General features: G+C 29.0%; 7 protein-coding genes across 7 annotated transcripts; 2 read left to right on the top strand and 5 right to left on the bottom strand.

Moving 5' to 3' along the window:
* Nucleotides 1-13098: 13098 nt before the first annotated feature.
* Nucleotides 13099-15429, bottom strand: LOC119606822. The gene is made up of 3 exons (XM_037960456.1): nt 14966-15429; nt 14015-14191; nt 13099-13281 (listed from the first exon to the last, which is right to left on the bottom strand). The coding sequence occupies exons 1-3, from the start codon at nt 15090-15092 to the stop codon at nt 13190-13192; spliced, it is 396 nt and encodes a 131-aa protein (XP_037816384.1). The 5' UTR covers nt 15093-15429; the 3' UTR covers nt 13099-13189.
* A 3175-nt stretch (nt 15430-18604) lies between these two features.
* Nucleotides 18605-19858, top strand: LOC119606816 (probable cytosolic iron-sulfur protein assembly protein Ciao1). The gene is made up of 2 exons (XM_037960427.1): nt 18605-18976; nt 19033-19858. The coding sequence occupies exons 1-2, from the start codon at nt 18706-18708 to the stop codon at nt 19770-19772; spliced, it is 1011 nt and encodes a 336-aa protein (XP_037816355.1). The 5' UTR covers nt 18605-18705; the 3' UTR covers nt 19773-19858.
* Nucleotides 19797-20876, bottom strand: LOC119606821 (DNA excision repair protein ERCC-1). The gene is made up of 2 exons (XM_037960441.1): nt 20108-20876; nt 19797-20047 (listed from the first exon to the last, which is right to left on the bottom strand). Exons 1-2 carry the CDS (start codon nt 20714-20716, stop codon nt 19859-19861), a joined length of 798 nt encoding a protein of 265 aa, XP_037816369.1. The 5' UTR covers nt 20717-20876; the 3' UTR covers nt 19797-19858.
* Nucleotides 20877-20920: 44 nt separating this feature from the next.
* LOC119606782 (Hermansky-Pudlak syndrome 1 protein homolog) lies at nt 20921-23012 on the top strand. Its single transcript, XM_037960375.1, has one exon. The coding sequence runs from the start codon at nt 21055-21057 to the stop codon at nt 22849-22851; it is 1797 nt and encodes a 598-aa protein (XP_037816303.1). The 5' UTR covers nt 20921-21054; the 3' UTR covers nt 22852-23012.
* Nucleotides 23013-23727: 715 nt separating this feature from the next.
* LOC119606793 (U3 small nucleolar RNA-interacting protein 2) lies at nt 23728-26034 on the bottom strand. Its single transcript, XM_037960386.1, has 5 exons — nt 25807-26034; nt 24927-25738; nt 24672-24869; nt 24384-24520; nt 23728-24317 (listed from the first exon to the last, which is right to left on the bottom strand). The coding sequence occupies exons 1-5, from the start codon at nt 25858-25860 to the stop codon at nt 24061-24063; spliced, it is 1458 nt and encodes a 485-aa protein (XP_037816314.1). The 5' UTR covers nt 25861-26034; the 3' UTR covers nt 23728-24060.
* A 2796-nt stretch (nt 26035-28830) lies between these two features.
* LOC119606834 lies at nt 28831-66354 on the bottom strand. Its single transcript, XM_037960479.1, has 4 exons — nt 66291-66354; nt 33154-34231; nt 30775-31473; nt 28831-30719 (listed from the first exon to the last, which is right to left on the bottom strand). The coding sequence occupies exons 2-4, from the start codon at nt 33635-33637 to the stop codon at nt 29431-29433; spliced, it is 2472 nt and encodes an 823-aa protein (XP_037816407.1). The 5' UTR covers nt 33638-34231; nt 66291-66354; the 3' UTR covers nt 28831-29430.
* Nucleotides 66355-78109: 11755 nt separating this feature from the next.
* Nucleotides 78110-94072, bottom strand: LOC119606829 (galactose mutarotase). Its single transcript, XM_037960465.1, has 7 exons — nt 93751-94072; nt 91832-91925; nt 87000-87373; nt 85831-86075; nt 85660-85762; nt 79187-79276; nt 78110-78417 (listed from the first exon to the last, which is right to left on the bottom strand). Exons 1-7 carry the CDS (start codon nt 93859-93861, stop codon nt 78319-78321), a joined length of 1116 nt encoding a protein of 371 aa, XP_037816393.1. The 5' UTR covers nt 93862-94072; the 3' UTR covers nt 78110-78318.
* Between the last annotated feature and the right edge of the window lie 27824 nt (nt 94073-121896).

Raw genomic sequence — 121896 nt, 5'->3', positions numbered from 1 at the left:
TGTCTAACTAACAAGAAAAAATTGAGTCCATTTGGTCCAAAATTACGCCCGGTATTCAAAAAAAGGCGGACCAAGATATGGTAAATTTTGTATCACTAAATTTTTAAATGCCTATAACTCGGATATTATAAGAGATAAGTAGTATGTCCAAGCATGTTTTTTCAAGATCTCGTCGAGCGCTTTCACAAAATATAAAAATCTTTGTATTTGGGTGAAAAACAAAAAAATGGCACGAGTTTAAAAATTTTACATGTCGTAGGTACCCTACTTTGAGCCGCCACAGCGCCGTCCCTGGGGCATCTGCAGGGTTCATCTTCAAAACTTAAACTCGAATACTCCTTGGCTACGCTCACGCCAAATTTTATCCCGATCGGATCAGCCGTTTAGAAATGCCAGATTTATTTCCAAAAAATTTCCATTCTGCCCCACTGTGGAGTGTAGAGAAACAGCTTTGTTTAATCAAACGAATTTTATTTAGATACATTAATTTTTTGATTTTTAACACCTTTATTTTTTTAACAAACATTGTTTAACATTTCAACCGCACTACTTTAAAAAAGTAAATATTATAAATACGTAGCGCTTATTTACTGCAAGACTGGCATAATCCAAAGAGGTCGTTTAATGATTTTTTACTATTTTTAAATAACTTTTAAATAAATCGAGGGATTTGAAACATTAAATCCGATTCAGATAGTAGAGGTTAATATGTTTCTCATCAAATTTTTATTTACTTATATTCTTGAAAAAATGACGTTTAGTTTTTACGTTTACAACAAAAAATGTGTGCCACACCGAAAATAAGAGACATATTTGAAATTTGATAAATCTATATGAAAGTCTTTAAAATAAAATAATTTTGGGTTATGCCAATATTGTAGTAAATAAGTGATATATGTATGTAAGTATACACATACATATTTATGTCCATTGTACATATATACATATTTATGTCCATTGTACATACATATGTATGTATATTATAAATATGCCTTTGGTATTCAATAGCAGTAAGACCTCACCATGGTATCATAGACAAAGCTGTTATAATACGTAACCATCATTTATTAAATAAAATCTTCGATTTATTTAATGGCTCCGACATGTGTGGCACTGCGGCTATCTATTTTAATTTTCCAGCATTTGAAGATGTTTTATATCATTATGTTGAAACCACATGTCAAGACAACATATGCAAGAAATACAATTTCTACAGTATTCTCCAACCCTAATTTGAGCATTTTCGCTAGCCTATGAATGATTTTATACTTTGTATTTGTAAATAAAATATGTATCAGTCTTATACGTTTAACTCCAGTTTTGGGATTTGCTAAATCTAATGACTATAATCATATTTAAGATATGTTTTCAGAAATGATTTTACATCAAGTGATTGTGTATAATGCGTGACCTTTCTCGTGAATGCAATTAATTTTTAATTCCATTAATTATATAAAAATCAGTGTCCTTTTAAAATTATCGTGAAACATTATACTTTTAAATAGTCAAATACATATCATATACATACATATGTATATACTTACAAAACATGACTTTTACATACACAAATTAAATATTTCCGCATGTATAATGTTAAACATGTATTAATTTTTTCGTAACATTTATAGGATTTTTTATTTTTTGTTGTGTGTATGTCAAATATAAAAAAAATAAATGGGGTGAACCGTTACATATCCTCCAAAACGTGACATTTATGCACGATTCTAATAGATATAAATATTTCTATCTGTCTGCTTCTTTATGTATACACATACATTCATATGTCTGCCTATGAAAAAAAGACATCCCTAAAAAATTTTATATCTTTTAAAAAATTATGAAATTTTCAGTTATAAGTATTTTAGAATTTTTTCATTTCAATTGCAGAAATAAATTTTTAAATTTCAGAAATAAATATCCGATATTTTTAATAGCTCTTCAGAATATTTATTTTGTATTACATATCTTAAAGGCCTTATTCATAAACTAATTTTTTATTTTGTAAACAGTTTATAAATCAAATTTTGTTTTATAAAACTTTTATAAAATAAAAAGTTGAATAATTGGTAACTATTTATTTTTATTTCGGAAAAGCATGTGAATTTGTATAGGGTATCGTATATACATATATAAACTATGATTAAACATTTTTGAAATATAAACAGAAAATTAAATTTTGTTAAAATAAATATTTTTGTAAAAATCGATTTTCAATATTTATTTTAAATACTGAAGCATACAAGTTTATATTTGAAGGGCAGGTCTAGTATAAGACCGATAAGATATTTTTGTGTTTTATATACGTTACAGTAACAATTTAAGTATACCCTACATGATATAGTTAAAATTAGTTAAATAAAATATTTTTGTATGAAATTCTGGCTGATTAAAAAAATATTTCTACTAAATTTTATATTTTTGATTACTAATACAGTTTTAATTATTTGGTAAAATTTAGAGCTTTCTTAAAATATTTAATAAATTTGAAAAATGAAAAATAGTTTTCAGTAAATTTTATTCATATACATAACATTCAAAAGACTTGATGCATTCTATGAATAAAGTGATTAAGATTTAAAATTCTTAAAAATTAAATGTGCCAGATAGCTCTGAAATTTATTTAGAATGATGTAGGGAATAGTCGGCAAATGTTTATGTATATGTATCTATGTATTTCTTTTAAGACGTGTAATGGTTTGGAAATCATACCATACCAAATATAACTGTTCGCTCTTTTGCCTAGATTCCTTAGGCAAAACTTTTTTTGTCAAATAAGCTATTTTTTCATAGACACGGCTACATACATACACATATGTATGTAAAAAATGTATATAAGTACATGTTATTAAGGCTACTATTTCTAGTGATAAAAGCATTTACATTAGGGTGGTATAAAAAAAATTAGGTCCTATCATAATATAAAAAGTTTATTTGTGTTATTATACAATAAAGGATTTCCGAGTTGGTTTATAATATATTCAATGCATTTGCTTCTTAGAACGGTAATAAGAAAAATGTATTATGAAAATGTTATGCCCCTAATCTATCTACACTCATTCTCTTAAAGACTATCGCGACAGTCGTAATTAAAAACACAAACAAATCTAGAGAAAAAAATCGAAATTTTTGTTATGAGATTCTTGACGTTAATGAGCGTATAGTTTTATATGTAGAACCATGTTTTTTTAACTATCTAGTTGTTTTTTGTCTTCGCATGGAAACATTGTCTCATAAGTCCTTCACATACTTCAGTATAAATATTCCTTGCTTTTGTTATGTTTTCCCTCAAGTATAAGTACGGATATAAGTACGTGTATTTACATGAGTATAAAAATATGCGTAGATTTGCATTAAAGTTAAGTGTTTGTCTGTCGATGTCTTGACATCTACTTTTTATATTCTTTTTTACGCTCTCCTCCGATAACATGAAAGAAGTTAGTTTTTTTCCTTTTTCTATTATCTAAATATAACTCAGTCAGACTATTTTCAAAATACTTATGGTTTCCTGAAGTCTTAACTTTAACACTAGTTGACATGTGCACACATATGCGTAGATACATATCGCTTATTGAGTTTAAGAGTGTCCTAACTCAAGAAATATAGTTTGAATATTTAAATCATACATATGATAGGTTTTGAATAATGAAACCTGAAATAGTACAATACATACATACAAGTAAATGGATATAGAATATATCAGACGTATGAGTAACATTTATCTTTGTTTTAATAATTTATTATACGTATTGGATTGATTTGTATGTATGTATGTATTATACATATGTATATGTATGTATGTAGATAAATATGAATGTATATAAATGTATTTGAAAATACATGTGTACTTTAATAAAAATATTTGTTATTTATTTTTTAATGTTCTCCATCTAAAAGATTGTCCTTCTAAAAGTTATAAAGTAATACTTGCAAATATGCAACATACAATTAGTTGACGTCTCTATGCTTGAGTACATATAACAGTAACATTAGAGGGGGTCTAAAAATATCGATATTCTTCTGATATGCCTTTTTTTGCTTACTAGTGTATAAAACTAACTGGTGTAAAATTTTAGGCCATTCGTATAACGAGAATTCATGTCGGAAATTTATTAAAAGTTGTAAAATTGGGTAAATACTTAGGTATAAAACATTAACATCGAAGAACAAATAATAAAGTTGAATGTAAAAAATATATTATAATAAAATTAAATATTTAAAATGTTACAAAATATAATTTCATGGTCATTTTAAACAAAACAATATCAATCTGAAGAAAATCAATATTTTTTGAGCACATCTAATAAGCATGTGTATATACAACTACGAATGTATGTTTGTATGAACATTTTGTTGTTAGTGGTTCACATTATAAGTTGCACGATTGTTATAAAGTGTTAAATGAGTGACATGTTGTAAGTAAGTAATTGCACATTTGTCTCTATGTGAAGGCATGTAATTGTAAGCAAACTCAATCAAACACTTTACGAGTTGTAAAGTAACGTTTATCAGTGTATGTATGTGGCTATGCAAGTATGTATGTGTGCATGTCTTTAGGACTTATATACAGGTGCCATTAAGCATTCACTATTAACTCTTTAGTTTGTGAGCGAACACTGTTAATTATAAAGCAACAAGGGAAACTTTAACTAAATCACATCTGTTATGTTTATGTGTATGCATTAGGGTTGCAGTGAGATGTACGAGAGTTGTTTTCCGATTTGAAAGATTTTGTAAGAAATGAATTTACTGATTGAGCAAAATAGATTACCTAAGCAGTGCACCACTGTAGTTAGGAAATGTAGTTTGAAAATGCATTAACAAGTTTTGTTTAAGTTTTATTATAAAATAAGATACTAAATATTACAAATATTCAGCATGCGAGTCTTCAATCAAGTGGCATAATAATCTGTACGAGTATGATGGCTACCCTATTATGCATACATTCATACATATCCCTAAATGGGCGACATTATTATATTTTTAATTTCCCAAGTAAATAAAATACAAATATTATTTTTTTTTTTTGTATTAAGTTTTTTAGTTTTATCTCCACGATTTCTACTTTGAATAAAGCATTTTTTGCTATAGAAAATACCTTACTTATCTTCTTATATTATTTTTACATTACATATTTTTTTAATCTGTTTTTTTCTATATTTCGTCTATTTTAAAAATAATTTCTAAATTAAGCATTATTTGGCCCATTTACATCCAAACTCCTATTATCGTTTATCATACAGAAATGCTGCCGATAAAAATAATTTTTGTATGAAAACTGTCAATATATCACTACGACAAAGATAACCTATTAACTTAAAATGTCAGAAGTTTTTTTTTTTAGAAATACGCTTTACCCGGTTCTGCATGGAATTGTTGTTCCATTACTAAGCACATAGAACGGACAATTATTTTGAAAAAAAAAAACTATTTTTGATGAAAATTTTATAGATCCAATTTTTTCAATTGAACCACTACAGCCGATTTTTGGTCTATCATTAAAATTTAATAAAGATCGATTTTTACGAAAATTGTAGAGATCACAGAAATAATCTTATTTGTAATTTAAGCTGATTTTATTTCTTCATAAATATCCAATAAAAACCGTGTCGACACATAAACGTCGTCTTCATCTTATTCTCAATTTAATCACTGGATTTAGTTGTTTGAGCAGTGTGACGATGAATCAGTAACACAACTCTTTTTATATACATATGTATACATCTATATAAATAATATATAAAAACGAATAGATATACATAGATTACTTTAAATTTCATTTATATCCGTTTAACAAAATGATGTTCCTTTGTGGTTTCTCTTTTATGATTTTTAACGAAATTTCCTATACTACGGTATGAATGTATGTATTACATCCGTTCGTATTTTATCATTTTAAGGAATTTGCTTATTATTTTTATAGTTTATATTTACTTATTTATGTGTGTATGGTTTTCAACATTTCGTAAAGAATAAAGGAAACAAGTTTTTTTTTGTAAATTTTTACTTTTATTGACACATCCGTTTCGTGTCAATCATATCTTGTTATTTTTTGTTACGACAAAATAAACGTATGTTTTTTGTTCCATCAACGAGGATATATAACTTTGTTAACTGAGAAAGGAAATAGCAGGCAACATCAAAAGCATAAGAAAAAAAAATTTTCAACAAAATGAATGTGAGAAAATATGTATGTATCTTGTCTTCTTTTCAGTTCCAACTCTATTGTTATTCCCATCAACATCGAGTTCATTATTGTTGTTGAAATATTTCTTTCTTTAACTGTGTCGATTTTACTTCAAAATTGTTCCGTCTGCTCAAAATATTTTCATGGTTTGGTTTTGCATTTTTGGTTCGTTCATTTTGTTTAAACGGAAATGTCATTTAGTCAAGTTTATTGCAGTTATTTATTTATTTATATTGTCATTCTTTTGTTTTTGGAAAAACTTGTACTTGTAGTGGTATTTTTGTTTATTCTACGAGCAGTAGATAACAAAAAATGTCTTTTCTACATCTGTGGTTTTGTTGAATTTATTACTTTTTTTATACATTTATACTTAAATATGTAATATACATACATTTTGACATCCTACAAAGATAATATATTTTCCTGCCCCAGGTAGGAGTTGAACTCGAGCCTGAAATAATAATTTATTCATATAGCTATCCTCATATATAGCGATGGCTGTCTGTCCGTAGGTGCAGAATTTACTCTATTTATTAATAAAACTCGTAACCACTGAACACTAAGAAGTGAAACGCTGTCAAAAAAGTACCTAAGTCTACTGTCAGTCGGTACCTAACTCTAAGAATGTATTAGTAGAATTCTAAAGCCAACATAGTTGCAAAAAATGGGATTTAAAAGTATTGAAAAAAAATTATATTATATAAAATATTTTGCAACATAATTTATCTATAAACATTATATATGAATGTATCTTTGCTTTTTAATCTGCAATATTGAAATAATAAACAAATTATTTTAAATATTTTTGTCTTGTACCATACGAAAATTTAGAATATTGTTTTTTTTTTCAGTTTTAATTTCAACAACAAAAATTAAATGTCAAAAAAATAAAAAAATATTTTTTCGTTTGTAAAAAATTAAATCTTTTCGGGCTATTAAATATATTTAAAGTGTGCAAAAAAATAACGTTAAGTGATGAAAAATATATTCAAGTGCTATAAGCCACGAATTTTCGCGACAAAGTTTCTTTTTATGTATTAACAGTATAAGTGCTGCTTTAAAAACAGGTCTAAAAAACAACTCTGAAGAAGTATACAAAATTTTATTAGGATCGGACCATTAAGAAATTGTAGATTTATTTCCTTTTCACAATTTTGATCATGAAATAACAGTGCGTTTACAACTAACAGATATTTGACGCAAAAGTCATAAGCACTATTGTTTGTAATTTTTTTTTGTGATTTTACATGATTTTTGTAATTGCAAAAAATGTCGAAACAAATAATAAAGACGTTCTAAAGTGATAACTTCAAAGATACATATACAGGCAAATCCCGGTATAACGAATCTCACTTTAACGAAAATCCGATATAACGAACAACAAAATTTTTAACATTAACCACCTTATATAGCGAACGTTTAAGAAATGTTATACTCGATATAACGAATAACAATAAAAAATACCTAAAAAATCCAGCTTTTGACTTTATATTGATATTGTTAATGTCAAAAACTTGATTGAGCAATTAGAATATAATGTAAAAATGAAAGAAATATTCAAAATTTTAGTAATACTGCATATCTGACCTATCGATAAAAATGCCTTACATTATAATCTAAAAAGACTAATTGTGTTAGATGTGAATTTAATAATTTAATAATAATTTAATAAATAGTATTTAAGCCGTATACATTGAATTAATATGTACAATTTTACAGCAAAATAAATTATTTCGAGAAGGTCGAAGATACATCTGCAAATTTTTCAATCCGTCAAGATGTTCAAAATGGAATAACATGTGCGCTGTTATTAGTTTATTGAAATAAAATTTAAAGTAATAATTTCATACATTAATTTCAATGGATTTTTGTCCATTAAATAAATAAATTTACTAGAAAAAATAATTCCGATATAACGAATTTTTCGATTTAACGAAAGGGCCCGACATTATATCATTCGTTATACCGGGATTTGCCTGTATTATGTTTAGGCAAATAAATATATATTTAAAGGGATCACCTCTTTAAGAGGAACTGGGGGAAATGTGAACCGATCCTCATCAAATTTGGTGGATGTATCTACGTTTATATAACATTTTTTTATCCTGAATTTCTTCGCGATATTAGCCTTTTTAAGCGAAGTGTGGACATTTAATTAATTTTCTGAAGGACTCTTTGTATGAGGGCCGATCATTGCGAAATTAGGATTATCAGGGCAAATGCAAAACTTAATTGTGCAGCTTTTTGTCGAGATATTAGTATATAAAACATAATTATAAGCTCAAAAGCCCTATACGAGTGGTTCAGTTGTATGTGGTCTAAGTAAAATAATGTTAACCATTTTCAATAGGCTTAATCATTTCAATAGGCTTGGACAGATCATGGACAAGAAGATCATCCAAAATTCATTGTCTTCAATATTGCTACCTGTAGTTTGACTACAAGGTTTACATGAACGGACATAGCTAAATCGACTCAGAAAATTTTTTAAGCCGATTAGTATATTTTAAGGTGGGAGTAGGACCAATATTATTGTGCGTTACAAACATTAGCACAAATCCAATATACCCTCCCCACTTAATTGGTGTAGGGTATAAATATGTTTTATATAAAGTTATATTACAATGAGTGTGTAATAATTATCATGTTTATGAAAAACATTTTTGCATTTTACTCAGAATAAAAGTTACAGTCCCTATTATTTTTCCAGTACTGTATGTATGTTATATTTTTAAGCATAGTATAATTACTAGATACTAAAGTTTTGAATCAATACGCACCAGTCTAGATTTCCAAAAATATTTTTTTCTTAATAATATTAATGCATGATCGACAATGAACATTTTTAATGTAAATAAATAGTCGAAAAATATTTAACAGAATTAAAAAAAAAACTGTTTAAAATTGTTTAAATAAAGAAAAATGTTAGTGTTTTCTTTTAGCCAGATTATCCTTCCAAGAGATTATATGTGCATATTTATGTAAGTACATAAGTCTGCAGGTGTGTCGGTCGAATAGTTTTTCCTGCGAAACATCTTAATTTTGTAAAAACTTTATTTTTGTATGTGTGTAATATGTGCACACAGATACATACATATGTGTGTATATTATTATTTGTATAATATACATATATTATATAAATAATAATCTACAAAGCAAACAAACATTTACGAACATTTTACATATGTAGTACTGACATAAAAATAACAAATAACTAGTCCAAAAACAACTTTATCTTTTGTTATAATGACACTTTAAACAATAACAAAAACAAATCTACAAACAGTATCGGATACTAAAATAAAAACTACAACAACTAAAAGTCGTTTAGTAAAAGCGATTTATGTACTATATGTTGTGTGGAAAAGTTGAACAGATTTTTAAGGTCACGCACCTTAAAAACAAACTACTCCAACGTGATTATTTTATCAAAATTATAATTTGTTACCAATACACGTACATTTTACAGTTTCGCGTATGTATGTGTGAGTATCTGTGTATATAAATAAATACGTATGTGTTGAGGGTGTTGAAATCAGAGTATTTTATAAATTTATTTTTGAAAGACATACCCAGCAAAAGCATAGTAATGATTTGTACTTACTAAACAACTTACTTTTCAATGACTAATACATATCATTAGCATTACTTAGAAGGAGTATAGTAATGACTTACAAATAATATATTATGTAAGTACTTACCTTTTAGCTTTGACATATTCTTGTTGAACAAACTATTTTTTGTGAAAACTAATAGACGCAGTGGACGTATCGGAACAAGTCGGTTTTAGTGACATTTCTCAAAAAAAAAGTACCGAATATAGAGCGTTTTGAGACGATAAAAGATATAAATTTTTTTGTCGGCCACGCCTACTTTCGAGTGGGCGGGGCTCCAAAGTTTAATACATTTTTGTGTATATCTCGAAAACTGTTTTGTTTACAAATGAAAGGTATTGAAAATACCTTTCCAATGATATATAACATGATACTAAAATATGGACCGACTATGGGTATTATATTATTATGGGAAAATATATATTTTGACCCGACTTTTTTTTTCATCTAAAAGAAATCGGAAAAAATGTCTATATAATTCTATTATAAATTTCTATATATTAATAGCCAATGAATTAAGCTTTTATTATAAGGTATAAACCATTTCTGTATCTAATCAAATGAAAGAGATATTTGATTTCAAAAACCATTTATTTTATAATTTAATTTACATATCATCAGAGTTGTCAGATTCCCCTGATGAAGAATATAGTTCCTCGTGAGAGGCCAACATTTGTATTAAAATATTTTTTGTTTACACGGCTTTCTTTGCTTAATAAAGATTTCCTAAATAGCCGTCCTAGCCGGATTTTCTCCTCTATGGTATGTCCAACACCGGCTTCGCTTAATAAAGATATCCTGAATAGCCGGCCTACGGCCGGGCGCAAGGATTTTCTCCTCTATGGTATGTCCAACACCGGCTTCGCTTAATAAAGATTTTCTAAATAGCCGGCCTACGGCCGGGCGCAAGGATTTTCTCCTCTAAGGTATGTCCAACACCGGCTTCGCTTAATAAAGATATCTTGAATAGCCGGCCTACGGCCAGGCGCAAGGATTTTCTCCTCTATGGTATGTCCAACACCGGCTTCGCTTAATAAAGATTTCCTGAATAGCCGGCCTACGGCCGGGCGCAAAAATTTTCTCCTCTATGGTATGTCCAACACCGGCTTCGCTTAATAAAGATTTCCTAAATAGCCGGCCTACGGCCGGCCGCAAGGATTTTCTCCTCTATGGTATGCCCAACACCGGCTTCGCTTAATAAAGATTTCCTAAATAGCAGGCCTACGGCCGGGCGCAAGGATTTTCTCCTCTATGGTATGTCCAACACCAGCTTCGCTTAATAAAGATTTCCTAAATAGCCGGCCTACGGCCGGGCGGATTTTCTCCTCTATGGTATGTCTAACACCGGCTTCGCTTAATAAAGATTAGTATACATACGTTTTTTTTCTTAATAGCAAAATCATAATTAAATTATTAATATGTCAGGAACTATAATACTTACAAAAACATATTATACCTTAATAAAAAGCTCAATATCTATGGCTTTTAAACAATATAATTTATATACTTACCTATAAAGGCATTTTTTCCCGATTTTTTAGATAAACCTCAAAAATATCGGGTCAAAAATTATGTTTCCCAAAATTGACCTATAATGGTCAATTTGATATATATATCGGTCCAAACAAATGTATATTTTTTGAGATATAGCCCTAAATATTTTGAACTTTAGAGGCCCGCCCACCCTAAAGTAGGAGTGGCCGACAAAAAATTTTTACGTCATTTCACTCACAAACGAACTCTCTATTAGTGGTGAAATTTTCGGCGTGATTTTAAAAATGTCACTAAAACCGACTTAAGCCAAATAATCACTTAAAATACTATTGTGTAAGTAAATTTTAGCACTTTAACCCCTTACTTTTCAATATAAGTTTTTGCTGGGTATGTTTGTATCTCGATTATCGACTGAGTCGTTACTAATTTATCACATTAATTTTTTTTTTTGAAAATATATTTAAATTAGGAGATCATTTACTCTTAAGGTACGTTCACACCTATTAAATATATATTTGTGTATGGCCCCATACAACTGAACCTCCCGTATAGGGCTTTTGAGATCATAAGTATGTTTAATAAAATCGTATCTCGAAAAATAACTGTACAACTAAGTTTTACATTTTCCTTTCCTAAGGTACCTTTTTGATATATTCCTGACTAAAGACATTTTTTTATATCATTTTCTTATGTTAAAAGAATAATATTTTAAATAAAATATTGTCGAACTACAAGACATAGGCTTTGATTGGGGACCAAAACGATTAAAATCGGATAAATAGTTTAGAAAATATACGATGTCAAATTTAATGCTTGTTGAAAAAAATCCTAAAAAATATGAACTTTGAACCTCGATAAAATCTGAACGGTAACGAATTTTGAAATTTTGGAGAACTTTAAACTTCGTATTTATACAAAGAATGTGTGTACCAAGTTTCATCAATATCGGAAAGGGTAAAGTACAAAACCTGTTCGAACATTTTTGAAATGCCTCAGCTTCTTTAAAAAGTTTCTATTATAATTTTTCAATATTTTTCCCCAATATACAAATTTGTGTTTAAAATTTAAGCCAGACACAATTGTTTATGTGCATAAGCTTTTATTTTGTTGATGATTTCATTTAGTTATTTATTAAAAATTACAAAAATTAACACCCACGCCGGAATTACGAAAAATTAATATTGCTTTTAAACTAGTAAAAATATTTATATGGTCATGCTTGATATACATACATACACCTCAACAAGTGAAAATTGATCACTACATATGACTTAGGCAAATAATTCATGACATTTATATGACAAATTCGAATAAATTCAATAAAATAAGGTGCGATTTTCGATAAAATCAACTATTAATTATGGATATTTAATAAGCATTTTGTTTATATTTCAATTCCATAAATATGTACACATATGTATGTATGAATTTATGTATGTTTGTAAATGTATGTTAATTTAAAAAAATTGTCAATCGTTAATAATCAACCTAAAAATTAGCTAATTAGCCAAATTACAGCACTAGTCTAATAACATTTCAATTATAATTTTTATTAATTAATAAGAAAAATTCATAATTTATGAAAAAAAAAATATTTTTAAACTTAGGCTGATGTCATAGTGCCTGCTATAAGCAATGCGAAGCTTTGCGCTACAAACCTTTCCTTGTGTTTTCCTATGTGTCATGTCAGAGTGAAAGCGAAGCATGATGCGAAAAAACACAAGCAAAAGTTTGTAGCTCAAAGCTTCGCATCGCTTGTAGCGCCCACTCTGACATCAGCCTTAGACAAGAACGAAAAACAAATAGTTTTCTTATTATTGCTTTTATTATGGCGTTAGAAAAATTAATGTTTCGTTATATTTACAATTTTTAATAATGATCAAATTTATGCGTAATTTCAATTTTTCGTCTCGCTTTCAGCAGATTTTGAAGCTGTTATGATGCCCTTGACTTTGGCCTTATCGTTGGCGTCATTGTGTTTCTTTTTAACTGCAATAAAAATAAAAGTATTAATAAATAACAATTGAAGTGAATTGAATAAAAAAACACAAAATTATTTTAAATTATTGGATTTATTAAAGAGACACAAGTATATGATTTTAAAGAGTTTCTTTAATATAAGTACATCAATGGTAATACACATATACTATATGTATGTGCTTAATAATTTGTATGTATATTAACAGTTTTTTGGTCTTAAATAACTGATTGGAATAAATTATTTGTTTTTTTTTTTCTTTAATTTCTTTTTATAAAATATAATATTTTATTCAGTACTTTGGGTAAAAGTATATTTTTAACGGGTTTATTTGATGGTTTAAAGCCTATTCATAAAATAAAACGTTACAATATTTCGATCCAAGAGTTTTAAAAGCCATCAAATGGACATTGCAATCTTATGTAAAGACATTCGAAGATTTTCAATTAAAATAAATAATACTACCAGTGTCTCAACTATAGACAAATTTTTTTTTATTTGTTTGCATTGGCATAAATTAATGTTTTTTAAATTGTTTAAAATATTAGAATTGAAGTTTGTGTAGGTCGCAAAGAGTTGTCTTATTGTGTATCGCCTTAAAATGGCATTTGCCAAAAAAGTATTTTAACTGGCTACAAACGCTAATGAACTTATTTGATGTGAAGGAGACAACATTACTAATTAGCTTAATAATTATCAAATATTGAAATTTTTAAAGAATATTCGAATACTTTCGTTACTTACTCGTTATTAAAGTGTCTGGATCTTCGTAAATTTCACCTTCGCTCTTTTCATGTTGAACTTTTTTGCGAAGTTTTTTTAGGTAGGCCTCTTTGTATTCCTCACTGGGTTTACCACCTAGTCCATAACTCACCTCAAGTACCGTTAAAGGTATAACTGTGGATGATACTGGCACTAAATCTGAAATTAAAGTTTTAATTTTAATAAGATTTTGATATAGGCCACGTCCAAATATTTGATATTAAGTAATTTTCAAAATTAACAGTTATACGGACTCGTTATTACAAAAATTTTGTAGCATGAAAGATATTCTTGTTGAAATATTTCTCAATACCTCTTTAATTACATAAAAATATTAGATAGAGATTAAAAAAAAAAGATATATTTTCGAAAGACGGATTGTCATTGGTAAGTCAAAAGTCGGCTCATTTTGGATTTTGGTGGACAACATTAAACTCTGGAGCTAAGTTTGGGCTATTCGGCGCAGTTAAATAACCAGATTGAAGGGCTTATTGCAGTAATTCGGTATGTTATTAAAAATATTGAGAAAAACGAATTTAAAGTTTTTAACATTTTTTAAATTTCTCTATATAAAATAATTCTATTAAAATTTTATGAAAATATTTTTGATCGGAGTAGCCAAGATACATGGTAATGAATTAGCTCATAAAATCAGTTTTCGATATCGAGTGGCTTATCATGTTATTGCAGCAAGCTCTTCAATTGTAGATTTAATATAACGTTTAGGATTTATTTTTTAAATTTCAAATAAGTTTATTTAAAAAATTGTTTTATAACAAGACTGAATTTCATTGAAAATCAGATCCAATAAGTACAATAAAAATAATACCCAGTCACGCTGTTTGTGCTGACTAATTTTTATTTATTTTCAGACAATTTAAAAAACTCAAAATGAATGCATCGATCGACGAGTGAACTAATGAACAAACAAACCTCTTTCGTATTTATCATCCGGATTACGTTTATACAACATGGGAGTCGAGAAGACATAATTGCACATTAAAACGATGATAATGATGTTGACAATTAAATTGTTGTAAATACTTTTGATTTTATACATGTTTGAAGGTTATTGCTATTATTTTTACTTGTCTCGTTATGGTTTACTGGTTTTTTCTTGTTTTTTTATTGTTGTAAGATGCAAAAAGCGCGTTCACTTTTAAATTTTCTGTATGTAGCTAAATGTGTGTTACTTTTTATTACAAACAAAATTACAATTACAAACTTATTGTGCAAAATTGTCTTTGTTTTTTTTTCTCTAATTTTTTTTTGCTATCGAAGCACCACCAACAGCAACATCAGCTGTTTTACCGACACAACCGTTTCAAATGTTGGTTCAAATAAAATACGTCCAACAGGTTTAAAAGCTTTTTATTAACTGAATTGTTTTCAGTTTCTAACAAATTTTATTTGAAGCCCACAATTTAATTTGATCTTTGAGAGAGCTTACAGCTAAACATATGGCGATTGTTGGGCCAGCGTCAAATGTGGGTTTGATGGTATGTAGATTTATTATAAAAATGTTGCTAAAAACTCGTACATACAGAGATTTAAAGTGGTGGTTGTAGATACATATGTATGTACATATGTATAAATAGAATTTATATAAACTATTAGGTTTTTTTATAAAAGTTTAATATGCATTCTTCATTATTATATTATTAAACAAACGATCTAAAATATCTTGACATAGTTAACGTTAGAGCATGACATGAACGAAATTGCACAATTTTATATTTGATTCCGGCACAGGTTCCCGTTATCGGATTGGAATAAAATTCAACACTAGTTGGACTAGACACTATTGAACAAAATCTAAATTGGGTACCTCTAATGTACATACATATGAATGTATGTAGTATGTATGTCGGACAATTAGTCCAATTGGCGCATAATGTAGATGTGCGAATTTGGAAAATATTTATTGTACATACAATACATACTTATGTACATATGTCCGCGTTTATGTAGCACGTTGGATTATTTTATATCGAAATTGTATGTTTGTGTAAAGAATGTTAGTGTGTGGCATACATTTCTTTCAATTTGTATTAAAATCTGTGTGGTTTTTATTGTTTTGGTTACAGTTTATTTTTGGTTGTTAATTTTCATGTTTACTCCAGTTCGATATGTGATTGGAATTTTTAATAACTCTAAAAAGCTTGAAATTGGCAACAAATAAATAAGAGAAATAGACATTTCTTTTTAGTTTAATCAGTGGAACAAACTTTCTGAAAACTATTAAAAATTTAATAAAATATACGCTCATTTACTACAAGACTGGCATATTTAAAAATTCGGGTTTTTTCAACTGAGTAATATAAAATAAGATGTGCCTTTCATACATTTTTGTTTCTTTTCGAACATATCGGTGTGCGAGTGTTTTTTGCAAAAGTCAAAACTAAAACCCAAGTTTTCACGTATGCTTGATAAGTAAAATTTTTTTTAAGTTCAGGAACATTTAAGTTAGAATTATTAAGTTATAGAACATCATTAAAAACGAAGTTCCTGGATCCCATTCTTGTAGTAAATGAGTTGTATGTTTTTCCTACCGCGAGCTTGTTTTTAAAATTTCAAATTTTAATTATTTTGTAAAATTTTTGTTTGTAAAAAAATGTGAAATTTAAAATTAGCCAAGTATTATTAATGTTGATTAACATCCGTATTCAAAAAGGATTATGTACATACATACGAATCTATGTATGTACATATGTATGTGTTCCTTTAAGTATACAATTAGAGGTGCCCAAAAAATGTCTATAAAATAATTTTCCGACGCTATAAAATATACATATATATTCCGAGTCCTTATAGATAGCGGAGTCGATAAAGCTATGTCCGAATGTATGTCTGTGTGTGTTTGTCGAAATCAATTTTCTGAAGACTCCAGATATCTTCGGGACCCAAATCTTCAACAATTCTGTCAGTCATACTTTCAGCAAAATCGCTTCATAAATAAAGGAGATGTGTTGTTCTTGTACTTGCTTGTTTATAAAAACATAGCAGAGCAAGAACAACACGTTAAAAATAAAGCAGTGTGCTGTTATTGGCTAGACACATGAAATAAATCATGTAAGCCCTGGAGTAAATGTGAACCTATAAAATGAGGCTTTTTGGCACTTTTTGGTTCTTCAAAAGGCACTTTTTGAATTTTCTCTAATATTGAACTTAGAAACATTAAATTGAACATTCAGAGTGCTAAGTAAATGAAAATCTGTAGGAAAGGAATTTTTGTACTTTTATTGATTGAATTAATAAAATCTATAAAAGGGAACTTTCTGGTTCTGTTTCATTTTACAATTGATATTTTTTGATTTTTTGTACTGACTGTTTTTTTTTAACACATCATAGTGAAGGTTATATAAGAATCGGCATAGCCGAATATAGAACTCTGACTTGTTTTATTATGGTATTATTATGTCAGCAAAGCTTTATATGGGGGGCAGGGTTAATTATGGGCCGTTTCTCATAGAGCTTAGTAGAGAGATTTCGGTTGATATAAAACTCGATTATGTCATACATACATATTTCAGTTCTATATTGGCATTTTGAAGTAATTTTCGGGAAAGGACCGTTTATGAGGGGCAGTTTCAATTATGGAACGATCCTCATAAAATTTAGTACATATATTTTGGTTAATATAAAACATGATTATGTTAAATTTCATTGTAATACTGGTATTTTAATGTCATATTAGCTTTAAAGTCATTTTCTGAAGGGGAGATGATATGTATAGAGGGTAGGGTCAATTATGAACCGATCGTTATATTTGGTAGAGAGATTTCGCTTGATATAAAACTCGATCATGTTGTATTTCATTGCTACACTGGAATTTTTAAATTAGTTATAAACGTTAAGCTATTTTCTGAAGGGTACCTATAATGAACGGTAGGGTCAGTTGTAGACCAATCCTAATGAAATGAAAAGGACTAATGTTCTTCTTTCTAAATTATAAATTCTTTCTAAATACTTTGAGAAATCTAAAGTCGGTTGAGATTTAAGCTACTGGCTTATAAATGGTTAAAGGTAAATTTCAAAACAGATTAAACATTTTTATTTTTAATTAAATTCTGTACCTCGTATCTGTAATTTTCTCGAATCTAGAAAAAAACTTAAAATATAATAGTCTTCCAGTTTTTAACAGTGTGACTCTGATTATTTTTAAACTGTACTCATTAAAATTTAATAAGAAATTTTTAAATTTCTTGCATTCACCCTGTTTTACACAAGATGATCATGAATTTTTCGACAGATTTTCTCGATGCGAGAGTTACAGAAACGGGGCACTGAATGAGATTTCAACCATACCGAAATCTATACCGTCTACATGAGCTTTTGACATTCGATTTCGAATGACATTCATGTCATCAGCACATCTGGAATAATAACTTATGCTATTTTTAATTTTATTTAAAATTAGGAATAAATTTTTTATTTAATTTCAATTTTTCAAATTATTTAAAATTTTTGTCATTATTATAGTTTCTTTTAAATTTAAATATTTTATCGAATGATAAACACGAGAAATTTAATGCTGGCAGTTCCACATATTCAATCACAATCATAGACTATTGTGAATTATTAAAAACACATGCTAAATCAGCTGGACGCAAATAATAAAACAACAAAAAACTAAATAATTGAAATAATTTATAATAAAATTTTATCAAAACATGTCGAAATTACAATGCGAGCAAACTTTGCAAGGACACAAAGGCCGCATCTGGTGTGTATCGTGGCATCCCAAGGGTAATGCATTTGCTTCTTGTGGTGAAGATAAAACCATACGAATTTGGTCAATGACCGGCAACAATTGGTCAACGAAAACTATTCTATCCGATGGGCACAAGAGAACAATTAGAGAAGTAGCTTGGTCCAAATGTGGCCAATACCTAGCATCGGCCAGTTTTGACGGCACCACCGCTATATGGTCAAAAACATCAGGTACACTCCTACGTCGTAATAACTTTATGAACTAATCCCTTTATCTTAACTTTTAGGTGAATTCGAGTGCAATGCCACTTTGGAAGGTCATGAAAATGAAGTAAAGAGTTCTAGTTGGTCGAATTCTGGTTCATTGCTGGCTACTTGTTCCCGCGATAAGTCAGTCTGGATCTGGGAGGTAACAGGTGATGATGAATTTGAATGTGCCGCAGTATTGAATGCTCACACACAAGATGTGAAACGCGTTACATGGCATCCCACTAAAGAGGTGCTAGCCTCTTGTTCTTATGACAACACCATAAAGATGTATGCAGAGAATACATTAGACAATGACTGGGATTGCACGGCTACTTTGGCTGGTCATACGAGCACTGTATGGGCTATAGATTTTGATGCCGAAGGTGAAAGATTGGTATCGGTAAGTGATGATCGCACCATGAAAATATGGCGGGCATATGCTCCGGGAAATCCCGAAGGAGTAGCTACACCAGATAATGAAACCGTATGGAAATGTGTCTGCACCATAGCAGGAGAACATTCTCGCACTATTTACGATGTATCATGGTGTAAATTGACTGGCCTTATAGCAACAGCTTGCGGAGATGATTCTATAAGAATTTTTAAGGAAGATTTGGAGACATCCACGAAGAATGAACCGGTATTTACTTTAGTTGCCTCTCAAGACAAAGCCCATTTACAAGATGTAAATAAAGTTTCGTGGAATCCAGTTCATCCTAATCAACTGGTTTCCTGTAGTGATGATGGTAATATTAAAATCTGGAAATACACTGAGTAAATTTTGTATACTAAGATGAGAAACTTGTAAAATTCTTAACAAATTTATATTTTCAAAATAAATATTTAAAAACAAAATAAAAAAAATCATTTTCCTAGAAAAGGTTCCTGCAATGTTGTGTAAAGTTTTTTAGCTTTACGTGGTCCCAAACCGATAACCTGAGATAAACGATCTTCACTTGCATTGATGAGGTTCTCCAAGTTGCCAAAATTTTGTAAAAGTGTCACGGCATCTGTTTTATTCACCGGCTTTATATTTGTTAAAGCAGAGACCAACTACAAAATAATAAATTATCATATTTTTGATTCTTCGTCTATTATTAAAGGCAAACATACTTTCTGATGGGGATTAGATTCTACCCTTTCCATTATCAAATCTGGACCTCGTTTTTCAAATAATTTATAGGTTTCAATAATTTTACCGGCCTCCTCTGCATTCCAAGCCAACATTAAGGTCAGATCTGCCAGTAAACTTATCCTGGTGAGGCTTTTTAGAGCATTATGTGGCTCCGGTGTATCCACCTGTACTAACAAGACTCTTAATTCATATTGCTTCCCCAATTCTTTCAAACGCTGACATATGTAATCCGGATTCAAATTGTGATATTTAAGCGACAAATACAAAATGCAAGTAGTTCTTCCAACAACATAATCGGGTATTATATCATCTCGAAATTCTAAAGGTACATTTTGTATAGATTTTATTATAGGATTACCTCTTTGCTTTGGATGAACTAAAATACAATGTGGATTAGCCGCAGTATTTTTCGCTTTTATTTCAGATTTTTTGATATTATCTTCCTGTATTTTAATAGTTGTTTTTGTTGAGGCAGTGTGTGCGCTTGCATTAGGAATTTCAAAACTTTTTCTTGGTACTTTTGCCGCAGTTGGCAAATCCATTGTGGCCAGGGCCAGTTCAAAGGAATCTTCATGTTCATCATTCATTCTTGTAAGAACTTGTGTAAATATACAATATTTACTGCTGTAACAAATCTTGTATTGCAAAATGTTTAAGAAAATTAGTAAAAAACACAAAGCAAAATATATGATTTGATGTAATATTGAATATTGTTTGATTCACAATAGTGCCCGTCAAATGTTAAAATCATTCACAATGTTTTTGTTTACAAACTATTTACATATCTCACTTTTTTCTTTTTCCTCCTTAATTTTGTTTATCTGCGCTGTGGGAAATTGCGAAAATTTTCTGTATTCGTTATCAGTTATTTAACACAAAGAAATAATAAGTTATGTTGTTTAAATAATTTTAAGAAAAATAAAAAATGAATGGATTGATTGTATTTAATAGTGCGAACGATGTGGTGTATGAAAAGCTTAATTCTAAGTTGCGAGAACATATTTATGAAAAGGCAGTTTCACAGGGACTACTGCCTGAAGATTTTCATAAAGATGTTTCAGTACCTCAACAGGGAAATATCGATGCTAACGTTTTGCTGCAATTATTTAGCCCCCTAATAAATTCGCAGAAAATAATGCATTGTCAATTCGATAATTGCTACGCAGCCATACAATGCGAACATGACTTGAATTTTGTATTCGGAGAAGTACTTGGATTTCAATTTTTAAAAATTTCCCAAGACAGATTGGAATACATGCAACGACAAATGGGTGTACTGATGTCATTAGCCAAACATCTACATGGTCCCAATTTGTTTGCAAGTGACGTCCAAGAAGAATTATTTTCTAAATGCATGGAATGTTATGAGGATGAGATTTGGGATCAAGATTTGATTTTACAGGTAGAAGCATTGCCACGGTTATTGATTAATTCTGAACTAAGAAGAGCCGTAAAAGGGAGTTTAGATCGAGCACTTGATTGTCTGAGAGACAGTGGCCATTCGAGATGTCATGCCATATTGTTTGTTGGCGTTAAATTTGTCTCCATCAATTCTTCCAAAAATGCTATGCAATTAAGTCCTTCCGATTTACTATTTTTGGCCTTGTTAATACGGTCATTGCAAAAGGATTCAAGAGGCCTTAATAAGACAGTAGCGGTATTTCTTCAAGGACTTAGCCAAGATCCCCATTCAGGATGTGTACCATGCATCGCTCATTTAAATAAATTAAATAAGGGTGTGGTTCTAATACAGATTGTTGAATATGCTCCTCTGCCGGTAGCTTGTAGTTTATATGACACGCTATATGTACTGCAAAAGATAATTTCAATACAAATGCAAGGAGATGCAGAGGCTTTAAAGCCTACATATGAATCATTGGAATCATTCATCAAACAATCAATTGATGCTCTGAAAAAGGCCAAACTAAAAGGCGACGATTTAGAAACATGTCTAAAGAAGTTCTCTTCGAAATGGGAAAACCTAAGGAAAATGTATAACGAGTTTCTCAAAACGTATGAAAGAGATTTGATTGTCCGCATAGAATCGAATATTCCATCATTTCAGGAAGATCTCAAACAACTATTTACTATGGCCTGTTGTGACTCTTCAGCTATTAATTTTCAGCAATTACCTGAAGTCGCTTCTGTAGTAGAGGGTAAGCTTTTGGAATTTTCGGAGTTTCTAGCGGTTAAAGCAGAAAGAAATATCTCAATTGAGGCTTATCTGGAAGATTTTCCTGGACTTATACACTTCATTTATATAAATCGTTCTTCTGGGCTAATGATCTCTCCCGACCTAAAGTCCAGCACTCCTCTTATACCAAGTGAAAATCTTTCCGAGATGTTGGAATTTTCTCGTACACATTTGAAAAAAGGACATTCTTCTGTGATGTGGAAAGACAAGTCTTTTAACTATGCCTACTTCCTTTGGTTTGAGGACCAAACAACAGGATCTTCAAAATCTATAGATCTGCAAAAACATTTTAACGCTTCACAACATTCCGCGAGTGCATTCAAACCGAATTTTGAGCCCGGTTTATTAGCTGGCGATTATTATCATCTACTGACAGATGTGTGCTTTCCAAAAACACCAGCAAATAAAATAAAATGTTACGAATTGTATTGTGTGCATTTAGGCTTGGTAACGGCTACTTGTGCCGTTGAACATTCCAGGCGTTTGGTAGCCACAATTTCCGATGTAGTTGGTGACGATGTATTTTAATATTAACGAAAACACTCGTCGTATATCTAACATTTTTTCTAATAAAGTGCAATATGTGTGGAGTCAACAATTATTAATATAATATTTCAATAAAACATTTAAAGCTGTATTTGATATTAAATAAAAATAGAAAGGCTAGAAGTTCTTTGAAGTTAAATCAATATAATTTTAATTTTTAGCATTAATTAAATTTGCCCTTATCAGTTTTCAAATCTGTAACTGAATTTTAAATCTGTTCCTCTAGTCCGGATAGGCCGAAATTTGGCAAACATGACTGACGAATTGACTGCGTTTCAATTCCAATCGAAATTTTCTCCGTTTCGCAACTTTGATATTTCGATTCGACGGTCACTAAAACAACAACTTACAAAAATATTATAATGCAAAATACAAACAATCGTAAAACCTTGAAACGAAAGGGAATTGATTCTTCTGTTTCTTACGATTTCGTTTTTTGTTGGAATACTTTTTTTCAATCGTTGCGTAACTGAACGTAACCGAAATGCATGAGTTATCCCAGTTAAAAACTTGTAACTGAATTTTTAATCATAATAATCTGAAATTTGACTAGAATGTAAACACCTGATGATAATGTAAAAAGTTTCTCTTCATTATAGGTCATCTTTTTGCATTTTCCTATTTCGAAGAAAATTCTTAAACAAATCGAAATCGCAATAAAAAGATGAAGCAATTCCATATTATTTCAATGCTTTACGATTTTGTGTGTTCTGCATTACTATTGTAACTACGTTTTTCTAAATTGTTATTTTAGTGAAGGAGCTTCGAATTGAAATGCAGAATACCAAAGTTGCCAAACGGACAAAAATTTCAATTCAAATTGAAATCAGAATAGGTGTGATTATAAAAAATATTTAATTTAAATAGTACAAGTATTTTTATTTTGTTTGGCTTAATTAAAAAAAAAACTTCTAAAAACATCTTTAATTCTATTTAGGAAACAAGCTTTAAAATTTCAGACTTAAAGCTTTCAAGCAGTTAAAGTTAACAGAGGTTAGTTATAACATATACACTGAGTATAGGTAACATTTTAGTGCCTACTTAAAAAATAAATATTTGTTGCTTAATGAATTTCTTGAAATACAGTAAATATTTATGCCTTTGTGATCGAAACTAATATTTCGCTTAATAAAACTCTTTAAAATATTCTATAACATACAGATTTATAAAAAGTTCTATAAAATTAGTATTTCATTTACTTTTTCCTTTGTTTTCATTTGATGTGATTGATCTAATTAAATCGATAACAATAATTTGATTTTTAGCTTGAGGTAAACGCCACCAGCGACCCCATTTATGTTCTTGACCAACTGCAGCAAAAAGTTTAGTTCCGTTAGAATTAAAAACTAAATTATTTACAAAACCTTCAACTGGAATTTTTAAAACTAATTTTAATTTTCGGTTATTTTCCGCACACTGCCAAAGGCGAATAAAACCATCACATGAACCTACGAAATAGAAGAAGGAAACTGATTTGACAACTTATTTATTCAAGATTTACTTTGTGATCATACCAGAAGCTATTAAGTCTGTGTTTACAACACAAGCAATTGCTGTGACCCAATTAGGTTCTCCGTTAGATTGTACTCCGTGTGTTAGAGCTTCAGTATACAGTGGTTTCTTCTTTAATGCTGTCCACAATCCTAACGATCTGAAAGACATAATAGAAATAATGAAAATTAAATTTTACGGTAATATTTGAATTGATGATGAAAATTACAGAAATTTTTTAATTTCCGTTTTCTTTGCGTGATTTGAAAAAGAGTTTTTCAGTTTTTATCAGTTAAATCTACTAAACTTACCCATCAACACCCGAAGATATAAAGTTTTCATCATTGATAAATTTAACATTTTCTATACTATCATGATGTCCATTGTAAATCAGTTGAGACTCTTCAGTAATTTTCCAAATTCTCAAAGTACAATCAGAACCACCGGAGGTTATTGCACGTTCGCGGGATAATGCATCAATGCTGGTGATAGCCGTCTGGTGACCAAATCTAAAATTAATACAAATTTTGAAACATATTCAGTTTACTTAAAACTCACATACTTACAAAGTTTCTATGTAGGCCATTTCATCTAATGACCAAATCTTAACTGATCTATCCCTAGAAGCAGAGTAGAGCTCATGTGTGTCTTTACGAAACACCAAAGATGTTACAACATCTCTATGGCCGTGAAAGGTTTTTAAATGTTTCAATTCCTTGGGGCACCAAATTTGTATGGTATTGCCGCCTTCTGCTAATGCCAGATAACGGAAGTCACTCGATAAGCACAGCGCTATAACGTGTGATCTACGTTTAATGTCTGCATTGGTATCTTCATTGTGTGCCTGCACATCGAAAGAGCCCTCAATGCGGCTAGTTTTTAAATTCCATTTTAAAACAAATTGAGTCTTTGCTCCTGTAAACAAATATTCGCCGTCTGAAGATAAAGCAAGTGAGCACATTGGTAAATGCTGTTTTTTATGTTTCAGTTTCACTACATTTTCCGCATCGTAAGTTTCTATGGATGCTGCAATATTTCTGCGAAGTTTGCCAACGCTATCTAGATATTCTGTTTGTAGTCTATGCGAAACCTGATCATGAAGTTCTCTTTCTTCTTCTTTGTCCGCTTCTTGCTTTTCAATTTCTTCCAAATATTGCTTAGCTAAACGAAGTCTTTTATCTTGTGGTGTTTCTTCATCTGCATCATCGGAGGAAAACACTAAATTTGGTGCTCCATCTCCTTCCACGCCACTTCCGTATTCATCATCACTGGCAATTTCTTCATCTTCTATTTGTGGTCTTTTTTTGGCAGGAGGATCATTAGATTTCAATTTATTTTTACCTTTGGCACCAGCACCTGAAGATTGGCCAACTTGGAACTAAACGTAAAAAAAATAATATAAAATTAGACAACTACAAATAGGTTGTCAATATTTCCCACAATCACCTTTCGTTTTTTATTGTTTTTCGGTTCTTTTTTCAAAAAGAATGATGAAGACATATTATACTTTTAATGGAAATTTATTTTAATATATATTTATTACTCTTTTTATACAAAATGATATAAAATTTCAGTATTTTTAATAGAAATGATTTTGATGTCCAGTTTTCAGTTGAAATACACGTGAATATTGTTTGACAGTTTGCTCTCAAACACAATTGTTCTCTCTTTTCTTGAAATGTGTCAAAATATTCATTCACAGTAAAATGATAACAAACTAAGTGGAAATTTAAGAACTTTGGAAAAAGTTAAGAATATTGGAAAAAGTTAAGAATACTGCACCATGCTTCTGAAAAATTTTAACCCCAAGTATATATATATAATGTTTTTGTAAGCGCTTTTAAGGTAAGACACTAAAAAAATATAATTTTTCGTTGAAATATGCAACCATTATCGTTGTTTTTATTTTATTTTTGCTTTTATATTTTCGGTATTGCAGGAAATGTATTAATAATTGAAATGTACATTCCAATAATTATTGTTAATTACTGATTAATGTTGAACAATATGTTAACGTACTTTTGTTGTTTAAGTTATTTGCGCATTCATAGTATCTTAATATCCCATTAATAAAATAAAAAGGAGCTTCTTAACAACTGACATTTTCTTTATTGCTCTTTTCCATCATAATCAGTTTAAGCGAAATTTTCACACGGGTCGTATGTTTAGTAGAGACGCTAAGGAAAATTATATTAAAATAAATTTATTAAAATAATTGGGAATATAATGATAATAAAAAGTGATAATAAAAGATGTTATATGTTTGTTTATAAAATTTCCTGCAAAATAAATATGTATGTATGTAAATAATAGGAAATAAAAGCAGAGTGGGTGCCGGTGCCGGTCGCTTTTACTTTTTATCTTGCTATTCGTAGTGTTGTGTGAATTTTGTGTTAACTAAAAGTGGTGAATAATAAATAATTCATGTAAAGTGCTGTGTTAAGAAATTTCTTTATGTTAAATATGAAAATTAATTCGATTTAAGGAAAAAGATCATGTTTCATATGTAATGTTGACTAAAAAAAAATTAATTAACAATGTAGACTTATTAAAACAAATAAGTAGATGAAGCACTAATCAATATGTTTTTACTAGGTAAGAGAATTTTGTTCGTTTTAATTTTAAAAAAATTCACTGTGCAGTTGCATAGTATTTACCATGGCATAATTAAAAAGGTGACTTGTTATTGTTTACATCTTATGACTGTTAATTGTTTACATTTTGACAGTAAGCTTATTCTAATACAAACGTACAAAAACAAAATACATGTTGTTTTTGTATCGCTGCAGTGATGTAATTAATGTCTAATGTCTAATTCTGCCATGGTAAGTATCAAAACTTCATAAAAGTACACAATAGACATATCGCTCATTTGATACAAGACTGACATACATATGTGTGTAATCCAAAATTCGTGGTTTTTGAACTGTGGTCTACAAAACTATGACACTACAGTTTTTCAAGGGTATGGGTATAATTTTCGATTTTTTGTTACAAACGTAAAAACTAAAACTAATGTTTTCACGAAGATAAATAACAAATAAATTGTAATTTAGATGAGAAACATATTAACGTCTGAGTCTGGTTTAAGTTTTTAAATGCCTTGGTTGGCTTAAAAATTATTTAAAAAATAGTAAACTGTCATTAAATTTTCAAAGCCATTTTTCTCGAAATGTCTTTTTTTTGATTATGCCAGTTTTGTAGTAAATGAACGATACGATTCTTTTGGTGCACTTTAAAGTCAATTTATCCGACATATTCTGTGTCTGGTATGCGATCAGGCACGTCCAATAATTGTTTATAACCTTCCAATGAGTCCAGTATACGTGTCCTATAACCCCTTTTGCCCAGTTTTCCTAAAGTTATGAGCCGTTTGGTTGTAAGTGCAATATCTTAAATTCTAATTCGAATGACAACCATACTTATAAACAAACTAGCATATCATACTTTGTATACTCTCACCTTCGTGAGAAGGGTATGTACATTAGACCGACTCACAAAAAATAGTGTTTCTGTTACCCTTCTCGAAACTCATACATACATATATACATTGTTATATCGTATGATGTTACCTAAAATACAAACCCAATCCGAGTCGCAGCACAACTTAGTTTTATACAAGTCTTTAAAACCTTGTCAAATTTCATAATGATCAGGTCTCATTAGACCCTAGCAAAGTCCTTTATAGAAGTGTTGGAATGCCTATGGAAAAACATGGATTTTAGAATAAGCTAGGATTACATAGTTAATTATGTTTAACGGAAGTGTCCTACTATTTTCCATTTTTTTACATTAAAGCAATAATGTAAATTAGGCGACTAGATCTACAGAACAGAACCCCCCGAAAAGGGCTTCTGAGCTCATAATTATGTTAAATATCAAACTGTTATTCCAATAAATTTTACAAATAAAATTTGTTAATTACTTAAGAAAATAAAAATAGTTTAATAAAAGGTGTGTTAGAAAAATATACTCTAGTTCCTGAACTTCAATATTTTTAAAATTTAGACTGTATTATTATTTACTTCAGAATTTAATTTAAGTAATCTTTGAATACAAAGCAAATAAAAGTATTCGAAACCGGTTTTTAAAAAGTAAAAACCGGTTTCGAAAAAAAGTATTTGACATTCGAAAAATCAACATTTAGAAAAAACCGATATTGGTAAAGCAGAAAAAACAGTTTTTAAACCGGTTTTAAAACCGTGTCGATCACCCTATAAATAACTCATTATTTTCCAATATATTTATTAAAATGAACTGCGAACAGCTGAACCCCTCATAATTTGACTAAGAATAATAAATCTGAAAATGGTTTATAAATCGTAGATTTAAAAATTGCTATTAGTAACGATGATCTTGTAGAATTTATAATATTAAATTTCATTCATTACCTTTGGGCTGCAATGAAATTTATTCCATTTTTTTGAATGTAATTACTTTTTTTATAACAATAATTTTATTATTTTTTTTTAATTTATTTCAAAATACTAATATTGTATTTCATTAATTAACGTATACGTAACTGATAATTTAAAATTTGCACTGTTAAATCAACAATTAATTATGGTATACACTCATTCTTAAAAGAAATTTCAAAATACATTTCATATCTAAAAAAACTTAATTACGTATTACATAGAAAAATAAATACATACATACATACAAATACGCATAAAAGCTAAATACTTTAATTTCTATATACATACAATACAAACTTTTTTAATTAAAAATAATATTTACTATCAATTTACATTCATACTTAGATTATAGTTATAACTTTAATTCACCTAGAGTTTAATACGTCTTTTGCTAATCCCCTTCATTGAGAAAATTAAAAAAATATATAAACTTTTTTGAAACCTTTTTCATTTGTTCTGTGGTTTTTGTGACACAGATAAACAACTAAGCAAATGGGAAAGACCAAAGCCAACTGAACAATTGATCTAGTAATCAAATTTATAAATGTGATATTCTGCAGATTAAAAAATCTGTTCTATGGTTTTGGAGTTTTTAGATTTTCATTGGTTGAAAGAACTTTGAGTATTATATTAAAACTTCTACTGAAATTACTCAACTATCGGACTTTATTTGTACTCCTGGCACTTGGACTGACGGTGTATCATTTATTTCCGTATCTAAAGTTGTTTCCGACTCACTAACAGCATTTGCTTCCTGCGTGCTTGTTATATTGTTTTTGTGATTATCAGTCGTTTGATGTTTGTTAGTGGGCTTGTTCGATGTTTGTGTTGTTTCTGAAGTTGTGGGATGGAATAATTGAAAGAGACTGGAATGTTTGACAACTGGAGGGAATATTAAATTACTCATCGCTCTAAGTGGACTGAATTTTTCGTGATGATGTTGATTTCTATGATAATGCGAAGATGGATGGTGAAACGTGTAATAGTTTAGATTGTTATTGTTGTAAGAGTTTGGAAGTTGTTCTGAAGTAAGAGATATATTTTGATTGGAAGCTGTTAAATGGGGACTGGATGATGCGCTGCTGCTATTTGTGACTGTGGAATGTCTTGAAAGTTTTATGCCTCTTTGAGGAGACGTTGATGCCGACGTGTCACTGGTACATGAACAGGAACGTGTTAACGATTTTGTATTTAAGTTTGCAGTCTTTGTTGCTTGTGCTGATTTTCTAAATTTTGGTTTGTGACCTGGTGACATCGGATTCGAGTCTGTTTCTATAATAAAAATGGAAGCATTACTTAAGCAACCATTTGAGTGTGGATGTTTTTGCATTTCTCTAGGCTTAATTTGTTGCATGCGTTTTGGCGTTAAAGGTGGGGTTTTGGTTTGTGGCTTAACATTATGATTTGGAGTATGGGATTTTGAGTCCTCATTCTTTGGTATTTCGTAATCGCTCTGCGAATTTGGCGTACTAGGTGGTCGGTCGTCAATATCAGACCGTAATTTATCGCGCATTGTACATGCTATTAAAGATTGATTAAGTGCATTGTGATCCACGCCACTTTCTTGGTGACGACTAGGTAGGAAGACCTCTTCAAAATCATTGTCATCGGGACTTGGAGTATAGGAACAATTATCATAAGAAAAGGGACTTTCGCAGCTCTCCTTCTTATTCTGCGATTTACGATGATGTCTCGGTGGAGGAGTCGGAACAGCAGAGTCTTTCTCATCAGGAAATATGTAATTAATTTCCCCTAACTCGGCTCCACTAGAAGCTTCCATTATATTCCACATTTCTCTTTCAATGTCGGTAGTAACAGAAGCAACGGCAGCTACTGTTTGATGTATGTTATTTAAACAAGGTGTTACTACACCACATTTAGGTACAAGTTGCGCATTTTTAAGAGATTGTTGTTGTTGTTGCCGTAGCCAAATTGGAGAATCTAAAAAAGTTAGAGTTCAGTTTAAAAACTTCAAATTAATTCAAATGATTCTTACCTATATATATTCTAGTCTGCATTGGATTCCTCATACCAACATCCATCGATTGCAGACGATGTTGCGAAGCCAACGAGTAACGGTGTTGGGCTTCTAAAGTTTGATCGATTTCAATACCCAATATTTTGAGTATCAGGTTTTTCAATGCCAATCTAAAGTCCTTCAAGTGATAGGCATATAATACTGGATTAACTGCAGAATTAAGATGTGAGAGTATAATGCAGAACAGCGTCAACTTGGGGTGTATGGAACACGATGGACAAAACGCTTTAATACAATTTATAGTGTAAAGTGGTATCCAACAGATCATAAAAAATAGCACAATAACAGATAGATTTTGAGTGGCTTTGACATCACGTTTCCGGGCAGCACCTAATACTCTTAACATTGTACCTCCATGACACGATCGACCAGGATTTGTTATCTGTGCTATCGACGATCGACGACTACTATCTCCCACAGGATTCATGGTGACAATTTGTCGAACTTGTTTTATAATCACTTTGTAAATGTGAGCATAAAATGCCAACATTAATAGAGCGGGTGTTATTATGGTGGCAAAATATAAGAAAACCAAATAATTATAGTCCATTACTTCGACAAAGAGACAAGCCTGATTGTCATCAACAGCTGCATGCCAGCCAAATAGCGGAAGAAATCCTACGACAGTACCAGCAACCCAACACATTGAGATAATAACTAAAAAATAGAGATTTTAAATTAGATACATTCCATTATTCCTCTATTAGACTTTTAAATATCTTTCAAAAACGTTGCTTAGTTTACACTTAACTTCAAATAAGTTATATAATTTCTAACAATAATTATTAATTTTTAAAAATTAATATTACTGCAAGACTGACATAATCCAAAAAAGTTGATTCGAGAAGAATGACTTTAAATGCTTAAAGACATTTTACTCTTTTCTAAATAACTTTTAAACAAATCATGGGATTTTTATAATTAAACCAGAATCAGATAGTAGAGGTTAATTAATATATTTCTCATCTAAATGTATTTTTGTATTTATTATTTAATATTCGTGAAAACATGAGTTTTATTTTTTATGTTTACAATAAGAATTCAATCTCATGTTGAAAGTAGACAAATTTGAAAATTGATAAATCTATATGAAAGTCTTTAGTATGACGCATGTTTTGTAGCCTTCAGTTCAAAAAACCAGAATTTTGAATTATTCTTGTAGTAAATGGGCGATATGTATATTCTTCTCATAATAACGTTTTACAAATTCTATATAAACTATTAGTAATGAACATCCTTCGCTTTAACTTAACAACAAGAATAAAAAATGCAATTTAACCAACCCATTTGCAACAGTCCGGCCTCTGTAATCAGCCCTCCCTTATTCTGACGCAGAAGTGAAGGATAATAGACAATTTCGACCACCCATCAATAAATAAGGCGATATTAATTAAAAGAAGCAAAAAACAATTTTGTTCAACTCTAAAGTACTCAACCATATAAGTAGTAATTTTATACACATTCATATGAATCTACACTTATAAAAATTTATTTGTTAAATAGAAAAATCCATTTTAAAGATCTTTGATCCACTTTTGCTACATTTATAATAAAAACTAAACTTGAAATTATCGTAATTTTCATAAGCAGAATTACATAACTTATGTCTATCTGGGTGATGTATTTAAGATCCCAAATCTAACATTAAAAAATAGGTGTTAGAGGATAAAAAATTAATGAAAATATTTTTTCCTGTTTACAAACATGTGAATGTACTTTTTACCACTTCTTTATACGTTTGTACATGTTATGGAAGAGAATATATGTAGATATAGTAGTTGAAGAAGTTTCTTTATTAAGTGAAATTTATATGGAGAAAACTTTACAAAATAAAGTACGTCATATATTAAATCCTTAAAATGTATATATGTATGTAAAGACCGACGTCAGGATTACTTGGAAGTAGATGAGTCACTAATTCTATTTTGATTATCTGACTGCCGTTATAATGATGTGATTGGGGATGATGTTGATGACCGTTGAAGGTTCAGTTCGTTCAGTTTAATTGTCTTCTATGCAAGTTTGTGTGCAACTAGCAATCGTATGATTTGATGTGAGAGCAATAACCCATTTATAATTGTTGCAACAAATGCTTAATAGTTACTAAACATGAATGTGTTTATGTAGTTTAATAGAAAGTTCATTCTTTGTCGTTTTGTTATTTAGTTAGCAAAAAAAAAAAAAATATTATTAAATCTAAATGATTGAATTTATTTACTAAGGTTTTGAACCTTTTTGTATTAAGCGCATCCTTATTTATGTATATTTGAGTGCTCGTTTTTATGCATATAAATCCCTAAAAATTAGTTATAAATATAATTTTATTTTAACACTTACCAATAGCTGTTTTAGTGCGTACATTTCTTGAGTATGCCATGGGGTATAGGATGGCCCAGTAACGATCGACGGATACAGCAACTAGGCAAAATATCGATATGGTACAGAGAACAACTAGCAATGAAACCGTAAAGAGGCAGGCATGCAAATTCGTTGGCAAACCAATCGAAGCCAAAATGGCAAATGGTACTCCCAGCGAACCCACAAGAAAGTCAGCTATAGCCAAAGAAACGATGTAATAGTTGGTACGTCGTCTAAGTTTGCGTTCTCGTTGGAAAACTATAATGACCATTAGATTGCCAATAATTGCACAAATGGCCACTAGTATTTCAAATACTGTGTAGGGAACATTTAGTTCATGTGATATTTCATCAGCGGTGGTTTTTTTGGTGGGTTGAAATGGTGTTATAGGCAGCTGGAAGAAGTTCAGTGAACGATTGTAAAATTCATAATCCGTAAAAGCGAAAAAACGAAATTCTGACATTTTTAATTTGAATTTTAATTGAAATATGTTTGTTCGTTTGTTGCTGGTTTAGTTGGGGTTAGTAAATCAAACTTTATGCAAATTTCTTTATATTTGTTTGGTAAAAAGTTTTGCCCAAATAGGACTGAACGTTAAATTGTTTAGCAAGTTGTTTTGTGCAAATACTCTTAAGCAATTAAAATGTTTATTGATTCGTTAATAAATTTGATTTATTTCTCTCTTTGTCCTCTTCTTTTATAGTTTTGGTATGTTGTGTATAAATTGCAGTTTCCTTTTGTTGTCTTTTTGTTGTTGTCGTGTCCCAAGGGCTGTGCTGACCTTCCAGGTTAATTTATTGTTTTTGCTGCAACATCTTCTTGACGTGTTTGACATTAGTTCATCCTTTAATAGTCTTTGATTGGCCATTGTTTGGATTGAGGTTGAGACGTGAGCCCGTTTTCAATTTTATTTTAATGTTCTTAATTTGTATAAATGCATGACTAACTGTTGTTATTATTATTGTTTATGCATTCATATAATTACTGTGGCAGTTGCACGTTTTATGATTTTGTGGCTTAATTATGGCACGTGTTTGTTGATTTATTATGAGACAATCTAAACATTATAAAAATAAAAAGAGAGAGAAAAGAAAAAATTAGTACGAAAGAAGTTAAAGTTTTCTGTTGCGTATAAGTTATTATTTAATAAAACATTAATTATACGCTTAAGGCTTATAAGGGTGTACATTTTATTGCAAACACACAATTACCTGGTTCTGAACATATGTATTGCCAATTAGGCTGTTTTTATTTCAGAAATTAATTGGAGTATTTAAATTAGTGTATTTTTATAAGCATTTATTCATAAATATTTTATTATGAAAATACGTACTTATAAAACGAAATTACTATAGAGATTCGATAGATTCATTATGAAAATATAAAACAAGATTAAAAAAAAATAATTGACAATTTAAATTTGTTCTGCCAATAACAAAACCGTTAGTGGCCGATGTGTATTTCTTAGGTTTTGAAGTAGTATATGTATGTACATCCTGCTATCAACCTAATTTATATTGTATGCTTATTGAATATTAAAGGATAGCTTAATTACATTAATGACAAAGTTAATAAACTTCAATTAAATGTACTGAAGTTTAATAGAAATAACAAAATAAGATAAAAAGCAAAATTTTTATCAATTAATACTATCCCAACTTAAAGCAAATTACGTAACAAATGTGCCAAACTAATTAATACATTTCCTCTAAAAAAACATTCGTTTGATTAAACAACAATACATATGTATGTGATAATTAAAATTGTTTCAAATTTAATTAATGAATAAATATGTTGATACTTTTTCTGGTGCCAGAAAGTAAATCGACAAAATTTGTAATTCTAACTAAAATCCTTAACATAATTAATTAAATTGCAATATGTGTTGCAATTGATCCACGTCTTCTATTTTTGTGTCTGCTAATTGTTGGGCAAATTTTCTTTCCTTCCAATATTTTCAATTTTTTTCACATTTCTATTGATGTCTGATTTCTTAAGGAAGACAACACGTTTTTATAACATTTGTTATAATTGCCTGACTACATACACCTAGTCACGTAGTTCAATTTAGTTGCCTTGTTATACGTTTCAGCAAAAACAAGAAGTTATTATTATTAGTACTACATTAAATTTTAGAACTCGTTTAATATAAGTATTTGTAGGAGTAACTAATTTAAACATTTTGTTACATTCAATTAATTCAATAGTTTAATTTAATAGACAAATTTGACTATGAAGCATTCATATATGGATTTAATTTAAACCTTTAAATCCTTATAATTATATATCTATACATATAGTACATATTATGTTTAGGTAATTTCTAATAACTTGAACATTTACCGTTTTAAATTATCTTGCAAAGTATATATTTTCAATGTAATGAATCAATCCGTAATATTGCAATCAAATACGCACCTGTACAGTTGAATGAAATAGAAGCCATCCTAATGAATCTTCATGTATTCATTTTGATGGTTTCCATAGCTAAAGCAAATGAATACATATAATATCCTTTCTTCGATAGGAAAAAGAGGTCGCTAATATGAGTTCAATAGAGTTTGAAAAAAGCCATAATGTTAACATTTTTATATAAAGCCACTTATCTTCATTTTGTTAAATTTTTATAAAGAAATGAAGCCAATAATCTAAAAATATATTTTGGTTTATTGTATATACTACATATGTATGTACATAAAATCAACAAAAATCAAAACAAAATCCAAAACACACTTTCACATACTACATACATTTGTAAATACATATAAAGTGTAAATCCTTAGACTTGTTAATAAAACCTTCAATTGTTTTATGGTAAGTGTTTTAGTCATAGACAAATTGTAGACCTTTTCTTTTTTTTTTCTTCCTTTTTTATTATTTACAGAGGCGATTCTTTTCATAGGAACACATACAAATACGTAGAAAAATAAATACATGTTGTATTCTTCAATGATTTTTATTGTTATGAATTTGCGGTGATACATTTTACTTTATTTTATTTCTTTATTTGTTTGTTTGTTTGTGGGAGGATTTTATGTGTGTCACTGTTTAAGGTTTGTTTTTGATTTTGTTGGTTGCCCGTAGCTAGTTTTCAAAAAAGACATAAAATTGTACTTTAGTGTCGGAAATTGTTTTTATTAAAGACATTTTTTCCCTATATTGTCTGAAAAGTATAAATGAATCTTTCTTTTTATGTTTTATATAAAATTTAGTTTAAGAGAACATATTACAAGAGAAATACCAGCTATCTTCATACGTAAATAACAAAAGTGGTACTATTTAACCACTTTATTCATAAATTATAAAATTATTTAATTTTAAAGTTTCAAGTTCTTCTTCAATATTTAGCCAGTTGTTTATATGTATGTATGTTGATTTAAATTTAAGAATAAGTATATTTTTCACTGTCTTTATTTATTTTATGTAATGAAAACATCACGTATTTTGTATTTTTCCTTTTAACTTAGATACAGTATTCTTTACACAAGAATGCTTTTCTTTCTCATTACTAGACAGAAGACTTAAGAGAATTGAAAAATTTAGAAAACTTCGTTTAAAAACCGTGACATCCATAAAAAAATTCACTTCAACGTCATAACAAAATTAAAGATATGGAAAATTTCCTATAATATACATGTCACTCATTTATTTCAAGACTGGCATATCTCAAAAATATCATTTCGGAAAAACAATGTTTCGCTTTCCATAAATGTAGTTCCTAATATAAATACATATCAGGGATGGCAAATTATAGACTAGACAAATTTTATACATATAGAAGTTCATAGACTGGTCCTAGGGATAATCACATACTAGTTAATAGTCTAGACGACATCAGAATATTCGATTCCGTCTAGTAAAAAAAAAACAAATACCCAAAGTATTTATACCCTACACCACTATAGTGGGGAGGGTATTATGCATTTGTGCTGATGTTTTTAACGCACAAAAATATTGATTCTACACTTTAAAGTATACCGATCGACTCAGAATCACTTTCTGAGTCGATTAAGACATGTCCGTCTGGCTGGCTGTCCATGTAAACACTGTGAGCAAGCTACAGGGCATAATTTTCAAGATATTCCATTATTTCAACCTAGCCCCCATTCAATCTGATCTTGCGATTTGGGGGTTTTAACGCATAACTACGTCGAATATATCCATATGTAAACAAGAAATTGATTTCTCATGTTTTTTTTGTAAGTCAGGTTTTTTGTTTGTATGTTCGTCAATCACGCCTAAATTGATCGATTTTGTGGGAATTTATGTTAAAAATAATACTTTTTTTAATAAATAAAATGTATTTTTATATGTTGTTCTAAAGGTGCTAAATTTGTATCTTATTTTCGATCACTTAAAACTCCTGGCAAGTCTAGTTTTTTCAATAAATGCCATGTAACACCACATTAAAAACTGACAAATTTGTGCTTATATTTTATAAATATATTCCCTATTTTTGCTTTAAATAGAAAAACAATTAGTAAAATTACTATTGCGGAATCAATATCTTACCGCTATAGCTATGTATTTACCACTTTTACTTAAGCGTTTTTTCTATTTGTAATATAATTTTTTGTTGGTAGGAAGTGAAAATTTTCGTTTCATTTGTGAAGAAACTGCGTGCAAATAATTGGATTGTGTTTTTGTTGCTTTTTAGAATACATAAATTTTCTTTTTTATTTGAATACTACGAAGTGACCAACAAAACCAACTACAATGACATGCAGTTTTTATTATTTTTTTGCTTTAAAAAACATTTAATATTATATTTGTTTTTCATTTTCATGTCCTTACGACACTTTCAAGGTTGCCAATATTTACACTCAATACTGTTGCTGATTGTTAAATTCTATATTCGTTACTTTACTTTTTTGGCTGAATTTTTACTTCATTTTTTTTCAACTTTCAAAAACTTATGTTGCAGATTTTGATAAAATGTGCAAAAGCAAGGAAATAGCAAAAAAAAAAAAAAAAAATAAAAATAACAACTAACTTAGAGTGGAAATTTATTATTTAATAATAAAATCAATTTAAAATTGATATTGACTGTGAACGTGCTTCTGAGAGTACTACTATGTACATATGTATGTATGTATGTACATTAGAGTGCCCATAAAATGGAAGCTGCTGATTTTTTTGAATTTTTAAAATTTTTTGTCTTGACTTCAATATAGCATAATAGAGCCCCCATACAAGTGGTCCCCCGAAAAACAGCTTTAACAGTCATAACAGCTTTAACAGTCATAATTCGACATATATAAGTTTCTTAAGTTAAAATATCTTATGAGGATTGGACCATGTAAAGTCCTCTTCAGAAAATGACTTTAACGATCATTGCTGGCTAAAAAATACGATAAAAATACAGTATACTGTATAAGAATCGGTCTATAATTTAACCTACCTCTCATTTATAAAGCCATCTTCAGAATACTATGAGTACAGCTATGAAAATCGACATAGTAAAAAACTTTTATAAGAACATAATTCATCACTCAGAATTTGATGAGGATTGGTCTATAATTGACCCTAGCCTCTATATAGGGTTCTTTCAGGAAAGAGTTTTACTTATTTAAAATACGAGTTAAGCGATCAAATTCGACAAAAACAAGCGCTATAGAAAACAAAATCTATGCACAAAATTTGATAAGTATCGGTTCTTAATTGACCCTACCTTATTAACCCAAATTAAGTGTTATACAAACCGATATTTATCTACGAAATTTTACGACCCTACCGTGCATATATGTTCATGATTCAAGAATTGGACAAAAATGTTTTATTTTAAAAAATGTATATTTTTTAATTCGAAAGAGTCCATAATTGACTTAACCCTATTCCAAATATAACCCTGTTGTTTATAGGGGAGCATTTCTTTTTACGACATACGGTTTGATGGTGGATATATAATTTTCAGCATAGCCCAATACAACACTCTTACTTGTTCTTTGGATGTAAACGTTTTCCATTTAATAATTTGTTTAAATCTTTTTGAATGCAAGTTAATTTAATCCATAAATAAACCTAGACAATTTCTAAAATAAAGTTAATTTGTTTACCGTTTTTAAATTTCCTTATTTCCACACTGCAGCGTCTACTGATAAATACATTGTACAAAAAACTTTCCATGATTATTATTTAATTTTTCAATGCAGTTTCATTAATTTTGTTTATGTTCTTTTTCCAAAATCAATTATAATAAAAAAAAAAAACTAAAACAAGAAAAACAATAAATAGTTTTATTAATTCAATAAACAATTTTAACACTTTACAGCCGAGAGTTCCGTCAATTAAACAGCAACAAAATGTATTTATTGCCGCCAATCATGTCATTTATTGCGAATAAATAAACTGCCAACAAATCTGCACTACTGGCCTCCACAGATCCGTTTCAGCCCCCTCATCTGCATTATTTAAAAATATTTCTAGTCGACATAGCTAACGAAATAAATAAAAGCAAACAAAATAAAAACAAACAATAACGAATAAAGAATGAAGATATAATCAAAATTATTGTAAAATTTTAATTGAATCAATTGATATGAAAAATGATTTTTTTGTATTCATGTACAAGTAGTTTTATTTTTAACTGGCAACTGCTGCTAATAAAGTGTCGTCTACTCGTGCATTGTGTTCTGTAAGCAGATCACGTTTCAATAGTAACAACGACAAAACAAACAGACATACATATAAGTACAAGTATACAAACACACGAACAAACAAATGTTCGATTTGTATGTTATGATTGTTGTTCTTGTTATTATTTTGCCATTGTTGTTCACTGGGTTGTGTGAGTCCATAAAATAGCGGCCTTCAATATGCATAAATTTAAAGTGATGATCAAAAATTTGCTACGATTTCTTCAATATGATTTTAACATGTGTGTATGTTAAAAAAAAAACACTTTATATCTTTACATACAAACATACGACTGCAAAATTGTTTATTAATAAGTATTTTAATCCATTGATAAATATTAAAAAAGTTTAATGAACCCTAATCGTATAACTAAATAACATACAAATTTATTGTTGTTCATAAGTATTTACGAGTAAAAATCATTAAAGTTTGAATATTGGTATTTTTTGTGTCATTTGTAACAATAATAAATTAAAGTAGAATTGAACTAATACAAATCTTCAAATTTATTTGCGACAAATCCTGAATAATAATGTAAAAGATATGACATTTATACATATAAGAACTAATTTCATTTCTATTCACTTGTACTTTGTGTAGCTCTTTACAAAAATTCTAGGATTTATTACTCATATAAAAGAAAATTTTCAACAGTAGGCTTCAATGAAAAAGGAATAAATGAAAGTATTTGCAAAGGATAATAAGTTGCTGAAGAGTAGATTAACTTAAATCTCTTAAAGTTTCACGACTTATTGTATGTGGGAAACCTAAGACCTGATAGAAACGAAAATTAAGTTTGGAAAAATATACTAAATACAATGAATGAAAAAAAACATGTTTGTGGAGTTTGTAGGAAGTAAAGCTTTTGGGTCTCATTCATAAACATTTATCAAAGGTTTATCATACAAAATTTGAAGGCTCAATTAAATCTGAAAGTACGTTTCATCCTTGTGTCAATATTCGGCGAACTGTATCAAAGAATAAGAATGTCTTTTTTGTTTGTTTTAAATATTTTTCAAAGAAACTATAATGTGCTTCTCACTATAGTGGTATAGGTTATAAATAGTGTAACTTAGGTTATGTTGATAGAAGGGTGTACCTAGGGCCTGTTGTGCACTCCTTTTCATGGAAAAATGTTTATTGGTAAAAACAAAAATCTTATATAGTGTTCACTGAATGTATTATCGTCCGATGTTCAGAAAATCAGTTTCCCGGGCGTAATTCCTACGAATTTTTTGTGTGTCAACTCAGAATACGTAACATCATGCTAACCTCAGACTTGCTCATTTTGAGGAGGCTTCTTCTAGTTCTGCTCTCGTTAGGGTCCCTCCACAGGATCTTTGTGGTAATTTTTTGAGGGGGAAAAAGAGACTTTAGTTCCTATAAAACTTGTTCATGTCTAATTCCATTGCTATACATAATTCATTTTATTGAGGTAGGGTTTTTGGAAGTAGGGTCAATTATAGACCGATCCTTATAAAATTTGAGAGAGATTTTAGTTCCGATAAAACTTGTTTATGTAGAATTTCGTTTCTGTTCTGGAATTTTGAATCAAGTTGTGAGCGTTATAGTCATTTTCTGAAGAACACCATTTATGGGGACTAGGGGAAATCGTGGACCGATATTTCATATTTTCAATACCAAACAAACTGCATTAAATAAAAATATTTGTGCAAAATTTCAGCTCTCTAGCTAGCTCTTTGGACTCTATCGTTTTTTTAAAAGACAGATGGACAGGCGTACAAATATGGCTAGATTGTTATATCCAGAATATATATGGGTGTTTGGTCAATATATCGATGTGTTAAAAACGGAATGACGAAAGTAATCTAGATGGTGGGTATATAAAAATTACAAAAGGCTCTAAAGAGGATCTTCTTGATCTTCATTTAATCCAGTTCACCAAAAGTTTTCACTATGACAACAATTTTTGGAAAGGTACACTAAGATTAAATTAAACTTTTATTTGAGTTGGAAAGATCAGCAACTTTTGTTTTGTGGGCACCCTAATCTGTGTATATTAATAAAAATTACAAATTTCCTTTAGCCATTATCGATTGATTAAATTTAGTGACAGTTAATATTGTCTTTCAGCTTTATTTACATTCGTAGTTGCTATTGTTGTTTGAGTCAACAAACATTTAATTACTCCATGATAACAAATCACACTTGATGTTTTTAAATTGTTGATGTTGTAAATCCTTCTAACATTGTTATTATTAGTGGTAAGCAGTCAAGTACACATCCAGTTATTCACACACAATCACATTTTCAGCAGCCTTTATAACTTTGTATTTCGTAAGTAATAGCTTCTAGTAAGTAAATTTTAAACCAGAATCAAATACAATATTTAGAGACAAATAGGATGCTTCGATTGATAGTTAAAGTAAATATTTGTAATAGTCCGAACGTTTATTTTAACTTGAGTTGAACAAATATTACCTATTATTATTGAATAGACAATAATAAAAAACCACTGCAAATTTAAAATATTTTTGGGAAAATTTGTACTTTTTAGTAACAACATTAAGTAGTTATTGATTAGAACTTTTATATTTGATTATTAAAAAAAATATATTATAAAAATTAACAAATCACTCACTCTTGTGTGATTTAAGAAAATTTTTATTAATAAGTATTTTAATTTCAAATTAACGCAAGGTGAATATTCATAAAAAAATATTTAAATAAATATCGTATGACCAAATTTGTTAAATAAAGTCCATAGCATTAACAGATTTGGATATCTTCATTTAAAATGACTATATAAATATGAATCTACATATAAAAATTCCTTTAATTTGTGTACGTAGTAAAACTTCTATTTTAAGAATGCGTTTCAAGTGAAAAATTCAAAATTGTTTGCATTTCTTATATTAAAAATAAAACATTACATTATACATTGTCACGATTTCTACTTGAGGCGCTTTTATTTCCCAAAATACTGTTTGTTTTGGTTCATCGTTTTAAAAAAATTTCTTTAATAGAATGTCAAAAATGTATAAAATGCTTGTAACAACCAACCATTACATATACACTATTGGAGTAAAAAATAAATTTTTAAATATAACTGAATACACATGATGTACATACATATGTATGTTCATTCCTATCATTTGCTTCGAGGGAGCTTATGTCTTTTTAGCTTTGAGACAATTTTAAGAACAAAGTTAATCTTAGATTTGATAAAATTATATTAAACATCTTCAATAGTTGTATTAAGACAAATATAAATAATGACAAATATACATACACATATATTTGACCTTGATATTTGTCCAACATTTATTAAGGAAATAAAGGGAATTCGTAAAAAAATTAAATAAATCATTATTTAAAATGGCAGTTGTTCTAAAATAAAATGTAACAGTTGGCGTTACACTTTTTTGCAGAAATTCAAAATTTATTTAGCTTTCTTATTAAATTTAAAAGTTTTTACGCATTTCTCTTAATGCTCTTTCGTTTTTTGTATTTAGATAATTACCCTTTTTAATTACCTTGTAAAAATGAAGCCTTGAAAGATGCGAGTTTTATGTCTTCAGCCTTTTTAAAGACACACGCACACACACACACTTACCACCACTCATGGACTTTCACAAAAACCCAACTATAATACAGGCAGTAGGGTAAATGTCCCTAGATTTATATGAATACGAAGTAAATTTAAAAGTTTCCACGTAAAGTAAATTATTTGTGTAAATATTTCTTAAGAAGTTATTACAAGTTTTGGCTAAAAGGTTGTCTTGGTTTATTTAATGAACTGTTTAAATAAAATAAAAGTCATTTTTAGTTTCCTGACCTAATTTCCTGGCAAACTGTGTACTTAAATTTTACGCGTAATAATATTCTAAATTTACTTTAATATGAATAAAAGTATAATGTGTATATTAGAAGTGTCCAAAAATATTGATTTTACTTAAATGGAACTTCTTATTTTCATTAGTATCAAAAACATACTGGTGTACAATTTTAGTCAAATGGGATAACTGTAACCCATGCTGGAAATCGATGGAAAAGTCTAAAATTGGGTGAAAAATAGGACATTTTTGATTTCTTCAATTATAATGCAATTCAAATTATGTATAGTTTTAAAAATTGAACAAACATGGTACAAAACATTAACATCGAGAACTAATAACAAGTGATTACAACAAAATATACTACGGGTTCCTGTTTTGTCTAAAATTTTACACAATAAAAAAATAAGTCTAATCTGAACAAAATCATTATTTTTGGACACCTCTAGTTTATATACGTATAATAAATGTGTGTATGTATTTATTTCGTTTCTTACACAGAGCCCTAAGTATGTTTGTGTTAAAGGTAAAAATATTTAGATATAAAAAAGTATATATCCACTTCAATTACATTGAGGTATCGTATTTCCTAGTTGCTGTAATGTATCTTTTCATGTGATATGAATGGAATACAAAATGTGTACGGATACTTAAACGTACAAAAAGATTTTACTGTATAGAGTCTATGGCAACATAGTCTTAAATGCAGTTTATTAATGTCTCCTCCATTCTAGTCAATGGAACTCAAGTAAATGTCTTGTTTATAAGTAGAAAAATAAATAAATTGCGTAGAAAAGTGTTGGTGATAAAATTTAATTGTCTCATTAAATAGTGTAGAAAAGCAAGTATTTGCTTTTTGCAAAATATTTTGTTATTATAAACAATTGAGTGCTAATGACTGACGATGAAGATGATGATGAAAATGGAATTTGACAAAAATAAATTTTATAATTGAGATATTTAGCCGCATGACAAATTTAGTGAAATTAACTGATAAAACAAAATATTTTAGATTTGTAAATGTCATTGAAGTGAAAGGATGAGTATAAATAAATTACAGTTATAATGATGTACTTATTTATATAAAGTGAAAATAATTTTCTTTTAAGTTTTGGCACAAATTGTAGAACTAGTTGTTCCAATAAGCATGTGAATGGCTAAGAAATACTTTTACTACTTTACTATTGTTTCAAAATCGTTTACGGAATAAAGGGCTTTTCTGAGAAGTAGACACTTTAATCTGTAGATTTTGATCTTCGATTTCTATTGGATTTTGCAAGATCAACTATACTTTTATATCCTGCATATTAATATTTACGTACATATGTATGTATGTATAACATATGTATATGTATGTATATCTACAATCTACATATGTATGTCTATATTCATAACTTAAACTTAACTTTTGTTGTTGTTGTTGAATTTGTTTTTGAAATACATTGAATCATCATGTTACAAATAAGAAATTAGAACCATGCAATGGCGTCATAATTAAACACTTTTTACTTGAGTGCGTGTGTACATTTGTATGGATATTTAACCAAAATGCCATAAATATAAAATTTTTGAAATTGTAGCTTTAATACTCATTCTTATCACCAATTTTTTACACTTGGCTGAAAATGTTTTAGTTTTTCTTTTAATATTACTGCCACATATGGGTACGAGTATGTTTAATATAGCCATTGGCTAGACTTTAAATACATTAGAAATCGAAAGAAAAATTTTTTTAGTCTTTAAGTTTTATTAATTAAATTTTTATATAAAAATATTTAATGAAATTTTTGTAATTTACTTATTACACATTTATTTTTGATCAGAAAAAAATTACATGTAAAAATAAAAAAAAACAAGTTGTCCTTTACAAATTATAAAAATTGTGTTCATGATTAATGATTATGGCACTGATTCGTAGTAACACTTGCCTTTAGATGGGTCCATAAAAAACCAAACATTAAGCTGGAACATAAAAATACCATAAAATACTCTTATAATTTTTTTAGGACTGTAAAACAAGAAATGCCAATAAATATTTAATACAGATGTAATATTTCAATGTTTAGTATGAAATAAATAAATTTTGTGTTCATAGATAAATGATTGATGATTTTTATTCTATAATTTTATTACATTTAAATTTCTACAATAAAATTTATTACATATTTTTTTCTTTTCTTTTTTAGGTATGTATTGTACATTAAAACACTTATATACTTATACATATTTGTAAGTAAGTACTTAAATAATTTCATAGGAATTTTTATTTGTTGTATAAAGTATCTAAACGATTTATTCTCTTTAAAAGATTTTATGACATTTGTTGTATACATTTTTAACCCCATAATAGTCAAACAACACAAAACTATAAGAATAAATGTATAATTTTGTAAACTTTGATGTTTGAAGCTTTTCAAGTAGTTTTTTTTGTTGTTAAATTATGATTTCTATACGCTAGTTTGGGTAAAAGTTTGTAAAAGTTGTAAATGATTTATAAAGTGGGGTTTTATTTATTTATTTATTTATTCTAGTTCAAAACTTGCCAGAACTTTTGCACTTTATTTATTTTACTATTAATGACAAAGTTTAAATTATAAATAAAATATTTAAATGTTAAATTTCAGAAGAATTGCTTATTTTTGTGGGTTTTTTTTACCAATTTCAAACGAAATTTTCATCATACTCTTGTGGGCCTTAAAGGATTAAATAACATTAATGAAACAACCACACACAAACACAAATCTAATAAAACCATATGTATACAATGTCAGCAATATTTATGTAAATTTATATGTATGTATATACGTATATACGAATATTTGAATTTAATTATGGACTTCTGTTTAAATATATTTTTAAATTTTGACCAAATAATTCCACACACATATACATAAATACTTGCGTTAAAATGTATTAGTAAATTAAAAAAAATATATAGGGAAATTCTCATTAAATTTAGTAACATCTGGTCAACTTTTGGTTGATATACTTATATGAGTTTAATAATTTTAAAATATAAAGAAAATTAATTTTTAAATGTATTTTGTTAGGTCCTGGATAAACTTCCTCTAAAATGTGGTATAAATTTTGTTAAAGCAGAGTTTAATTATTTAGAAAACAATAAAAAATATTTACATTATTTTAAATTTCATTTATAAACCTCCGTAAGAAAAATTACTAGAAGAATTTTGGATAACATAAAATACCCGTGTGTTCAATTATATTGCGACAAAAACAACCACATATTAATTAAACTAATTAATTCCTTCGTATTTAACAAATTTATTTAGTATAAACTGGTATTCTAAAGGATAAGGATGGGTGAATAGTTATAGCTTATTTAATTTAATATTGTAAAGTGATTGTTTTACTTTAAAATGGATAAAGGACCAACAATTTTGTATGATACAAATATTATATTAAACACATAATACCATCACTAATGTAGTAGTGTACGGTATAATTAATATGAAATTAATTATAACTATTAAAGTTGTAATTGGGGATAGTTTCCAAGCATTTTATTTTTTATGCCCCAGCCCTACACCACTATAGTGTTGTAAAAATATTAATCCTGCACCCACCAAAATATACCAATCGGCTAACAATCATTTTCTGAGTCGATTTAGCTATGTGCGTCTGTCCGTCCACAGAAATACATGTATACCTTGTACGTACTTTACAGGTCGCAATTTTCAAGATGATTTGATGATATTTTAACCATTTTCACACTTGTATTGAAAATGGGTAAAATCGGTCCATAATTTCAACCATACCTCCCGAATAGGGCGTTTGAGCTCATATCCTGCAGTAAATTAAGCGATAATTGCCTTAATACCACTAGTACTAATACTAGAACACCAAACACTAGTACAAACGGGGTTAGTGTTTATATGGAAAAATACTAGTGATAGAAGTACTTGTATACTGATTTTTATTTGACATGTGTTGGAAAATTTTTAAAAATTATTAAAATGTAATTTTCAAACATTTTGCATAAAAGAGATGTTTTAAACATAAATAAAACCATATAAAAAACTAGATATGTATGTGGTAATTTCCCTTTTTACAAAGAATGTAAAACCACCAATTATGGCGACTTTTTGCGAATATTAGAACTAGTAAACTGGTTCTAAAGAACCCGATTGGTTCCAAGTGTACTAGTATAAGTCTAGAACTAATGGTACTAGTAATTTTTCAAACACACTCAATGTTAATCTGAGCATTAAGATGGTATAGGAAAGTTTACAGTTGACAAAATATAGTTTTATAAAAGTCTAAATGACACTGCCGATTTTCGTAATGATCGTGCCTCATTTGACTCTAGCCCCCTTACAAACTCCCCTTCAGAAATTACTTAAAGGCCAAAAGTCACTTATAAACACTAATAATACAATGAAATTCTGCGTAAATAACTTTAATGTGGAAGTTATAGAAATGACGTCATAACTCCGAGTAGTGAGATTGTAGTGAAATATACAATTTTTTTGCGCGGTAATGTCAATTTATAAAAATTCTTCAATAAATTATATATTTATTTAAAGTTTCGTTAATAAATACATACATACAAACATATTTACACTTTAGCCAAAAAGGGCATTACTATGTATAAGAGAACTTTTATCCTTAATGGTTTAAGGAAATCTATTGATCCATCATATGCAGCCCTTCTTCGTAGTTATTTATTTGTTTATTAAGATTCAGTCAAGTGAAAAATCAAATTGAAATTTCAGCAGCTCTGGGAAAAAGTAACATGAAATAAAAATGCTCATGTATTTGAGCAGAAATTGAATTACGATTGTTTATATTTTATATTATATACAATTTTAAAATTAAAAAATAGTCACATAAGAAGTTTATTATTGTGCATTTGTTTGAGTGGCTACTCAGAAATATCCTTTAAATATACACGTGCAGTTTTTTTTAATACATATTATTATACACATGTTAAAATTCAAATGATAAATAAAGCTAGAAAATGTACTTACTTACTTACTTCTTCAAATGGCAACAAAGATTTTAAAGTCATTTGTCAAAATCAGCATGATTGATTTGTTTGTAAGTTTTCCTTTTTCATAGAAAATGCTCGTCTTAAGATGAAAAATTATCATAATAAAATTCAATTTTATAGAAAAAAGATAAACAAGATTTTGTATTGAGACAAGCATATGTAAAATAAACTTTATTAGGATGGTCCTTGACTAAAATAAAAAATATATATTTTTTTGAAATTACATATGTATTTTAAAATTCAATATCATATAATTTAGCATTCAGTTTAATGTGGAATATTTAAATGCAAGCAAATGGTCACCCCTATGTACATTTGTTAGTAAATTATGCACAGATATTTACTTGTGTTTGAGAGAGTTTTTTTTTTGGGAAATTCAATCAATTTTTATCGTTTTTTAAATCTTTGACCACACAACTAGATCAGAACAATTTTATTAACTCTGTTTGATGTAAACATTTACTAAAGGCACGTACTCACAAATAAACATTGTGATAAGAGATTAAAACTTAATTTTACTTTTATATTTTACACACGCATCTACTACCTTTATTTTACACAATATGTGTAACAATTTTATAATTGATTAAATATTAATGTATGTACGGTTGAAAAAATTTAATTTTACCGAATTAATTCAAGGTTTAATTCAGTTGTATTTAGATTGTCTGGTACTACAGTGCGAATGATTTTTTTTATTTATGCAAATTGATAAATATTAATCATACGACAACTTATTGATTATGGAATTGAAACATTTACATTAACATATCCTGCGTTCATTTTTTGAACAATGAATTAAATTTTGTGAATATTTGCAACATCTTAAGTGTTGAACCTGTGGTACAGCTTACCAGCTCCACCGGACGGATACATCCCCATCTTTTGTTGACGGATATAAAAATGCTACTTTATCGTTTTCTTGTGGTATGAATTTGTATTTTTATATTATTTTCTTTATATCGAGCAAGAAAGTCCTATAATTTACACAGTATTTTAATATCGCTCCTTTTATATGCATAGCATATTGTGTTTAATAAAAAATACACAGAGTATTTGACCACATTGCTTTTTTAATGTTTATAGTATTCTATTATTTTTTTATTTGTTCTCCTTTCTAAGCTTTGGAAAAACCGTACTAATTAACTAATTTGCAAATACTCTTGGCTCATAAATAAAAACGGCTAAAAATTTATTTTTATACAATAGGCGAAAAAGCGACACCATCAAACAATTTCAAAACTATGAAAACAAATTCTATTAACAGAATGTTTTAAAGTGTTGTAGACTTTTATGTGTTTATATATGTATATATACATTTACACACACATAAGTGTAAGTATCAATGAAATTCCAAACATTTATATTGGCTTATTTACCTCCAACTAAAAAAAGATCTTAATATACAGACGCTTTAACAAAATAAACTTAATTTTACTTAAATGACTATTAATATAAATATAAAAATAAAAATATAAAATGAATAGATTTGTCATTTTACATTGTGACCTTGAATTTGAAATATAGTTTTTGCTTTTGGATGGATAGTTTTTCCCCTCATACTTTCATGTCTAAAGTGAGATATTTATTAGAATTTAATCTATAATAAATAATATTTCATAAATAATTTTCTTATTTCTCAGACAGAAACTAAAAATAAATAAATTAAAAAGAAGACGATGTCGTTGTCGGTGTCAAAGGCAGTTATAGAGGACAATTAATTAAATTTATTACACGCCTTTAGAATGTTCAGCTCGTTTTTTGCTAAATATTTGGCGTTCTTGTTTTGATAAATTTTTGTTGAAAAGGCATGTGATGTTTTTTTAAGAGAGTTTGTTGTAATGTTTTTATCATTGATTTTTTTTTATTAAGATACAGTGAAATATTTTTTTGTTGTTTTTGTTTAATATTAAAATGTTTTTTCTCAGACAAATTTTGGTTTTTTGTTGTTTAAAATTTTAAAAGCTTTTAAGACTTTTAAATGAAAGTACTTATAAAAATACCTTTATAACGATAAATAATACAAATTGATTTTTTAATGTTGTTATTATTTTTACCCCAAAGGATAATGTGATCATTTAAAATAAAAAAAAAACACATTCAAAGAAAATTTAATTTTTAAATTGATGGGAAATTATATTGATTGACAGTTAAAAGCTTTCCTTAAGAAATATACAGTCAACTTAAGGTACATGTGTAAAGGTAAGAATGAATGCAATGCATTCATGTGTAAAATATGTATTTTTAGAATATATTTATGCGTTACTGATTACAACAGTTAAGAATAAAATTGCTCAATATAAATCAAAAGGATTACAAATAATGTATCTTAGTTGTACTAAGGAAAATCCAAACCCTTATTGTGTACCACAACACACTCTAAAGTTTGTTGTTTTGGAAAATAATAGTTAAATTTCGTTCTAACAATATAAAAGAACTAATATTTATCATTGATAAATAAATATGCATGTACTATGTATACGTAATTTTCTACTACTTATTATAAACTACATCACTTTAGTGGTTAGATGTTTGTAACACACAAAAATATTCTTCCTATGCCCACCCTAAAGTATAACAATCGGCTTAGAATCATTTTCTGAGTCGATTAAGCTATGTCCGTCTGTCCGTTCGTCCGTTTGGCTGTCCATGTAAACCTTGTGCGCAAGGTACAGGTCGCAATTTTCAATAAATTTGGTGCAAGTGCATTTTTTGGCCCAAGGACGAAGCCTATTGAAAATGATTAAAATCGGTCCATTATTTCACCTTGCCCCCATACAACAGAACCCCCCGAAAAGGGCATTTAACCTCATAATTATAAAATCGACTTAAATAAGTTTTATACAAGCTTTGATGAACTTGCCAAATTTCATAAAGATCGGGCCTCATTTGACCCTAGCTCCCATACAAAGTCCCCTTCAGAATATGACTTAAATGACCAAAATTAACATATTAACACTAATGTCGTGAAGAATTTCAGCACAAATAAATATTATATAAATATAAATCAAATCACAACATTTTATTTGTATCGGTGCAAATTTGCACCTAGCCCCAATATAAACCCTCTTTCAGAAAATTAGTTTTTCTTTCATAAATTGCTTAAATGTATCGGAAACAAGATTATATTGAAGATAAAAATTAACCACATATAATATTCATAACATGTGTAGGGTATCATATGGTCGGTCACGCCCGACTATACTTTCTTACTTGTCTAACTATGTAGTTTTATTTGACTTTACTTGATATACTCTCAGGAATTTTCAAATAATTATTGAATCACTTACTACTTCTTGAGTTATTTATTTGTGTATTTTTAAACGTAAATGACACACTGTGCTTTCTATTCAGATGAAAGTGTGAGTATATAAATAGATTATAAAATAACATTTTGTAGCTACTTAAATTTGTTTTTAGTCACCACACAATATTTGAAGCTTTTAACAGCTACAGAGTTCTGTTCCTTGTCTTTTAGAACCTTATACGAGTACACTTTTTTAATGCATCTATAAAATTAATCTATTTAAATAAAATTGATTTTTATATTTGGGGTTTTTTCACAAAATTGTTTACTTTATGTTGTGAATGTTATTGTTGTAGTATAATTTTGTTTTGTTTTAACTTCATACAGTAATGTTATACACGCACATCAAATTTAATTCTCTATTTCATCACTTTCGTTTAGTACCCTGGCTCAATTGTCTTTACTATAAATCTTTGTATATATATGTATAACATATTGACAATGTCTATATAGTATAACGTTCAAGTAACATTGTAAATAAATACAATGTCTGTCATAAATATGTATAAACATTAGGAATATAACCAAAAATACTGATAATGTTGTTGAAAAAAGAGAAAAGTGTAAGAATCAAAGTACTTTCCTTCCCCTATTTCCTTTTTTCAATAGGTTGATAATATAGCCTATACATTCGAAAACATTTCTAAATAAATATTTATATATTAAAATATTATTAACATTTTTATAAAAGTTATCCCCTAATGTTCATACATACTTAAAATTGATATTGAAAATATTGTGAATGGATAATAGCACGTTTTTTAATTATCTGTGATTATAAATGATTCCCACATTCATATTTACTTAAATACTAAAAGATAAGCTGCTTGTTTTAGTAGTTATTCATAGCATTCAGTATTGAAATATTGTGTTTGCAGCAAAAATCAGCTGTTACACTGAATCTAGTATACTGTGTCTTCAAACATAAGTACCCTATTTAAAAATAATAAATGAAATTTTTCTTGCAGTTTTTATTTTTTTAAAATTGTCCTTCAAATTTAATATGAGAAAAGTATTAACTATAGATTTTTCAAATATATATTATTCTCTTGTAGAAGTAAAACTGTTAATAAAACAATGTAAAATTCCAATATCGAATATCAAAATATAAATACGCACTCAAACAAAGAGATAATCTGTAAATAATAAATTGTTTAGCCAATTGTTGTAGACTTTTTGCTTATTAAATACCTTTTTTGTCAATTCATTCATGTCTATCGTTGATTGTTGTTTTAATAAAGTTAATGTTGTTATTCTTGTAGCTTTTGACGTTATAAATATTCACAGGTAGACTGACATGCGACTACACACATGTTTATTTTACACATGTTTTCAGTTGTCACAACTATATTTAGATTTTGATACCCTATAGCAATGTTTATATTTGTAACAAACACCTAAAGTGTCTATTAATCAATTACTGGGCCGAATTTTTGAAAACAACTGAAATAAATTTGCTACATATTTAATAACTGAAATCTCTGTCAAGTCGCCATATTTAATTAATTGTTTATAATTTTTTCTAAAAAAACGAATCGATGTTAACTAAACTGTATACTTTGGCACATAATTGATCCACTACGAGGATCTGCCCGTTTCAAGCTTCCTTATTCCGAAATTAAATTTAAGATTTAAACATTTAAATTTAAATGCTTCTGTAGGGTATCACATAGTCGGGCATGATTTGATTTTATTTCTTTTGTTCTTTGTTTTAATCGTAAACAATAATCGCTATAACAAATGGATGATTTTCTGAAGAGGACACAATTTTCCAAATAACACAGAAAATAAGGTGAATTGTATTCACATATAAATTTAAAGCGTGTACAAAATATAACTAAGGGGCTAACAAAGACCTCGGTTTGTTACAATTATGAAAGTTTTTTTAAAGAAATAGCTTTAATAAATATAATTTTTTAACAGCAAAGACTTAAAAATTTGCTAAAACCAAATGACAAGGGAACAAAGATGGCTTTATCTTATTATAATAGAATCTGATCCCATAATTAGATGTATATCTGTAGCACATGCGATAAGAAAGAAATTCTTCCTAAAATTAACAGCAAATGCTATGCAAATAAATTAGTCTTTAGCTCTTAGATTTTTGTGGCATTTTTTATAATACCCAAAAGTAAAGTAAAAATGATTTAAAAACATTCCATCAACTGGGAGTAATTTTGCAAAATGTTCAGGTAAATAAATGTCAATTAGCAGAAAATGAAATACTAAAGAACTATGTACATTTAGGTTTAAGTTTATAATTAAATCAATTTCAAATTTCTTTGGTGTTTTGTTCTCAACTATAAAATGATTTCTTTTTTGAAATTTTCATCCTATTAAAGTTATACCTATGCAATTTGCATTAACCCAGCTGTGTGTTTCATTTGAATTACTATTATTTGAATTGTAAATTAACGTCGTAGACAATTGTTATTTGTTTATTTGCTGAAAAACAAGAGCAAATAGCAGATAGTAATGTTTTTGTTTCTCGTATGTGAACGATAAAATGAAAATAAATTCATTCATGCTAGAGAGAGACATTCAAGCAAATGAATTAGTGTGGCAAATGCGTTGCAAATACTAACACATCTAAACGAGTAAATGTGGCAGACAGACTAATACAATTACACAGTAATTTGAGTCATTGCAATTTTAAATGAACAACTGGGAACCCCCCGATGAAATCTGTATTATGAGAAGATATTCTTATATTTACTTGCAGCATTTCAATGCTGTCAACAGTTGAAAAATAAAAATCACATGAACCGAAATAACAGCAAATTAAATAGAATATACTTTAAGAAAATCAATAGTTCATTCGTTTAAACTTGTTTTATTTTGTTTTAAATTTAATAATGTCAACTTGAATATAATCAAAAAGGATTAACTTGAACAAATCCCCTATAAACAGAACAAAAAGTTCAATATTTATTTTTCTTTTTAAAAAGGGAAAGTTACAAAAACTGTTTAAAGGAATTTTATGCAAAACAAAAAATATTTACACACAAACGTTTTTATATTTTAATTCTATAAATTTGTAGCAAACTATTGACTTTTGCTCGTAATAATAAACACGAATTCTTTTGGGTATAAGAAAAAAGTTAAAACTTGTAATGGAATGCCAGTGATGTCAACTTGTCATTATTGGACAAAAATTCAGACACATGTGTCTGTCTGTCCTGAAAATATGTATAATGAATTGGTTATATGTATATAAGTATGTATATCGTGACATTTGTATGCATGTTTTCGTGGGTCATTTATTTAAATAAAATAAAATATTTACTGTGAAAGATCTCCTAGGGGAGCCCGATAAAGGTGTTAACATTCATAACACATAAATAAACATTAATCAAACTTAAACCGAAAATGGATATAAGTTACGAAACATGATGAAATGATACTGCCAGGAACTGCGACTTTCAGACGAGTGTGAAAAGTGTCAACACACAAATGTTTTTATATAACATTTACATTCAAACACGCAGGGTGCAGACACACAGGTATTGTTAAATTATTGACACATACTATTACATACATATGTACATATGTTTTCTGTATCCTTTTTTATGTATTTTAACTTATGGTTTTAATCTTAATGCAAGTACTATACAAACAAGTTCAAAGTTAGTTATTAACCGAATTTTTGGGGAAGCTACACAAATTATTTAACTAATAATTTATGATCTTATTTATTTTGAAAATATGAATTACTTTACTAAAATGCTACTTAAGTAAAAAAGTTCAATACGAATTTTTAATAATCAAAAAATAATGATCATATATAAATTGACCAATTAAATATAGGCTCAATGTACATGGCGACTAGGTAAATGGATTTTCAATACCAAACAAATATTAATAGAGAATTCGTGAAAATTCCTTTAGCTCATTAGATCTTTCTGTTCCGCCCCTTTCGATCATTTAACAAACAATCAAGAGAATATAATAAAGGCAAAGAATACAAGTACTTTTGTGGGTCTGCGATCCATACTTTAATATTAGACATTTTGAAAATTTATTTATAAACTAAAAAATTATCCAGTTAAAAACCTATAATTTTGAATTATCTTGAATCTTGAACTAAATGAGCGATATAGTAGAGTCCATAGGAATCAAGAAGTTGATCTTATATAATTGACTAGCTATACCCAGTGTGCTTCGCTACCCTCATCGTAATGAAATAAAATAAATATTATTGTAAATGTATATATATCTGCAATATCAAAAAGTCCCCTATTTAAATTTATGTTTATATATTCAATATTTTAGAAAACTCAAAAAGTACCAATGAAGTACGAAAAAGTAACAAAAGACCTCTTTTGTTTAATTTCATGTTCCTGAGTTCAATATTATAGAAAATTAAAAAAAGTACCAGTTGAAGAACGAAAAATTACCAAAGGGTCCCCTTTTATAGATTCTCATTAACTCCGGGCTCCACATGGTTAATTTCATGTTATAAAAAACACAAAAAGTACCTTTTGAAGAACGAAAAATTACCAAAAAGTCCCCTTTTATATGTTCTCACTTACTCCGGGCTCTACGTACTTAATTTCATGTTTCTAGGTTCAATATTATAGAAAATTCAAAAAGTACCTTTTGAAGAACGAAAAAGTGCCGAAAAGTCCCCTTTTATAGGTTATCACTTAATCTTGGCTGTACTTGCTTAATTTCATGTTTCTAGGTTCAATATTATAGAAAATTCAAAAAGTACCTTTTGAAGAACGAAAAAGTTCCAAAAAGTCCCCTCTTATAGATTCTCATTTACTCCAGGCTCTATATGCTTAATTTCATGCTTCTAGGATCAATATTATAGAAAATTCAAAAAGTACCTTTTGAAGAACGAAAAAGTACCAAAAAGTCCCCTTTTATAGATTCTCATTTACTCCAGGCTCTACATGCTTAATTTCATGCTTCTAGGATCAATATTATAGAAAGTTCAAAAAGTACCTTTTGAAGAACGAAAAAGTACCAAAAAGTCCCCTTTTATAGGTCCTCACTTAATTCGGGCTCTACATGTTTAATTTCATGTTTCTAGGTTCAATATTATAGAAAATTCAAAAAGTACCTTTTGAAGAACAAAAAAGTACCAAAAAGTCCCCTTTTATAGTTTCTCACTTAATCCAGGCTCTACATGCATACTTTCATGTTTCTATTTTCAATATTATAGAAAATTCATAAAGTACCTTTTGAAGAACGAAAAACTACCAAAAAGTCCCCTTTTATAGATTCTCATTTACTACGGGCTCTAAATGCTTATTTTCATGTTTCTAGGTTCAATTTAATAGAAAACTCAAAAAGTACCAGTCGAAGGACGAAAAAGTACCAAAAAGACCCCTTTTTTAATTTCATGCTTCTAGGATCAATATTATAGAAAATTCAAAAAGTACCAGTCGAAAGACGAAAAAGTACCAAAAAGTCCACTTTTATAGATTCTCATTTACTAAGGGCTCTACATGCTTAATTTCATGTTTCTAGGTTAAATTTTATAGAAAACTCAAAAAGTACCAATCGAAAGACGAAAAAGTACCAAATAGTCCCCTTTTATAGATTCTCATTTAATAAGGGCTCTACATGCTTAATTTTATGTTTCTAGGTTAAATTTTATAGAAAACTCAAAAAGTACCAGTCGAAGGACGAAAAAGTACCAAAAAGTCCCCTTTTATAGATTCTCATTAACTAAGGCCTCCGCATGCTTAATTTCATGTCTCTAGGTTAAATTTTATAGAAAACTCAAAAAGTACCAGTCGAAAGACGAAAAAGTACCAAAAAGCCCCCTTTTATAGATTCTCATTTACCAAGGGCTCTACATGCTTAATTTCATGTTTCTAGGTTAAATTTTGTAGAAAACTCAAAAAGTACCAGTCGAAGGACGAAAAAGTACCAAAAAGTCCCCTATTATAGATTCTCATTTACTCTGGGCTCTACATGCTTAATTTCATGTTTCTAGGTTAAATTTTATAGAAAACTCAAAAAGTACCAGTCGAAGGACGAAAAAGTACCAAAAAGTCCCCTATTATAGATTCTAATTTACTCTGGGCTCTACATGCTTAAATTCATGTTTCTAGGTTAAATTTTATAGAAAACTCAAAAAGTACCAGTCGAAAGAAGAAAAAGTTCCAAAAAGTCCCCTTTTATAGATTCTCATTTACTCCGGGCTCTACATGCTTAATTTCATGTTTCTAGGTTAAATTTTATAGAAAACTCAAAAAGTATCAGTCGAAAGACGAAAAAGTACCAAAAAGTCCCCTTTTATAGATTCTCATTTACTAAGGGCTCTACATGCTTAATTTCATGTTTCTAGGTTAAATTTTATAGAAAACTCAAAAAGTACCAGTCGAAGGACGAAAAAGTACCAAAAAGTCCCCTTTTATAGATTCTCATTTACTAAGGGCTCTACATGCTTAATTTCATGTTTCTAGGTTAAATTTTATAGAAAACTCAAAAAGTACCAGTCGAAAGACGAAAAAGTACCAAATAGTCCCCTTTTATAGATTCTCATTTACTAAGGGCTCTACATGCTTAATTTTATGTTTCTAGGTTAAATTTTATAGAAAACTCAAAAAGTACCAGTCGAAGGACGAAAAAGTACCAAAAAGTCCGCTTTTATAGATTCTCATTAACTAAGGCCTCCGCATGCTTAATTTCATGTTTCTAGGTTAAATTTTATAGAAAACTCAAAAAGTACCAGTCGAAGGACGAAAAAGTACCAAAAAGTCCCCATATAGATTCTCATTTACTCCGGGCTCTACATGCTTAATTTCATGTTTCAAGGTTAAATTTTATAGAAAACTCAAAAAGTACCAGTCGAAGGACGAAAAAGTACCAAAAAGTCCCCTTTTATAGATTCTCATTTACTCCGGTCTCTACATGTTTAATTTCATGTTTCTAGGTTCAATATTATAGAAAATTCAAAAAGTACCTTTTGAAGAACGAAAAAGTACCAAAAAGTCCCATTTTATAGATTCTCATTTACTCCGAGCTCTACATGCTTAATTTCATGTTTCTAGCTTTAATTTGAAAGAAAACTCAAAAAAGTACCTGTGTAGAACGAAAAAGTAGCGAAAAGTCCCTTTATTATTAATTTCATGTTTCTATTTCAATATCATAGAAAACTCAAAAAGGACCAGTTGGAGAATGAAAAGTACCAAAAAATATCACTTGATACCGGGGTTCCAAATAACACCCCATTAGGATATTTAGTGTTTCTAAATTTAAAAATTTTATCTAAATTGGATCATTGTGGTTGAATAAAATCAAATTTCCCGTTTTCACCCCTTTTGGTACTTTTTTCCTCCCCATTAACGAAATAAAAATTCTATTCCAAAAAGTTGCAACATCGTAGTGGGAGCCTGTTATTATGTATTCATATGTATAAGTTAATAAACCAAAAACAATGTTTTATGAAAAAAGTACCAAAAATAGGTACAATTTTAACCCCTTAAACGTCCGAATATCCAAAAAGTACTAAATTCATATTTTTATTTTTTCGTTAAGTTATGAAGGGTCAAAAATATTTTTTGAATGTGCACTGGTTTAAAAGATACATGGGGTGCGAAAAAAGTACCAAAACACAGTTTTTACCCGTTTATTCCCTAAAGGGGCCGAATTTTAAAAAAGTACCAGACACCTGTCCGTTTATTTTTTTAATGAACGGCGATAAGCTTTAAACTGTTTTTGTATCTTTTCTAGTTTAGGAGATATAAGGTTACCGAATTTACCCGTTTTTACCCTTTTTTACCCCCTAAACATTCGAATTTCCAAAAATCCCGTCTTAGTGGATCTATTTGGCGGGAGACCAACCTCCTGTCCGAATTTCAGCTCTTTAGCTTCAACCGTTTAGGCTGTGCGATGATGAATCAGTCAGTCAGTCAGTCAGTCAGTAACGTTAGAATTTTATATATATAGATTAAAGTGTCAAACATACATACATATATATGAATATTTATCTAATTGTGTAACTTTTTGTAAGAATATGAAAAGTTTTTCTAATATACAAACCAATTTTTAATATCATTGTAAAAATATGAATGGAAGTCAGTAGTGTATTTTTGTTTAGATGTAAAATTGTTCTTTCATGTATGATATTTTTGCGTGTTTTCTTTCTAACACATTTCAGTTATTTAATTTTATTTTTTATTCCATTAGAAATTTCCTTAGGGATGATTGAAGGTACAAGTAGTTTATATTGATACAGTCTAAGCACTTATCATATTATTCTTTATTCTCGAGCACATAAAGTTAAGTAGTGATGCATAAGCATTTGGGTCTGAGTCTGTGGCGTGACTTGGCCTTTGAGATTAGTCAACGGTTTATTATTTCATTAGAAAATTACCAAATAAAACTGTTAAAGCTTATATATGTTATTAAATTATTTTAATTTAGTAGAAGAATTATTATATTAGTTTCTTAAATAAAAACAATTCGTTTTTACACCATTAATATTATTTTCTTTTTATAATTCTGCATTTGGATTAAAAATATTACATTGGGAAAACCCCATAGTTCATAATTTATTCACTTCTAGTAGTAGTAGAAGTTTTAATAATGAATGAATGCGCTTTAAATAAAATTTCTACTTGAAGTGACTACAATCATAAATCATTTAACACATTTAATTTATATTTTCAGATCAAATCAAATGTTCTATAATGAAAGTATGGATAGTAACGTTTTTGTTAAATATCTGTTTTATTGAAAACTTAAGAATCATATTGCGTTAAAAAGTTCGACCGCGTACTTTTATTTCAAGAACATTATATTTTTTTGCACTTAATATATTAAGGGTCTTATTCATAAACTAAATTTCATACAAAATTTGTTCAATAAACTTTTGATAAGTGTTTATGAATTAAACCATAAATCAATTTCTCCAAATTAATATACCAAAGTAGTTAGTTAGTTAGCTGCTACAATTGCATCTTCTGCACTGTTAGTTAGTTAGTTAGTTAGTTAGTTAGTTAGTTAGTAGTTAGTTAGTTAGTTAGTTAGTTAGTTAGTTAGTTAGTTAGTTAGTTAGTTAGTTAGTTAGTTAGTTAGTTAGTTAGTTTTTAGTTCGTTAGTTAGTTCGTTAGTTAGTTTAGTTAGTTCGTTAGTTAGTTAGTTCGTTCGTTAGTTGTTAGTTAGTTAGTTATTAGTTAGTTAGTAGTTAGTTAGTAGTTAGTTCGTTCGTTCGTTCGTTCGTTAGTTAGTTCGTTCGTTTATTCGTTCGTTCGTTCGTTCGTTCTTTGTTCGTTCGTTCGTTCTTTTCGTCGTCGTTCGTTCCGTTCGTTCGTTCGTTCGTTCGTTCGTTCGTTCGTTCGTTTCGTTCTTTCTTCGTTCGTTCTTCGTTCGTTCGTTCGTTCGTTCGTTTCGTTCGTTCGTTCGTTTCGTTCGTTCGTTCGTTCGTTCGTTCGTTCGTTTCGTTCGTTGTTCGTTCGTTCGTTCGTTTGTTCGTTCGTTCGTTTTCGTTCGTTCGTTCGTTCGTTTCGTTCGTTCTTCGTTCGTTCGTTCGTTCGATTCGTTCGTTCGTTCGTTTAGTTCGTTTTCGTTATTTAGTTCGTTCGTTTCGTTTAGTTGTTAGGTTCTTATCGTTCGTTTCAGTTCGTTCGTTCGTTCGTTTCGTTTTGTTGTTAGTTTCGTTCGTTCGTTCGTTCCGTTCGTTCGTTCGTTGTTCGTTCGTTTTCTTCTTTTGTTCGTTCGTTCGTTCGTCGGTCGTTGTTCGTTCGTTCGTTTCGATTCGTTCGTTCGTCGTTCGTTCGTTCGTAGTTCGTTGTTTTTCGTTCGTTGTTCGTTCGTTCGTTTAGTTTATATTGTTCGTTTTCGTTTCGTTCGTTCGTTTCATTTCTTTCGTTCGTTCGTTCGTTCGTTCGTCTGTTTGTCTGTTTGTTTGTTCAAAGAAAACTTTGAACTTTACCAAGCAAAGAACCAATATTTGGAAACTTTAGTTCTACACATTAATTCTATTCCATATTTTTTGTTTCCATTACTTTGTTATATTAAACAAAGTTTTTTAATTAATAAACATTTGAGTTTTTTATAAACATTTAAAGGAAATTATGACACTTAGGAAATCACAAAAACAAATCTTTTATTGTAGTGCTGGCGGAAGGCAACAGAAGTTTATTTTAATGTTTATAAAAATATTTTCTATTTTCAAGAAATAATTTTTTTCCAGCGGAAAGAATATGTTTGTACCAAGAATTGACAAAAGCGGATATTAATGTTAATTTTTTTCACCAGACTGTTTATCATTAACAACATAAACATTTAAGTATTTGTATAGTAAATGTGTAACTTCAACAAGTGGTGAATAAATATTTAAAATTTTCGTTTTGCTGAAATCTCAATAATAAAAAATACTTAAAAAGTGCTAAGTGACGTAAAGTATTAATGTATTGATGAGAATTATTTGATTTATTTGCTTAAATAGATTCCAAGTAACTTATTGTAACATAATTAGCATTCAATTAGACAAATTAAATGCTAATTCAATATTTCAGTGTGATATTTAGTCATCGTTAAATTAAAAACTAAATCTTTTTTTACTTAATTTATTTTCCTCTTTTTTATTTTAGTTATTATTTTTCTTTTCCGTATAATGTAAAAAACTTATTTTATGGCGTAGAAATTTTGTTTAATTACTTTTGTTTTTAGCGCTAAGATATCGATTTCAAAAGAAAAGAAGTTTTTATGGTCAATAAAAAAGATTGAGAAATTATGAAGAAAAAGCAATATTGTTAAAACTAGAATAAGAAATTATATAAAACGCAATTAGAAGCATCATTATTTTTATTTTCTCCCAATTGTTGCAGTGTTGAATAAAATTATATTTTCACAAAAAAAGTAAAGAGCTGTTTGTTGTGTGTGTCAAGTACGAAAACAGCAGATCGAAAGGTGTGAAAGTGTTGTTGATAAGTTAAGACAACTCTTGAAAGCTGATTTTGTAGCATTTTTTTTATAATAAAGTGTAAATTAATTTCATTTGTTATGTTTGCTAAAATATTTTACGTTTTCTTTATTTTGTTGTGTTTTTCCATTATCTGTTGGTTTAAATTTGTTTTACAAATATAAACAAATTTTGCGCCTGTTTCGTTGAAATTTGAGAAAGTACATATAAATGAAATGTTTTGTAAAAATTTGGTTATAAAGTTAAAAAAGAGTATTAAGAGAATATTTTTTAAATCCATAAGTAGTTAGCCTAGGACCATTTTGTGAATATTATGTATAGTGATCACAGACAACATATGGGTGGGCCTTTTCAAAGTTTACGCCATGTTTTAATGATCAATAAAGTGAAAAACTAATTTGATCTGCTATTATATGAATTTTACGAGTAAAGCTAATAAATTTGTATGCTCGATAATTTATTGAGAGCTGCAAATTGTTTTTCAAGGGAACTGTTCAAATAAACAATATCGACACAACAATAAAAGAACAAAACTAAATAAGCCAAAAAACATTAAAGACATGTCTGTTAAATTGAACGAAAATGAATCATATCACGAAATCTTTGAATATGTAGTAAATTTGGTTTCATTTCAAGGCTTGAAATGCTAAAAAATATTCTTAAATTTTTCCAGTTAAAAAAAGTTTTGATGAAGCGGAAAAGGCCAATATTATGTTTGAAAATATAATTTGGATTTAACTACCGGGATGTGTTGACCATAATATATGTAGTTGAATTCTGTGTAATTGCTGTAACCATTTTCAGACAAATTTAACATCAGATTGGGTATTTTACTTGTAGTAATAAAACAAAATTCTATTGAGAATATGTTTGTACTTCTAAGAAAATTATTTATTATATGTACGAATGCGAACTTCTGTGAAACCAGTGACATCTCATAGTGACATTATTCTTAAACAACAAGATTAATATTATATTATCACTCGTTCGCTCATTCAACCATTCATTCGTTTGAAGATACATTTACTTACTCATTTAAACATTTACACACTTAATGCACTCACAGTAACTAAACTTACGTTATTTTGACAACGTATGCATCAAAGTCAATGTCAGAAACTAGGAGAATGCAAACACGCCACTTTAAAGAATATTACTTGTGTATATGTAGTTAAAGACTCTTGCTGTGACAACAGTATTCTTTTTAGTTCTAGTTTAAGTTAGTTATCTTTTCTTCCATTTTCATCACTTGACAAAGAGTAGAAACAACTAATGACTGACACACAGACGGACAGACACAGCCTGACAGAAAGTCAAACATATAGACATTAAGACAGTCAGATATGATTGTGCCTTTGTGACTAAATTAATTAAATTAAAAGTTTCCTGTTAAAGCTTTAAAGGCATAGCTGAAACTACACACAAACCCAAAGATACAATTGTACATCCATTCACATCTACAAAGTAGAGAACGAACACACCTCTTTCTATTGTTTGATTGTTAGTCCGCGGTCGTTGCATTTTTTGAATTCATTTTTCCATTTTGTTTCTTTTATTATTTTAGTGAAATTTTACAATATTTCATTTTTATTTGTTGCATAGATAAATCATCATTCATAGTAATGACAAAAGAAGAACACATTTTAAGAATTTTGAAATTGACTGAGTACTCGTATGATATTTAGAATAAACCCAAATTTTCAGCTCTATCGGTCAAGAACTGCCGGAGTTAGGGGGGTCAAAGTTGGACATTTTGGTCATACAGGGTTTTTTTCAAATGAATGTAAAACTCTGTATGACCAATATGTCCAACTCTGACACCCTTTTAGTCCGGCTGTTCTTGACCGATAGAGCTGAAAATTTGGAAATCTGGCCTACTATCCAATACCTTGGTGCAAATTTCATCCAAATCGATTTTCTTGAGTTGGGTCACTTGACACGAAATTGCTCATATAATACTTTTCAGTATTATTTCTTATACTTATATGTGCGCGTATTATTCTACAAATCTTGAACTCTTACTTTTTTATAATCGACTTAATGTGAAACTCATTTGTGTCGAATTTCAACTTTATTTGAGTAATTTTAAAACCAACGAGCGGTATATCGATCTTTATCTTTCTCTTAAGAAACCTATTTATGCAAAACTTAATTTTTATACCAATCAATTGGTCAATGCACTAAAAATCGTTTTGCGAACCAGAAATACTCTCAAAAGAATTTTAATAATTTTTCCGCAATAAGCCCAAAATGGCGGGATTTTTGAGACCAATTCGAAAAGAACAAGAAAACAAGTAGGAAAGTATAGTTGGGCATGGCCGACCATTTAATACCCTACACCATGAGTATATTTTAAAAATGTTTATTTTTCATAACGAAACTTTTATGTTGAATTTTACCTTAATTGCAAAGTATGTAAGCAATTTTTTGATAAAAAACAAATTTTCCAAATGAGGCTTCATATAGGAGTATAGGACAAACATGGGCCGTACGGACGGACATGTCTTAATCGACTCAAAAAATGATTCTGAATCGATCGGTATACTTTAAGGTGTAGGACCAATATTTTTGTGTGTTACAAACATCAGCACAAACGTATAATACCCCCCCCCCACTATAGTGGTGTAGGGTATAAAAAGGTCAAGATTTTCAATCGATGATAGGGAACACAGGTCCTTTTTTGTTTCTTTGAATAATTGCATGTCAAAAGGGGTTTTCATTAACAAAGATATATTTTTTGATATTGCAATGAAAGTAATAGGCTTCTTTCAGTTATTTGAAAATTTTAAACATCAGTAAATGTCATTTAATTATGGAAAGATCATGCTTCAAGAACGTTTTCAATTATTTGATTTTAATACATTTTTTATTTAGTGTTTTAACATATTTTTGGTCGATTTTACTAATTGTTGCAAAATTTGTGGTTTTATTTTTCACACGTAGCTGTGTATTTTCTAATAATATGCGATCTTGAATTTTAGAATCAATTGGAATTTTATTGCTTTAATAAGAAATTAATCTTATGAATACGAAAGAAAATAATACAAAAAAGTCCTTTTGGCTATTATTTTCACACGAATTTCTGACATTTATTCATAAAATAGCCGTTAAACTATAATATAGCCTACACCACTATAAAGTAAAAATAAATTTATTTCTTTGACCTACAAAGTAAAAAGTTATGTTTATAATAGTACATATAAAAAATAAGAAAACAATGTTCCTTTTTTGTTGCTCTTTAATGTTTATGCGTCTATTGTTATGAAATATCAACAATGTTGCTCATATAGCTGTTTAATAATAAAGCGCTATTTTTTGTAATTTTATAGAAATTTACAAGTTAGTTTATTCAAATCTATTTACAAGTCTTTGTGTTAAATATATAAAATACAAAAATATATTATTGAAACTAACGACGAATGCCTAATTTACTATTTTTTAAATTATTTATACGTACGTAAATGGTCAGTAACTTACCAGATCAAAAATTGTTAAATGGATAAAAAAAGCTTATATTTGTTGTATTTATTTGTTGATGTTGTTGTAATGTGGTTATAAGAATAAATATATTTTATATTGCATATTGGGTTAATAAATTGATTTTTTTAAACTTTTCAACACTTAATTTAAGTTTGTTGTTGATTTTTGTTGAAAAAAATTGAACGTGTAACACGCCAACAAGTTGTATTTGGCTTTTCTCCACTTCTCAAATGATTTTAATCTTTAACTATTTTATTATTTTGATACGAAAACATCATTTTAATCACTGCATGTAGTGTGCTCGTTTATCTAGATTCAAAACCTAGCTAGACACAATAACAAAAATGTAGTAGTAATTATTATTAATTATTTTTTTAGGTTTTAATTAATTTTTTTAACCGAAGAAATGGTTGGGGTTGTTAAAATTTAAATTATTTCATTTAGATTTTTTGTATGAAAAATATATTTGATTTATTTTGTCACTGATTTAATTGTCGTAGTATTATTTAATAAATAAATTAATTAATTAACACTTGTTGTTTGTTTTTTTTTTTCTTTTGCACTTTTATTGTTTGTAGAAACAGGTGGTTTTTTAGTTTAAATTATAACGTTTAATATTTGTACTCTATTGTGTTTGTTCAATCTATTACAATTTTCTCTCAGAAATAATTTTTTTTCTTATTTTTCCGTTTTAATTTCCCGTCACGCGTTTTATCGGTGTATGCTGGTCAATGGCAGACAGCGAAATGCGAGTTGTGTATTTTTGCTAAAATAAAAATCTTCTTCATGTTCGCAATAGTAAAAAAGCCGAGCAAAATAAAAAAGAAAAAAAAAACAAATCATTCGGTTGTTAGTTTTCTCCGTATAAATTCTACAACAAAATACACACATAGGCGAGAAACGTCATAAACATCAACATTGTAGTCACCCTTTACCACCCTCACGTTTTTTCTCTTCAAACGAACGAACACAACAACCCCTTGACAGGTTGCTGTTTGCCAGAGACTTTGTGTCTCGCTAGTAGACAAGAGTTTAAATGTATTTATGTATGTATGTAAGTATGAGTGTTTTGGCTTTGCAATTGAGGTGAATTCTATCCTTAAATGGTTTTTACCTTCGATTGTTTAAAGGAAAATACTAACTCTCTTTAGCGTTTAAAGTGAATTGGTTTGTGTCTATTCTTTTAGTACAATATGTTGAGTTGAATTAAGACTTTTAGTGTCCGTTGCGGAAACAGGTTTTTCCTGAAAGTTTTTTTCTTTCGAATGTCCGTTTTTGTATTTTCCCTTTTTGTGTACGATATAAATTGGAAAGATTAACAATTTATAATTTCGTCAGAGGATAAGTTTTAAAATATGTATATTATCCCGTTTTTGTTGTACGATAATTAAATGGTGGGAAAGAATTACAACAATGTTTAATAAATTTTCGTAGTAGTATGATTAGGTATGAAGTAGTTTTAAATATGTATGTATGTATGTATGTATTATGTATGTATGTATGTATGTATGTATGTATGTATGTAGGTATGTATGTATGTATGTATGTATGTCTGTATGTAGTCTGTATGTATGTCTGTATGTATGTCTGTATGTCTGTATGTATGTATGTCTGTACTGTTGTTGTTATGTATGTATTGTATGTCTGTCTGTCTGTCTGTCTGTCTGTCTGTCGTCTGTCGTCTGTCTGTCTGTCTGTCTGTCTGTCTGTCTGTCTGTCTGTCTGTCTGTCTGTCTGTCTGTCTGTCTTCTGTCTGTCTGTCTGTCTGTCTGTCTGTCTGTCTGTCTGTCTGTCTGTCTGTCTGTCTGTCTGTCTGTCTGTCTGTCTGTCTGTCTGTCTGTCTGTCTGTCTGTCTGTCTGTCTGTCTGTCTGTCTGTCTGTCTGTCTGTCTGTCTGTCTGTCTGTCTGTCTGTCTGTCTGTCTGTCTGTCTGTCTGTCTGTCTGTCTGTCTGTCTGTCTGTCTGTCTGTCTGTCTGTCTGTCTGTCTGTCTGTCTGTCTGTCTGTCTGTTCTGTCTGTCTGTCTGTCTGTCTGTCTGTCTGTCTGTCTGTCTGTCTGTCTGTCTGTCTGTCTGTCTTTGTCTCTCTTCTCTTCCCCCTCTTCTGCCCTTCCCCCCTTTCTCTGCCTCTCTTTTTTTCCTTCGGCCTCCTCCCCCCCCGTCCGCTCGTCTCTCCCTTCGTATTAACCCAAACTTATTGCGAAAATATTCCTGATTTGTGATCTCTCCTATTTCTTACTAAAAATAAATATTTTATTTCTTTTATTCAGAAAATTCATATTTTTTGATCTGTGGTAGTGGAGAAGATTTACGGTGTACAATATTTTTGGTGTCGGTAAATAGTGCTACTCTCAGAGCTTCATCTTCGTATGATAGAAACATGGGAATTGTGAATAATTGCATTACATATATTTCAGAGGAATCAGAGTAACCGCATTGAAATCGAAATATCTTTTTGTCTTGAACTCATGAAACCTTTGATAAAATAAGCATTTTTTATGAGTAAGGCCTTAATTTCTCCTTTGTTACAGATTTTCATTCACTTAGGACTCTGAATGATTAATTTTATGTTTCTAGGTGTTTCTAGGAAAACTCTCAAAAAGTACTTTTTGAAGATCGAAAAAGTATCAAAAATATCCCTTTTATAGGTTCTCACTTACTCCGCGCTCTACATTTTTCATTCTTCATGTAGACAAATTGAAATTTTTTGATGAAATTTTTACTCATATCTCCGTTATTTACGGATCGATTTTTGGTAATTTTAAATAGCGTTCTTTCCGAATGTATGTCTGATAGAACTATTGAAGACTCGAATCTCACAGATGTCTGAGTTTTCTGAAAACTGATTTCAACACATATAAGTACAGACAGACGGAGATGGCTAAATCAACTCCGCTATCTCTAAGGATACGGAGTATACATTCATGTAATACTTTATAGGGTCGGAAAATTATATTATAGAAATTACAAACTTTCACGAAAGTGAGGGTATAATAGATAAATTAAGCTTAATCCGGATCTAATTAAAAAAGTAAATATGAATTATTAGTAAATTTTTATTTGTTAAACAAAACACATTTTAAAAGTGGAACATTCTAGAAAGACATTAAAGTAGTACGTATCATTAAATTGAAACATTATTAATTGTTCAAGCAATTTTTACATAATTGTTTTTGAACAAAGTGAAACCAAATTGTCTGCTAATGTTTTTATGAATAAAATCAAGACTTCAATAAACGTTCTCAAGGTCATGTTGACAGTTTTGTCAAAACAAAACGTAACAAATCAATATAATTATCATGTGTTTGTTCGCTAATTTCCTTTAAATGGCTTGGCGCCTCCAAATATGCCTAAAAAACAAACGTACACTTCCCAGCAAAAACTCGGTAATGGGTTGTACTTCCATAACCACTTACTTTTCAATGACTACTACTTACCGTCTGCATTACATAGAAGTACTCTAGTAATGGCTTTCTTATAATCTGATATAGAAGTACTTTATTTTCGGCTTTGTCATTTTATTTGCACATTTTATTTAATTGCGTTTTAAGAATTGTGTTTTCAAAAAATAAAACAAAATTAGTTTTGTTTGTGAAAACCATTATTTGACGCACAATAAAATAGCTAAGCAGTGGTGCAGTGCGTAGAACATTTGACTAACAAACCGAAGCCCCTGGTTCGTATTCTAGCTGGCTCTTTTTATTATTAAAAAACAAAACAACTTACTCAACAACTGTTTTGTAAGGGAAATTGCAAGTACTTCTTTAAGTCCCTATTTGTAAGCGTGCGTAGAAGTACTTGCCTCCAATGACATCACCGTGTTAAAATAATGACTTAAAATGCTAATGAAGAAGTACTGAAAAGAGGTTTTATTAGCTATTTAACTCATTACTTTTCAATGTAAGTTTTTCCTGGGTTGTTTACGTTTGTCATTTGAAGTCAAAGACCTCTTCAAAACATTTCTTTTTCTTTATTTTCAATAACGTGAAATTGGGCATCGATTGTGACATACTGGCACGGTGACACGCACATTTGTTAGATATTATAAATGGCATTGATGATGATTATAATGATTTGGAATAAAATGAATGAAATAGTAATGAATTAATAAAAATAAACATAAAATCAAGAGGAAAGGTGCTCATTGATAGATAGTCAGCAGTGTATTTTGATTATTTGGTTTTATGCATTTACATTAAAAAATGTATAAACCAATTAGAAAGTCGTACTTAACAGATAACAACGGATTTAATTAAGTTTATGTGCAATTGAGATTCATCGATTTAAGTGACAATTACTACACAAGTAATTCAAATATCGAAACAATTAAATTAAATAAAAACATTCTACAAAATTAAATAAAGTTCTATTAACAATTATAAGAAAATTAATGAAGATCAAGTAATACTTTAGCATTTTCAACGCGTAACGATAACAACTGATGATTTTTATACTAAATATAATAAATTGTTATGAGTTGATTTTATATTTATATTATTATATGTATTGGAAATAATTTTCTATTAAAGAGACATTCATACAGTTTATTAAACAATTTGTGGTCAGAGTATAAAAAAGTATATTATTTCAAGTGGAACTATTAAGTTTTTTTCTCATCTTAATTAGCATAGTTGAAATATGTAAATATAATATATGCAATTGTTTAACATTCTATTTTAAAAATTGTCGTTCCAAAATCTGTTATAAACAATTGCTCTCAATTTATGTTAATATTAAAAAAAAATTATTTAAAAAATAATTAATAAATACTTCAGTTTAAATTCTCATGTTAAAAAATTTAATATAATTTAGAAAAAAAAATACTTCGGCACCCGCAACAGAGAGGAGCAGACACATTTACATTAACGATTAACCCTTGTATTCATAAACGTGTAATAAAGTTTTAATGGTTTATAAAAGGAATGTTGTATGGAAAATGTTCTTAGTAAATCATAAATAAGCGATTATTAATTTTATGAATACATACTTCAAGACTGGCAAAATCCAAAATTTGCGTTTTTTGAACTGAGGGCTACAAAACACGCATCATACGAAGGTCTTTCATATAGTTTTATTAAATTTCAAATGTCTAGTATTTTCGGTGTGAGATCGATTTTTTGTTGTAGCCGTAAAAACTAAAACTCCTGTTTTCACAAATATTAGGTAAATAAAATTTAAATTTCAATTTAGATGAGAAACACATTAATCTCTATCTGAATTTTTCAAATCCCTTGATTTGTTGAAAATTTATTTATAAAATAGTAGAATGTCATTAAATATTCAAAGCCATTTTAATGGAAATGACTTTTTTTGATTATGCCGGTTTTGAAGTAAATGAGCGATATGTACTCTCAAGATTTGAATTAAACCTTTCTATGTATTTGCAGGGTTTTTCATTACAAATGACATTGTGCATAATTCTTATCTTAAAAAAATAATAACATTTTCCAAAATATATTCTTAAATTTAAGATTATGATGAACTATTTCTAAATATTGTTAAATTTGTCTGTAAAATACTTAAAAATCAACTTAAAATATTTTTCTGCGCTTTAAGCACTATGATTCATTCATTTATTAGTCGAGGGAATATTGTGTACTATTTGAAGGTCTAATTGGCGAATATTTCATATTTTTCGAATTTGTAGCAGTGTTGTTGCTTTAATTGTTGTTACCGGTTCAAATTCAACGTACTAATCATACATACAAATAATAAAATAATAATAAATAAGTAGATAGATACAAAATGGCATGCCAGTACAATTGTTTATTAGATTTTAATATAACCAAAATATTCATTTAATATCTGACTACATACATATATCGATTTTTTTGATTTTTTTGCATATTTAAATTTGAAATTAAAATAGAGCTCACATGAGATTATTTGTTTTTTTGTTTGTATAGGAACTCTTAGGTGGGGTGTATGCATATTTGATGACAGAGAATATACATGTATTTATTATAATTTAATAAAGTACTCAAAAGGGCTATATATGTACTATTTTTATTAACTTTTTTATTATTTTATAGCTCTACACTCAAAAACCAGACTTAGTTTAATACATTGATTACTTTAATTACAATAACTAGCAATGAGTTTTCACATACACACTTCCCCCTTATTCATAAAAAACATTTTATTTTAGTTATAGTCATTAAATTTTAAATGCATCTTTTGAAAATTATTCAACTCGGTTCGAGTAATTTATAAATCTTTCAATTTGCTAAGAAAAAAAAAATAACAAAAAACTTTTTTTCGAGTGTATTAAATACTGGATTTTAGTGTTTCTAATTATTTATACTCTTAATAATGACTGTTTACGTTTAATATTTGACCAGTTATCGTGTGTGGTTAATGGACTTTTTTATCAGTTAATGTTTTTGAAAATTGATTAGCAATTAATACGTGATTTATTTATAAATTAATAAATTTTATTTTTGAAATTCTGAAATTAATAACAATAGAATGCACTAGAAAATGTAATATTATTTCAAAAGCTTTTTTCTACTTAAACATTATTGGAGAAATAGGCAAAGAGCGGAAACTAAAAATCTCAAATACATTAAATTAATAAATTGTTGTCATCTTAGTTATGCTTTCAGTTCTATGTATTCCTCTATGTTTCTAAAATTGGGCTCTAAGCTTTTAAAAAAGCTTTTTCGTTTAGGGTTCTAAAACAAAATGATGGGCAATGTAGACATAAGCTTACCATTTAAAGCTTAATTTTTCTTCTTATAAATTTTTAATATTAGTTTACGCTTTTACATTAAAGCGGCAAAAGTTAAAAAGAAAGCAAAAAATTGATGTCAGATGGCAGTTAATAAGATTTTGTATTAACTACGAACTTTTTATTTCAATTCAGAAAATATCAATTGAAATTGAGATTTTCCATTTGAAATTCAGAAGAGAACATTTGAAAATGGGATTTAGAAAAGATAAATTGAAAATGAGAATTTTCATTTTAAATTGAGAACATATCAATTGAAAATGAAATTTTTTATTTGAAATTCGGAAAACAACAATTGAAATTCCAATTGAAAATTAGATTTTTCATTTGAAATTCATAAAAATGCAATTGAAAATGAGAAAAAAAAATAAATGAAAATAATAATATTACATTAATTTTAACCAAAGAATGTTTATTACAAGAATACTCATCTCGATGTGCGGGTTGTTATGAATTACACGTACTCTTTATGTATCACGACCCGCTATTGAAAATTTATCTTGTATGAGACGGACATTCTATGTTCTTTGTTTTAACTTAAGGTTGGAAAACATCCATACATATAGTTTTCTGGATTTCAAATGAAAAATCTCATTTTCAATTGAATTTTTCTAAATTCCAAATGAAAAATCTCATTTTCAATTGGAATTGCCTGAATTTCAAATGGAAAATATCATTTAAAATTTTTGTTTTCCAAATTTCAAATAAAAAATCTCATTTTCAACTGTTCTTTTCGGAATTTCAAATGTAATATCTCAATTTCAATTGATATTTTCTGAATTATAAATGAAAATTCCCATTTTCAATTGCTCTTTTCAATGTTTCAAATGAAAATTCCCATTTTCAACTGTTCTTTGCTGAATTTCAAATGAAAAATCCCATTTACAACTGACCTTTTCGAATTACTGTTGAAAATGGTGTAGTTACAATTTTGTAGTTGTTTGTATCTATTGTGATATGGATTGAAAACTCTTACTAACGTGTCATATACATAGTAGTCTATCTATATACATACATAAAATTCTATTGACTGCTTCACAATCTGACATACTGATTGGTCATCGCACAGACTAAACCGTTGAAGCTAAAGAGCTGAAACTTGGACAAGATATTGTTCTCCCGGGATTTTTTGAAATTCGAATATCTCATCATATCTCCTAAACAAGAAAATATACAAAAACAGTTTAAAGCTTTTTGTCGTTTGTGTCTGGTACTTTTGTCAAATTTGGACCCTTTAGGGAATAAACGGGTAAAAACTGCATTTTAGTATTTTTTTGCGCCCAATCTATCTTTTAAACCAGTAAAAATACAAAAAGTATATTTGACTCCTTCTTAACTTATCGAAAAATTAAAAATACGAATTTAGTACATTTTGGACATTCGGACATTTGTTCCTATTACTTTTTTCATAAAACATTTATATTTATTTATTTGTCCATTACGATACAATTACAAATTATATTCTAACCTAATTTACCGAGCACTGAAAATGACCATACGCCCTTTGTAGTGTAGCAGATCAGAGTCTATGGTGGGAATCGAACCCACAACTCCCAGACTTACAGGATGACACTTCCAACAAGCCTACCGGGGCACACGATAAAACATTATTTCCTATGTAATATGAATAGCTAATGGTAGGCTCACACTGCGATATTGCAATTTTTTGGAATAAGATATGTACATATATGAGGATTGGTCCATAATTGATCCTACCGCCCAGAAAAGGTTCCCTTCAGGAAATAACATTAAAGCTCTTAAGTGAATTAATAATACAGCGATGAAATCCGACATACTATAACACACCATAAGATTTTAACCAACTGAAATCTGTCTTCTAAATTTTATAAGGATAGGTTTATAATGGACCCTACCCTCATATAACCCCACTTACATGAAACCGGGTATGGTTATAAAAATTTAACAAAAATGATTGTTATTAAAAATTTATATTTATTAATTCGGAAGATCTCAGTAATTAGCTTAAGTCCTTATTAAAAGCCCTATTCCAATTGTTACCCTTATGTTCATATTAAGTAATATAATATCCAACATATGTATCGTTTCATAAATGTCAAAGTTTATTTATAGGGTAATTTCGTGTTAATGATTTGATGTTGGGTATAAAAGATTCGGCATAGATGAATATAACACTCTTAGTTTTTTTGATTTGATCCTATGAAACAAAAATAATAAAAATATTTGTTATGTTAAACATAAATTTAAGTTAAGAAAACATAATCCTAATTTAAAAACTATTAAAATGTATTTTTTCATAATATTTGTTTTTGTTAAAATTACTACTGGAAAATCTCTTGAAAACATTTTACGAAAAGACAAATACATTCATATTTTTCCCAGATCAGTTTTACAATAACTCCAAGGCTACCAATCTAAAAAGGATGGTACTTATAATCTTGTTTTATTTTTTTAGGTGTTTTATATGTACAATGTATGTATATATGTACATACATATGTATATGTATAATACTCACACTTGAAGGTATACATAACACCAATACGATATATTAAACTCATACAAACGTATGTACGTATATTAGAGTAATTCGATTTTTTCCTTTTTATGTGAATACATTTGTATTATTTAATATGGTGGCCCTTAAACTCTTTTCATTTTCATAATCTTGATGTTTACCTTAAATGTTTTGAAATTAAAATTGGATAACATTCCATCAAATCGAAATTGTAATATTCATAGTTAAAAATTAAATAAAAATTATTATATTACTTTAATTGAAAAACTTAAAACTTTTTTTGAATATTGGAGAACAATAATAAATTTTGTAAGCATTAAAAATGAAAAATATTTATTTTAAGGACCAGCCTAATATGTACATATGTATGTATAAGTGTGTTAATATGCATGTATGAGTATTTGATTGTATTTATATTTTTGGTGATTTGGAAAATAAATAAAACAAAGGAATTATAATAAATTGCTATTGTGAATTTGTTTGTTTTAAATCAATTCAATACTAAAAACTAAATAACATGACTGACTGCAAAATGTAAAAACACACTTATGAATACGTACGAGAGTAATCTTAAAAGTAGTTTATTTTTATGGCTAATGATAAAAAAATTTCACAATCGATTAATTTACGATAGTTGCAATTTTATAAGTATTGTACTATACTGTTGTTGTATAATCACTTTGAGGTGGATGTTGGACAACCACTTTCTGTTTTAAGGGTCCCTCTGATTCCATAGTGATTTCAATAGAAAACAGTAGACATATCTAGATCGTGTTGAATAAAGTATGTAAACATCAAGACAAAATCAATATGTACATTCATATGTATATCTTGAATTTCTGCGGAGGGAGAAAAATTACAATTTGCAATGGAAAAACTTCTACTCATACTTAAAGGACTTTTCTGACGACCAACATCAATAAATGTACGTGTTTACGTATACCTGTAAATAGGGATATATCATAAAATGCATGTATGTTTATAAATATATAATACAAAACTCATAATAGTATTTAAAAATGTTTATGTATGATGAATTGCAGGCTTCTATTGATTTCGTTGAGAAATGCATTTGTTGTCAATGACTAAGCAATTATTCAATTATTTTGACATTGATATAAATGACACATTCCCACAAACAATTGTACATTAAAACACCCAAATACTCACGCACACACAGATAGAATATGTAGTGATACTAGAATACAACAAGTCAAAAAAGTTTCGTTTTCAAACTTCAATGGCAGATATTTCCCAAAAGAGTAATCAAAACATTTACACAATACAACAACATTCAACATCCAACATCCATTTAAACATGAAATGAAATAAATACTAAACATTTTAAACAAACACATGTGTCTAAATTGTATGTACATATACATACATAAGTATGTATGTATGAGTTATAATATCCATCTGTAATGCATGTATACTATGTACGTTTATGTGTTACAGAATAACAAACTTTTTTCTGTTGTTTTTTTTTCGGTTTATTTCTTTTTTTTTTGGATTATGATGAACTGAACTTTCGAAAAAGTTCAAAACATGAACTTCATTAAAGAATATCGAATCTAACAGCAACAAACAACAACAATAACAACAGCAAAAAGGTTTAATTTAATTAACTTGATAACAGGAAATAAACTGTTTCTGGCGAAAACAGTTTGGATGATGTCGAATTTGGGTCAGTGAAATGAGTGAATCCCATCAAAGTCAATGTGCGTCAATTTTCATTACAATTTAATTTCGGGGCAAAACAAAAAAAAAAAAATAAAGAATCAGCAGAAACATTTTGCACATTAAAACAAAATGTTAAACACCAACATTATTGTAGATTTAAAAAAGTACACACAAACTTTCATTTATACAAACAAACATACGTAAAAAGTTAATGTAATTCGGAAATCCGTGTTTGTATTTCAAACCGAAAACTGTAATTTTGGCATGTTTAGATTTCTGTGCCAAATGGATTTTTGTCACAAGTTCAAATTAACTAGAGAAATGTTATTTAAAAAACGTTTTAGAAAATAAGCATTGAAAGTTAAATATGCTAATCTTTTTAATTTAAAACTATACAAAAGAATAAATTTAAAAATTAACTACTGTTTGTAATATTTTTTATATTGAAAAATTAAAAAGTGAGATTTTTGGTAACTTTTAAAGTACAAAATGGAAGAAGGTCACAATTTTTTGAAAAATCCTTCTAATTAGTATTAGGATTCCAAATAAGTTATTGTCACAAAGTTAAGTAAACATGTGTATTGCAAATTTTGGTTTTAGCATTGGATTCTTTTAACTTTTTCTCCGTTTAAACCATTTTGCACATCGAAATTCGTTGAGGAGGATATTCATGTAAAATTTACGCAAAATGTACATATTTCCCTAGACAGACTGATGATCTATCTCATGATATATCTAATATCATTCAGAGTTCTATAAACAAAAATTCTTTTCGTTATAATCAGATTAAATTTTTACTCAAATCCCTATGAAAATGTTTAGATTACTTTGTATTTGGAATCTCTTTATTGTGATTTTATAAAAACACAGTTTAATAAAATATTAATAATAAAGTAATAAAATAAAATTTATATATTTGCGTAATTGTGTGTATATTTTTTGTTTTTATTTGGATTTTGTTTAAAAGTACGAGAAGGTCAACATAAATTATGAAACAATAAATTTTGTCGCCATTAGGGTTAAATCTATTTTGACATGCCGCACTGCTCTCGTTGTTTCTCTTTCTATGTTTGTTTATTTCGTGCTTTTTCCTCCTTTTCGATTGTTTCGTTTCTTTGACTCAATGTTTACAGCCTCCATTACGACATGTGCCAAATTTGTAAATCACTTCGTGGTTATAACATTCACCCGGATTTAAAATGATCGATGGGAAATTGGGCTGAAATGGGACATGGTAGAAATTGATTAAATTAAATTTTCAATATTTACGTATAATTGTATGTATAAAATAAAAAAGAGCAACGAAATCCTTATGCAGCTATAGATTTAGTCCTTGTTGTATTATAATACAAGTAAGTAACTATGTGTGTAGAAAATGAAGTTTTTGTGTGTAGGAAAAATGGAAAAGATATTTAAATGATGTAATTTTGAGGAGAAGGTGGTGGTATCGGGAACAGCCTCTATGTATGTATATTTGCATGTGTGTGATGGTGTGTACACTTTGCTGCTTAAGGATATCAACAGCAAACAATTACAGGATTTACACCCTGTCAGACAATAAGTCAGTGTTTGACAGCTAAAATAGACTTTAGCACCTCAGGAGTGTTCTTTTTGTTGTTGGTGCTGTTGTAACCCATGAATAGTTAACAAAATTTTGCTTAAAAGTCTATGGAAGTGGAAAACGACAACAGAAGGACAATAACCAGATATCACTGTCTATTTGTAGGGCAAACAGGCTGAATGGCAAGTTCTTGTTTCCCTAATACTCATGTCTTCTTCCTCATCTTGGTCTTTGTTCTTTTTGTTTTGCTCTCATCTATCCCTCCCATCGTTTGTTGACTTTATGCAAGATATTCATTTGCTTAAACGTTCTTCTGCTTGTGTTTGTACCATATTGTTGTTATTGTTATTGGTGTTGCTAGTGTTTTTGTTTTTCTATTACTGCTTTTGCTCCTTATGGGCAATGGACAATGATATTGAAAACTTACATGATTGACAGCATCGGGATACTTTTGTGTCTCTAAACAAAAGGCACCTTGTTTAACATACTGGGCCTGACTTTTGCCTTGTAGGGGTGTCTGAAAAACAAATCGAATATAAATAAATAAACAATTTACTGATTATTTTCTTATTGCAAATTTAGTTACATAATGAAGAATATAGAATGTAGTCTATAAAAGCGTATATTAAAAACAGATTAACCATTTACAACATGATTGTCATAATTTCAAATTTGAAATTTTCGTGTTTGCACTAGTAACTTTAAAATCTATTTAATTTCCTTTTTGGAAATTCAGTTCAAGTTTCTGAGAAATTTTCAATGCCACATTAAAACCTTTTTATAATGTAGTTTTTAAATAAAACAAATGGATAAGATAAACAAACCTCATTCTATCTCCATTCTTCTTTTCCTTTTAGTCCTTATAAAATTACATATTTATATTTATGATTATAATAATTATTATGTTTGTATTGCTGTTGTAGTTGTTTGTTTTAGCGAGTGTTAAAACAAAACATCAGGCAATTTTAAGCAATTACAATTTGTGAAAATATTCCCATTCTTCTATTTTGCACTTTGGGAATGTGTGTGAGTATATGCGTTTGCTTTTTGTTTAAATGGCTGTTGGTTGTTTGGCAGGATTCTCTGCACATAAGCCTTAAACTTTTTATAGCATTTCACTGCCATGGTGGTTACATTCTTACTTACATACACAATTGTTTATAATGTTTATTATAGTTGTTGTTTGTTTTTCTACTTAATATTATTCTGTTGTTGTTATTATTGTTGTTTTGTAGTTTTTTTGAAAAAGCATTGTTTTACTTGTTTTTTTATCATTTCAATTCCTTTAAGGCATAAACTTTTGTTTTTTTTTGTGTGTACGCTTTTTTGCTCTTTTCAACAAATACAAACATATTACTTGAAAAAACAAGCTCAAGTAAAGGCATACATAAAAATGCATATACGCACACAAACTTACATATATGTATATATATAGACTGAAGCTAAAGTGAAAAAGAGGATCTTAAACAAGGAATTTGTATTGAAATACTTTCGAACATCATCAACAACTACAACAGCAGAATGCAGCTACAATAACATGTACGGGAACATTAACAACAAAAGTAGCGACAATGACAATTGTAAAAACATTTGAAACAACAAGTTGTTTTATTTTGCCTTTTGTCGCTTTTGTTACTACAAGTTGCATTGTACTGCTGCTGTTGTCTTTGCTGCCATTTGAGAAATAAAACATGCATTTTATACATTACGTGAGCTGTTTGCAGTGTTTGGCAATAAAAAAATTAAATACGAAAGACAGTAAAACGAAGATAAAACAAAATAGAAGGGCCAAGAAGACAACATAAACAGCTAGACAATTTGACTTATTGGCTTTTTATTTTCCCATCGCAGTAAATGCAATTGTAACTTGCGGAATTGGTCAAAATCTTGTTTATGTAAATATGCATGTACATATCTGTATATACATATTTACACATAAACATACTCATATGTATCCATATGTATGTATGTACATTAAGGTGGTTTCATTTATAGTATGAAAAGTGAATACATAGCATCGTATTATGATGCTATTTAAAGTGCAATATTGTGGTTAAAATGTATTCTAATAATATTTTGGCTTTAAGGAAGAGGCAGACGAAATGCATTACTTTACATGTTTTTTTAATAATAAACATAATTGTCAAAAAATGTAAAATGTTGAATTTTAAATAGAATTCGATTATTTTTGATACGAACTGCTTATAAAGTTTGTATACTGGTACATATGTACGTAAAGTTTGTGTATGTATGTATACATACATACATATTTGTATTTGAAGTATTTTTCTTCGTCTTTAAATTAAAAATACAATTTCATATTGTTGCTTGTTTACTTGTCTCATCTTTTTACACAAACAAATGAATGAGTCAGCAAACGCACATGAAGATTAGGATGACCCCAGTTATATGAAGTCAAATAAGTAAAATAAAATTACATATTGCTTTCAGGGACTAGGAGCATCTTAAATTTTATTTATACTTATCATGGGATAATAAAACTTAATAATTATATCACCAAAAAACGCTTATAGCTATAAAAAATTCTAGTCGGTATGGTTCCTTAACTTATTTCCGTTATGTCTTAAATGACGGCTTTATTTATTCTATGCATATTTTTTTCATTTATCAAATAATTTTCGTTGAAGTGCCATTATCGAAATTACTTAACATACCGTTATAACGCCAATATAACCTAAAATATTGTGAATTTCTAAGGTATCATAAAAAGCTTATATTCTGAAAATACATTAAAATTCATGAATATTAAAAAAAAAAATTACAAAAATGTAAGAAGTCGATCGTTGATGAAATAAAATCTATTTATATTTTTATTGAATGATCGATATTTGGAGATTATAATTACACAATTTAAAATCTTTTTGAACTTTATTTCAAATTTGTTTGGTGGTTATTACCATCAGTTACAAATTTGAAATTTGCTTAAAATTAAGAAATTATTAAGATAACTTTCATAATAATCTAATAGATTTTTAAAAGGGAAAAAAGTGAAAATCTCACTTGTTCCCTTTGGTCCAAATTTAAAGCATTTTTAGTGTCATCCTAACGCACATCATACATACATACATACATACATACATACATACATATGTATGCACATTCACCCCAACAATGCACTCGCTACTGTCCCTGTCGTATGAGTGATTTTTATTGCAATTGGTTTTAATAAAAAATCAAATTGTAAAATGCTCATACGTTATGTTGGGCACGTGAGTTTTTATTATAGTTGCATGTGTTTGTGTACATATGTACATATATGTATGTATACTTACGTATGCATGTAAGTTTGATTATTTGTGTTTGTGGGAAATAGAGGAATATCGTGTGAGTGTATATATGTCTGCATTTGTGTTTATGATGACATTTTTCATATTCGCTTGCTTGTTTGTATTTGTATATATGTATGTACTCCTGTTGTTGTTCTTGCTACCATTGTTATTTTACTGTATTCTGTTGTGTTTCCTCTTTTGTTTGCAATTTAATTTTTATTTTGTGTTTTGTATGCGTAGTCAGCATAAATAACTTATGAATAATTTAATTTTTTCGTACACAACATTCACAATATTTGTATAGATATTTTCATTCTTTATTTTATTTTTTGCGTTTTGCTTCTTAAAATAAAATCATTAATGTGATTTTGTATTTTGATGCATGTATCATTTATTCATCATTCATACATCATCCATTCATCTATTGAACTAACCAATCACAAAGGTATTAAGATTTACACAAAAGATTCTTCTTCATAATGGGTTTCTTTAAATTTCCGTAATAAATAAGTTGACTTAGCTATTGCTTAAATTGCTCGTATAAAGTTTGTATTGGTTAGATTTTAGATTGTATATTTACTTCAATAATCCTATTAAATATTAATGAATATCAATGGTTTATGTATAAAACAAATTTAAATACCTATTTAAAGTTTTAGGCTGGGTTTTACAGTTTATACTTAGGGAAACAAAGTATACTTAAGTTTCGAAAATTATATATATGAAATATTCATAACTTAAGTAAACTTTATCCTTTAGTGTGAACTATAAAACCGTCCAATAGATTTTTCCTAATTATTTAAGTAAATAAATGTTATCCTAATTTGTTAAACAATGTTAAATGTTCTAAGAAATTTTAAATTTGTAAAAATTAGATTTATGAGATAATTTACTTGAATTCAGTTCAGAAATTATACTGCTTAACTACTATTTTTGTTTGTGCAATAATTACCTTGAACAAAAGCTCGAACTCAAGAATTTTTATTCCTTTATCATATTTTTTCAAGTGTTTATACATATGTATGTATGTATAAATTTATACAAAAACAACTCATGTATTAAGGTAATAAAAAAGTGTCTGTGTATGTAGCAACTTTTTCGGGATGTTATGTTATAAAAGAGTATGATAAGTAATTGCTTAATATTTAAAATAAGCGACCATCTTGTTACTGTATTGGTAAAATCTCCCATTAGTTAAATAATTAGCTTGCTCAAATTTCATAACATGATGCGAAAATAATGTTTTATGTTTAATGAACAATGCAGTTAGAAAAGATTTTAAAAACTTCTAATTGAAATGGCATTACGGGTGGCCAGTTGCCCGCAGGACTTGTCCTGGCTGGTCAGTTGGTTGAGGTTCCTTCGAGATCCACGTAGTGGCTGTTGGGAGAGAATGTTGGTTTAAGGACTGACCATATATGTCCGGATTATCTCTCCGGTGCTGTTGCCATCTCAATAGATGTCACTGGGTGATGTGACAGAGCAACTTATGTTGGATTGCTGAACCCCCGTTGAGTATCTTTTACTCTTCGCGTAGTAGGTAGCCAGTATAGGTTGGGGAATTTTCAGGTTGACACTTGGTAGTTGCCTGTCTGTGAGAATTTAACTGATGTAAGTTGGTGAACGATCGGGAAAGACTCCTATGCCCGACAGGGGACTAGTACTGATTTAGTAGACCTTTTACTTCAGGGAAGTTCTCGATGCTGTTGCCATCTCAACAGGATGCATATTGTTTCATGCTTCGCGGCACATGGTTGAGGTTCACCACTCAACTTGTCGGGGCACTTATCGGGTTCGAATTGTCTTTGGAAATTCCTACATCCTTTGTCACATTATCTTACATACAGAGTGATCCTGATTTATTGACTGGGTATTTCGGTCTACCAAATACGTCTTTAGGTGCTGTTGCCTACTCAACAGGACCATCTCAGTAGTGTGGTTGCGCGGGCTTTAGAAAGTTATGGAATGGACTGGAATGGGTCATTAATAGAAGGGGATTGCATTTTAAATAATGCAATCTATCACGGCATCTAAAGGGTGGTTACCTTCTGGAAGATTGTTTTCCCCTGATTGATTTTTACTTGTCGGGTTTTGCATTGGGACGGGGCTACTATGGCAAGAGTAGTTCAGCAAAGTGCTTGTACATGGACCGACACATCCATTTACAAAGATTGCCACCTGAGTTCTTCATAGACGGATGGCCTACCACCGTCCCAAGTCTACCCAGTGGATGAAAAAGACCACCGTGAAATAAGGCCGTCAAGGCAGGTGTTCACGTTAAGCACTTAGACATTCTTGTCCCGAGGAACAATCTTTTTAAAAATCTCAGAATCGATGAATATTAATAAACTAAACACTGATGTATGGTTGAAACATTTTTAATTATAGCCCTAATATGGATATACTACATAAGTAGACATCAAATTTATTCATATTATTCCTAAAGAAAACAAGAATACAAAAACAAACAAAATTACTAATTAACCATAAAAGTATTTAAACGCCTCCTTTTTACAACACGCTAATAAACCTTGATGTTGGTTGTTGCTTGTAAAACGCCAGTCAATAATAACAAAAACATTTTAAAAACTTATTAAACCGTGCATAAAAAGCATTTATGCTCTTTTTGAAGTAAAATCATGTAGAATAAGACGAACATCAGCAGAAAAGCAACAACAACAGAAACAGAACTAAAAAAGGCACTGAAGTTTTTAATTAAACGATTGAACCAAATTAACAACCGAATGAATGAACGAAAGCAAGGAAAGAATGACTGGCAGGACAAACGAAAGGACTAACTTAACACCAGAGCGTGCCAAACTGGCAAAAAACATGAATGAATGAATAAAAACAAAATTTAAATGGGCATCTAAAAATCAAAAGCAAAAAAATATATATTTATATGAAATGGGGAGAGTGTATGAGTGTGAAAGAGAAATAGGAAAAAAGTTAACGGTATTCAGGCATCATTGGTCAATAAATTGCACTTATTTAAGCTTAACTTTATTTTTCTATAACTTTGGTTTTCTGCTGAAGGTATTTTTGTTGTTGTTTTCCAACAAAGTTTGTTTTATTTAGCCAACTTTATTATTGTACTTTTTTTCGTTTTTGCTTTTCATACAAATAAACATTTGCATTAAAACAAATACATTATTTTGTGGCTTAGAGAAAGAAAGAGAAAAATTCCAAAAGGAAGTGACAGAGAGAGAAGATGGTGGTTTTTAATTAATTTCATTTGATTGGGGTTTGTGTTGTTTTTTCATATAGAAATACTTTCCGACATCATATGAATTTTCAAAAGTTTTTCTTTAGTTTACAAGGGTTTTATTATTGTACATGCTCAAATAAATGAACAAATGAATAAAAATGAAATAAAATTTGCAAAAATATTCTCTAATACACAAACATATGCATACATTTATTCCTATTTGTTTATGTATATTTACAAACATAAATAAACAAATAAATAATAAAGTTTTTAAACGAAAGACTTTATTTTCTATTCATTTAGCACATGTTTTACAAATATCATATTTAAATTAACATTTAGTTAAAATACGCAACAACAAAAATAAAAAATAGTAAATACGAATAAAAATTTAAAACTTACCTCTCCTTTTGTTGTATCGGGCATATAATTTGCTGTATAAAACTGCACGCCTGGTTGGTTACTGGCAATTTCTAACCATCTTCCGGTTTTTGGATGATAAGCTCTATTGAATTTTATTTTATTATTTTGTTTTTGTTCATTAATTCAATTTCATTTTCTTTTCATACTTACTTGGCTATTAAGCTGACACTTGTGTCATCACTGTTCTTTTCCACACAATAGTTGTCATCATAACCATTGGTGGCAGGCAAAAGTTTCTTTATTTGTTCCCCTAAATTTTTCATTGTACGTAAATCGTATAAAGTGCCTTCGACATTTTTAAAATTACCAGTTGGAATGGACTCTGCGTCAGTTTCAGTTATTTTGTCTGCTTTAATCATGATTGTATGTTCAAATATGGCTTCTTGACCGGCATTCTAATAAATCCAAGGGAAGTAAATAAAGAAATTAATTTGGAATTATTATCTCAATTAATATCGAATATAATATGATATAAAAATTAGAGCGATTGGAATAATGTACTGGTTTTATTTACTAAAAATCGTTTGTGAATACGAATAATGAACTTTTAATTTGCGAGCTACATTATGAAACTTTATCGGCTAACAATGTTATAGTTTTAAATTGACCATTAACCATACATTCGTTTCAAATAAAATATTTCCCCTACAAAAATATAAAAATTTAATAATGCATTATGTTTACACAAGACAAATATAAATCATTGCACTTTAAACTTTTTATATTCTATAATATCAAGAGAAAATGTCAGCAAATAAATATGTAAACGTTTTAGTTGTTATATCATCAACTAATTTTATTTGACTACTCAGTATTCATTCTGCTAAATTTCCTGTGATCCATTTTTATAATCACTCCATAATTCTACATGTGTCTTTACCTAACACGTTTATTTCCTTTAAAGATTTTCTTATTTTATTCTCTTGTTTTTGAGCTGCTTACATATACCGACCGACAAACTCACAAATTTTCTTTTTGAAAAAAAAAAAAAAATCCAAACATTTCCTTCCGACAATTTCAATTTCAATATCATTTGAATTTTCTATTTCCTCTTGCAACATTTCATTTTGCAGCCACCAGCCAACCGACCGACGAAAATGTACCAAACATAATCCTCAACTCAATCATTCTAAGCACAACGGACAAAACCCAACTAAAAACTAAACTAAACATATGGTGCAATTGTTACTCCAAGTACCAAAAAAAAAAAAAAAAAAACAAAAACTAAAGGGAAAAATTTAGAAAAATAAAGAAAAACAAAAAGAAAAATAAAATGATGACTACGATGACGATAATGATAATAAAATGTGAATACTTACATGTCCGGCCAAATTGAAATACGTATGATTTGTCATATTGACAGCCGTAACTTTAGTTGTCTCAGCTTGCATTTGTACGTGTAGACAATTGTCCTCGGTCAATGTGAATTTCACCGTTGTGGTTACTTGGCCCGGATATCCTTCATGACCATCCGGTGAATAGTGTTTGAGTGTTATGCCATCTTGGTGTACGGCTTCCACCTGCCAATGGACCTTGTCGAAGCCAATGAAACCACCATGCAATTGATGTTTATTGTTGAAATTACGAGAGACCTGTATCTCTTGACCCTTTAGTGGAATCCGACCGTTGGCAATGCGATTACAAACTCGACCCACAGTTGCACCAAAATATGGATTACTTGAAGTTTGGTAACCTAAACACATACATACACAAAAATTAATAAAAAGTGTAAGCATACGAGAGCACAAACATAGACATTTATATAGTTTAGTTACATTTATTATTGTGTTTTGAGTGTATCTGTACTAGCAAAGTTGTTCAAACGTTGGCACGTAGTGAAAACTTTAAACGAAGTCAGTTTATAAATTTGTATAAATTTAATCCATTCCATTTGCATTCAAGGTAGGGATATAAATATTGGTTTAACAAAGTAATTTTGAACAAAATAGAGCCTAACACGGAAATGTAAAGGAATGCAAGGAATTATTTAAGTAACTTAATGGCCTCCGGTTAGTGGTTAGTGTTCCAGTCTGGTAGACCGAGGCAGTGGTTAAGGAGCCCATAACAGGCCCGATAGAGACCTATGTAGGTGTATTTCTTCGGATTATATGTATACATATCCACCTTTCAAACTAACTAATTAAGTAACTTAATACCCATTACTTTGATGTTAAACCGGTAGTTGATTTTTTATAAAAATATATGTATATAAAATATCGAATATGAAATTTGCACCAATTTAGTTCTATTGGATAGTAGTTCAGACATTTTTTTTACATTTTTGCAAAACATGTGTTTCTTCTCATCTATGTAACTAATTGTAGAAAAACTATTTAAAAATTGAAATCCCCCATATTTAAATACTGTCATTGAAGGTGCATAATTAGAGTATGTAATGCATGTAATGTAGATGAAAGTATGCTAATCTATGTACTAATACATTTACTACAAATTCTTAAAAATTAACTTGAAATGTTGCACAACCCCGTTGTTAAATGGGACTTTGTATTTTTTTGTTTCTGATTTATAATAATTTTTCTTGTTCTTTTTTTGTGTTGGTGTTCGCATTTTCTACTGATGTTGCACATCTCCAGAAGGCAACAAAACAAGTGGTTTATAATGTACACTGACGCTGGCAAAACCGCAACTTTTAGCTGTATTGCAACGGAAGTGGTCATTGTAAAAACTTGGCGGCGATGGTGGTTGTTGGCGGTGGTAGAAGTGATGATGATGTTGTTGGCGGTAGAAGTGGCGTTGGTAATGAATCGCAACAAAAAAGAAATTTGTTTTTTATTTAAAGGTTGCCTGCCACCAGTCGTTTGGCAGGGTTTAGTTCTGCTGATTGTGTACGCGTTTGTATGTATGTAAGTATGAGTCTTTAAACTTCTTTGTCATAAAAATAATTTTACTGTTAGTAAAATTTTTTCTGCACACACTTATATGTATTTATGCAGCAAAAAAGCAAAGATGGGTAAAAGCTGTAACAACAAATCATTTTGTTTTTATTTGTATTTTTTGTGTTTGTAACCCACAAACATGCAACCGAGCGACCGACCAGCATCTCCATACTTGTGATTGTTTGAGTGTGTGGCGGAAATTCCTTTTTCTTTCTGTCCATCTCTATTATGTTTTCCTGTCCCTTTGCCGCTCCATTCCAACCAAGATCCACAAGTGGTAAAAGCCAAAAATTGACTCTTTGACATTATGTTCATCGTCATCATCAGACATTTTCAGATGGCTGGCAAGCGTGTCTTCATTGCTGCCATTGCACTCACAAAGTGACACTTTATGTTTAGCCCTCAAGTGTACTTTTGCATCTGGAGTGACCTCCTCCTCCCTATTTTATATTTTCTTGTTTGTTTGTTCGTCCGTTCTACCAGCTGTGGTGGTGTTTCTCAACAAATACACGCACACAAACAGTCCCACATCGGAAAAATTAGTTTTTACAAAAATCTAGGAAGTGCATGGATATAAACAGTGCAAATTAGTCTTGCCATGTTTTTTCATTCTTGTTTGTTGTGCTGGAAAACTGATTGCAAAAATAGTAAACTAAAGAGATATTGTGACTCAGACATAGAGACAGAGACAGAAAGAGGGCGAGGGCGAGAGAAAAACAACAGGAGATTGAACAAAAATACTTACTACTAATATCATGCATACACATGCACAGATACTGTGCATAGATAGATATGTATGTGGAACATGTGTATGTGTGTGCAAATTTGTGTTCTGAGTAAAAAAAGATGTTGGTTGAAGTATTTGTCGAAAAGATTTGTACAAAAGATGAGTTGAGTTGTGTGTAAGTGAACTCTGTTAAAAACAGTTTTTTGCCGTATCGGTTTTTATTTTTTGGATTTATTTTGTTGGATTTTATATTGGCAGTTGTTGTTATTTTTTGATGCTCTAAGTAGTGGTAGGGAATTTCTCAGGGGTTGAGTTTAGTAGGGAAAATATAAATGTAAATTTGATAAGATTAGCTTAAGAGCAGCAAATTGGCTAAGAGGGAGTCGGAACAACAACAACACGAAAAACCAACAAAATGTTTCTTTATTACTCGTATTACTATGAATGATGAAAGGATCATTAAACTTAAAGTATTTAACATGATTTGGGGTTTGTGAAAGTGTCAAACATTTTTTGAACAAATACGAAATGAATTTATTATGAGTTTTAAAGTTGACTAAAAACTGAATTTCAGTTATTTATTAAGTTTTCTTCTTTTCATCTTTACTCTCTGTCAAGTCATGCTAGTAGAATGATTAAAGCAGCATATTGTTGCCAAGTGAATAATTGCATAATTTTAAATTTAAAGAGAAACTTGCATTAAAAATATGGGATTTTACAAACTAAAAAAATGTATATTTATGTATATGGTTTTAAAAGTGTATCTTTTGATTTAGTTTCAGTGCAACTGGGTGTGGTGTGTCTGTCTAAGTTTCTCCAATACTACTACTACTACTGCTACTGCTACTGCTAAAGCCATAAATACATAATATTTCATAGATGATTGTGCAAATATGCAACATACAAACATATACAAATATACACATGTTCATGTGAGCACTCATGTAAGCCACAAACTTTCATACATAAATATTGTTTATATATAAATCCCCATACAATCTCCATTGTACGAGTCCGCATCCACACATATACTAACTCAAGTTAATTTATGCTGCTAGTGTGTGTTGTGTATGTAAATCAATAATATTTTTGTATCATCATTTAAACCTGAATGATTTTTACCAACCAAATGCAAACTCTATGCTCCACATATTAGTATCGTAGCGAAACACCATGCAACACCAACCAACACCATACGAGAATCAACAAAGGATACCAAAAAAGTTTTAGTCGTAAAATAAAACACTAGTAGTTGGACAAGAAAAAATATGACTGTTCATCAAAAATAGTTGAAGAAACTAGAAAAAATAGGAACCCGACATAAGAGTACTACTAGCAGGAAAGGGGCGCTCGCAAAAAATGAGCGAAAAGAAAAAGAACTATAATCATTCTTCACAGCATATTTCGTGACTAAGCGACTAAAAGTAATGGTAGAAAAACTTTTCGTAACAAATTGTAACAAAAAGTTTTCGTTTTTTTCTGTTTGGCTCTTCTTTTACCATTTCATTTTATTTCTTTCCTTTTTTGTTTTGTAATAATAGTTTTTGTTAGTGTAAGCATAAAAATTACAACATACCAACATTCAACATACTACACACACATATACATACATACTTGTTTCATTGCTTACTTTTTACGAGCACAGTTGCCTGAATGGTTAATAATTCGGTAAGGTTACAATGATTATCAAAACTTATCAAATAATTATAGCATTTATTTCACTTTTCATATACATACATATATTTACATGTCTACAAGAAAATTTCACTATGCCTTCGAAAGAATTAAAGGCATAATTTCATAATGTAAGAAACCCAATTGGAAATTGTCATTCTTCATGATAGATATGTTTCAGAAAAATCGTGTTAGTGAAATTGGAAAATTTATTATGAAAAAATATCGATCATATTTAAAAAAACAATATGTTCTTAATTTGCTCTCAACAGAAAACGAGATACGGACATAGCTAGATCGTCTTTGAATCAGAATGTGTAATATTAATATATTACGAAAGTTTTTTATATCAATTTATTGAAATTTGAATAACAAATGTTTAATATTGTTTTTTACAGTTCTACTTAAACATTTTCTTAGAGATTAAGAGATTTCCTACAAGGTTAGCAAAATTACTCGTAAACAAATATCTATTGCTGTTAAAATATCATAAAGACTTCATGAAATCAGTTTACATTATGGTAAATCTGCTGATAAGCGCTCCTATTCAATTTGATTACTTGTAGTTTTCTTTTTGGGGGGTTAAAAAGACAAAAGTTGATTGAAAAAAAAAAACAAAACTTCGCTTCGAAATCAAAATACAACCACTGTGTGTGGTGACGGAAAACATCAGAAATGGTGACACATATTTCTAAGGAATTTAATGTGTACGACTAAGAGTATGAATTCCATTTACATTGTTTGTTTTTCATTCTTGCAGTTCTTTTTCTAACACATAAAGAATATTGCCACGCAACTTGTTGTTGATGTTTTTCTACGAAAGGTCTGTTTAATCAGTGATAGTGATACTAACCTGCAATATCATCATAACCCAGTGCGATGTCATCCACATGCCCATTTGCATCCGGTACTTGGATACTAGTTATGGTGGCACCCAAAGAAATAACCTGTTTGTTTTTTTGTTCGTGTTGTTTTTATTGTTGTTTTCAGTTTATGAAAAGAAATGGAACAGTGTTTGAATGACCATCCAACAGCCAGCAGTGCGAAGGTATTTTTTATTATCACAGTCATAATCGTTATCACCAGCATCATTTGATAATGTTACCATATTCCAAGAAATTTTAAGTGTGAATGTGCAACAACAAAGTATTTTTGTTGCCACATTTTATGGGAAATCATGCAAAAAATTAAAAGGGAAAAAGTGAGAAACAAATTAAGAAAGTTGTTAAGAAGTCAAGTGTAGAATTTTGTCTAAAATATAAAATGTAAAACAGAAATCCATTAAATATACTACCAGGTTTATAGCGACAGACAGACGGACAAACAGACAAAAATAAGAACACTAATAATAAAATAAAACAACAAGAAATACCGAAATAAAACTGCAGCAGGAAATGTACGGGTAAAAACTTAAAATGTTGTGTTTAGTGGTTAGAAAATTGGCTGTGGTGTTTTGGTTTGGTTAAGTTGGGTTTCACTTTGAATTTGTTTGTCTTTTGGGAGGAAGGAATTTATGACGTAGGAAGAAATCTTAAAATTTAATTCCGCGTTTATACACTGGAGGATTAGACGTAGTGAAATATATTTATTTTGTTTTATTTTCTTAAGAAGAAATATCTTTTTATCAAATGTTCGTAATACTTTTAGCTTAATAAATAAAATTTAAAAATTTTTCAAGCATAAGGTGAAGGATGAATATGAATTTTTTAACAAGAAGATGAAAATAATAATCAACAGTCTTTTTTTTATATTAATGGGTGACTGCTTTCTAAACTAATGTATTATGAATTTACAATCTTGTCATTTTAACAGTTTTACAATCAATCAAATTGATTATGTTTTCCCCTTGAAAAAGGGGAGACAAAATTATTGTATTATTTTGTGTTTAGAACACAAGTAAAAGGGAAATTTATTGTAAATAAACCAAAATTAATTAAATTTTTATTATATATGTATTATTTTTAATTATAACCCTGTCTCGTCGAAAATTTGCGTATTTATGAACGTTAACACTGTATTCTAAAATGACATTTAGAACATGGAAGTCTTTAAGCATAAATTTTCAATCATAAACATAAATTTTGTTAATTTCTGTCCTTTAAATACAACTTTGTAGTAACGGAAATAAATTTAATTTAGTTGTCCCTCTTATTTAACATGCCTGGAAAAGAAAATAAACTTCTTGGAATTTTTGTAGATTTTTAACAAGACTTAACAAAGTATTTAGTTGAAAATTTAAATTGTAAAAGATTTTAAATCTTTTATTGTCAATATAAAACTAAGTGTGTCATAACAATTAATCTCTAGCCAAGAATAAACTTGTAAATGTTGAATACTTAGTTGACGAATGTTGTTTCTTTTGAACTTTTTAACGATTCTATTTTTATTTTTTCATTTTTCTTTCTTTTTCTTCCCAAGAATCTATTAAATAATGTCCATGTTGATGAGTAAACTTATAAATGGCAACAACAATGGTGGTCTAAAATGAAATTCTTAAAGTTCAATATGAATTTCGTTTTTAAACATTTTATCAATCAATTTAACGTTGACAGAATTCTAAAGATGGAACGAATTTTTATTTTCTATTTGTTTACTTATTAGGTGTTTAATTTGTGTACATATGATATTGTTTGTAAACAATAAATATAAAAAATTATAAATTTTAAAAAGGTACTCAAGTATTTTGTAAAAAAAATCTGATAAATCTATCTGTTAGAACAGTGTGCAAAATTATATTTAAACTTGATGCAAATAAAATTTAATTATACTCACTTGTACTTTCATTTCCATATCATTTTGCAGAGTAAAGCGTTTGATTTGTTCCGATTGTTTGGTCAATGGATTAATAGCTGTTCCAAAAACATCTTCTATAACACGTACCATTTTAGTTATTTATTTTACTTTTTTACAGAAACGAAAAAGAAATAAATATATGTATATATTTATTTTAATGAAAATATATTGTCTATTTAAAGAAAAACTTTTCAAAATTTATTAGTCTGTAGTATTTAGTAAAATTATTAATAAAAATTTATAGTGTTGCTAAACAGCTGTGTGCGATGTGTGTAGACGATACAAAAGTTCGCGAAGCAAACTAAAGTCTTAGACAAGCAAAGAGCGTGTTTTATATATTTTTTTATTCTTTTATTCATAATTTTTTATTGTTATCAGTAGATGTTGTTTTTTATGAAAATATATGTATGTTCGTATTTTTAAGTGTAAAAACTTGAGGTTGCCACATAGGAGAATCTATATATACATATATATAACAATCGGGTATAGCTTTACCCCAGTTTTTTTAATAAGAATTTAAATTTAAATTTAATTTATCTGTTATGTATGTAATATTTACATATCTGTACATATGATTTATATTTATGTACATATTCTGTATTACTATATAAAAATTTAATTACTATTAACTAAAGTTTATGTTGTTGAGAATTCAGTGTTTCTTTATTTTGTAAATGGGAATAATATTTAATGTTAAAACTGTGGCAAGTCTGCATATATGCATTTATTCTAAGAGAGTAAACAAACTAATTCTTTATCAGAGATGATAAAAAACGGTGTCTTGCTATAAAACAGAAAAGTAAATTATTAAATTCTATGTCTTTTATCGATAAATTTTAGATTTGGTCCATGGCAGTACACATATTAGCATTTCAAAAGATGCTATATGTCCACTAATCTGTGAGATGGCATTTTTGCAAGTTCCAGATCTAAACAAATCGAATATAAGTTATACTAATTTAATTTCTGATTGTTTTTTTTTTTTTGTTCATCAAAACTTATATATTTCGAATTAGGATGTGGCTTCGTCTAAGTCCATATATTAAACAATTATGGATCTCTAGTATTTGGCTGATACTTATTGAACTCTTAAGGTATTGTATGATGATTTAATATTTTTAAAGTTCTGGCAAATATTTAATTATTTATTTAAAAACAAAACATTTGAGGTTTTGTCCTGAACTGACCCAACTTAATAATTAATGAAGAGTCAATAGTTGATAATTAAAACAAAGAACAAAAATACAAAATATATATTTTTTTAATTTTCCTTGCGGTTTTATGCGACCAGTATTAAGTTGGATTAAATTGTAATTTTGGTAATTTTTGATAAACAACTAATTTCACATTTTAAGCAAATATACCCCTATAATTGTCCGATAATGTACATACATAAAGCTCTAGTATTTGCATTTATGCAAATATAATGGACAGACAGCAGAGATGGAGACTTTTTACCTTATCGAATTGTTATACGAGGATTGTTGATAAATTCAAATTGAGTAGTCTGTGCTAATATTATACGAGTGAATTATGAAAATAAATTACTTTTAGAAGATTTATATAAAATTGAGTTTGTATTACGATCAACATTGAAAATGGCACGTTTTCTTTTTGAAAACCATTCATAAACCAAAGTGGCAAACGATAGTCTAGTGATTTTCTGAAGGCCTTGTATAAGGGTCTATGGTTTGGTTTGGTAATTTATTTATTTAAAATGAAATATGCGTATGTGTTTATTAATATTAAATGTCAATAATTTCTTAGTGAGAAACTAATTTCCTGAAAGAACTATGTACATTTTAGAACCTAAATTGTCAAAGCTTTTCATGCCGAGTTTTGTTGCGATACTTATATATAAAATTCAAATATATGTATTTACCTGTGCATTCTGAACTTTTATTTCAAGAATTATGTATTATTATAAACTGATTTTTATAAAGAATTATGTCATAGCTAAAAGCCATAATATATGTATCTTTAATGTCGAGTAGTGTACAAGAAGCGAAGTGGTATATGTGAACTACCGCCCCCTTTGTGCGGTACCCATTAAAAAATTAGATTAGTGCTCATAAATGTAAAAATGTACTTTTTGCCTCCAAAACTGGCCATTCCGCCTATAGTACATTGCTGTATCGTTGCATAACTATCAAGATACGACGTATTCGATATACCGAAACACGAATTCATCAAATAAGACAACACACACATACCTGGATAAGGAAAGAAATTCAATGGTATCACTTGTAAAGGATAACTTTCATCCATTACCATTCGACCCAGCACACTTCTAATTCATCCAACACAGTCGCTCTAAGTATACGGGTGGGTAAGGTCCGCATACCCCTGTATATTCAATTCCAACGCTTAGTCCCACACTCAATCCTCTGCGGGATATCTGTTGTCTCGGCAACAGCACCGAACTTATACATTATTATATACTCTCGGGACAAGGGACAAGACAAAATCCGACATTCTGCCCTGCTGTCCTGTTCCTGTGCTAACAGATTATGTGGTTCCTAGCTTACGAGGAGCAGAAAAGGATGTCATCTCTAATTTGCATTTTTCATAAACTATTTTCAGATACATATGTACATATCTCCGCCGGTTTATTAAATTATTTGCAATGAAAAAAAAAATACCGTAATAAATTTTTAAAGTAAAATTATTCATATTCGAAAATATTCTCATATAACTCTAAACTTTTTCGTTTCTAAAATTCATTTTACGTTAAAAAAATAAATTGATTGATTTTCCAATTCAGTGCAATGTTTGTTACCTTTTTGCACTTTTCTGCAACTAAAACTGGGTGTTACGCTGCTGTCAAATAGAAATCTTGATAACCTGTCAGGAGTGCATAAAATTTTGTGCACATATGTATGTACATTAGAGGGGCCCCAAAATGAATGTTCCCACCGAAAATGAAAATTTAGTTCTTTTGCCGAAATGTTTTTTTTTCTGTTTTCCAAAATTCCATCTAGTTAGTAATTTATTTAAATTATTATTCCCAACATCAAAAAAGATGGGGGTATATTGATTTTGTCATTCCCTTTGTAACACATCGAAATATTGGTCTAAGACCGTTACTAAATTCTAGCCATGTTCGTCGTTAAAATCACGATAGGAACCACACGGGAAGTGCTAGATAGTTGAAATTTTGTCCATGATTTCGCCTGGCCCCCATAAAAATGTCCGCTAAAAATAGTGTTTGAAGGGCCATAAATTAGTTAATTATGCAGCAATCGTGATAAAATTTTACTCAAATAGTAGTGTATGGTGGACATTGGACCATTATTGACCCCACCTCTCATATAAGATCCCCTTCAGAAAATTACATTTACACTCATAACTGGCTTGTAATACCAATATACACCGACGTAATTCAACATAAATAAGTTTTACAGCAACAAAAAACTTTACACCAAATTTTATTAAGAACGAAACATAAATGACCCTACCCCCTATGAGTTTAACACTCATAACTATATTTGATCTTTACTTTTTTAATCCTTTGACCCTGTTCATCAAATACATATTGGTTCTAAGATAAAAAATTTTGAGATATGGTACCTTAATATCTAGTGGGACACCTGTACACTATTTTTTCTCTACACAAACGGGGCCAACCCTACAATAATATGTACATAAATTGAATAGTAGATGGGCTCAAAGCTCAATTCCCAGCTCTGCAGAACACTTGACAAACGCATTTATGTATGTATGTATATATGCCCAACCTATTTGCTTATGTACTGTGTATGAATGGTTGTTTGTTGATGTTGATTTGCATTGTGTTTTCACTCTTACAAAAACCAAAAACTGCAACATCACAACAAGTGACAAACATTTATTTTGTGGTTCTCTTTGAGCATTTTGCATTTACAAGTTTTGTGTTGAGTATTTGTTTTTGTTGCTGTTTATTTTTCTTGTCGTTGTTGTTGTCGTTTTAGTTGATTTGTTTACTTGAGGTATTTGCGGAACTTTTCGAGTTTTTATGCAAAAATAAAGTGATAAAGAAAACAAATACAAATAACAAAAAAAGTATAGTATAGAGTGATAAAGAAAAAGTTTATTTAGGAAAAATTATCAAAAAGGCAAAAAATAAAAATATAAAATAAAACATTCCAGTAAATACACTAAAACCAGTTGTAGTTTGAAAAACTTTTACTGGCCAACAATGTCCTTGAGTCCTGAACTGTGTTGCTCTCACCGGTGTTTAAAATTGTGTTTATTAAGTAAAAAAATAATAAAATCTGTTTATTTGTGAAAATTTCAAAGTTTTTAAAATGAATTCTACTTTTTCATTTTGTTGCAAAGTAATTAGTTTACTACAAATGTGTTAAACAAATTTTATACAATTATGTACCACAGATTTTGAGATGTTACATTTAATGTATTTTATTTGTAGATATAATTATAATATAGGGTAAGAAATACATTACTCTATTTTATGGAAAATACCGCGCCTATATATATGTATGTATATATAAAAGAATATATGAGTGTATTTGAGGCTACTAAAATAGTTGATTAAACATTCATAAAATCGTCAGAGTTCGTAGAGTAAAATTATCTTTTCAATCCAATTAAACAATAAATATTTATTTTTGACACATAATCTAATACAATTAACCTTAACTATTTTGAAATTCTTTCCTATTTAAACATTTAATAATTTTGTGTTTATAGAACACTGAGCAAATTTGAATATAATTATCATTAAATTAGTGCAGCATCAAAATTAACATCATTTATTAATAATTTATTACGAAAACATTTTTTTGTTGCAAAATTTTGCATAAAATTAGAAATTTACAACGTGTTTGTATTGCTGTAGTTATTCGATTACATATAATATTTATTTACTACGACTACTACAAAATTTTAATGAAAATTTAAACATTTTACTTCATTATATTTAATTAATTTAATCTCTTGTCCAATGCATTTAGTTTAGGTAATAATTTTTGATTAATTCAAAATTTTAGCAAATTATCATAATTTTTAATGAGTTTTTGATTTTTTTCTCTTTTTATTAGTTTAGTTTTTAATTTGTCTATCCGCAAAATTTTACCATAATCACATTGTAATTACTAATTTCCAAATACACACAAACAATATTGTGTGTGTATTTACACACATAAATATGTTTGGCATTGATGTTGCAGTTGAAGTTGTTGCTTCTGCTGTTCTTTTATATTTAACTAGCTATACCCAGTGTGCTTCGCTACCCTCATCGTAATGAAATAAAATAAATATTATTGTAAATGTATATATATCTGCAATATCAAAAAGTCCCCTATTTAAATTTATGTTTATATATTCAATATTTTAGAAAACTCAAAAAGTACCAATGAAGTACGAAAAAGTAACAAAAGACCTCTTTTATTTAATTTCATGTTCCTGAGTTCAATATTATAGAAAATTAAAAAAAGTACCAGTTGAAGAACGAAAAATTACCAAAGGGTCCCCTTTTATAGATTCTCATTAACTCCGGGCTCCACATGGTTAATTTCATGTTATAAAAAACACAAAAAGTACCTTTTGAAGAACGAAAAATTACCAAAAAGTCCCCTTTTATATGTTCTCACTTACTCCGGGCTCTACGTACTTAATTTCATGTTTCTAGGTTCAATATTATAGAAAATTCAAAAAGTACCTTTTGAAGAACGAAAAAGTGCCGAAAAGTCCCCTTTTATAGGTTATCACTTAATCTTGGCTGTACTTGCTTAATTTCATGTTTCTAGGTTCAATATTATAGAAAATTCAAAAAGTACCTTTTGAAGAACGAAAAAGTTCCAAAAAGTCCCCTCTTATAGATTCTCATTTACTCCAGGCTCTATATGCTTAATTTCATGCTTCTAGGATCAATATTATAGAAAATTCAAAAAGTACCTTTTGAAGAACGAAAAAGTACCAAAAAGTCCCCTTTTATAGATTCTCATTTACTCCAGGCTCTACATGCTTAATTTCATGCTTCTAGGATCAATATTATAGAAAGTTCAAAAAGTACCTTTTGAAGAACGAAAAAGTACCAAAAAGTCCCCTTTTATAGGTCCTCACTTAATTCGGGCTCTACATGTTTAATTTCATGTTTCTAGGTTCAATATTATAGAAAATTCAAAAAGTACCTTTTGAAGAACAAAAAAGTACCAAAAAGTCCCCTTTTATAGTTTCTCACTTAATCCAGGCTCTACATGCATACTTTCATGTTTCTATTTTCAATATTATAGAAAATTCATAAAGTACCTTTTGAAGAACGAAAAACTACCAAAAAGTCCCCTTTTATAGATTCTCATTTACTACGGGCTCTAAATGCTTATTTTCATGTTTCTAGGTTCAATTTAATAGAAAACTCAAAAAGTACCAGTCGAAGGACGAAAAAGTACCAAAAAGACCCCTTTTTTAATTTCATGCTTCTAGGATCAATATTATAGAAAATTCAAAAAGTACCAGTCGAAAGACGAAAAAGTACCAAAAAGTCCACTTTTATAGATTCTCATTTACTAAGGGCTCTACATGCTTAATTTCATGTTTCTAGGTTAAATTTTATAGAAAACTCAAAAAGTACCAATCGAAAGACGAAAAAGTACCAAATAGTCCCCTTTTATAGATTCTCATTTAATAAGGGCTCTACATGCTTAATTTTATGTTTCTAGGTTAAATTTTATAGAAAACTCAAAAAGTACCAGTCGAAGGACGAAAAAGTACCAAAAAGTCCCCTTTTATAGATTCTCATTAACTAAGGCCTCCGCATGCTTAATTTCATGTCTCTAGGTTAAATTTTATAGAAAACTCAAAAAGTACCAGTCGAAAGACGAAAAAGTACCAAAAAGCCCCCTTTTATAGATTCTCATTTACCAAGGGCTCTACATGCTTAATTTCATGTTTCTAGGTTAAATTTTGTAGAAAACTCAAAAAGTACCAGTCGAAGGACGAAAAAGTACCAAAAAGTCCCCTATTATAGATTCTCATTTACTCTGGGCTCTACATGCTTAATTTCATGTTTCTAGGTTAAATTTTATAGAAAACTCAAAAAGTACCAGTCGAAGGACGAAAAAGTACCAAAAAGTCCCCTATTATAGATTCTAATTTACTCTGGGCTCTACATGCTTAAATTCATGTTTCTAGGTTAAATTTTATAGAAAACTCAAAAAGTACCAGTCGAAAGAAGAAAAAGTTCCAAAAAGTCCCCTTTTATAGATTCTCATTTACTCCGGGCTCTACATGCTTAATTTCATGTTTCTAGGTTAAATTTTATAGAAAACTCAAAAAGTATCAGTCGAAAGACGAAAAAGTACCAAAAAGTCCCCTTTTATAGATTCTCATTTACTAAGGGCTCTACATGCTTAATTTCATGTTTCTAGGTTAAATTTTATAGAAAACTCAAAAAGTACCAGTCGAAGGACGAAAAAGTACCAAAAAGTCCCCTTTTATAGATTCTCATTTACTAAGGGCTCTACATGCTTAATTTCATGTTTCTAGGTTAAATTTTATAGAAAACTCAAAAAGTACCAGTCGAAAGACGAAAAAGTACCAAATAGTCCCCTTTTATAGATTCTCATTTACTAAGGGCTCTACATGCTTAATTTTATGTTTCTAGGTTAAATTTTATAGAAAACTCAAAAAGTACCAGTCGAAGGACGAAAAAGTACCAAAAAGTCCGCTTTTATAGATTCTCATTAACTAAGGCCTCCGCATGCTTAATTTCATGTTTCTAGGTTAAATTTTATAGAAAACTCAAAAAGTACCAGTCGAAGGACGAAAAAGTACCAAAAAGTCCCCATATAGATTCTCATTTACTCCGGGCTCTACATGCTTAATTTCATGTTTCAAGGTTAAATTTTATAGAAAACTCAAAAAGTACCAGTCGAAGGACGAAAAAGTACCAAAAAGTCCCCTTTTATAGATTCTCATTTACTCCGGTCTCTACATGTTTAATTTCATGTTTCTAGGTTCAATATTATAGAAAATTCAAAAAGTACCTTTTGAAGAACGAAAAAGTACCAAAAAGTCCCATTTTATAGATTCTCATTTACTCCGAGCTCTACATGCTTAATTTCATGTTTCTAGCTTTAATTTGAAAGAAAACTCAAAAAAGTACCTGTGTAGAACGAAAAAGTAGCGAAAAGTCCCTTTATTATTAATTTCATGTTTCTATTTCAATATCATAGAAAACTCAAAAAGGACCAGTTGGAGAATGAAAAGTACCAAAAAATATCACTTGATACCGGGGTTCCAAATAACACCCCATTAGGATATTTAGTGTTTCTAAATTTAAAAATTTTATCTAAATTGGATCATTGTGGTTGAATAAAATCAAATTTCCCGTTTTCACCCCTTTTGGTACTTTTTTCCTCCCCATTAACGAAATAAAAATTCTATTCCAAAAAGTTGCAACATCGTAGTGGGAGCCTGTTATTATGTATTCATATGTATAAGTTAATAAACCAAAAACAATGTTTTATGAAAAAAGTACCAAAAATAGGTACAATTTTAACCCCTTAAACGTCCGAATATCCAAAAAGTACTAAATTCATATTTTTATTTTTTCGTTAAGTTATGAAGGGTCAAAAATATTTTTTGAATGTGCACTGGTTTAAAAGATACATGGGGTGCGAAAAAAGTACCAAAATACAGTTTTTACCCGTTTATTCCCTAAAGGGGCCGAATTTTAAAAAAGTACCAGACACCTGTCCGTTTATTTTTTTAATGAACGGCGATAAGCTTTAAACTGTTTTTGTATCTTTTCTAGTTTAGGAGATATAAGGTTACCGAATTTACCCGTTTTTACCCTTTTTTACCCCCTAAACATTCGAATTTCCAAAAATCCCGTCTTAGTGGATCTATTTGGCGGGAGACCAACCTCCTGTCCGAATTTCAGCTCTTTAGCTTCAACCGTTTAGGCTGTGCGATGATGAATCAGTCAGTCAGTCAGTCAGTCAGTCAGTAACGTTAGAATTTTATATATATAGATATACATATGTATTTTTTTTAACCCTTCAAGGCATAAGTGGCAATGGAGAAAAATCAAACATTCAGGAAGTGCTTTTGGCCAATATACATTTTAAAAGTATTATTAAGAATTAAAAAATGAAATACATTTCTCGAAATCGTTTTAAAGCTTTTTTATGCATTTAAAGAAAATTCAATTTCAAGTTTACCCTTGCAACGTTTAATGGCTTTCATTTAAATTTTAAGTGCAATTTTGAATGAATGTATATGTGTGTATATTTTGATTCTAAACATTTGGTTCAATCTAATATGCTAATTTTTAACACCTCTCACAAATTTTATTCAGGCAGACAGACTACAGAATTACCTTTAAAGGGTTAATTTCAAATTACATTCATTGGCTGCATAATAAAATATTATTATTATTTAAAACTATGTATGCATTTAAACCAAATACTTACAAATCTCTCTAATAAATAATTTAAAAATACAAATTGCGACAAAAATACACACCGGCAAACACACTCATAGTTAAAAATACAGATCCATATGCATGAACATGTTAAGGGCAAATGCAGCAAAAAAAAACATAATTTTATTTAAAATTTCAATTAACCCTCGGAATAAATAAAAATAAAATGCATGAATGAATAGATGGAAAAATAGTGAATGAATGAGTTAGAGGACGACATTAAAAAAAGTACTTTCAACTGAAGTGAATATAATCATTTTGTGTTGCATATTTTCATTAGTTTAATGTCGACAAAAACAATATTTTTCGTTATTGTTTTTGCTAGTGTATATTTATTTAACTAAAATATTCAACCGTCTGTCCATCCGCCAATAACAAATACTACAGTGACCACTGCTAATGCCATTTACTACTACTGCTACTAGAGCATAACTGTGGCAGTTGTATTTATTTATTTGTTATTTGTCCTAGTGCCATTTATTTATGGTTGTATATTTATTTATTTATTTATTTTAAATATAAATACATTTGACTTGTTTTTAGCCAAACAAAATATTATTATTATTATAAATACGTTCTCGTTTTATTTAATTTTTTCTTTGGTTTTGTTTAATTTTATTTTATCAACCTCTAAAAGGTCGTTAAATTACTGAAAGGACATGTGTTAATGTACATATCCAAGCGAGCACATCATTCGTACCAATGTTTGTATTATGTGCATACATACATATGTATACATATCTGTGTATATTTGTGTTACCTGCTGGTATTTTACCACAAAAACTAAAAATACCAAAAAAAAAGTTGTATTGAATTGAAATAATTTTAAATAATCAGTTTTATTTGGTTTTTGTGGGTTCTACTTCATGGATGTTGCCAGTAGGAAACACACTCACATGTGGTTGACACTGTTTGTGGGGATCAGCTTTGAGCAACAAACATTTGTCGTTGGTAGACTATTTTACCGAACGTTTGTAATTTTTTTATTGCTGTTTTTTTCCGCATGTCACTTTACCATGGAGTTATCATATCTGGGGAAACCGAAACAAAATAAAATATATCTTTATATACATAGTATTGAATGCTGTGTCACATGATGTCCATAGAAGTTATGTTCAACTAAAAAGTGTCATAAAGGCCATGAGCACAGTTTTAAAAAGTGCATGGGTTACAACTGGTTATGTACAGCAGAGTTTAACCCCTCTGTGTTAGAACAAACTCGTGTGAGATTTTTTAATTCACAAACAAGTAAAGAAGTGCAGTAGGGTATGGACCATGATTAAAATGGGAAAACGAAGGTGAAGGATAGTTAAGTTAAGTTAAGTTTGTCATTCCGTTTGTAATTTCTATAATATAAAGTATATATGTATATTCCGAGTCCTTATAGATAGCGGAGTCGATTTAGCCATGTCCGTCTGTCTGTATGTCTGTTTGTCCGTCTGTATGTTTGTTGAAATCAGTTTTCTTCAGGACCCAAATCTTCAACAATTCCGTCGGACATGCTTTCGAGAAGTTTCCTATTTAAAATCAACAAAATCGATCCATAAATAAAGGAGATGTGATTATGCTAAGACAGAAATTATAAACTAACAAATAATCATATGGTAAACTTTGTTTTTATACTTGCATGTTTAAAAATACAAAGCAAAGAAAGAACAACACGTTACCAATGAAGCAGTATGCCTGAGAACAAATAAAAAAGGACTTTTTGGTACATTTTCGTTCTTCAAAGGGTACTTTTCGAATTTTCTATAAAAGGAGACTTTTTGAATTTTCTACAATATTGAACCTAGAAATATGATATTTGGCATGCAGATCATGGTACTTTTCATTCTTCAAAAGGTACTTTTTGCATTTTCTATAATATTGAACCAAGAAACATAAAATTAAGCATGTAGAGCCCTAAGTTAATGCAAATATCTAGGAAAGGATTTTTGGTACGTTGTCGTTCTATGACTGGTACTTTTTGCTTTTTATGCACACACGCAGCACCCTGATGGAACGAAAATCTTTAAAAGTAGACTTTCTGGTAATTTTCAGCCGTATTTATTAAGTCAAATTCTGAAGGGGGAATTTGTATGGGTCAAATGGGGACCGATCACTACAAAATATCGGGACAACAAGGCTTGAATAAAACTTAGATGTGCCAATGTTTATATATTTAAAATAATTATGGGCCGTAAAGGGGCTAAGTGAAAAATGGACAAATTTTGACCAAATTGATTCTAATTGTTATACTTTGAGGTGGTTATATAGGACTATTATTGTTGGGTGTTACAAACATCAGCACAAACGCATAATATGCCAATATAAGCAGTTGTGTTATAAACACTGACTTTATAAAAAAACTTAATTTTCGTAATTTAAATAAAATAAACAACATTTTTGCATGTATTTATTCTTAGTTAGTAGATTTTTGAAACACGATTGATAGAATTTCTTGGTATATCATCAACATGTAACAAAGTGTCATAGTGTTTAAATAAACACATACTAAACTGACCTGTGTTTAATTGAGGTCTTAATCGTTATTTATTTTAATTAATTTGTATGTTTAATATTTGCATTGCGTGTAGTTCCCGAGTCTATTTAATTAATAAAGGTAAATGTTATATATATACATACGTATACTTAGTTACATTTGCAAAAATACACATGTGGTAGTAAAAGTAGGTGTGCATTTTTAAAAGATTTTGTAATATATTGGAAATATTGCTCTCAGATTGTATTGTATTCTAAGATCAAGCTGTATCCGTTCGTCTGTTCAATTTAAGGCTAGTCCCAAAAGGGAGTAGTTAGAAGAATGTTAGATTAATGTTCTAAAAAATAATTCGCTATTTTAAATCTCCAATTTAGAAAATTACCTTATGCTGATGTTAATATCGATATACATGTACATTAGGGTGTGCCGTGGACCTCTTTTTTGTAGGAATACATCTCAAATGATGCGTATTTATTAATGTACTAAATATGATATAATAAATCCCTATCAGCGATAGAAAATCTTGATCTTAATACAATATGTTCAATATTTTCAGAGTAATTTTGAGGTTATCGTGGGAAAACTGGTTAAAATTAAATTAAAATTATTCTTAGAGTTTTTTTGGTTCGAAAAACTTCTAGTTCATTATATATGCACCTTATAAATTCCAAAATTATCTAAAGAACTCTAAACTAGTCCAATCCAAATAACAATCATTTTTTAGTTATTTTTCTGTATAAGTTATAAATTACGAAATTTAAACACATACTCCGATAAGAAGTAAAAATAATATGCCTCTCAAACCCACAAAAATCATTTTACAATTATTTTTCCCATAATCTGCTTAAAATGATGGAATTTTTTGAGACCTATTTCGAAAAGATTGCAGAAATTTTTTGTAAACATAATGTGCTGAGATCAAAATTTTTAATCGCTTGTAGGGTCTCTATCAAAAATATTTTTTTTTCTCCTTTTCAGTACATTAATACGCATCGATTCAGAGGTATTCCCACTTGAGGTTCTCATTCCCTCGGAACACTCTAATGTACATATGATAATAGGGTCATTTTATATTTTTACTTACTTACGGTTTAGATTTTATCGAGGTCCAAAGTACATGATATTTTCTAAAGTAGTAATCCGATTTTATTAATATTGATCTTAAATCATAGCCTTTAAATTGCATTTTCACAATTTTTTAAATAAGGATAATAAATTTAAATTCAATTGATAATACCTGCCTTAAGAGTAGCTTAAATTGTCAGCAATAACATATACAACCATAAAGGGATTTAAGATAATTTACTTTTAGTAAAATAATTTATATAATTTTCATATAAATTTTAAAATTTAGTAATGTAAGCTCCTATTTTTCTATAGTCATGTGTAAGTTCATACATACATATGTATGTAAATATATGTACATGTTCAGTTTATTTAGTTGAAGTGATGAAAAAGCAGCATATGGTCATGTGTGTTGAAAAGCAAACAATGCCAACAGTAGAAATAAAAGATTTTCTTTTTTATGCGTTTAAATAAAAAACATGTAAATTACTTTTTTGTTTGTTAAACTTTTAGTTAATTGTCCATAAAATGTTGTCTTTTTTCACATCCTTATTCAGTAGGATTTGTGAATTGTTTTGTTCACTGTATCTGTAAAAAAGTATGCAGTAAGTAATACATAAGTATTCCCTCGAGATATTTTTATAATTGTGCCGAGTGAGTACAAGTATTTATGTTTGATTGTCTGTGTAAGTGTGTTGTTTTTGTAAGCGGATAATTTACATTGTTGTTGTAATTCATCGATTTATTATCTTTTGTCCTCAATATCTGTAAATCCTTTTTTATTTATTGTTATTTTTATGGTTGGTGTTTTTTTCTTTTTATTTGTTGTTTATATTTTTTAATACATTTTTTCCTTTAACTTTTCGATTTAATATGTATGTATATGTGTATGTATAGATAGATTTTTCGCACTATCAAGAATCTGCAGGTGATGTTTACATTTGTCATTGTATAAAATTTTTACGAAAATCTGTTGGTTTCTGTGGTTTATAAAATATGTATGTACATTGTACCATAAAATAAACACATTCGAACATAATGATACACACAGATACATACAATACTTATGTTTATGTTGTTAAAACCACTTTGTTAAAATTACAAAGTGTTTTATATAAAATATTAAGCGTTTTTAAGTTGAATTCTGTATTTTATTTCCAACAATTATTTTATTGTCGAATTGAATGCGAACGAATTTTACTCACACCTCTGGGTAACTCGATAGTATTTTTTATTGCTTAGAAAATTATTTGACACTTTTTATTTCACTTGTGAATTTGTTTGGCTTATATTTTATTATTTTTATTAGTTGGTGTGAAAATGTTTAGTTGAGTGTAAACACAACACAATTTTCACTGCCTTTAAAGGCCATTAATATTAAACGGATGTTTAACTTTATTAATAAATTTTGAAAGTTTATTAATGTTATAAAAGCCAAAAGTTACATACATGTTATGCACAGATATAGTTTGAAAATCTGTTTTATTTTTTTGCTAAAACATCGATTTCAATCGATTGGATTTTTGAACAGATTACTGAGTTTATCAAAAGACCACATATAGACCAATGTTTTCAGTTTAAAATCAGATGAGAAACATGTTAACCTTTAATATTTAAATTATGTCTCACTTTTCAAATTCCATAATTTGTTGAAAAGCTATTTAAGAATAAATAAAATGTCACAAAATACTCAAAGCCATTTCTCGTAAATGAGCGATAATTTTGATTTATTTCAATCTGATTTTTTTATATTACTATTACGATTTTATATCAAACATTTTAGAGCTATTTTAAACATCATTTCAATTATGTTTTTCTCTTCTATTAAAACTTTGTATTTGGTGTGGATAAATTATATATACACAAGGAGTACTTTGCTTTATACACACATACATTGCTTTATATCCTTATAATGAGGGGTTATGTAAAATGTAATTAATTAATATATAGGGGCTCACACTAGGGAAATATGTAGATTGACATTCACAACATTCAACACTTTACCCGTTTGTCATTTCTAAAATAAAATATGACAGCTAGTACAGCTGGTAATTAAATGAAGTTTTCTTAGATTAAATTCAAAAAATAGACACTAGGGGAGTTAAATCTTTTTGGTTCACAATTTTTCTTCGTACCTTCTAAAAAGGGAGAAAACTTTTTATTAAGGGAGTAATTAAATAAGTATGTTCTCCCTGCAAGGCAAAAATAAAAAATATGCAAATGTCAGTAAATATGTTGGGAAACTGAATAGAAAATTCAACATTGAGAGGGAAATTGTTATTTAATTTTTTGCTTTGTTTCCACAATTTAAATATCAAATTAAAGGTCAGTTAAAATGTACTTCAGGGAAAATAAATACAACTAAAATCAAATGTACGGAATGTAAACAACGGATGGAACGATATTTTACTCCAAAGCACAACATTAGCTTTTTTATGCAATGTCTACACACGTACGAGTATAAATGCAGGCATGCATGTGTAAATGAAATGCACACACAGTTCAAAGTGCAACAAATGTGGCAAGGTCAAAATATATGTGTATACACAACATTCAAACGTACTTAATGTTTACGGAATATACTAGTACATATTAACATAGAAATATTTTCTATTCATATATATTTAGTCCTCATTTTAGGATTTACAAACATATCTCGTAGTAAATATAAATTATAATTTAACACAATTTGTATATATAGTTTAATTACAAGACAAAACCATTATTCTAAATACAATACTTGCAATGCACTTTTAAAGGACAATTTGAAGGTCATATAAAAATGTTGCAATGCTTTAATGTAAATAAACAAAGTTGAAATGTTTTGTGATTGTTACTGGCATAAATTAAATTAGAAATAAATGCAGAAACATAGACATTGATTACTTTCGCTATATTCATATTTTTATACCCTTCACCTTAGTAAGAAGGGTATATATAAGTTTGTCATTCCGTTTGAAATTTCTATAATATAATTTTTTAGATAGCGAAGTCGATTTAGCCGTGTTCATCTGTCCGCGTGTATGTTGAAATTAGTTTTCAGAAGACCCCAGGCATCTGCGAGATCCAAAGGAAGATATGATAAGATATGAAAAAATCTGTGACTACCTCTGAAAATATCATTAAAAATTGAAATTTTTCGTCTATACTCAAAGAGAATAATAAATAAGCACATAACCATAAGGTAAATAAAGATATTCTGCCAAAATAAAGATAATCTGTAAATTATCTTGGAAACTAGAAGAGATAGATTCAAAATAAAGATAATCTGTGATCATTTTGATTTCCCAACACAATCACAGATTACCTTTATTTTGTCTCTACATCTTATTGTTTCCAAGATAAATGGTATTTTATGTTTTCACTAAAAAAATCGATTTTTTATTGAAAACATAAAAGTCCATTTATCTTGAAAACTAGAAGAGATAGATCCAAAATAAAGATAATCTGGAATTACTTGATTTCCATTCAAAAATCGATTTTTTGAGTGAAAACATAAAAGTCCATTTATATTGGAAACTAGAAGAGCTAGAGCCAAAATAACGATAATCTGTGATCACTTTTATTTCCCAACAAAAATCGATTTTTTTAATGAAAACATAAAAGTCCATTTATCTTACAAACTAGAAGAGATAGAGCCAAAATAAAGATAATTTGTGATCACTTTGATTCCCCACCAAAAATCAATTTTTTGAGTGAAAACATAAAAGTCCATTTATCTTGGAAACTAGAAGAGATAGAGCCATAATAAAGTTAATCTGTGATCACTTTGATTCCCCACCCAAAATCGATTTTTTTGAGTGAAAACATAAAAGTCCATTTATCTTGGAAACTAGAAGAGATAGAGCCATAATAGAGATAATCTGTGATTACTTTGATTCCCAACCAAAAATCGATTTTTTGGGAGAAAACATAAAAATCCATTTATCTTGGAAACTATACGAGATAGAGCCAAAATAAAGATAATCTGTGATCACTTTGATTCCCCACCAAAAATCGATTTTTTGAGTGAAAGTATAAATGTCCATTTATCTTGGACACTAGACGAGATAAAGCCAAATTAAAGATAATCTGTGATCACTTTGATTCCCCACCCAAAATCGATTTTTTGAGTGAAAACAAAAAAGTCAATTTATTTTGGAAACTAGAAAGAAGGATAGAGCCAAAATACAAATAATCTGTGATCACTTTGATTCCCCACCAAAAATCGATTTTTTGAGTGAAAATATAAATGTCCATTTATCTCGGACACTAGACGAGATAAATCCAAAATAAAGATAATCTGTGATCACTTTGATTCCCACCAAAAATCGATTTTTTGAGTGAAAACATAAAAGTCCATTTATCTTGGAAACTAGAAGAGATAGAGTCAAAATAAAGATAATCTGTGATCACTTTTATTTCCCACCAAAAATCGATTTTTTGAGTGAAAACATAAAAGTCCATTTATCTTGGAAACTAGAAGAGATAGAGCCAAAATAAAGATAATCTGTGATCACTTTGATTTCCTTCAAAAATCTATTTTTTGAGTGAAAAAAGAAAGTCAATTTATTTTGGAAACTAGAAGGATAGAGCCAAAATACAAATAATCTGTGATCACTTTGATTCCCCACCAAAAATCGATTTTTTGAGTGAAAACATAAAGATAATCTGTGATCACTTTGATTCCCCACCAAAAATTCCATTTATCTTGGAAACAAGAAGAGATAGAGCCAAAATATAGATAATCTGTGATCACTTTGATTTCCCACCAAAAATCGATTTTTTGAGTGAAAACATAAAAGTCCATTTATCTTGGAAACTAGAAGAGATAGAGCCAAAATAAAGATAATCTGTGATCACTTTGATTCCCCACCAAAAATCGATTTTTTGAGTGAACACATAAAAGTCCATTTATCTTGGAAACTATAAGAGATAGAGCCAAAATAAAGATAATCTGTGATCACTTTGATTTCCCACCAAAAATCGATTTTTTGAGTAAAAACATAAAAGTCCATCAATCTTGGAAACTAGAAGAGATAGAGCCAAAATAAAGATAATCTGTGATCACTTTGATTCCCCACCAAAAATCGATTTTTTATTGAAAACATAAAAATTCATTTATTCTGGAAACTAGAAGAGATAGAGCCAAAATAAAGATAATCTGTGATCACTTTGATTCCGCACCAAAAATCGATTTTTTGAGTGAAAACATACGAGTCCATTTATTTTGGAAACTAGAAGAGATAGAGCCAAAATAAAAACAATCTGTGATCACTTTGATTTTCTTCAAAAATCGATTTTTTGAGCGAAAATATAAAAGTCCATTTATTTTGCACTTTGATTCCCCACCAAAAATCGATTTTTTGAGTGAAAATATAAATGTCCATTTATCTTGGACACTAGACGAGATAAAGCCAAAATAAAAATAATCTGTGATCACTTTTATATTCGAATAAAGATCGATTTTTTTATGAAAACATAAAAGTCCATTTATCTTGGAAACTAGAAGAGATAGAGCCAAAATAAAGATAATCTGTGATCACCTTTATATCCGAATAAAGATCGATTTTTTTATGAAAACATAAAAGTCCATTTATATTGGAAACTAGAAGAGATAGAGCTAAAATAAAGATAATCTGTGATCACTTTGATTCCCACCAAAAATCGATTTTTTGAGTGAAAACATAAAAGTCCATTTATCTAGAAGAGATAGAATCAAAATAAAGATAATCTGTGATCACTTTGATTCCCCACCAAAAATCGATTTTTTGGGTGAAAATAAAAAGTCCATTTATTTTGGAAACTAGAAGAGATAGAGCCAAAATAAAGATAATATGTGATCACTTTGATTCCCCACCAAAAATCGATTTTTTGAGTGAAAATATAAATGTCCATTATCTTGGACACTAGACTAGACTAGAGATAAAGCCAAAATAAAGATAATCTGTGATCACTTTGATTCCCACCAAAAATCGATTTTTTGAGTGAAAACATAAAAGTCCATTTATCTAGAAGAGATAGAATCAAAATAAAGATAATCTGTGATCACTTTGATTCCCCACCAAAAATCGATTTTTTGAGTGAAAACATAAAAGTCCATTTATTTTGGAAACTAGAGGATCACCTGATTCCCACCGAAAATCGATTTTTTTGAGTGAAAACAAAAAAAGTCAATTTATTTTGGAAACTAGAAGGATAGAGCCAAAATACAAATAATCTATGATCACTTTGATTCCCCACCAAAAATCGATTTTTTGAGTGAAAATATAAAAGTCCATTTATCTTGGAAACTAGAAGAGATAGAGCCAAAATAATGATAATATGTGATCACTTTGATTCCCCACAAAAAATCGATTTTTTGAGTGAAAACATAAGAGTCCATTTATTTTGGAAACTAGAAGAGATAAATATAATCTGTGATCATTTAATTTCCCACCAAAAATCAATTTTTTGAGTGAAAACATAAAAGTCCATTTATCTTGGAAACTAGAAGAGATAGAGCCAAAATAAAGATAATCTGTGATCACTTTGATTCCCCACCAAAAATCGATTTTTTGAGTGAAAATATAAATGTCCATTTATCTTGGACACTAGACGAGATAAAGCCAAAATAAAGATAATCTGTGATCACTTTGATTCCCCACCCAAAATCAATATTTTGAGTGAAAACATAAAAGTCCATTTATTTTGGAAACTAGAAGATATAGAGCCAAAATAAAAATAATCTGTGATCACTTTTATATCCGAATAAAGATCGATTTTTTTATGAAAACATAAAAGTCCATTTATCTTGGAAACTGGAAGAAATAGAGCCAAAATAAAGATAATCTGTGATCACTTTGATTCCCCACCAAAAATCGATTTTTTGAGTGAAAACATAAAAGTCCATTTATTTTGGAAAATAGAAGAGATAGGGCCAACATAAAGATAATCTGTGATCACTTTGATTCCCCACCAAAAATCGATTTTTTGAGTGAAAACATAAAAGTTCATTTATCTTGGAAACTAGAGGATCACCTGATTCCCACCGAAAATCGATTTTTTGAGTGAAAACAAAAAAGTCAATTTATCTTGGAAACTAGAAGGATAGAGCCAAAATACAAATAATCTGTGATCACTTTGATTCCCCACCAAAAATCGATTTTTTGAGTGAAAATATAAATGTCCATTTATCTTGGACACTAGACGAGATAAATCCAAAATAAAGATAATCTGTGATCACTTTGATTCCTCACCAAAAATCGATTTTTTGAGTGAAAATATAAATGTCCATTTATCTTGGACACTAGACGAGATAAAGCCAAAATAAAGATAATCTGTGATCACTTTGATTCCCCACCAAAAATCGATTTTTTTAGTGAAAACATAAAAGTCCATTTATCTAGAAGAGATAGAATCAAAATAAAGATAATCTGTGATCACTTTGATTCCCCACCAAAAATCGATTTTTTGGGTGAAAATAAAAAGTCCATTTATTTTGGAAACTAGAAGAGATAGAGCCAAAATAAAGATAATCTGTGATCACTTTGATTCCCCACCAAAAATCGATTTTTTGAGTGAAAACATAAAAGTCCATTTATCTTGGAAACTAGAGGATCACCTGATTCCCACCGAAAATCGATTTTTTGAGTGAAAACAAAAAAGTCAATTTATTTTGGAAACTAGAAGGATAGAGCCAAAATACAAATAATATGTGATCACTTTGATTCCCCACCAAAAATCGATTTTTTGAGTGAAAACATAAATGTCCATTTATCTCGGACACTAGACGAGATAAATCCAAAATGAAGATAATCTGTGATCGATTTTTTGAGTGAAAACATAAAAGTTCATTTTTCTTGGAAACTAGAAGAGATAGAGTCAAAATAAAGATAATCTGTGATCACTTTGATTCCCCACAAAAAATCGATTTTTTGAGTGAAAACATAAGAGTCCATTTATTTTGGAAACTAGAAGAGATAAAGATAATCTGTGATCACTTGATTTCCCACCAAAAATCAATTTTTTGAGTGAAAACATAAAAGTCCATTTATCTTGGAAACTAGAAGAGATATAGCCAAAATATAGATAATCTGTGATCACTTTGATTCCCCACCAAAAATCGATTTTTTGAGTGAAAACATAACAGTCCATTTATCTTGGAAACTAGAAGAGATAGAGCCAAAATAAAGATAATCTGTGATCACTTTGATTCCCCACCAAAAATCGATTTTTTGAGTGAAAATATAAATGTCCATTTATCTTGGACACTAGATGAGATAAAGCCAAAATAAAGATAATCTGTGATCACTTTGATTCCTCACCCAAAATCAATTTTTTGAGTGAAAACATAAAAGTCCATTTATTTTGGAAACTTTGATCACTTTGATTCCCCACCAAAAATCGATTTTTTGAGTGAAAACATAAAAGTCCATTTATCTTGGAAACTAGAAGAGATAGAGCCAAAATAAAGATAATCTGTGATCAAATTGATTCCCCACCAAAAATCGATTTTTTGAGTGAAAACATAAAAGTCCATTTATCTTGGAAACTAGAGGATCACCTGATTCCCACCGAAATTCGATTTTTTGAGTGAAAACATAAAAGTCCATTTATCTTGGAAACTAGAAGAGATAGAGTCAAAATAAAGATAATCTGTGATCACTTTGATTCCCCACCAAAAATCGATTTTTTGGGTGAAAATAAAAAGTCCATTTATTTTGGAAACTGGAAGAGATAGAGCCAAAATAAAGATAATCTGTGATCACTTTGATTCCCCACCAAAAATCGATTTTTTGAGTGAAAATATAAATGTCCATTTATCTTGGACACTAGACGAGATAAAGCCAAAATAAAGATAATCTGTGATCACTTTGATTCCCCACCAAAAATCGATTTTTTGAGTGAAAACATAAAAGTCCATTTATCATGGAAACTAGAAGAGATAGAGTCAAAATAAAGATAATCTGTGATCACTTTGATTCCCCACCAAAAATCGATTTTTTGAGTGAAAACATAAGAGTCCATTTATTTTGGAAACTAGAAGGATAGAGCCAAAATAAAGATAATCTGTGATCACTTTGATTCCCCACCAAAAATCGATTTTTTGAGTGAAAATATAAATGTCCATTTATCTTGGAAACTAGAAGAGATAGAGCCAAAATAAAGATAATCTGTGATCACTTTGATTCCCCACCAAAAATCGATTTTTTGAGTGAAAATATAAATGTCCATTTATCTTGGACACTAGACGAGATAAAGCCAAAATAAAGATAATCTGTGATCACTTTGATTCCCCACCAAAAATCGATTTTTTGAGTGAAAACATAAAAGTCCATTTATCTTGGAATCTAGAAGATCACTTGATTCCCACCAAAAATCGATTTTTTGAGTGAAAACACAAAAGTCCATTTATCTTGGAAACTAGAAGAGATAGAGCCAAAATAAGGATAATCTGTGACCACTTTTATTTCCCAACAAAAACCGATTTTTTGAGTGAAAACATAAAAGTCCATTTATCTTGGAAACTAAAAGAGATAGAGCCAAAATAAAGATAAGCTGTGATCACTTTGATTCCCCACCAAAAATCGATTTTTTGAGTGAAAATATAAATGTCCATTTATCCTGGACACTAGACGAGATAAAGCCAAAATAATGATAATCTGTGATAACTTTAATTCCCCACGAAAATTCGATTTTTTGAGTGAAAACATAAAAGTCCATTTATCTTGGAAACTAGAAGAGATAGAGCCAAAATAAAGATAATCTGTGATCACTTTGATTCCCCACCAAAAATCGATTTTTTGAGTGAAAATATAAATGTCCATTTATCTTGGACCCTAGACGAGATAAAGCCAAAATAAAGATAATCTGTGATCACTTTGATTCCCCACCAAAAATCGATATTTTGAGTGAAAATATAAATGTCCATTTATCTTGGACACTAGACGAGATAAAGCCAAAATAAAGATAATCTGTGATCACTTTGATTCCCCACCAAAAATCGATTTTTTGAGTGAAAACATAAAAGTCCATTTATCTTGGAAACTAGAAGATCACTTGATTCCCACCAAAAATCGATTTTTTGAGTGAAAACATAAAAGTCCATTTATCTTGAAAACCAGAAGAGATAGAGCCAAAATAAAGATAATCTGTGACCACTTTTATATCCCAACAAAAACCGATTTTTTGAGTGAAAACATAAAAGTCCATTTATCTTGGAAACTAGAAGAGATAGAGCCAAAATAGAGATAATCGGTGATCACTTTGATCCCCACCAAAAATCGATTTTTTATTAAAAACATAAAAATTCATTTATCCTGGAAACTAGAAGAGATAGAGCCAAAATAAAGATAATCTGTGATCACTTTTTGAGTGAAAACATAAAAGTCCATTCATCTTGGAAACTAGAAGAGATAGAGCCAAAACAAAGATAATCTGTGATCACTTTTTGAGTGAAAACATAAAAGTCCATTTATCTTGGAAACTAGAAGAGATAGAGCCAAAATAAAGATAATCTGTGATCACTTGATTTTCCACCAAAAATCAATTTTTTGAGTGAAAACATAAAAGTCCATTTATCTTGGAAACTAGAAGAGACAGGGCCATAATAAAGATAATCTGTGATCACTTTGATTCCCCACCAAAAATCGATTTTTTATTAAAAACATAAAAGTTCATTTATCCTGTAAACTAAAAGAGATGGAGCCAAAATAAAGATAATCTGTGATCACTTTGATTCCCCACCAAAAATCTATTTTTTTATTGAAAAAATAAAAATTCATTTATCTTGGAAACTAGAAGAGATAGAGCCATAATAATGATAATCTGTGATCAGTTTGATTTCACACCAAAAATCGATTTTTTGAGTGAAAACATAAAAGTCCATTTATCTTGGAAAATAGAAGAGATAGAGCCAAAATAAAGATAATCTGTGATCACTTTTATATCCCAATAAAAATCTATTTTTTTGAGTGAAAACATAAAAGTCCATTTATCTTGGAAATTAGAAGAGATAGAGCCAAAATAAAGATAATCTGTGATCACTTATATTTCCCACCAAAAATCGATTTTTTGAGTGAAAACATAAAAGTCCATTTATTTTGTAACCTAGAAGAGATAGAGCCAAAATATAGATAATCTGTGATCACTTTGATTCCCCATTTATCCATTTATCTTGGATAAATCTATAATCTGTGATCACTTGATTCCCCACCAAAAATCGATTTTTTGAGTGTAAACATAAAAGTCCATTTATCTTGGAATCTAAAAGAGATAGAGCCAAAATAAAGATAATCTATGATCTCTTGATTTCCCACCAAAAATGAATTTGTTGAGTGAATACATAAAAGTCCATTTATTTTGGAACCTAGAAGAGATAGGGCCAAAATAAATATAATCGGTGATCACTTTGATTCCCCATCAAAAATCGATTTTTTGAGTGAAAACATAAAAGTCCATTTATCTGCACCAAAAATCAATCTGTGATCACTTTTATTTTCTTATTAAAATCTATTTTTTGAGTGAAAACATAGAAGTCCATTTATCTTTTAAACTAGAAGAGATAGAGCTAAAATAAAGATAACACAGTGAGAAAAAGAAAGGAACATTTAATTACCTGGGAAGTGACGCTATTTTTCTGAACGGTGGATCCGAATAGAACGAAAATCTGTTTTTAAAAAAGTAACGTGCAAAAGTACGTACATCAATACCAAACATACCCGGGTATGTCATACAATTTATATAGCAATTTCATCTTTTTATACATTTCTAGTGTATAATTGAGATAATTATTAAAACTAATTTAATAAAACGTCTGTATATATAAATTAAATAGTTTTTGATTATAAACCATTAAATTTTAGCAATTTCTTTTAAAGTTTTCTTATTGCTTTTTATTAACAAAAATATCATATGCAGAAAACCTAAAGAAAAACGTTTTCATAACGTATAATGTACATTATGCAGAATTTGACATTGTAAAATTTTGATTTCAAGAAGCTATTACACAGCTATTAAACTTAAATATTTTTCTTTATATGAGAATAAAATTATTATAATTTTACTTTACTATGTCATACACAATAAAAAAATTTATTTCATCAAAATCGGCCCATATTTGTTAATGTTACAAGGTCCACAAATATATCACATTCAAATTTATGAATAAAGGCACATGACTCTGTATTTGGAACTAAATTTGTTGTTTAGTTAATTTTTTTTCATTAGATACAAGAATATATATAATTCTAATAATAAACATAAAATTTATAATGAAACTTAATTTTTGTCCGATAACTGACATATAATTTGTATACATACCCAGGTATGTTGGGTATTGATACACGAGTTAAAGGTAGAAAATCGGTCATAAATCGGTTTAATATATGATTATATGTCATTTAAACACATACATGACGAATTTTATACCAATATCTTCATTCAGTAATGAAGTCATACTAGAAATCATACTACAGACGTAGATCTGTATCAGTCCATATAAAGCTCACTTCCGATAACCACGTAAACGCACACACTTCATTACTGAATGAAGATATTGGTATAAAATTCGTCATGAATGTGTTTAAATGACATATAATGATTCTGCGAAATTTTTTCCGGATGGGTTCATAATTGGTCATAGCTCCCATATAAAGTCCATTTCCGAAACTCATTTAAATGCATATAACTAATTAAGAAATAAATATATTGGAATAATATTCGACATAAAAAAGACTCCACTTCTGAAAATAACACATTTCATTGATAAATAAGATATCGGAATAAAATTCCACATTATTAAGTTTTTGTATATACAAATCACTCCAAATTTTTCTCTGGATAAGCCCGTAAAAGCTCATGGCTCTCATATAAGGTCCACTTCCGAGAATTATTTAAACGCATATACATATTCCATTGAAAATTTTACATGAGTATATTTTGCGTCAGTCAATAATTGGTCGTAACTCTCTCCACTTCTTTAGGTCAGTTTATCCCATATATGAATTCGTTATGGACTTGATCAAAATTAATTCCACAGATGTATAAAGAAATGACTAAATGATTTCGAAATGGTAGCAACCTCATCACGGAAGCATAATTTAAACTTTCACAGTTTACTAAATACGTATCTTAAATATTTAGATGGGTTTTCGTAAAAATTAGCATACAGGTGTAGGATATTTAAGATTCGGCATACCCGAATATTTCACTCTAACTTGTTTTTCTAACGTGTATTTAAATTATGCAACATGAAATAATATATTCCTACAACATTTGCCATGATATTAAACTACAGCATACGAGAAGAGGTGACTTTGTTTCTTTTCTCAGTTTTCTGTTCATTTCTATTTAAATTTTATTAAAGATATCATATCGGATAAATTTACATTTATACAATGACATCTAGTTCAGTACATTGATATACATACTGACAAATATAAAAATCTAGACCAATCGTTTATTTAAGGCAATAATGTAATAACTCGAAAATTAAGAATTTAAATTCTATAACCTAACTCTTTTGTATTATGGACATTTCGGAAAAGGTTCATTATCTACTCACTTAAATTTAAGGTAATCATATTTACTATGTACATACTCCGTGTTGGGTTGTGACAGTCTGGCAAATAATGCAAATTTTGTATGTGATTCAAGCTGTATAAACTGATAGTTTAACCATTCAACATACATCAATATTAAAATCATTATTATTATTAAAAATTCAAATATATTTATGTAAAGCAATATTTATTTAGATCAGGAAGTTAACAATCCATATATATAAAAGAGTAGCGTTACTGACTGATTTAACATCGCACAGTCCAAACGGCTAAACCTAGAATCATGAAATTTTAACACTAGATGTGTTTTTGGTTATGCAGATCCACAAAGGAGGGATTTTTGGAAATACATTTAGGGGTAAAAAAGGGAAAAAACGGGTAAAACAGATTTTCTTATTTATCTTACACAATACTTATTAGCGATACAAGGAAATTTTAAATGCACTTGTATCTACTCTTAAAATGAGCAGATGGTCTGTTACTTTTTTGAAATTCATACTTTTAAGGGGTGAAAATGTGTAACAAGCTGATTATGGTACCTTTTTTGACTCTTTATAACTTTTTAGCTAATAAACTTAATACAATTTTTGTAAATATTTTGATATTTCAAAATTAGAAGATACCTGTTTCGCACTTTTTTAAAATTCTGTCCTTTCTGGCTGTAAAAGGGAGAAAACTGTATTTTTGGTATTTTTTTAGCACATTAAGAAAACTTTTTGGACTTATTACGTTCTAACTCTAATATTTATTGAAACAAAATGTTTGCTATTTTATTGGGGAAAAAGTACCAAAAATGGGAAAAACGAGAAATTTAATTTATTTAAACTTATTGAGTCAATTTTTATAAAATTTTAAAAAATAGTTAATTTACTCACACAAAATAAGGTATTGGTACAATATTTTGGAATTCGGGTACTTAGGTCTACATAGGACCAAATTCGGGTAAATTTTTTGTTTTTTTTTTGAAAGCACAATTTTTCTGGAACAAATAAATGCATATTTAAATCGTTTGAGTTTTATCTGTGATATATAGATTTAATCACGGAATATTTTTTAAACTTAATTCTCTAAAAAGTCTATTCCTAGACTAAAAGGGGGAAATTGTACTCTTTTTATTAGTACTTTCAACAAAGATAGAATTTATTCCACATTTGGTACTTTTTCTTTTTTCAAATGATACTTTTTGCATGTTCCATGGTATGAGTGATTATTAAACATACTCGGTCCTTTTTGAATATGATTATTTAAGAGAGAACTTTTTAGTAATTTTTATCTCTCAAAATATTAAGTAAGTGAGGACTCCTTGGTACTTTTCCATTCTTCAAATGGTACCTTTTGGATTCTCTAAAATGGAGAACTGGAACACATGACATGTGGAACATGTGGAAGCTAAATGAATGAAAATAAAAATAAACGTTCTTTACTGAATGCAAATTTATTCACGTGATAAATTTCGATAATATTGAATATAAAAAACATAAACATTAAAAAAAGTTTAATCAATTAAAATTTTCTATACAAGTAATAACAATTTTGTATGTATATATTTAATTTTGGTTAGGGTAGCGAAGCACCCGGAGTATTCTAGTGAATACATGTACATACAACCAATCAACCAAAACCAAACG

This window comes from Lucilia sericata, unplaced genomic scaffold (assembly GCF_015586225.1).
Source record: "Lucilia sericata isolate MDLA Ls3-8-SP2 unplaced genomic scaffold, ASM1558622v1 Contig000018F_arrow, whole genome shotgun sequence".
NCBI classification, from domain to species: domain Eukaryota; kingdom Metazoa; phylum Arthropoda; class Insecta; order Diptera; family Calliphoridae; genus Lucilia; species Lucilia sericata.
Note: the sequence above shows the minus strand (reverse complement) of the source record. Positions and strands in the feature narration are given on the sequence as shown.

Bases quoted from the DNA above. Each gene is read 5' to 3' on its own strand.
- LOC119606822 (XM_037960456.1), bottom strand. From the start codon at position 15,092: ATGTATAAAATCAAAAGTATTTACAACAATTTAATTGTCAACATCATT. The intron at 14,192-14,965 runs GTTTGTTTGTTC...CTTTAATTTCAG, and splicing joins GGATGATAAATACGAAAGAG to ATTTAGTGCCAGTATCATCC. The intron at 13,282-14,014 runs GTAAGTAACGAA...TTTTTATTGCAG, and splicing joins TCCAGACACTTTAATAACGA to TTAAAAAGAAACACAATGAC.
- LOC119606816 (XM_037960427.1), top strand. From the start codon at position 18,706: ATGTCGAAATTACAATGCGAGCAAACTTTGCAAGGACACAAAGGCCGC. The intron at 18,977-19,032 runs GTACACTCCTAC...CTTAACTTTTAG, and splicing joins TATATGGTCAAAAACATCAG to GTGAATTCGAGTGCAATGCC.
- LOC119606782 (XM_037960375.1), top strand. From the start codon at position 21,055: ATGAATGGATTGATTGTATTTAATAGTGCGAACGATGTGGTGTATGAA.
- LOC119606829 (XM_037960465.1), bottom strand. From the start codon at position 93,861: ATGGTACGTGTTATAGAAGATGTTTTTGGAACAGCTATTAATCCATTG. The intron at 86,076-86,999 runs GTAAGTATTCAC...TGGATTTATTAG, and splicing joins ATTTCAATTTGGCCGGACAT to AATGCCGGTCAAGAAGCCAT. The intron at 85,763-85,830 runs GTAAGTATGAAA...AAAATTCAATAG, and splicing joins AGTGTCAGCTTAATAGCCAA to AGCTTATCATCCAAAAACCG.
- LOC119606821 (XM_037960441.1), bottom strand. From the start codon at position 20,716: ATGAATGATGAACATGAAGATTCCTTTGAACTGGCCCTGGCCACAATG. The intron at 20,048-20,107 runs GTATGTTTGCCT...ATTATTTTGTAG, and splicing joins AATCTAATCCCCATCAGAAA to TTGGTCTCTGCTTTAACAAA.
- LOC119606834 (XM_037960479.1), bottom strand. From the start codon at position 33,637: ATGTCAGAATTTCGTTTTTTCGCTTTTACGGATTATGAATTTTACAAT. The intron at 31,474-33,153 runs GTAAGTGTTAAA...TCTATTTTTTAG, and splicing joins ACGCACTAAAACAGCTATTG to TTATTATCTCAATGTGTTGG. The intron at 30,720-30,774 runs GTAAGAATCATT...TAACTTTTTTAG, and splicing joins GCAGACTAGAATATATATAG to ATTCTCCAATTTGGCTACGG.
- LOC119606793 (XM_037960386.1), bottom strand. From the start codon at position 25,860: ATGTCTTCATCATTCTTTTTGAAAAAAGAACCGAAAAACAATAAAAAA. The intron at 24,521-24,671 runs GTAAGTTTAGTA...TATGTCTTTCAG, and splicing joins ATATCTTCGGGTGTTGATGG to ATCGTTAGGATTGTGGACAG. The intron at 24,318-24,383 runs GTATGATCACAA...TCTATTTCGTAG, and splicing joins CACAGACTTAATAGCTTCTG to GTTCATGTGATGGTTTTATT.